At 43.3% G+C, this 104656-nt stretch overlaps 2 protein-coding genes across 13 annotated transcripts; one reads left to right on the forward strand and one right to left on the reverse strand.

Annotated features, from left to right (window-relative positions):
• Positions 1–13831: 13831 nt before the first annotated feature.
• On the forward strand, positions 13832–84229 carry ATXN7L1 (ataxin 7 like 1). Of its 9 annotated transcripts, none has more exons than XM_083463941.1 (13): positions 13833–14181; positions 14843–14911; positions 17110–17172; positions 45284–45388; positions 59310–59532; positions 65331–65608; positions 70532–70614; positions 72059–72315; positions 73387–73579; positions 77422–77543; positions 79401–80346; positions 81131–81205; positions 81632–84229. In XM_083463941.1, exons 1-13 carry the CDS (start codon positions 14067–14069, stop codon positions 81668–81670), a joined length of 2568 nt encoding a protein of 855 aa, XP_083320067.1. In that variant the 5' UTR covers positions 13833–14066; the 3' UTR covers positions 81671–84229. The 9 variants fall into 9 exon arrangements, with proteins under 9 accessions (XP_083320065.1, XP_083320067.1, XP_083320069.1 ...); XM_083463940.1 differs by having other exon boundaries at positions 13835–14181; positions 81629–84229; XM_083463939.1 differs by lacking the exon at positions 81632–84229 and having other exon boundaries at positions 13832–14181; positions 81131–81291.
• A 1003-nt stretch (positions 84230–85232) lies between these two features.
• Positions 85233–104260, reverse strand: RINT1 (RAD50 interactor 1). 4 transcript variants are annotated; one of them, XM_083464024.1, is made up of 16 exons: positions 104062–104254; positions 101148–101227; positions 100902–100966; positions 100143–100338; positions 98463–98704; positions 96993–97166; positions 96761–96913; positions 95388–95544; positions 93080–93190; positions 92452–92677; positions 91047–91184; positions 89448–89647; positions 88953–89167; positions 87613–87793; positions 87401–87519; positions 85233–86369 (listed from the first exon to the last, which is right to left on the reverse strand). In XM_083464024.1, the coding sequence occupies exons 2-16, from the start codon at positions 101199–101201 to the stop codon at positions 86147–86149; spliced, it is 2454 nt and encodes an 817-aa protein (XP_083320150.1). In that variant the 5' UTR covers positions 101202–101227; positions 104062–104254; the 3' UTR covers positions 85233–86146. The 4 variants fall into 4 exon arrangements, with proteins under 4 accessions (XP_083320150.1, XP_083320153.1, XP_083320151.1 ...); XM_083464027.1 differs by having other exon boundaries at positions 100902–100969; positions 104062–104171; XM_083464025.1 differs by lacking the exon at positions 100902–100966 and having other exon boundaries at positions 104062–104260.
• Positions 104261–104656: the final 396 nt, after the last annotated feature.

Below are 104656 nucleotides of genomic sequence, written 5' to 3' on the forward strand. Positions count from 1 at the left end.
TTTACTGAAGGTGCTGGGAATTGTAGCTGTTAACAGTAAACTACACTTGCCTCATACCAATCCAGATCAGTGGTCCATGTAGAGCAGTGTTGTTGTGGTGGTGTGTGGTGTAGTGGTTAAGAGCGGTAGTCTCGTAATCTGGGGAACCGGGTTCGCTTCCCCGCTCCTCCACATGCAGCTGCTGGGTGACCTTGGGCTGGTCACAATTCTTTGAAGTCTCTCAGCCCCCTCACCTCACAGAATGTTTGTTGTGGGGGAGGAAGGGAAAGGAGAATGTTGGCCGCTTTGAGACTCCTTAAAGGGAGTGAAAGGCGGGATATCAAATCCAAACTCCTCCTCCTCCTCCTCTTCTTCTTCTTCTTCTTCATAGGACTAAATCTGAGTGATCAAGTATAGGTATAACTTAATTTTAGAATGTACAATTTAGAATCTAGATATCTTCTGTTCCTCAAAATTTCCCCCCATTCTTGCAACTCTTTCCATATTCTTTGTTGAATCTTAATTCTAGGCTTGGGCTAGAAAGATTGTAGGACTTGAATATAAGGAAGGATCCAACCAGAGAATTTGAAAAGAGGCCATAGACACAGCTAGACATGCCCTGTAGAAAGGTCAAACGAAGAACTCCAGGAATAGAGCTCTTGGCTTCCTTTCTTAAATGTGAACTTAGAAAATCATGCTGCCTTTAAATTCCCACATGTCTATCTCAGCGCTTCTTCATGGATGAATAAATTTAATAGAGGTAAGTCTTCGCACTATTCACAGAAGGGTTAATTTTTATTACGTTCTTGATCAAACCTGACAGTCCAAATTAACCCAGCATCTAGCAGGTAACAAGACTTGGTGTTTGTTCTGATCCTGCTGTTCTTTAAATTTAACAGGATGTGTAATCTCTCTTCCTCTCCCCACCAGAACGGACAGTGAAAGGGGAAGTAGCAAAACCGGACATCAGAACTCGCTGTGCAGAATTCTCCCCGACACATGGACCTGATCTGTGCCCTGAGACGAGATTTATGCTGCGAGCAAATAGATCTGGATTTATCTTGACATACAAGAAAGGCAACTAAACTATTTGGCAGGCTGCAGTACTTACAGTTTATTTACTGACTCGTTTACATACTGCTGTATAATTGCTCAGCCTCCTGAGCTGATGAGATTGGCAAATACACAAATGTCTATTTGAAGTAGCAATTGGCACAAAGGAAACAGGGTTGCTTAAATAGGTTTACAGAAACTGTGAGGTTTCTATGTACAGAAACTCATGCCTAAGTTTTTCAATGATGTTATGTACCCACAAGGAAATAAAATAAAAGCTTGGTCTGACATTCGTAGTGTTGAACAGCATTGTAGCACGGCTGGATTTTTAAATGATGATGATGATGAAGAAAACAACTTGACAGTGGCAGCAGAGATCTGGTTCCCAGAATGTGTTATCTCTTCGTTCTTTGGCAAGGAACAGCTTTTCCTGCTTTATTAAGTGGGTTTCCTCCACACATGATCTGAACCCATGTCTACTAAGAAGTAAGTCCTTACTCCCAGGTAAATGGGGGTCAGGATTACAGCCTATATTTTTCACTCCCTGCAAAGATTTCATCAGAGGTTTTATAATGGATAAAATGTTCCTAGAATAACAATCAAAAATTATCTCCAGTCTTCCAGGTAAATAATTACACTACTCTATGATGTATGAAAGGGACGTGGGTGGCACTGTGGGTTAAACCACAGCGCCTAGGACTTGCCAATCAGAAGGTCGGCGGTTCGAATCCCCGCGACAGGGTGAGCTCCTGTTGCTTGGTCCCTGCTCCTGCCAACCTAGCAGTTCGAAAGCACGTCAAAGTGCAAGTAGATAAATAGGTACCGCTCTGGCAGGAAGGTAAACGGCATTTCCGTGCGCTGCTCTGGTTCGCCAGAAGTGGCTTAGTCATGCTGGTCCCAGAAGCTGTACGCCGGCTCCCTTGGCCAATAAAGCGAGATGAGCGCCGCAACCCCAAAGTCGGTCACAACTGGACCTAACAGTCAGGGGTCCTTTTACCTTTACCTTATGATGTATGAGATTTTGGCAAATGATGAAGGTGCACTTCCTTTAACTTGGCCTTCGACACCTGAAATGTGTGTTTTCAGGGCCCACCCTATTCTTGTGAATGTAACAATTTAAGTATTTTTATTCTGAATTTTAACATTGTCATAACCCACTCTGAAACCTGCTCATGAAGAGTGGGTAATAATAATAATAATAATAATAATATGCATTTTTGTGCATAATTTTTAAAATTTCAAACTGATGTGGGATATGATACAAACATAGGCTTGAGAAAATGAGGATCTTAGAGAAACTAACGGGTTCTTCTATCCCTTGTTGTAAATCAGATTCAGAAGTAGCATGCTACTGACCAGCTGCTGAGGAACAAGAGCAGGAGAACTTGATATTTGATCTGATTCACCAGAGCTCTTTTTGTGTGTGACTTGATAACTGAGGAATGAGCCTTTGGAAAGTGGAAGCATCAAGCCACTGCCAGATGCAGATGGAAAAGTATCTCAGGAACATAAGTCAATGGATGGGCAGAGCAGAAGAGAGCTGGCTGACCCGATTCACTAATAGCACAGTGTTGCTTCTGATGGTTCTTGCTTGCTTGAAAGAAAGAAAAGGGTCAAGTCTTATACAAAGCAATGGGGCATTTTCCAGTCTCCACTGCGCCACTTCTCTTCTTAATCTCCGTTTTCTAGAAGATCTGTGCAAGGGTTGAGAAAATGAATCTGTGCTGTTCATGGGGCTGAAGGAGCAGGAAAACTGAGACTGAAGCACCAGTTGACAAAGTGGGGTGTAGACTGGGATCAGCAAGACCATCCCTCTGTTTTACATGGAAGCAATTAGAGCACTTTGTTTATAGTCCTATTTTAATCTTCCACCTTCAGGAGGCTGCCATGACATGTCTGAAAGACGTCCCTGCCTTCTTTGTATGTTCATCACTTTACGGCTTTGTAGCATGCTCTCAAAATATTTACTGAATGATTAATTCTAACAGTGAGTGCTGCTATGGCATTATAGAAGTGTTTGTGGCACTTGCACAAAAATTCCATCCGACAGGTACATGTCCTTTACTAAATCACCACTGCTTTCCTGAAGCAGTTTCAATATTTACCTAGAGATGGAGCAAGATACTGTTACTCAGGATTGTTGAGCAAAACTAAGAGTCAATAATCTCTTCCCACTATGCAAATCTGTTCCAAGAAAAATGCATAGTAAATTCAAGAAAGAAAAGTGGAAATACATTATAGCAAATACACCAGAGTTGGAAATCTCTGTGTCTAAATCAATCTGTGCTACACATACTGCCAAACTGAAAAAATACACTTTGACACAAGAAGGTGTCAAGCCTTCCCAGTAACAGAAGTATGGATATAGTATTGTATTTAGAGAAGGACAAAGAGACTCAAGTTCAAATCCCTCAAAGGCTGACTTAGTTGGGGTGTAGGGGGTATGTTGGGGTAATTTTGGGAGGAATGAGAAACTCAACTAAATGGGGCCCACTCTATTAACTTTTCATTTCTTCTGAAATGAATGAGTAATACAGTGGTGCCTTGCAAGACGAAAATAATTCGTTCCGCGAGTCTTTTCGTCTTGCGATGTTTTTCGTCTTGCGAAGCACGGTCCGTCGCAACTGCGCCTCTTCAAGCGGCTTTAAGAAAAAAACGCAAGACGTTTTCGTCTTGCGAAGCAAGCCCATAGGGAAATTCGTCTAGCGAAGCAACGCAAAACCGAAAAACCCTTTCGTCTAGCGAGTTTTTCGTCTTGCGAGGCATTCGTCTTGCGAGGCACCACTGTAAATGTTATGAATGGGCACTGGTTTCAGTGTATGTGTGAGAAAGAGACTGTATCCTCAGCAGCCCCCCCCCCCCATTGCCTCTACACTAGTCTCTTGGCAGATAGGAGGCACTGCTGGTCACTTTCTATCCTTATCCCCAATGTAAATCGTTCTTCCTCCCTTGTTCCTCATGTAGATCTTCACTCACCCCTTCTTCCCTGTTGGAGAAGCACCATTTTGTGGTTCGCCTCAGGTGCTAAACTGTTTTGTGCTGGCCATGGTGAGGTTCATGCTATTTCTGACACAAACATTATTTTTGTATAGGAACGTGTGTGTGTGTGTGTGTGTGTGTGTGTGTGTGTGTGTAGAGGATTGGCACCACAATTGTAGAATATAAACATTAATCCTTTGTCAAACTGCCAAAGAGAGAAAGCCTAGTTAGGGCACAAATTTACGCTGAAGCTCCATTAAACAAAATGGGTATTTGTTGCTTTAAACACACAGCTCTTTCATAGAAAAACTGAACTGAGACACTATCATACCTTCAAAAAAATAAGATACTTGCACAAATAGAGAAAGTGACATTTTTGTGACAATTGGGCTCTGAAACATATTTATAAGCAAGTGGTGGGCTTTTGAATAAACATGCTTAGGACCATGCCTCGTGTTGTTTTGCACATGTTTTTCATTTTCCCTTATTATTAATAAGAATCCCTGAAGGGAAACTGCAGGAATCCAATTCTTAACCTGATTATGAAAAAAGTGCGTGGGGGGGATCACCATTGAGGGATTCCATAATAGATAGATTCAATGATGTGATAGATTCCATGGGGTCATCCACACAGCACCTGAAAATCCGTTTTCTATTTTCAATTTGTCCTCTGCTGACCTCTGCAGGTCTGCTGTACCTGATCATTTTGTACACAACAAAACTGGGGCTGTGCATCTCTGTCACACAACTCTAGAGGAAATTAGAACTAGGTTGCCTTGTTGTTGTTTAGTCGTTTAGTCGTGTCCGACTCTTTGTGACCCCATGGACCAGAGCACGCCAGGCACTCCTGTCTTCCACTGCCTCCCGCAGTTTGGTCAAACTCATGTTCGTAGCTTCGAGAACACTGTCCAACCATCTCGTATTCTGTTGTCCCCTTCTCCTTGTGCCCTCCATCTTTCCCAACATCAGGGTCTCTTCCAAGGAGTCTTCTCTTCTCATGAGGTGGCCAAAGTATTGGAGCCTCAGCTTCAGGATCTGTCCTTCCAGTGAGCACTCAGGGCTGATTTCCTTAAGAATGGAGAGGTTTGAACTTCTTGCAGTCTATGGGACTCTCAAGAGTCTCCTCCAGCACCATAATTCAAAAGCATCAATCAAATCAGCCTTCTTTACGGTCCACCTCTCACTTCCATACATCACTACTGGGAAAACCATAGTTTTAACTATACGGACCTTTGTTGGCAAGGCGATGTCTCTGCTTTTTAAGATGCTGTCTAGGTCTCTCATTGCTTTTCTCCCAAGAAGCAGGTATCTTTTAATTTAGTGACTGCTGTCACCATCTGCAGTAATCATGGAGCCCAAGAAAGTAAAATCTCTCACTGCCTCCATTCCTTCCCCTTCTAGTTGCCAGGAGATGATGGGACCAGTAGCCATGATCTTCATTTTTTTGATGTTGAACTTCAAACCATATTTTGCGCTCTCCTCTTTCACCCTCATTAAAAGGTTATTTAATTCCTCCTCACTTTCTGCCATCAAGGTTGTGTCATCTGCATATCTGAGGTTGTTGATATTTCTTCCGGCAATCTTAATTCCGGCTTGGGATTCATCCAGCCCAGCTTTTCGCATGATGAATTCTGCATATAAGTTAAATAAACAGGGAGACAATATGTCGTACTCCTTTCCCAATTTTGAACCAATCAGTTGTTCCATATCCAGTTCTAACTGTAGCTTCTTGTCCCACACAGAGATTTCTCAGGAGACAGATGAGGTGATCAGGCACTCCCATTTTGTTAAGAACTTGCCATAGTTTACTGTGGTCGACAAAGTCAAAGGCTTTTGCATAGTCAATGAAGCAGAAGTAGATGTGTTTCTGGAACTCTTTAGCTTTCTCCATAATCCAGCGCATGTTTGCAATTTGGTCTCTGGTTCCTCTGCCCCTTCGAAATCCAGCTTGCACTTCTGGGAGTTCTCGGTCCACATACTGCTTAAGCCTGCCTTGTAGAAGTTTAAGCATAACCTTGCTAGCGTGTGAAATGAGTGCAATTGTGCGGTAGCTGGAGCATTCTTTGGCACTGCCCTTCTTTGGAATTGGGATGTAGACTGATCTTCTCCAATCCTCTGGCCACTGCTGAGTTTTCCAAACTTGCTGGCATATTGAGTGTAGCACCTTAACTTGCCATAGTTTACTCTGGTTGACACAGTCAAAGGCTTTTGCATAGTCAATGAGAGCTAGGGAATATCGCCATCTAGTGCTATAAGGAATTCTCACTTCCTAGGCAAAGAGAATTGTGCAATTCTGCTACATATCACATTAGCATTGCAGCACAAATATCTTGCTGTGGAGAGAAGGAAGGTGCTGGAGGAGAAAGCATAAAATCCCAAGACACACTTCTGATCTCTTAATAACAGGGAAGCCAGAGAATATTCAGAACCTTTAGAGCTTTCAATGAGTGAGGATATAACAAGGCAGGTGCAGATTCCTGTGCTTGTTCATTCCCTGCTTCTATCATCCACCTATGCATATGAGCTGGAGAAAGAACACCTGCCTTGACTGCTCCTGCCTTGTGAGACGTACACCCCCCACACCCTTCCTTCACATTATAAGGACATCTTACAATAACATATTAAAAACACAATAAAATAAGCTTAAAACTATAAAAGCAGCATAAAAACAAAATGTGGAGCCATAATGCAGGTCAACCAAAGTTAAAACACCTGGGAAACAATGAAGTATTTGCCTGGCATGGGAACAAATTTGAGTGGGTGCCCACTAAACCTCTCTGAGGGAAGCATTCGAAAGCTGGGGTACCATCCTGAAAATGCCTTTTCCCATGTAACCACCCACTATACCTTAGACAATGGGGAAACCCAAAGAAGGACCTCTGACTGATGACTCAAAGTATGGACAGACACATGAGAAGAGAGGCAATCCCTCATTTATTTGAGTGTTCACCAGCTTTGAATCGGGCAACTCTTTTTAACCAAACTACAAGAGTATTGTGTTTGCTATTTCAATTTTTACTAAAGTGCTGCAGTCAAGGTCATCAGTATAATTATCCTTGATCTCAGTGCTGGTGCTATCATTAGGCTGTGTAGGCAGCTGCCTAGGGCACAGACCTCAGAGGGGCACAGTTTGGTACCGATTAGGTTTTTATAGCTTATAAATTTCTGGTAATATTTTACTTTATTTAATATTCTGAATGCAGTTTCTCAAAGCTCAAACTTATAAAAACTAACATGTTGCAAAAGGGACTAGGTGGCTTGGCAACTATATCAGTTGAACATGCCCAAGTATCAGTACTTGACCTGAAGGAATTTGTGACAAAATTTACAAAGGAAAAGGCTGCAAAGTGAGAATTTGATGGGCCTGAAATTGGAACTTTTAAGAAATTTAAATTTTAACATCACAAATCACAAGATTATTTGAACTTATTTGTGTGCCAAAACATTTTATTTTGCATTTGAGAAAGAAAGATACTCAAAGTCTGTTGTACGGGCAACAACCATTTCTCGTGTGGGGTTTCTATTCCCAGCCCCCACGTGCGTCGACAGAGTGCATGTGAGTGCACATAAGCCTGTCCCACCCTCATTCTTCCCTCTTCCAAGTCCCTATGCGTTGGTGATCACCTGTCAATTGGACATGCCTAAAATGGTCACCAGGGACGCGGGTGGTGCTGTGGGTTAAACCACAAAGCCTAGGACTTGCCGATCAGAAGCTTGGCGGTTTGAGTCCCTGCAACGGGGTGAGCTCCCGTTGCTCAGTCCCTGCTCCTGCCAACTTAGCAGTTTGAAAGCATGTCAAAGTGCAAGTAGATAAATAGGTACCGCTCCGACGGGAAGGCAAACAGCGTTTCTGTGCGCTGCTCTGGTTCGCCAGAAGCGGCTTAGTCATGCTGGCCACATGACACGGAAGCTGTACGCCAGCTCCCTCAGCCAATAAAGCAAGATGAGCGCCGCAATCCCAGAGTCGGCCACGACTGGACCTAATGGTCAGGGGTCCCTTTCCCCTTTACCTTTAAAATGGTCACCACCTCTGTTACTTATTCTTGCAATTTAGATAAATTCGGAAGTTTCAAGTTTTGTGCTTTTCATTGTTTTCTACAGTTTGTTTTTTAAAAACTGGAGTTAGCCTTTCTTTGGAGGGGTGCAAATAGTCTTGCCTAGGGTGCACAATAGCCTGGTACTGGCACTGCTTGATGTCCATATTACGGATGAGAGGCTGAAGTCAACAAATCTTGTCCATGGCACAGTCTGACAATGTACATATTAGTGGCTTGAAACACAGTAAGGTCGTCCCCCCCCCAGTGTTTCAAGTCACATTTTTACGTTGCTCAACAGCAGAGAGGGAGGGGGGTGTATTCACCTGATGCACATGACCTGATTTGTTTCCCTGAGCTAAACTCTAATTCAATGAAGCTGTCATCTACACTTGCGCAACAACTGCCTGAAATGTACACATCTCAGCTTAACCAAAGCTTATTTTTTCAATTTGGATGGAAGCTGGTCTTAGGAAAAGCACATCAAACAGGATTATTTCTCAAGAAGCTATAGCAGGCATAGGCAAACTCGGCCCTCCAGATGTTTTTGAGACTACAACTCCCATCATCCCTAGCTAACAGGACCAGTGGTCAGGGATGATGGGAGTTGTAGTCCAAAAACATCTGGAGGGCCATGTTTGCCTATGCCTGAGCTATATAATATGGCAAACATCATGTGTACTTTGCTGGAGCCAGAGTAAACAATGATGGGTACATAGTCTCTGTTTACGGTTGAGCTGAGATTTTAACTAGGGATTTCAAGCTCATCGTCTTAACTGCTACAACTTATAAGCATGTTCTGGCCTGAACATGTCCTCTCCCCACATTTTATCATGGACTAGGGCAATTATGCTTCAAAGACTTTTCCTTTCAGTTTTTAAAGAATTCCTACCTCCTGTGAGAGTTGGGCTAATAGGACTGGGGGTTTTCCTGGTTCTTCCTGCACATTGTATACCACCAGCCATTCCTTTTGGGGAGTCAATATGGTTTTATACTTTACCAGAAATGTGGTTGTCAACCTTCCCCGAGACTCAGGAAATGCTAGCAGACAAATAATACTAATTCCTGAGTACGCCTCATACTGATTTTAAAGAGACAATAGATTATCTTCCTGCAGAATTACATCTGTGCTCTTGTTATAAACTGTTCATTTTATCAGGACTGAAGACGGAAAGCCAGCTCCACTACCAACCCCTCTGATTCCTTGCAAAGCAAAACAGGTGTCAAAAATGGTTGCGTGTTTGCACTTTGTTCATTTACTGAATCCACTAAGAAAAGCTTTGGGCAGGAAACAGCATCCAATTTTGAAAAGGTAAACTATCTCCAGTCTGCCATGCCTGAAGGCAAAACTAAAATCACAGCTTGTTCTTATTAGAATGCTACAGCTGTAGTGTACAGTCTGAGCAGGGACTCCACACAGTGTTAGCTCATTTTAATAGGGCAGCGATTAAGTTTCGCACTGCTAGGGTAAGAAAAGGCAGAGTGTCTCTGTCAGGCTCCAGCTGACCTCAGCTTCAGCAAAACCTGAAATGTTTGTATGTGACTAAAATATCTAATTGATTGCACTCAGAAAACATCATATATGTCACAGAAAGACTTGTTTTATATTGAAATCATAGTCTGTATTAACAAAGGCAAATTCAGATATTGGCAAGTTGAGAGAAATCATGTTTTCCTACCACAGCTTTAGCCTGGAGACAAGGAGCTGAAGGGAGAAAGAGGGTTTGCTGCCAGTGCTGTGCATATTCACCCCACCTTTGCCTTTAGTAAACAAGACTTGCAGTTTCTGCAATGTTTCAAAGCCCTGTGAGCAGAAATCAAAGCAAAAGAAATATGAATGTGCATATTAAAAGTAATATGGAATGGACATTGTCCTACAACTATATTTTTCTGCAGAACATTTTTTTCCATTTAAAAAAGGTACAGTTTTATTTTAAAAAATTGTGCTATAACAAATGGATAAAATGCCAGGCAAACTGATTAATTTCAAATTAGCCTTTTAGGTGATTAGCATTAGGAAACATAGCACACAATGTCTATTTTAAAATTTAAAAGCACTCATAATCCAAATAGCATTTAACTGTATGGGAAGACAAATCACATCCCAGCTCCTTACCCACACAAACATATGAAGCATCAATAGAGATGATAGAAGTGGCAAATAGCCCCTTGTGCTGGTGGGGCAAATAAAGGGAAGGAAATGCCAAAGTGGCAGTGGCAACTTCCTGTAGGAAGTGTTTATCCAGACCTTGTTTCCTGATGGACATTGCCAAGCACTCTGAAAGTGTTGCCTGGAAGATAACTGAGTGTTAAGGAAATTTTCCAAAATGCTTAAGCAGCAGGCAGTTGATCAGATAAGATTATGCAGTTCTTTATTTATTTCTCTGTACTGTCCCTGTTAAATTTGTTGTCGTTTTCAAATGCCGTATTGGTCAAACAGCAAATAAATAAAGCAGGAAAACAACAACAACAACAAAAGGTGTGTTAAGCTGCATATGAAATTAGCCAAATCCTTCAGCAAATACAGCAAGAAAAGAGTTGTCACAACTAAATGCATAGCCAATGCAATTTAGTATGTCTCTCATCTCCTCTGCTTCCTTCAAGTCCCGCAAATAAGATATAAATGTCCATTCAAAAGGCGTATCCATTCAAAAGCTATAGTCCCAAAGTATTTGTCAGCAGAACAGCCAAACTCATATCTGTGTTTCTGTTCCACATGATGAAAAGTTTCAATAAATGTGTGCCATAGGACATAAAATCTGTCTGGAGTTTTCTTGCCTGAGGCTTTCTCTCAGACACTAATATATCCCATGCACTGCAATATCACAAGTCTAAATCCAAACCCTCCAGTATCTTCCATTTTTGTGCAATGGCCAGGTGAGAAGGTTATGCATGGGGGAAATGGAAGAAGGTGGGGGTGAGGAAAGACAGCAGTCGAAGAGGAGTAAATATTTAACATGGGTATATAGACTTGGGGGAAGTAACTTCAGAAAATCAGTCTCCAGGAGAGAAATTGTATACAAATAAGGAAAGCCCAGTATGGAAGAGACAGGGCTCAGATGCAGTCCAGCAGTGGTCAACGGAAAATGTAGTAGGAGCAAAAGTTGCCGCAAACTAAAATATTAGTTTCCATTCCCAAAAGCTGGTAAATCCTACTGCTCTTTGCTTCTGAAGATAAAACTCACAAAAACAAAACAAAACCAACACAGCTTTTCCTTCCAGTACATTTTAATCAGCAGGCCCCGACTGATTTTCAGTATCACTGAGAAAATAAATTATCTCAAACCAAATCTGCAAGAGACTCCAGTCAGTAAACCACCAAAAATTCACCAGGCTCCACCCATAGCAGGTCAAACCCCACCCCTTCCTCTCCCTGTTGACCTGGTGCTTCCTATGTAAACACTGCTGCAGTCTAATTCTCAACACATTTCCATCCACTGCCATCATTACTTAACTGACCACATCAGAGCATTTTCAAAATGACATTGGAATTTTGGGATGTCAAGATTGCTTTTTGGTAGCTCTGGCCTGCTTCAAAAGAAAAAAAAGAAAAGAAAAACACACATTAATTTATTTTTTTTAGTGTGACTTTGTTGCCAAGTGTAAAGACTTCTCTGAAGTCAAACCACTATGTTGGCAGCACCAAAGTGACCTCAACTGGGCACAAGCCTGGGCAGCTTGCCTGGAGGTCCTGGGCTGCTCAGACAACAAGGACCCCCCCCCCCAGCCTCACTGATGTGGTCCAAAGGAAAGCAGAGCAAGACTTTGGCACCAGCTTGGCTGCAGGAGTTGCCAGAAGTTCACAGCACCATCCAACCACCTTAGGGACTCCTTAGCTTGTTCTTCTCCTGAAGATGTCCTGCAAGGAAGTGGAGGTTTAGGAACAGAGTTTTCCTTCTTTTAGATGGGCAGCCTTCCCAGGTGGACAAAACCCCACGAGCAAATTTGTTGATTCATTCAAATTTGTAAACTGCAGGTCTCAGGGGATGAAACCACAATACAAAAACACAAAATGCAGAATGAAAATAAAATCAAGAACAGCCCAATAAGTCCTCCCAAAAAAAACCCCATTGCATTTTAATGCGGCATTGTAGGTTAATATTAATGAAACAGTAACAACCCCTAATCATGGCAGGGGGGACAAGGAGGGGCAGCTGTCCCGCTCCCCAATCAAGTCAATCAATACTTAACTAACTGAGGTTCTGGTCCCCCCAACCCCAACCCCCCATAAATCCTGGCTATGCCCATGCCCCTCACTCCAGACTGCGTTTTACCTTCATCCCGGTCCTTTGTTGTTGTTGTTTAGTCATTTAGTCGTGTCCAACTCTTCACAACCCCATGGACCAGAGCACGCCAGGCACCCCTGTCTTCCACCGCCTCCCGCAGTTTGTTCCCACCATCTCGTCCTCTGTCGTCCCCTTCTCCTTGTGCCCTCCATCTTTCCCAACATCAGGGTCTTTTCCGGGGAGTCTTCTCTTCTCATGAGGTAGCCAAAGTACTGGAGCTTCAGCTTCAGGATCTGTCCTTCCAGTGAGCACTCAGGGCTGATTTCCTTCAGAACGGAGAGGTTTGATCTTCTTGCAGTCCATGGGACTCTCAAGAGTCTCCTCCAGCACCAGAATTCAAAAGCATCCATTCTTTGGCGACCAGCCTTCTTGATGGTCCAGCTCTCACTTCCATACATCACTACTGGGGGAACCATGGCTTTGACTATACAGACCTTTGTTGGCAAGGTGATGTCTCTGCTTTTTAAGATGCTGTCTAGGTTTGTCATTGATTTTCTCCCAAGAAGCAGGCGTCTTTTAATTTTGTGGCTGCTGTCACCATCTGCAGTGATCATGGAGCCCAAGAAAGTGAAATCTCTCACTGCCTCCCTTTCTTCCCCTTCTATTTGCCAGGAGGTGATGGGCCCAGTGGCCACGATCTTCCTTTTTTTGATGTTGAGCTAGGGAAACCCAAACCCAAAACCACGCCAGCGAGGAAGCGCTCCGAAGAAGCGGACTCTCCTTCCTGCAGAGAGCTCCCATCTCCCTGAAGGGAGCCCTCCGCTCTCCCGGCGGTCGGGATGATATGCTGAACCGCGGAGGAGCAGCGCGCCTCTCTGCCTGGCCAGCCTCCTGCGAGGAGGGGAGGCTCTTTGGCCCACGCCTCAGGAGGCACCGATCCCCGCTGCGAAGCGGGAGCCTGAGGGAAACTTTCCTCGCCCGCCCCCCCCCGCCCCCCAGTCACGCGACGCGGCGCAGCGCGCGCTGGGCTTCGGGGTTTGTTTTTTTGACAGGTGTCTCTTCTCCCGCTTCCCTCACGGAGCGCGGGAAACTCCGAGCGTCCAGACGCGCCCGCGTGTCAGGGACAGCAGCTGAGGCGGGCGAAGCAGCCTCGCCCGTCCACGACCCTCCCCTCCCCCCCTTGCTCTCTGTCACCCGAATTCGTTTCTCCGAGCCTCTTCCCCTCAGCGCGGTCTCCGAAGCGGAGCCACCTGAGGCGGCGGCGGCTGAGGGAAAGAGTCCAGCCGGCGCCTCCTCTCATCCCCGAGGCCCGACCGGGGGTCTTCTGGTCACTGGACTACGTGGGTCGGTTGCAGCGCCCCCCCCCCAGCTTCCCCACGCCCCCGAGCGGCGGCGGCGGCCCCCTTTCTGGTCGCGCCTCCCCTCCTCGCGGACTCGGGCGGGAGGAGGCGGCCCTCTTCAGGGCAGCGGCTTCGCCTCCTCGCACGGCGCCTGCGCGGCGGCGGCGGCGGCGGCCGGGGAGCCCGATCTGATAGGGAAAGCCAGGGCTGACACTACCCCCGTGTGGGCGGCGGAACGTCCCGAGGATGACGTGCGGCGTTCTCGAACCCCGTGTCTCGCTCGCTGGCTCCTCGCTCGCCTGTGCCGAAGGGAACGGGGGAAGAAGAAGCAGCCAGGAGGAGGAGGAGGGAGGAGGAGCGGCGGCGGCGGCAGGAGCGGCGCGGAGGAGGAGACGGAGGAAGAGGAGGAGGAGGAGGAAGACTCTTGCCGGAGGAGCGGCGGCGGCGGCGGCGCCATGGCGGCCCTGGAGCGGCCCGTGCCCAGTCCCGAGGCGTTCCTGGGCCAGCCCTGGGCCGCCTGGGTCCGGGAGGCCGCCCTTCCGCACACGCATTGCGCCGCCCCCCCGCACAGTAAGGGCGCCCGCCGCACACAAGGACCGGCCAGGCGGGGCGGCGGGTGGGGTGGGGGGCAACCGAGGCGCCCCTCTCCCCGGACACGCACATGCGATGCAGCCCAGCGGGGTGGATGCGAGCGAGCGAGGGAGGGAGGGAGCTTGCATGCCCTGCCGCCTCTTCTCCCCCAGCACACCACCGACCCAATGCATTGCACTTGCCTTGCATTGCACAGACCCCCATGGCACTGGGGTTTGCTCCCGCCCCCGTCACCCAGTTGCATGGAGACCCACCCACCCATGTGTGCGGGTGGTGCGCTGTGCCCGGCCGGTACTGTCCTGCTGGGCTCCTCCGGCTGCAGGAGAGGAGGAAGATGCTGTCTGGGTGGCTGGCTGTCAGAGGGACGGGGGGAGGGGCAGGAGAATGCCGTTGCATTTGGGGAGGGGGTTGGGGGGGCGATCTGGGCCAGGGTGCGGAATGAGGAGGCAGGAAGGATGCTTGGTGCCTGGTTGAAGGCTGCCCGGGGGATGGATGCTCCTGCCTGGCAGATGCAGCGATTGTTGCATCTTGCCTTTTTGCAGCCGCTGGCTAGCGGAGCACCCTTTAACTCTTTAGCGCTCTCGTCGGATACAGCGGCCTCTGCCTCTGCTCTCCCTTGACTTTTGCTTCTCTTCTGCAGGTATAGAGCTAGAAGATGCTGGAAAAGAGGGTGGAAAAAGCAGGGAGGTGATGAGGCTTAATAAAGAAGGTAAGGAAGGGGCCAGGGGTCTGACCATATGTTATTGTACCTTGCTCTCCGCTTGGCTCTGGTTAGAGAGCTCAGGGGTTTTTTGTTTTTGTTTTGCCAAGTATGGCTGGGGCGTCACAACCATGTGGATGCTATTGAATCTAACCACAAACAAGGCTTACTGGGCCTATGTGTTGAGATAGTTCCATGTATGAATATTCAGTACTTGCATGGTTCTCTTCAGCTTTTGTTTTATAAGAAACTGGCTATCCCATTATTAATTTGAGACAGTGCTGTGTTTTAAATATGCAAGTAGGTACACACTTATATCTGCTCATCTGCATCCAGGCTAGTCAGCTTTTCATATTCTTTTTACTAACTTATTCTGTAGCTGAAAAGGCAACAGCTGAATCAAACAATCACATAGTTTTACTTCTAGTGTTGCTGAAAACAGGTCTGTCATAATAACCAGATGTTGGATCAATGTTCAACATAAGCTTTGATTTTCATGATGATAAAGCTGTTGGTGCACAGAGGTGCAGTGCATAGTGAGTATTTAAGTTTTGGGCAACTTTTCAAACTAAATGAGCATTTTTGACATTTGTAAAGAAGCATACATAAATTGTAATTCAGAGAATTGTTAATATGGCACCAGGTTTGTGAGCATGTGTGCAACTTACGAGTGAGTGAAGTTGGCAAACAAGCCTATACTTTCTATCAAGGAAGAACTAATGACTGCAGACAGTTCCTATTGACAGATTTGTTTTGTAATGTGATCCATAGACTTATCAGCAAGCATTTGTCAGATTTTATGTACATTGAAGAAGCTGCGTGGGTTCATGATGGCATGAGCAAGGGTTTGACACACTCTTTTAGCAGAACTGAAACTAACTAGTGTGTATGTTGTAGAAAAGCACTGTATTTTTGGAACTTGATAGGACAAGCTAATGGCTAGATCTTGTTAACTAATGTGCTGAGACAAAACTTCATCAAGATCAGGCATGTAGATTCCAGGACCATTGAAGGTGGATAGCTCATTCTGCCATGATGGTGCAGGTGGCGAACTCTGGCCCAAGCACAGAAGCAGAATGAGCCAGGGGTTTCTCCTTTTCCACTCTACTGAGCTGTGCAAGGGCTATTTGTTTTAAGTGGACGTGTGGGAATGAGTGAGAATAAGCTTTTTAAGTGGCACCTGTCAGCATATTCTTAAGTGTTTTTACTCAGAGGTAAAGCTATAAATCTAATTGTGCCTACTCAAAAGCAAGTCCTCTTGAATTTAGTGGGGCTTCCTGTCAGGTAAATGCAGGTAAGGATTATAATCTTAGTTCTGCTGATGGTGTCCGTACGATGACATTCTAAGGGTACATTTCTATTAGCGCTGAACTGGGAGTCAGCCCCATTAAATATTGTGAGGCTTACATTCCCAGGCTTGCACACCGCATGCCATTTATCTGCCCTGAAGCCAAGAACAGTAAATTAACTCTATTACACCCTTTTGAGTTTTTGTGGTACTAGGAGGCTTTCGGAAGGGGCAGCAATGCTCCACCAGCAGATTAGGATATATAATTATTTACCTTGAAAGAAAAATTCAACTCCAAGTATAAATACATCAGCTTCTAATAAATCTTAACACAAGTCCAGGACCAATATTATTAATTATTTTCAGTATCACAAGCATACGTTTGGGGGATAGTTAGGTTTTAATAACATTTTGTAATATTGCTGTTGCCAGGATATATCATAAATTCAAATTAATCCCCCTCCCAAATTATATCAGACTGAGCTGAAAATTCTCTCACGATAACTGCCTCCAGATGTACCTCAGAAAATTCCGTTGTAGAACCACCTGGTCCGTAGTGTGGTCCATAGGAGGACACTTGAACTGTAGCATAAACGTTGCAGGCTAAAAATGTTCTCCAATTTTAAAAATAGAGTTAAATATGTCTCCTTGTTCAAATCCTCACATATATTAACTGAACTTATTTCCCAGGAAGTGTGCTGTGCGGCTGCTTTGAATTGCTTGATGACCCTCAATATGAAGATTAATGTAATATTTCGATAACTGAGATAATACAGTAGAAGGGAAGACCGAGAACTTAGTGGATGAATGTATTTTGCACTAGTTTGTATATAGACAGGGTCATTGAGCTTGCCGCAGTTTCAGCTCCTGTATGACGTGAGTCTTTAAAAACAGTAGTGTTTTTTTATATTTGTTGTAGAGTTCATTCAAGATGCGCTACTTCCTGAAGCAGCTTTTCTGCATGAATCTAGTGAACTGAGAGGTACGCCCCAGGGATATTCCTTGACATTGCAAAAGCCCTTGGCTCACATTCTGCTGTAATGGCTCCCCTAAAAATATTGTTGCTTCTGCGATGAAACTGGCCCCTCCATAGTTATTTCTTAGGGAGGTGGAAACTTTATGCTTTTAAAACACAGTGCAATTACTAAATTCAAATTAAACCTGTTATGATGTAAACATAACATATTAAAAGTTTACTTTTAGCTGTAGTATATTCCTAGCTTATTTTAGGCACCCCCTTTGTCGGGCCTAAACTGAAAAGTTTCCTTTCTGCACAATATAATCTGCTGCAACCTGCAGGCTCTTGTTTTCATTGTTTGTAACTGATGGCAGCTTTTTGAAAAGGGGTTGTGGTTGTGGTTTGCTTAAATGTTGATTCTTGATTTAGTACCTGAATAGTTTAGCCAAGGAATCTATGTGAGAACGAAAAGTGTTTGGCTGGCAAAGTTCTGTTGCTGGGGTCCCTCAACACCAATGTTAAGCATTTATCCTGTGTGAGAGAGCAGAGTAATGCCATGTTTTCTGATACCGTCATAGCTGTTGATGTACCGTATTTTTTGCACCATAACACTCACTTTTTTCCTCCTAAAAAGTAAGGGGAAATGTCTGTGCGTGTTATGGAGGGAATGCCTACGGGTGGCATGCCTACGGATTTTCCTCCTCTAAAAACTACGGGCGTGTTATGGTCGGGTGCGTGTTATAGAGCGAAAAATACGGTACCTCATTGTCGGCATTTGCCTCCTAAAGTAACATGCCTTCAGGCTGAGCCGTTGAATGGCGTGCATGAAGGTCCAGTTGTCAAAATGAGCTTTGGTTATACTTGTTGTTTGGTTGGAGAATAACTTTAATCTACAGTATTGGATAAGCGAGGCTTTCAAATTGAGAACTACTCTTTGTACTCTCTGTGGTTTAGACCACAGCACCACCCACATCCCTTTTTGTACTCTCTTAGCGTCTACCATTGTGGCACTAGGCTCTCTCGGCATCAGAAGGGTAGCAGAAGACTGCCTAGACACAGCTAGAAATACTACCGGGATGGGTGAGCAACTTCGCTTGGCTATCTTGCAGTTTATCTCACAGCTTACTGTAATATCAGTTTCTGGGGGTCGGGTCCCCAGATCCCAGAACGGCACCAGATGCTGTCCATTTGACATCTTGATCTTACGGCGATATTAAGCAGCTATAAAGTGCTTTTAGAGCACACTTCACGTCAGTTCTCAGCGAACTGAGGATTTCATTTTATTATGGATATCTTCATTTGGCAAGTGGTAGGATGCTGAGAAATACTGCCTTCACTTGGACTAGGGACCTACTGGCTTACATTCTTGGGCTGCGGTCTGGTGCACATTTATTTGAACACAGTGGGATTTAATTATGAATAAACATGCACAGGACTTCCTCATCAGCTGTCTTTCATCATTAGCTATTTTTCACTGTCTGGGGTAACAAACCCATTTCGAAGGTGGCAGGGAGTACAGTGGTACCTTGCTTTACAACCATAACCCGTTCCGGAGGTCTGTTTGTAAACCAAAACAGGTTGTAACCCAAGGCACGCTTTTGCCAATGGGGCCTAAAAAAAAAAAAATGTTCATAATCCAAAAAAAAATGGGCTGTAATCCAAAAAAAGTTTGCAAACAGGGACACACACTTGACGTGTTTGTAATCCAAAATGTATGCAAACCAGACTGTTTGCAAAACAAGGTTCCACTGTATTTTGTGTAGTCCCTTCTGCTCAGGAGCAATGCTGTGCTGCCACTTAGTGAGGCAGGGTAAGGCAGGTGGTGGGGTGAAACTGGGGCTCTGCGAGCACACTGGCAGAGCCAGTCCAGTACTCACACCTGTGCAGCCTCAACCTTGCAGCCTTGCTGCCCCACCCCTGCCCTACTAAGTGGTAGTGGTTATTCTGTTGGTTGGGAGGATCGCGGAATAATGCCTCCTGCTCTTGCTTCTTCTTGTACGTTGATGTTATCACACACCACAAGGGACACTGCCTGTCAGTCTTAGAGCTCAGAGTTCTGACTTGGTAGCAAATGTGTGAGGTCCATGGGGCTTGGCTGTCAGCACTGGCGGAGGAAGAGGAGTGTGTGGGGAGCTGTCCCCCCACCCGCTTTGGCGCCACGCCCCCAGGACAAACACCACGCCCTTGTGGGCGGCGCGCAATGCCCCCGAGACACACGCCTGAAGCTCCGCCACTGGCTGTCAGTACAGTCTAGGGAGCAAGGATAGGCTGGCTTGCGCAGTTCTGCTTTAGTAAAGAGTTGCTCTGATTAGAATTATACCGCAAACAGGTTATATATAATAGTCCTTTCAAAATATCTATTTAAGACATTTACATACCACTTAGTTATTTGCATTTCTGAGTGGTGGATATAAAAACAATCCACGGAAAAAGGAACACTAAAACAACACCTAAATTATCATAAAATTGAAGTACTGTAGTATCTTGACTGGGTGTTGTTGTTTTTTAAGCAGACCATGTGCTTGAATATATTGTTAAAATATGTTGCTGCACAACACTGAAATGTATTATAATAATTTAAATATTAAATGTTTTTCTTGCATTAAAGAATCCAGAGCCTTGTTCTTTTGGGAAATAAAGCTTGGGGAACAGAGACCTCATCCCAAGAGCACTGTGTGCTTAAGTCTCTTTGATACAAACGTAATCTGTGCACTAAATTTGCTTGTTTCGGTGCAATAGCATTCATTGCCCATGCAATCTCTTCAAACCACCCAGTGGTTGAAAAACAGTTTGTACAGAATCTGACTGGCTAATATGTGGAAATAACTGTGAGTGTGTAAGTGGTCTACTCCCATATGCAGTGTCATAGTGGAGGAACTATGGCTCCTAAAAGATTACAGTAGCTACTTCATTGAAAAGCAACTCCCTGTTTCTTGCACATCTGCTCCCGGGAAGAAGCCACTATGTACCTTCTGTAAGTGCCACTTCCGATGTTAACACTATTCACATGAGTATACTGCCTGCATGAGCAGCTTTTGCAGTCAGTTGCAATGCGGGAAAAAGTGATACTTGGCATGTATATCGCACTTTGAAATGTTCAAAATAGTAGGAAGGGTCATTGGTTGGGAGAGCTTTGCATACAGTTGTTCCCAAGTTTGTTCCCTGGCACCTTTAGGGTAGGCTGGGAGAGATCATGCCTTAAATCATGTCAGTGGTCCAGTTCACATGTACCACTAAGCCAAACCATGGCTAAGCATGAACACACGCACTGTAGTTACAGTAAAAAATTGCAACTGCTTTGCTGCTCCCTCCTTGTCTTGTTACCTGGAGCTAAGCCGTAGTTTGGCTTAGCATTACATGCAAACTGAACCATCGCAGACGGTACTGACCAAGAAGGCACAGTGATCTTTGTGTAAGGGAACTTTCAGTGTTTTTGTAGTACAGGCAATCCTTGTTTGGTGAAGGGGTTCTGTTCCAGACCTCTGTGTGTGTAAGCCTGCTCCATCCCTTTTCATGACGTCTTTATGATGTTTTGGGGCTACTTTCTGAGTTCTGAGCTGTGCGCATGTGTGTGATCGTTCGTCCTTCGGAGTTGCCTGTAATCCTTACAGTGTTATCTTAGGTCGCCTCCAGACGACCCGCTTATTGAACATTTCATACTGATTTGTTTGCACAAGGTTTGTGGGGAGGTTAGATGATGTTGGCTATTTATTGAGTATTTGTTCTGATTTGTTTTCAGAGAGGTTAGACAATGTTCTGTCAAGTAAGTGTTATCTTCCCACTTTCCAATTCTTTTCCCTGTCACTTTTCTTACAGCAAAAAGTCCAGTGAGGTGGTGGTGGCTACAGACGGATTTGTTCTGCAAGAACACTGAATCAACTTTAATCATGTAACCTGAATTTCTAGGTGTGATTGAATCCCACCTGAAAACGGCAGCAGTCTGGAAGCGCCCTTATAAATCATTATAATCATGTTAGGTCTGTCAGTATTATTCCTATATTTTAGATGATGGGGTGGAGGCTGAAAACGATGACTTGTTGTCTAGGGTTGCCTTCACAAGTTTCAGGAGTGTCCCATCCCTTAGCCATTATGCCACACAACGGTGTGTGAATCAACTCTTACATTGTGGTGTTTTGCAGCGATACTTTTAGTAAGTGCATATGGAGCAGATGCTTGTGGGTTTTAGTTGTTAGGGGATTTGATCATGAATGAAAAGAAATCTTTCTCACCTAGGTGATTCTTTGGAATGAAGCTTACCAATACGAGGAAACCTTGCATACGCGTCATAGTGTAAGGCAGGGTAGTGGTGATATGATTTAGGATTAGTGTTAGGGTTAGCTGTGCATTTGCTGTATTTGTAGCACTTCACTTGAGAAATTCTTTTGACTCAGCGCCGATATTGTTACTGAACCTCTGTGTCTGGAGTGGCAGAAACTGGCTCGTTGGCTTTGATGCTGTGAGTGGGGGAACCAAATAGGCATCTCCTGCTGGCTTCTTCAAGGCTGGAAGAGCTTGATTGATCTTTGTAAAACATCTTGAAAAAGAAGAAAGTAGTTCAGTTCTGTGTTGAAGGGAAACGTCTAATGTATTTTTTCAGCATGTTGCATGTCATTTATTGGGGGACCGAGATCTCCCAAGATCAACCTGGCCCTTATAATATGCAAGTACACTGTGTGAATAAATTCTCATTATTTGAAGTTAGAGGCTGAGGCTGTCTCCTTTCCCTAATAGTCTTGAGCAGAATAATTGCTCTTTGTCGTTCCCTTTTTCTTGAACAATACTATTTCATCTGCTACTTTAAGAAAATTTAGGTTTTCCCTGTTGCAGAGTATTGGTTGGTTTGCACATAGCGCAAATCATGGCTAAGTGTGAATGTGTGAGATTATTATAAAATAAAATCCGCAAAAGAAAGATTATTATAGCACCATGTAAGAAACCAGAACTCTGATCCTCCAGTGCAACAAATGCAAACTATAGATTACTCTGTAGTGACTCATTAAAATTTGGCATGTTAAAACTCAGGCCTCCCTATTACTTACTGTGTTCACTATGCATCTGTTGAGATAGATGTTGCATAGTTGGCCAATGGGCAAGATAAAGGAAGACAGAAATTTCCATTCAGCAGTGAAGGATGTGGGAGAGAGAATGGATGAATCCTTGTGCTTGCAGTAAAAAATTCTTATGCTTGAAGTTAGAACCCTCAAAATTTCCAGAGAACAAAGAGATATCCAGGACATGTTGAGCCTTTTAGGCACTTCTGTCTTACATTGTTAACTTTGAGCAAAACAAATTAGACTCTCACGTAAACAGCTAGTGTATCTTAACTCCCCTGCGCCATTTCTGCAGAATAACCCATGGGTTCCCTTCCCATCCCAACTGAAGAACATGCAGCTTGTTTGGCAGACTTGAAATGTGTCCTTCTGAATGTGAAATTGTATTCTATGAAGCAGGAGTGGGAAACCTGTGGCCCTCCAAATGTTGCGTCCCCAACTTACATCACCCCCAGCCAGCATGGTCAATCAATTGGGATCATGGGAGTTGTAGTCCAGCAGTGTCTGGAGGACCACAGGTTCACTATTGCTTATGGAAGACAAATGTGGAGAGAAATTCCATCAAATACAAATTCCGCCTCTACTAATTAAACCATTAGTAGTGTTGTTGTTGTTGTTGTTGTCGTCGTCAGTGAAGCCTAACATTTAGGTATGAAAGCACACTATTTGAAAGTTAGTGATAGATGGAGGAAAATATTTTTAAGGTTCCATGCTCATTGAACACTTTGGTTCAGTTCACAAGCTTTTACTTTGTCCATCTTGAGCAAAACTTTAATAAGACAGAATATGTTGGATTTCTTTTACAGCGAGAAAATTCAGTTTATCTTCATATGTTGCTGCCTTCCAGTGGAACTTATTTTAATTTTTGTTGCTTTTGAGACAAAATTCATTCCAGGTCTCATTTATGACGTACAATTGTTTCACCTATAAGGCGTGTGGTTTTTTACATATAGGTGTTTTACCTATATGGCATATGATTGTTTTACCTATAAGGTTGATGATCACATAGTTGGAAATAGATTTCAGTGGAAAGACACAAAGCATGGTGAAGCCTTGCCCTATTGCCACAGAATAGCCTATCGGTTACTAAATGATTAGTACAATACCCTGTACAACTCTGAAAGTAAAGTCTGAAATATTGCATGTGGCTGCTGTTGGTTACTGCTATTCCTTGCAGCCTTTACAGGTGTATGGGGTGTTGGGAGAGGGGTAGTACCTCTGGTAGAGGACAGGTTGTGCTTCTTCTGGGGTATTTCATCCACCTTTGGTCCCTACCCTGTGCTCAGCTCTCACCTGTAGCTCCTCGAAGCTCATTCGACAGCATTGTACAGTGGTGCCCTGCAAGACGAATGCCTCGCAAGACGGAAAACTCGCTAGACGAAAGAGTTTTCCGTTTTGGAGGTGCTTCGCAAAATGAATCTCCTATGGGCTTGCTTCGCAAGACGACAATTTCTTGCGAGTTCCTGCTGGCTTTCCCCCCCCCCCCTTTTTCTAAGCTGCTAAGCCGCTTATCAGCTGCTTAGCTAATAGCGCTAAGCAGCTTATCAGCTGATCCGATCAGCAGATAAGCCGCTAAAAGCCTCTAAAAGCCGCTAATAGCGCTAAGCCTCTTATCAGCTGATCCGATCAGCAGATAAGCCGCCAAAAGCCGCTAATAGCGCTAAGCCGCTTATCAGCTGATCCGATCAGCAGATAAGCCGCTAAAAGCCGCTAATAGCGCTAATCCGCTAATCCTTCAATGGGCTTGCTTCGCTAGACGAAAAAAACCGCTAGACGAAGAGAATCACAGAACGGATTCTTTTCGTCTTGCGAGGCACCACTGTACCCTGGGAACGGCTTCTACTAGCTGGATAAACCAGATGAAGCTAGCTGATAGGTCTCAAACCCTCGGTGAGTTAGGGATTTGCCCTGCATGCAGAGTCAAACTCCAGTGGATCGCTTGGACAAGACCAGTAGTGGGTCCAACGGTCAAGGGGCTAGTTTCTGTACGTGCTGTAGCAGGAAGTGAGGGGCAGATGAGGCTTGTCAACCTGGGAAGGTAGCCCATCTAGGAAAAGGAATGTCCTCTGGGAATGCAACACATTCACTCTTGATTCTCCTGTTCAAATTATAAGATGGGTGATGTCATGTCCAAATATGCTGCTGATGACCCAGCTGTGTATCTCATGGCCTGACGGAATATCCCTGCGTGGATACATCAATTTTCCTTGTACAAACTCGGCATGTGGAAGACAGAGGAAGTGATAATTGGGAGAGGGTGATGACACGAGCCTTTTCCTTCCCGCTTTGGTTCACAGTGGAGGCAGGAAATGGATAATTAATTTGGCCATATCTTTAATACAGAAGCTTGAATACATGAACTTTTTCTTCCCTTGGTACTGTTTGCATAAGCTTTACCCATATGTTTATCAGGCTGCCTCTGGCATAGCTTTCCATGGCATAGACTGCTCTGGCACCCTGCTTTTTCAGTAACGTCTTATGTGGGCTTCCAGTAGCGTTTTTTTATCACACGCACCTTGTTCTGGACCTATCTCCGTGGCTGCTTCTGCCCGCCTAGGCAACTCGGTGTAGCAATGGTAGTTGCTGTTTTTGTATGTTCTCTGGAAGTTCCAGCTGTTACAGTGACTAGACTGCTGGCAGTGTGTGGGCAGACGGCTGACGGCATGTGGCACTTCTGCAAGAACATTTACATTGGCTGCCCATATGTTGCCAGGCCAGTTTCAGGTTATTCTCCGTCTTACAGAGGCCCAACTAGCTTCAGCCGGAAGTTGGGCATTAACCTTTTAGCAGAGATTCAGCAGGCATCCTTGCTTTTCACTTCCAGGCATCTCTTGAATAGGTTTCTGTGCCGATAGGCCTTTTGATTTTTGAATTTTATTGTTATTCATGTTTTTATACTATATTTTATGCTGCTTTTATAATTAAGTGTTTTAAAGTGTTTTAAATTTGTTGTTAGCCGCCCTGAGCCTGGTTTTTGAACCGGGAAGGGCGGGGTATAAATAAATTATTATTATTATTATTATTATTATTATTATTATTATTATTATTATTATTTGCCGCTCTTTAATTAGCCAGTTACTTTAATTCACATTGTTTTTAATACTGTTTTATGTTTTATCATTGTTCCCTTCCCCAATATCTTACAGTATGGTGGCACAGAAATACTTTTATAAATAGATAAATATATATGGCATTTCACAAAGAAGAAGTTGACTCTAAGGGGTCTGCAATCTGACACAAAGGTAACGGGGGGGGGGGGAATCAAGTGGGAAAATAATACAGGATGAACTTCGGTTTTGCATGTTTCATCTTTTTTATGGTAGGGTTTTGAAACAAGGGGCATAAGTTGAGTTTGAAGTAAGTAAGGGTGAGGTCTTACAGGTGGTATTGAAGTTGATTCCAGGCTGTAAGTGTAGGAAGAGAGAAAGACCAGAATCTGCATCAGCTGCTTGCAGAGTGGTGGACTGAATATAAAGTAGCACAACCTTTTCAGGACTCTGGAATGGGATTGTGTATTGTGTTCTACAGTTATCCCCTGGTATTTGTCTGGCTTGGGTGCTGGTTGTTTGGGGATCCTGAAATCACACCGTACCATGGTGTTTGACCCGCTTTGTTGTAGCGCAGAGGTGGCCTCGTGTCTGTTATACTTTTTGCCCAGAAAAAATTACACACACCCCCTTGTACCTTGGTTTACAGACGCTTCAGGTTACAGACTCTGCTAACCCAGAAATAGTACCTCGTGTTAAGAAATTTGTTTCAGGATGAGAACAGAAATCGCGCGGTGGCAGCGGGAGGCTCTATTAGCTAAAGTGGTACCTCAGGTTAAGAACAGTTTCAGGTTAAGAATGGACCTCCAGAACGAATTAAGTTCTTAACCCAAGGTAAAAAGATAACGGGACCCCTGACCATTAGGTCCAGTCGTGACCGACTCTGGGGTTGTGGCGCTCATCTCACTTTATTGGCCGAGGGATCCGGCGTACAGCTTCCAGGTCATGTGGCCAGCATGACTAAGCCGCTTCTGGCGAACCAGAGCAGCGCACGGAAACGCCGTTTACCTTCCCGCTGGAGTGGTACCTATTTATCTGCTTGCACTTTGACGTGCTTTCGAACTGCTAGGTTGGGGGAAGAGCAGGGACCAAGCAACGGGAGCTCACCCCATCGTGGGGATTCGAACCACGACCTTCTGATCAGCAAGTCCTAGGCTCTGTGGTTTAACCCACAGCGCCACCTGCATCCCCTTAACCTGAGGTACCACTGTAATTAAGGCTCATTTTTCTCAGTGCAGCTGTCATGTGAACCAGACCCTAGCCTATTTTTTTCAGTCTTAGTTGTTTGGTTAAAGTTGTTACTGACACAACTGTGGCAGCTGGATATGATGGGATGATAGTCGAAAACATCTGGAAGGGACCAGGTTGGTGGAGGCTGGTGTGGCAGCCTCCCAGTTGTGTTTATTTCATGAATTGGTGCTTCTGAAATTACACCTTGCGTGGTTTCTCATATTTTGCTTTCTTGCGAGGATTCTGATGAATGTGTATTTAAGCCTTCAAACTGCACCACAACCCTTGCTGTGTTGCTTCTTTGCTTTGGTTATCGATTGTGTCACACTGCATTTTCACAGAAACTGTAAAAAGATGCCAGGTATGAGAATCTGATGTATAATAACTGGTTCCTTGTTATATTTTCATGGTGAATCTAGTGGAGGAATGATGTATGAACACTGACTTTCTCTCCCTTCATGTGGATCAAGGTTGTAACTACTCTGTGTGTCCTTAAAACTTTGAGGGAGGGGTGCAACTTGGGTTATAGTAAGAATGTTGGCATACAGTGGTGTAATAGGTATGAGTTACTCGTGCGTAAACTGGTGCCTTTCTCGGTTAATTTGCCTTGTTAAACCTTTCTGACTGCACAGCCCCTTCTCATCGTGGCTGCCTCAGTCACTGGCAGAATCCGTCAGTGGGCGTTTCTTGAACCTCTTCCAACATAAAAGTTGTTTGACACCCAGTCTCCTCCTCCTCTCACTGCGCGGGAGTCTTCTGCGCAGGGAAGGTGTGGGTAGCGGAGGACCTGGGCTCTCCTCACTGATGTCCAGTGAAGAGTCCTGGAGCCCTCTCTCCACTTCCCCCGTCTGCCTCCCTTTATCCCTGGTGTTGCGCTGATTGGCTTCCCCCTCTACTGAGCTGTTTCTCCCCCTGCTGCTGGGTCCTTCGCCAGCATCATCTGGGAGCCTCCCCTTCGCCTCTCGCTCCGATGTCAGTTCCCTGACAAGTGGGTTAACAGGTTCCCCTTTGTCTGGCAAAGAGGACTCTGGTGTTACAAAAGATGAGTGCCCCAGGGAAAGTATTGCTTCTTACCACTGCTGTGAAGGGAGAATTGGCCATGCCACTAGAAATAATGTTTTTGTTTGTTTTATTCTTTTGGGTTGTTGTGGTTTTTTTTGTCACTTTCCATCTCTTTGTGCTTTGCTATAAGGTGATGTTCTACTGAACAGGCTTTGCTGCTGGGACAGAGACAGAAAAACGGCCAAGATATGAGAGCTAATTTATATGAGGGAAACATTTTAAACAATCCCAGTGAAAGATTCCCAGAAAACTATATAAAATATTGCTTACCTGAAGTTATAGTTTGTGTTTTTGAAGGCAACCTTAATGATATTTATAAATTTAGGCTGAAGTGGACAATACTTAAGACATAACCTGCTGATTTTTTAAAATAAAGTATTAATTGCTCCCTTTTTTCAAATAAAAAGAACTAAAACTTCCTTAAGGCAATTCGAATATCATGACAATAGAAACAACTGGATAAATGAAAACAGAAAACAATGGGAAAATTTAAAGTGTCTTTAAAGTACAGGAGAATAAGAAGGTTCTGTTTTTATGCACAAATGCAAGTAATGAGATAGACACTAGCCCACGGGTAGGCAAACTAAGGCCTGGGGGCCGGATCCGGCCCAGTCGCCTTCTAAATCCGGGGAATCAGCATGTTTTTACATGAGAGGAATGTGTCCTTTTATTTAAAATGCATCTCTGGGTTATTTGTGGGGGGATAGGAATTCATTCCTGCCCCCCCCATATAGTCCGGCCCCCCACAAGGTCTGAGGGACAGTGGACCGGCCCCCTGCTGAAAAAGTTTGCTGACCCCTGACTAGCCATTTGCATGCAGGGACATGCTAATACAGAGCATGTCCTCCAGCCGTGGGTGCTGCTGGTCTTACTTCACTCAGTAAAGGGATGTGGAGCAAGGCCTCATCCGGTAACGTCTAAGGAGTGGAAAGGTTGGCATATATGCTCATCCCAGGTCCTTTAGGAATTTCAGCTAAAGTTCCATTCGAGACCCCTCAGATCTGGACCAATATCGGTCAGTGTTGATTTGCCAACCCTGCAGTGGTTGGCAGCCCTTGAGGTCTCAAATTTCAGTGATGCCAAAAAAAAATTGCCCCATGCCTCTCACGCAGCATTCTAAATCATATTTGTGGTGTCCTCTGCAGTGCCTGCGAGGCTCTGCACCCAATGCGACTAAACAGTGTAAAGGTAAAGGGACCCCTGACCATTAGGTCCAGTCATGGCCGACTCTGGGGTTGCGGCGCTCATCTCGCTTTATTGGCCAAGGGAGCCGGTGTACAGCTTCCGGATCATGTGGCCAGCATGACTAAGCCGCTTCAGGCAAGCCAAAGCAGCGCACGGAAACACCGTTTACCTTCCCGCCAGAGCAGTACCTATTTATCTACTTGCACTTTGACGTGCTTTCGAACAGCTAGGTTGGCAGGAGCAGGGACTGAGCAACGGGAGCTCACCCCGCCGCGGGGATTTGAACCGCCGACCTTCTGACTGGCACGTCCTAGGCTCTGTGGTTTAACCCACGTTCCCCTAAATCTGACTGCCTGCAGCCAGTTCCCAGTGTTAAATGCACAGGTGAATTCTGCTGTAGCTGCAGCTTCCAGACAGAACACTGTACAGTAATCAGCTAGATCAGGGGCTCCCAAACTGTGGTCTTTGGTCGAGTTTCATTCAGGTGATCTGTGACATGCGGGTTGGTTTGTGGCTGCAGATAGTAGACAGCACATCTTATACGCATTGTAATTCCACAGAATTCAAGGTGTAATTGCTAGGACAGGCAGAAAAATCATAAAGCGGTCCAGCAAGCCGTTTTCAAATGGTTCGTGGTCTTGGTGGGGAAGTAGGAACCGCCAAGCTTAGATAGCCTACTTCTCTATTTTTTGTTATGATATAGTCTGAAAATTATTTAATTCCCCCTCTGCTTTCTTTTAGGAAAGCAATGAATTTTTAATTCTAGTCATTTAATTCTATTCATTTCTGCATTTGTGATCACACTTTCTACAAGGTGCTGTGGAGACAGGTTAATGCTAATACAGCAACTACAGCAGCTATTTTATAGGACATAACAGGACTCCTAGTGTCTATGTTTCTCTCTCTCTTTCTCTCTCTCTGACTACTGTGTAGAAGAGAACACGAAGCTACTTACTTGCAGTCTGGTATTCTTGGTGTGCTACACCCGTGTACATCAGGTTGCTAGTACAGTGGATGCTCGGGTTGCGAACCTGATACGTGCGGGAGGCACGGTCGCAACCCACAGTGCCACGTCTGCGCATGCGCGGGTTGCGATTTGGCGCTTTGCGCATGTGCGACCGCCGAAACCTGGAAGTAACCTGTTGTGGTACTTCCGGGTTTTGGCGCGTCCATAACCCCAAAAAACGCAAACCTGAAGTGTCTGTAACCCGAGGTGTGACTGTATTGTTGTTAATTACATTTGTATAGTGTCCTTCATCCAAAGAACACAGAGTGGTTCGCAGCATAAAAACACAAAATGAGAACACAAAATACACAATAAAACAAAAACCAACCAATAACCACCCCCTCCGACAAGCACATTTAAAAAGCCGTAGAATGTTAATAACCCAAAGACCTGGTTTTAGAAAAATGTTTTCGCCTGGCGCCTAAAGAGATGTAATGAAGGTGCCAGGTGAGCCTCCTTGGGAGCCACTGCAGGAAAGGCCCATTTTCATGTTGCCACCCTTCAGACCTCTCGTAGGGGAGGCACGCGAAGAAGGGTCTCCGATGATGATCGCAGGTTGGTGGCAGGCTAAGTGGTTGCTTGGCCCACCCTGCTTATGGATTCTCAAAAGATATGGCATTTATCTTAGGGAGCTGACGTAATTGTCTATAAAAACAAAGATCGAAACTGAATACTGGCCAACGATAATTGGACATGGATGTAACGTTACATCAGTCTGCAGCAGAGGAGGGAGATGGGATGCAGGGCCACTCCGTCAGAACAGCTGGCAGGCCAGCATCTTTTGGTTCCTCCTCTCCTTGAATCTTTCCATCCCGGCTGGTAATTGGAACAACTTGCAATTAAGAACTGGAACCTGAGTTCGCTTATTTCCTAGCTCAGTTGGTTAAAGCATGGTGCTGATAACGCCAAGGTTGCAGGTTCAATCCCTATAAGGGACAGCTGTATATTGCTGCATTGCAGGGGGTTGGACTAGATCAGTGATAGCCAAACTCGGCCCTCCAGCTGTTTCAGGACTACAGTTCCCATCATCCCTGACCACTGGTCCTGTTAGCTAGGGATGATGGGAGTTGTAGTCCCAAAACAGCTGGAGGGCCGAGTTTGGCCATACCTGGACTAGATGAACCTCAGGGTCTCTCCCAACTCTTATGATCCATTTTCTTTTGCCATGTCTTTTTAGACTGTAAGCCTGAGGATAGGGACTTCTTTCTTTCTTTCTTTCTTTCTTTCTTTCTTTCTTTCTTTCTTTCTTTGTAAGCCACTCCGGGAACCTTTTCTGATGAGGAGAAGGATAAAGCATGATTTTAAAGTAAATGTATTTACAGGAATCAGTCGTTTCCAATTGAATCAGAGGTGAACTGGATCAAAAAGGGGACGATGTAAAGAAACGTTACTTTCTTCCATCGGAAACAAGATTTATTTGCTGGAGTGGTTGCAACATTGTTGCAACATGTTATTTCCTGAGCCCTGCGATGTGTTGTTTACTCCTCCATTTTCTCAATCACTTAATTTATATTCTCCTTTGGACTGCTCCAGAGGCCATGCCTGCACCACAAGAACTTGTTATTTAGTGTGGGCGCTGTACATTTACATTGGCTTACTTGTCTGTTAGTTTCCTAAACTTCAGAAGCGCCATATCTTGGTACAGCATCTGTTCTACATGCAGAAGGTTCCAGGTTCGAACCCTGGGCGTATCCCTGCTTTAGGGTTGCCATATGTCCAGATTTTTCTGGACACGTCCAGGATTCAAACAACAAAAATAGCATCCAGGGGGAATGTTTTAAAAAGGTCAAAATATCCGGAGATTTGGGAGTGCAAAAAGCTGTACCCTGGAAGTGGAAGTGACCAGGCACCCGCCTCTTCAGGTGCTGGAGTTCCTGTTTGCCAGGAATTCCAGAGTCTCTGGGAATGCAGAGCTAGGGCTGTGCCGGCATCGCAAGAGCCCTTTACGCTGCCTTGTCAACATCAGGCATGCTTTGGGAAGGTGCTCCTAGTCTACCGGCAAAAGTGTTTGCACAGCAGGAGTCCAGGGCAAGGCTTGGATGGCTTAAGGTGGTTCTGGAGATTGTGCAAAAAAACCCATCTTTCCTTACCTGGGCATGCTAACTCATGCGAGAGAGAGAGAGAGAGAGAGAGAGAGAGAGAGAGAGGGAGTTACTGCCATCACATTGCCATTAAGTGTAGCCCAGCCTTTCTCAGCATCTGTGGTCCAGATGTTGGACTACAATTTCCATCATGGTGGGAGTTGTATTCCAACAACATCTGGGCACCCGAGGTTGAGAGACGCTGGGGTAGACAGTGCTGAGCTATACAGACCAGTGACCTGGCTTTGCAGCTTCGTCTTTTCCTCAACTGCTGTATAAAAACAAAACTCCTCAGAAATTATGTTAAATCGTGAATTGCATCATAGATGAGCAGCACCACTTTTTTTAAAAAAAAAGTCCTAATAACAGTGAAATTGGTGAAAAAGCTTCTGAGAACTGGGGTGTGGGTGTGTGTGTCATCTGTGATGTACTCTGGTTTGCATGTGTGATCGGGGAGGGTGTTCATACTTTCTATTGTACGGAGAATTCATAACTGAGAGAACATCTGCTTTTCAAACAACCACAGGTTTGACCACAAAAAGTAGCATACAAAACCAGGTGTTGAGAGTAAGCTGCTGATTCCTAATACAGTGGTACCTTGGGTTACATATGCTTCAGGTTACATACGCTTCAGGTTACAGACTCTGCTAACCCAGAAATATTACCTCGAGTTAAGAACTTTGCTTCAGGATGAGAACAGAATCTTACGGGAGCGGCGCAGCGACAGCGGAAGGCCCCATTAGCTAAAGTGGTGCTTCAGGCTAAGAACAGTTTCAGGTTAAGAACGGACCTCTGGAACGGATTAAGTACTTAACCTGAGGTACCACTGTACTGACACAGAATCATGATTTAAAAAGAGGAACTTCTGGACAGTCATGAGGAATTACTGAAGTGGAAATGCAGGAATCACTTGTCTTTACTGTTGCAATATACAGTTATTAATTCACACATGTGTGTATGAAAGGGTTAATCCAGGCATAGGCAAACTCAGCCCTCCAGATGTTTTGGGACTACAACTCCCACTATCCCTTACCACTGGTCCTGTTAGCTAGGGATGATGGGAGTTGTAGTTCCAAAACACCTGGAGGGCGAAGTTTGCCTATGCCTGGGTTAATCTGAGCTCAGGCTGCAAGTGGGTGGCTCTCAGCAGCCTCTGCTCCCCGCTTCTCATTCTCTTTCTCTTTTTGCTATCTGGAACATGTGGGCATGGCTTCCTGCAAGTAAACTGAATCTCTCTAAAAGGAGATTTCACAGCTTTGCGCAGTGGCAGTATCGTAGCCAATGAGGTTAATCCGAGGCACGATTATTGCTAATTGAAAACTTTCCCCAATACCCCGCCATGACGACTTGAAATATAGTCGGCAATGGCAATAAAAGATAAAAAATAAATAAAATAAAATAAAATAAAAGGAGATTTCACAGCCTGCATATTTGCTCATTCAAAGATTGCATTGTCCTTTTTGTAAGAAAACTTTGTACTTTTATTTTTAAGTTGTTTGGAACCTTTCCCCCCATCTTTATCTACGACCAAGTGTCTGTGATTTATTCTACCCTAAGTATTTTCACGGGGAATATTTGCTTAAAGTGGATTTTTGTGGATGGGGCAGATACAAAATCTAACCAAATTATATGTGCTCAAAGCAATTGCTGTTGTGTTTAACGCTGCTACAAGAGAGTAAGAAATATCTCTTCCAAACCTCTTTCTTCAACAATCACCATGTGATGTTAATCCATTTTGAAAATTTGCTTGCTCATGATGTTATGGTGCTGACTATCTTTGAGTATTATAGAAAATCACAGTATATTATAGCATAAAGTTATGTAGTCCTTTTTGCTCCTGAATAAATAGTTTTGCTAATGTTTTCAATGCTTACATATCCTTTGACCAAGTTCTTGCTGGGGTAGCAAATTTGGGTCTTATGAGAACCACTTTAGACAGTGAGTGAAGGCTCATTTGTTGGTATGAAAAAAAAAGTTTACACATAAGGAACCAGTAAGTTAAGCAGAATGTTTTCCCCTGACGTTCTAGTTTTCCAACAGCAGAGATTCTTATTTACCGTATTTTTCGTCCCATAGGACGCTCCGTCCCATAGGACGCACCTAGTTTTTTGGGGGGGAAATAAAGGAAAAAAATTTTCCCTTTATTTCCCCTCCAAAAGCAGGTCGGGGAAACCGAACCAGGTCGAGGAACAGCGGTATGGCGGCGCTGCGCCTCCCTGCTGTCCCCCGAGCTTGTGGGGTTGGCCGATGTCTGCCCGGCACGAGGGGCGCTCTGCATCAGGGCGCCCCGCCCACCGGGCAGCAGGCTGCTATCCGCAGCGTGGGGAGCCCTGTGGGGAACTCCTGCAGGGCTCCCCACGCTGCGGATGTCTGCCTGGCGCGGGGGGCGCTCTGCTTCAGGGCGCCCCTCGCGCTGGGCAGCAGGCTGCTATCTGCAGCGTGGGGAGCCTTGCGGGGAACTCCTGCAAGGCTCCCCACGCTGCGGATGTCTGCCGGGTGCAGGGGGCGCTCTGCTTCAGGGCGCCCCTCGCGCTGGGCGGTAGGCTGCTATCCGCAGCCTAGACATCCCTGCAGGACCTCCCACAGGGCTGCCTAGGCTGCGGATGTCTTCCTGAAGCCTGGAGAGCGAGAGGGGTCGGTGTGCACCGACCCCTCTCGCTCTCCAAGCTTCAGCAAAAGCCTGCATTCGCCCCATAGGACGCACCCAGATTTCCCCTTCATTTTTGGAGGGGGAAAAGTGCGTCCTATAGGGCGAAAAATACGGTATTGTCTTCTTTGGAATGGGGAAGCATTCAGTTATGTGAGCCCAATTGCAGCCTGAAGTTGTTACAGTCCACGCACGAGGTTACTGTCTTGGTGGGAATCTAAGACTTTTTAGTGATGCGCCAAAAAAATAAAAATAAAAAATAGACAGTTAATCGTCCTGACACCTTAATTGCTAAACCTTGATAGGTCCGCCTCTTTTCCAGCTCTCTTTTAATTATTTGAGGCTACTTAAGCAATCTTTTTAAAATAATTTTTATTAAAGGTTTTTGTTTGTTTGTTACAGTTGTCTCTAATTGCTCACCGAAGGCAGCTAATGGTTCTTTCAATAGCACCATTTCTGGGCAGAAAGGTTTCTGCTGTTGTGCACCAGTAGTTTATGTACAGGATGAGAAACTTGTTAACTTTGAGGGTGGTCACCTGGCTTCAGTGTGCTCTGAATAAAAGAGAGTTTTCCAAAAAGCCCCTCTTCAAGGTTTGCTGGATATTTTGCTATAAATGCCAGGAAGCTGGAGCAGGAGAATAAGAAGGTTCAAAAACTTGAAGGTGTTCTCCCCACTGCCGCTGGCATTTCTTCCCTCTCATTACTCCCTAGCAGAGAGAAGTGAATCTCCTTGGCATGTGATACCTGTATCAGAGTTCATATGGATCTAAGAGGGTAACTACAATCAGCTTATGGTATTAAATGGCGTGAGCAAGGATTCTTTCTAGGTCTGCAAGGCTGTGGATATCCATCATGGATTGTTTGTTTTTGTTTTGAAGAAGGGTTCTTTTGGTGACTGGGGGGCAGATAAGAGAAAGTTTGTGCTTCTCTGTTGTTTAGTCGTGTCCGACTCTTCGTGACCCCATGGACCAGAGCACGCCGGGCACTCCTGTCTTCCACTGCCTCCCACAGCTTGGTCAAACTCATGCTGGTAGCTTCGAGAACACTGTCCAACCATCTCGTCCTCTGTCGTCCCCTTCTCCTTGTGCCCTCAATCTTTCTAGTACAGTGGTACCTCTGGTTGTGAACAGGATCCATTCCAGAGGCCCATTCGCAACATGAACAGAATGCAACCCGCAGCGGTGCGTCTGTGCACGCGTGGGTTGGGATTCGCCACTTCTGCGCATGCGCGTGACGTCATTTTGCGCGTCTGTGCATGCACAAGCGGCGAAACCCAGAAGTAACCCTTTCTGGTACTTCCGGGTTGCTGTGGGACGTATCCTGAAAGAACATAACATGAAGCAGACTTAACATGAGGTATGACTGTATGCTGTAATGTCTCTCTTAAAGCTGGGGGTTGGGGAAGCTACAACAACCGTTACAGTGGTACCTCTAGTTACGAACTTAATTCGTTTTGGAGGTCTGTTCTTAACCTGAGGTACCACTTTAGCTAATGGGGCCTCCCCCTGCCGCTGCCGCACAATTTCTATTCTCATCCTGAGGTAAAGTTCTTAACCCAAGGTACTACTTCCGGTTTAGCAGAATCTGTAACCCGAAGTGTTGTAACCCAAGGTGTTTGTAACCCAAGGTACGATTGTATTTCAATTTACTCTGTAGCTCCCTCCCCCGAGTGAATTGTTCATGTTGGGAAAGCCTTCCTCAAGCCATTTGCGTAAAAGAAGCTGTGCACTGCAGAATGCATTTCACTGCCAGCTCACAGTGGATGGGGCAAAAGCATTTGAGTTGGTTCACCTTTGTAAACATTACAAAAGAGGATTATTGGTTGTGTAGTACACATTCATAGGATCTTAGAGTTGGAAGGCACCTGTGCTGGGCCCGGGGGTTAACCTGAGCAACGTGGTCCAGGTCCAGTCCTGAATCCAAGGATTCCACGAAGAGTCAGTCCAACAGGGCCAAGGCAGGAAACCAGGCTAGGTCAGGCGCAGGGTTACAGGCAGGTAGAAGCAATGTTGCTCCCGCAACCTGGGGCAGGGTCCAGCAGCCTTTTATCTCTGTCGGGGTAAGGGCCGGTCCTGATCTCCCAGTGACTCACCTCCCTTTTTTGCCCGAAGGCGAGCACTCCTCCTGCGAGTACTCAGGGCTCTCCTGCTCTCAGACCTGAGTCTCTGCATCTCGGGAGATGTCGGTGGGTTACTAGACCCAGAGGCCGCCTCAGCCTCCCCTGACCCAACTGGTAGTGGAACAGCTGTAAGTGATTACCCAGCTGAAGGCAACGAGGTAATCCCCACATCTGGAGCCAGGGCAGGCTCAGGCCCCTGACCTGGCCCAGCTGGTGTTTGTTGAAGGAGAACCTGTGCAGACTGGGACTCTTCAGGATCAGGCCCGAGACTCAGTTCAGATGCCGCCTGAGGCAGAGGATCCGGTGCGGACCAAGACTCCTCCGGTTCCGAGTCCGAGTCCCAGGCCATCACAGCACCCAAGGGTCATTTTGTCCAAACTCCTTCAATGCAGGGATCTCAGCTAAAGCATCCATGACAGGTGGCCATCCAACTTCTGCTTAGAAACCTCCAAGGAAGGAGAGTCCACCGCCTCTTGTGGGAGTCTGTTCCACTGCCAAACAGCTCTTACTGTCAGAAAGTTTTTCCGACTGTTTAGTCGGAATCTTCTTTCTTGTAGCTTGAAGCCATTGCCTCGAGTCCTACCCTCCAGAGAAAGCAAGCTTGTTCCCTCTTCCATGCACTGAAAGATCATCTTTTCACATTCTGGTGAACATAGGTACCGTATTTTTCGCCCTATAGGACGCACTTTCCCCCCTCCCAAAATGAAGGGGAAATGTGTGTGCGTCCTATGGGGCGAATGCAGGCTTTCGCTGAAGCTTGGAGAGCGAGAGGGGTCGGTGCGCACCGACCCCTCTCGCTCTCCAGGCTTCCCGCAGCTCTGCGCAACACTCCAGAGCCCGGCGCGAAGCTATCCGCAAGCCTAGGGAGCCGCGCCCGGGCTTCGCGCAGCTCTCCGCAAGCCTGGGGAGACCGGCACAGCTCCCTAGGCTTGCGGATAGCAGGCTGTTCTGGGGGCTGGGGTCGGGGGAAGCTCGGGCTTCCCCCATGCCTGCCCCGTGCCTGGGGGGGAAATAATTCCCCCCCTTTATTTCCCCCTCCCCCCCAAAAAATAGGTGCATCCTATGGGGCGGTGCGTCCTATGGGGTGAAAAATACGGTATTTCAGATAGACAGACAGACATATAGTTCCCCCACCCCTTTAAGAACAGAGCACATGTTAAGTTGCCTTTGGTCACATGATATTGCAAATAAGGTAAAAGAGAATACCTTCTTCAGCTAATGCTGTTTTTCTTCTGCAGCAGTGTTTATGCTTTTTATAAAACCCTCCTATACTTATAAGGAGTCTTTTACTAATACAATATTGGAATCAAAGAGTTAAGTCATAACAATGTAAAATTTAGGCAAATAAAAGTGGTGTGCAATGTTAAATGAAACTTTATTATTTGAAGGGCAGAAGGATGGTCTCTGGAGTCTGTTATGGGCCTCATTGGTAGCAATTCAGTTTGCCTTCAACTAAAAAGTATGAATTTTGAAAAATAAAACAAAAAAACTGAATCTTTCATACCTTGTTTTAACTTTTCATCAGCATAGATTCTTACCGTGTTGTTAAATGAAATAATTCCACTGTGTGGGAGTCATCAAACCCCTTCCCCCCATGTCATTGAGATAAAGTATTTGATTACCCCCTATTCACTTTATTTGGAGGCTAACAGTCAGCGAAATCCTCAGTGTAAGAACAGAACCAAATTTCAGAGATTGTGGGGTTTATTCTGAGGTGTTTCCATTTCAGCCTCTTTATTGTAGGAGAGTTTAGAAAGTGTGAAATAGCAAAGGGGGTTTTCCCATGGGAGGGGGCAGGAGGTTTTTTTTTGGGGGGGACACATACTTTTGGGGTCAGCTATGGCCCACAATATGTAGTAGGGTTATGGTTTAAGTTAGTCTTATCATTCAAGACAGGATTTATTGTTACAACTATATCTTTATTGGAGAATAAATCTGTTTTCTTCTTTTGATAATGTCTTATTTCTATAACTGTTAAGTTGGTAAAATACAGTGTGTATTTTCTAAGAATGCTACTGTAGTGCAGTAAAATTGGAAATCTTAGCTGCATGTCTGCCTATGTTGTGGATTTTAAAATGTAACACACCTTTCCAATTTGGCCTGTTTAATTGCTACATTCTCAGGTTCATCCCTGGATCTATAGCAATTTTACATTGTGCTGTTGTGAATATTAGAGCGTCTATTAAGACAGTGTGATCCATTCATTTCCTGTTGGGATTCTGTTGGAGAAATGTCTGGTGGATTGTGCCTCTTGGCATTAACCACAAATGTGCATCATTGCTTTAAAATACTAAGTAAAGGACATGAACTTCTTGTTTCCTTTCAGTGGTGAGAAGATAGCAAGATTCCTGAGCCAGGTAATCTTAACTCTGTACCACAATGTGAGATAGTAAAAATAACCGCGTTCTCTGCCAAACGCAGCATCTCTGTTCAGCCCTTTTCAACTAATCTGTCCATGTATTTCTCACACATTCTTGAGATCATGGTTGGCCATCCTCATTAAGCACGCCACACTTCACTCTGAATGCATTCTGGTGAAAAAGCAATTGTCTGTGAATATTATCTTAAAATGGGCTCAGTATAACAAATTGACTGTTGCATGAGAGGCCTAGCGCTTTAATTATGTGCAGCACCATGGCTTTACAGTCTGTGAACAGACACGTCCAAGAAATTCAGCAATTTAGTGATAAACAAATGGTTTTCACCCCTCGCGATGGGCCTGTGGATCTGTTGTCACTTGAGGCTTCTACATGGTGGACTTCATCATGAATAGTTGCAAAGGAAAAGGACCAGAGAACAGTGTGCAAATGCAAAATATTGTGCTGTAGGTTGTGTCTTTTGGGACTTAGTATGCTTGCGAAAAGCATGCTGTACCTATGCACTGTTCTATGGCATATATATTACTGTCTTCCTAAATAAGATACAGCACAACTTTCAGCGTGATCTGAAGTGTGCTGACTTCGAAGACCCACTGGTTTTCAGTATGTAGTTACTTCTGAGTAACTGTGCTTGGAACAAGGGCTTTCTCAGGTGCAACCAGGCTGGTGCTTTTGCAGTCCCTTCCACCTCAAAGCCTGAAACCTTTATGAGGTTACCAGGCCCCTGAATCCATCTTTTGCTTCTCATAATTGTGGGCAATTTAAGGGGATGTCAGTAAGCTAGTTGGATTCCTTGCCTTCTGCCTTCCCCCTCTCCCATTGATGGATCAGGTGCTTTTCAGGTAATTTTTTATCTGTTTTAGTATTTTAACTTTGTTTTAAAGTGTGTTTGTGAATTTTTCTTGATGGTTTATCTTTTTGTAAACTGCTTTGAGGTGGTTTTTTTTTTTAACAACCGAGTGGAGCATAAATTTTATGAAATAAATAAATAAAATAAATAATTTTGTGTTGCATAGAAAATGCTCAGCCTGCAAAAAGCTCAGCTTGTCAAAGATAGGCAGCTTTTTGAAGTGGTGGGAGCATTTCCCTACTTCATTTATACATCCCTTTATACATTACATTATTTTTTAGGCACTCACTTAAAAATATATATATAAACTTGTGAATATGGCAAATACATGTATTGCAAAAGTGCACTTGTTGGAGAGTCATGATTGGCTGCACCTTGCAGAGCTCATTGGCAAAATTGGGTTTTCCTTTCTGACCCATAGGGGAATTGTTTGGGAATATCTCCCATTCCAGGACTTTTCCAAACAGCTGAATTTTGCTGCTTTTGCTTGATTCTCTCTCCCCACCCTCCAAACACACACACACACACACACAGAGAGAGAGAGAGAGAGAGAGAGAGAGAGAGAGAGAGAGAGAGAGTTTATGTGAAAACAGTTCACAAATCTTGGCACAATTGCTAAAGAAGTTTTAAAGCTTTGCCAAGAGACTCTCTTAATGACTTGCCGGATTTCTTTTGTTATCTGCTTTAGTGCTATCTCCTCCGCAAATAATTTGTCTGTGCGTCCCATGTTTGCTTTCACCCAAAGGGGATGTATTTGTCCGAAAGCCAAATGATGCCTTGCTACTACTTATAACCACAGAATTTTTGCAGGTGTCAAACTGCAAATCTTTTAATCTTTCCTCATTAAACCTGCCCACTGAAAGCACATGCCCCCGACTTTACATTTACCCCCACTAAATGAAATCGGGATCCCTTCTAAGATTAATGAACTTGCAGGGCCAGCGTGCCACATTTTTAGTGATTTCTGAGTTATTTACTTGGAAGTTGTTGTTCCATTCTAGGCGTGTGTTCCATTGTGGGGACGTAAGAGTGTGATTCCTGTGAAAGAGTCATACAGCTAAATTGGTATAATTCACTTGGAACATCTTGACCTTATTCAAAGGGGTAATGATAGGATTGCATGGTTCTAGTCTTTGAATTCTTGTTAGTCCTGAATACTTTTTCTGTGATTTGAGTAGTGTGATTCAACTCTATTGTGTAAAATCCATACTGGCAGGTTAGGTCTTTAAATTATCTTCTCCTTGGAAGTGTGTGTGTTTATACAGATAAATATATCTACATATTTACATAAGAGAACACACAGAGGACATATGTATAACTTCAAACCACAAATCATTTCTAGTTTCATTTGGGACAATCATCATTTTATCAAAAACAATTATTGTGATGTTGTTCAAATATCCTCATTTAAAATGCCAATAAATGATTTGGAAATCTAAACATCTATTCTGAGTCTGCTATGAGAGAACATTAAAACATGCACTCTTGCAAACAAACAAACAAACAAATCAGGAAACAAAATGAATGTATTTGATCTATAGTTGTGCAATTATGGGGGTGTTTTTTCCAAGGGGAGAGGAAATATTGCCAGTAGTTTTATACACTGTTAAGTCGTGGGTTGACATAGCAGCCGGCACAGCGATTTCTTCAAGTAGCTCTTTATTATGGTAAGCTGGAATAGAACTGACTGCGAACAGCTCAGCCGGCCTGTATTTATAGGCAGCCGGCTGTCAACATTGTAACCACAACAGCCCAGAGTTCCCGCCTAAAATAACTGGCGCGGACCTGAGTGAAAACTATCTACAGACCTGAGTGAAAACTATATACAGTATCCCCCTGTTGGCCCAGGGTGAAACTACACTACATAACATACATCATCTGTGATTGCGCTCCAAAGCAGGAGGGAAAAACTAATTAAGTATCTTACCTTTATAAAGAGTTACTTTGAAGACCCACTATTTCTTTTTTTACCTCCTTTTTATGAGCTTGCTTTAACCAAATTACAGAACTGAATGGTGGCAGTGAATTTGTTCTTCTGTTAGTGAGCTTTTAGTGCTGGGCGAGGGATATTGAAAATTTCAAGAGTGGCATGGAGCCTAGATTCCCATTTTTCTCCCTAGGAATCTGAATTGGGATTTATGCTGCTGAAGAGAGGCCAAGTTGAAGGGGATGGGGAGTCCCACTGGTAAACTAGTTTGTTTGGGGTAATAAAATCATTTGAGAAGATAAGATGAATTTGCGTTTGAGCTTAATCGACAGAGCAATCCTTGTTCCCCAGTACAGGGAGAAAGATGCCACCCCTATGTCAGTCAGCATGATGTCCACCATAGCCTTTGTTTTTCCAGCCCAGAACTGGAGGGTGAAAACAAACTGCTCCAAAAGGCACAGAATGGAGCAACAGCAGCCATGTTCCCAGCACCCATGGCAACACCATCTGTGCCCACCTATCATGGGCACCCAGGGACTCCCCCATGTTGGCTGGATGTGAAGGACACCCGGCTCATAAGTACTGTGTTTGAACACAGAAAGGGAAGAAAAGGCATGTAAGCCCGGCATGTCCAAAGTCCGTTTCGGGGGCTCTGTGGCAGATTTTCCTGGGGTAAAATCCTAAAAAAACCTCAACTTCAATCCCCCCAAAAAGCTCAACAACTTCAACCCTTAAAAAGCTCAACAACTTCAACTTCAATCCCAACAGCCCACACGGCCCTCCACTTCATCAAATCTGGCCCTCTTTGAAAAAATTTGGACAACACTGTTGTAAGTCATCTTGATGGTTCTCAGAGGACCAAAAAGAAGGAAACAAATTGGGGGGGGGGAATGAAGTGGTTTTAAGTGCATTAGATTTACATATTTTGACTGCAGATAGGATGGCAACACTGCCAATGCCCTCCTACATATTTTATTTTCAACACTGTCGGGTTATTTGCCGTTTTCCCCAAATTACACATTATTGAGGTGAAATTTCATATCTTTCAGTCTGAAAAGTGTTTTCTTATGAAAAAGTTCCACCACCTCGTTAAGTGTGTGTTTAGCTGTGGTAGCAATCATTGGTGCAGCCCTGCTGTGCTTTTAAAACTTCAAACCTGTAATCCTCTTTAGTGAATCTTTATAACGGCTGTTGAACTGCATCATCTCATTGGATTGGGTGCAGTCTAGGGGACGTTGGGCGTCTAAATTTTGTTGTGGTCTGTAGAATTCAGGTGCACAATGATGTGCTCTAGGCTCGGTCGCTTTATTTTCAGCGAATGGTAGGCACACTGTTTTCTCTGCGTTGCACCTTGAATGTGTTAGCATCTAACATTGCAACTTCTTCCACTGTTGAATCTAGTGTGCTGGGGGTTTTGTGGGCTTCCGTTGGACAACGTGAATTAAAAGCTGGTGGCATTTGTAATAAAATTGTCATGAGAAATGGACAAAATTCTGTTTTCTCATAGGTAAGATGCTTTAGGCGTCAAGAGCAGGACTTTGGAAGTGGTACAAGTAGCGATACAGGATGGTGTACACCTCATTGACATCGTGCACAGAATAACCCCCTTTTTAAGGTGTTGCTGGAGATAAATGAACTCTCAGTTAGTCTAACCATTCATAGTTCCACTTTACCATTCATTTCAACAAGGGTTAATTGAAATACCGATTGCTTAAAATTAAAGCTTTAAAAGAAAGAAAGAGTTGAAATTGTGGCAGGAGAAGAGATGGAACACCAGGGAATGACTGACCTCATAATCATTGAAGAATGGATGGAGTTGGTAGTTCAGGTTTTTTAGAAAATGTTAGGGATATTTCAGAAGGGTGGCTGGTGTTCGCTGCAAGCCTATTAGCATGTGAGAGTTAAGAATTGCCCCTTATCTGAGAACCTGTTAGGTCACTAATTGAAGTCACTGGAGGTGACTGATAAATGCAAAGGGTCGAATCCCAAGGTTCCTTTCCTCTGGCTTGAAAGAGCCTTCCTCCTGTGGAAGAAGGAAGCCTTTGAATTCACAATGCTGTGTTTACTCGAATCTAATGCCCACCTTTTTTGGCTAAATTAGGTTGTGAAAATTAAGGTGTGCCTTCGATTTGATGGCACATTTACATTTGCCAACAAATACTTTTTTTGGTTTCAAGGTTCTGAAAATTGAGGTGCGCATTCCATTCCATGGCACTTTACACTTGAGTAAATACGGTATTTGCAGACAGTGAGCTTTTTATGCTTATTAGTGAAAAGCAGTGCTGCGAGTCCTCATGTTGACAGTTATTGACCATTGCATTCTAAGCTGAATCATCCTCTTTCTTTAAGAGTGAAAGAGAATGCCTTATAGGTATATTGCTGCATGTACTATATTTTAAAAAGAGACTGGGGAGTGAGATTGCAAGTACTTTAAGTGGGATTTTGGGGATGACACTGCACAGATGCACCATCACTGCTCTCCGTGTTGAGACCATGACTCATATTTGATTTCTGTTCCGTGGATGTAGAAGTCCGAGGGCAGACTAAGCTAGTCATATTTATTTATTTTTTTGCTGATTGTTTCCTAATTAGCTGAACAGTTTTCCCAGGTTTGTTGTTGATGGAAAATTCTATGCCAATCATTTCTATACCTCACCCCTAGGTTGTAAAAATTAATGAGAAAGGTGAAGGCTGCACCTCAGCAGCTTATGTGTGTGGAAACAATGGGTCCTTGGCCAGGAGTTCATTTCAGTCTGCGTTGTGTAGGACACATCCTTGGGAATACTGAAAATAAAAAATTCCTTCCAGTAGCACCTTAAAGACCAACTAAGTTAGTTCTTGGTATGAGCTTTCGTGTGCATGCACAGTTCTTCAGATACACTGAAACAGAAGTTGCCAGATCCTTCTATATAGTGAGAAGGTGGGGAGGGGTATTACTGCTACTGGAAGGAATTTTTTATTTTGACTATGGCAGACCAACACGGCTGCCTATCTGTAATTGGGAATACTGGTTGAGGATTGGTAATCAGCATTGACATTTCCTGTGACTACCAACACAACCAGGGGACATTTCTCCTTGTTCCCCTTTCTGTCTTGCCTTGTCACTAGTTCCTCACTCTTTTAAGATTTCATCAGGAGCCAAACTTTATATGACTATAACTTTGGGTAAGCTTCCTTCTTGAAATAACTTCAGAAATTGATTCTTTTTTTTCTTTTTGGATGGGGGTGATGACAATTGCATTGGTTCTTCTTTTACCTGAACACCAGTTACCTTTGATAGTCACAGTGATTGAGCATGTTGTTTTTTGCACTGAGGTAATCAGACGCCCCATCCCTGGTATACTAAAAAGAAAAAATATATAGACTTTACAGAGTTAGAAAAGCTGTATTCCTAAGATTCTCTTCTTTGTAGTGATACTAATATATTTTTTCCCTGAGTGTCTTTTTAAAATACAGTATGGTAGAATTTTAACTTTTTCTTTAAAAAAACATATTTTTTTTGAAATGACAACTTCTAATACTTGTATATATATATTTTTAACTTTCCCACAGATATGCACTTATTTGGCCATTATCCAGCTCATGATGATTTCTATCTAGTAGTGTGCAATATCTGCAATCAGGTAGTCAAGCCACAGGTTTTCCAGTCACACTGCGGTAAGTGAAAACTTTTGTTCCTGGATTACGGGCTCGCTGTACATGTCCCAAAAGAAATGGTGCATTAGCAGTTAACTCCCTCCTTCCTCTTTTTCAAGCTGAGCTTCTCATCTTGTTAAACCACTTGAAATTCACTTACCTTGCCGAGGTTGGAACCCTAAACACACAGGAGACACTTTTTTTTAAAGGGTGGGATGGCAGGTGCATGTTTGTTGCTCATCAAAGCCAGTCCAAAAAAGTTCTATTACCTAGGAGAGAAAATCCAAGTGGCACTTCCCTTCCTGCTCATTGGGGTTTATTTATTTATTTCATTAAATTTATATAACGCTTGATGGTAGAAAATAAACATCAGGGCAGTTTACGAAAAAGACAAAAATTTACAACATACAGAAGGTTAAAAGTTGCAATAAAATAGACTAAAACAATTTTAAACTCCTACAAACTTTCTAAACATCTGTGCAGGCTTTCAACAGGTGCCAAAAGGAATACTGCCACATGGTAGGCACGGTTATGTGTACTGACCAGTGTTAGGTCTGCTGCAGAGTGAGATTTGCGCCACTTGTGCTCTGGTCCTCATCCAGATTGTCTGGAAATCCTCAGAGTAGCAAAGGGATGCTTGGGCTCCCAAACACCAAGGAGGATGCTCAGGAATGATCATGTTAACTGCCCAGTTCATTTTGCCATAATCAGCCTTCCCTTGCTGCCCCTGTTCCTTTAAATGTCAGGGACTATTCCCTGTGCTAACTCCTACCAGAGCATTCAGGAACACACCAAGTTCCATCAGTCTTTGAGGGAATCCCACCCTCTCAAAGGTTGGGCTCTCCAACCTTACAGGTAGGAATTGCCACTGTTAGTCCAAACTTAACCAGGTAATGGTCGGACCCTGACAAGGGAGTGCATCGCAGTCCCCCTATCTTCAGTCCATTCTTGTATCACTTGGGGCAAAGATCAAGAGTGTGCCTTGCCTGGTGTGTGGGACTGATGAGCATCTGAGAAAGACCCATGGTTGTCATGGAGACCATGAAGTCTTCGCCTGGCCCGACAGCAGCCTTTGTGTGGATATTGAAATAATCCAGGATTATTGTTTTAGAGTCCTCCAACAGAAACTACCTAAACCAGCCTGGTCAGGATTGCAAGGAAGTCAGTAGAGCAGCAGCATCCCTGACGTGTCTCTCTGGCTCAATACCAGATGCAGACCCAAGCCCATTCTGTGGTCAAGAGGAGATGGTGTTCTTGTAGACAACAGCAGCATCCCCACCTCAACACCCGGCCCCCAGTCTAGCCTGGTACAGTATCGAAAACCCGAGAGGCAGGGCACAGCTGGGTAAGGTCAGGGCCACCCAGCTCACTCACCCAAGTCTCAGTAATACAAGACAAATCAGTCTGCTCATCCTCAGTCAAGTTTGTTGTGGACTGATCTGTGATTCAGCAACAGAACCACCAGATCCAAGGGCTCAGCGGATATGCTACCAGAGAGTGTGGGAATATTCAGGGAGGCAGGAGAGGATATATTGTTAAATTATAGCCTTCCCAACTTGTGTTAACAAGTTCTACAATTTAGCAGAGTAACATTCCCCTTTTTAAACTTGTACAGCGGATAACGTCTTTGCCAGGCTTGTATAAGCCTCTAAAATAAGTTTCCTTGGTAATTCGCCTTTATTCCCTCATAAAAAGATAGACAAGACATATAAAAGTATATAAAATAGTTTACTCACATTCTGTTCACAGTAGGATCCCAGAAGGCAGACTTAAATATATACACCTGGAATCTATCCCATAAGGAGATAGTTCCTTTGACCTTTCTTGGCTGGGAGCCAAGAGAGCATCTCAGGCTAATAAGATGTTGCTTCCTCGAGGAATGGAGTCAGAGAGAGAGATGTTTGCCTTCCCGGAGGTATTTTGTTACCTGCACAGGTGAGGCCACACCCACCTCTGGTCACATGCAGAGGAAGTCTGCCCCAGCCCAGGAGGAAACAGGAAGTTCTGACTGGCTGATCCAGACATCCCCTTTTTATGTCCACTCTAGGAATGTTGTATTTGACTGCTCTGTGTTTCACATCCCACAGAGAGTTCCGGTGGAGTGAAAGGGCTGGAACAAAGAATGAAGCCCCCCAACTCCAGTCATGCTTTCCCCTGCCCACCACCACTGGAATTGGAACAGCCTCACAACTGCCACTCCACTCAGGAGCATTACCTAGGGTTGCCATAGTTCAAAAAGTGAAAATCCGGACAGAAAAGTTGTTGACGCCACCATTCATGGACCACAGAACAGTAAACTAAGGCCCAGTGATAATAGGCACCCCACACTTACAGAGGTAGATGTTGACTCCGCTAGCTGCCCTCCTCCCCTTGCCTCTCACACAGGGGGAACTCCACCAAACCAGATTTCCCCTCAGCTAGGCTCTCACCCTGGCTCAGGCTCACAAACCTGTCTCACACAGTGCCAGGCCTACACTTCTATGCCCTGACTGACAGAGCATCTCCCCAAAGTGGCGATCAAAAGTGGCGAATCCCTTTCGTGTTGTCCCCTTCGGGGCCGAACCCTAGATCACAGCTGCACCCCAGCTGCATGCACTCAGCCAGCAGTTAAAACACTAACCCCCACTACAAAGAGCGCAACCAGATGATACACGGTCCAAACAGCTGTTGCAGCGCAAACACACTTGCTGGCTAGGAGAGAAGACCAGGCAAGGACCAGGCTGGCGCAACATTTGGGGGCTTTTTAGTTTAGAGAAAAGGTGAGGAGAGGAGTCGTGATGGAGATGCCTCAAATTATTCTTGGCTTGGAGAAAGTTTTTCTCCCTCTCCTAAAACACCAGAACTCAGGGGCGTCCGATGAAACTGCATGTTGGAAGATTGAGGACAGACGAAAGAAAGTCCTTCTTTGCACAGTGCAGAGTTGAACTATGGAATTCGCTTTCATGAGCTGTTGCAATGGCCACCAACTAGGATGGCCCATTTAATGGAGAATATGACTATTAAGGGATGTGGGTGGCGCTGTGGGTTAAACCACAGAGCCTAGGACTTGCCGATCAGAAGGTTGGCAGTTCGAATCCCCGCAACGGGGTGAGCTCCCGTTGCTCAGTCCCTGCTCCTGCCCACCTAGCAGTTTGAAAGCATGTCAAAGTGCAAGTAGATAAATAGGTACCACTATGGCAGGAAGGTAAATGGTGTTTCCGTGTGCTGCTCTGGTTCGCCAGAAGCGGCTTAGTCTTGCTGGCCACATGACCCGGAAGCTGTACGCCAGCTCCCTCAGCCAATAAAGCGAGATGAGCGCCGCAACCCCAGAGTTGGTCACGACTGGACCTAATGGTCAGGGGTCCCTTTACCTTTTACCTTTAAGACAATCTGTAGCTGAAAACCTTAATGGCTGCGCTTTGTTTTCATTGTTGGAGGCAGTGTGCTTCTGAATACCAGGAGGAGAGAGAGTTGTTGCCCTCAGGTCCCGCTTGCAGGCTCGCCCATCCCTTTGGCATGGCAAGAAGGGAGACGGGTTCTGTTGAGTGAGCTTGGTCTCTGGACCTGGAGGCAAAAGTCAAATGCTTCTGTACTTCCAAGCTACAGGGGTTAGTGAGAGGCTTCTTCCTGCGCTTTTCATTTTCTTCTTCCGTGCCTGGGGGCTGCTCTGAGTGTTTGTAGGGCACAAAAGCAGAGCAGGTCAATGCACCTGTGAGCTGAAGGGGTAAAGGTGGATGTGCATTGGCTTGCTCTGCATACACGGTACATGCCAAGATTAGAGAAGTTGCCGAGGCAGAGCGAGCCTCTGATTTTCTGCCTCTCCTTCCTAGCCACAAGGTTTAAGCTAGAAAGAGGAGCAGATTTTCCCACGAGCTTGCTGTACATTCGACACTTGGGATAAAGAGGGTCCCAGCTGCAATTAATTTTTGACTGGCCAGGAAATCACATTCTGTTGATTGCTGCCACTAATTAACACAGGGGACAACCTACAGATATGAGGTATTATCCCTGTGCAGCCACCATTGGAACAAATATTTATGCCCATGGATCAGAATTGCCTGTCTCTTCAGTGGCCAAGTTTGGATTGCTTTCTTACTAGGCAGAAACTATTCAACATTTGCAAAGGGGGGAATGTAGAACTCATTGTACATGGGTCCAGATGTTGCAGTCAGTATGCTACATGCAACCTGGGAATCTACGAAGTGGGAAGGGTGGACAGAGTCCTGTCCCTCCCCCCCCCCCCCCCCGTTCATAGCATCTGTGCAGCATGAGGACTGCGTGAACTGGGCCACAATCAGTCTTCCCTTGCTTTATAGCTGGGCTGCCTCTGTTCCTTGAAATGTCAGGGACTGTTCCCTATGCTAGGTCCCACCAGTCCACATCACAAGGGGCAATGAATACAGGACTGATACAGACCTGCCAGTCCATGGCTGTATGCATTTATTATTATTATTATTATTATTATTATTATTATTATTATTATTATTATTATTGTTATTGTTATTACTACTACTACTACTACAGTGGTACCTCTGGTTGCGAATAGGATCCGTTCCGGAGGCCCGTTTGCAACCTGAGCAGAATACAACCCGCGCCTGTGCGGGTTGCAATTCGCCACTTCTGCGCATACGTGTGATGTCGTTTTGCGCGCATGTGCGAGCGACGAAACCCAGAAGTAACCCATTCCATTACTTCCGGGTCGCCGCAGGACGCAACCTGAAAACGCTCAACCTGAAGCAAAAGTAACATGAGGTATGACTGTATTATTAAAATTTTATACCGCCCTATTCCCGGAGGTCTCAGGGCAGTTCACAGAACAAAATCAAAATATAGCACCACAAAATATATAATCAAAATTAAAACAACAACCTAATAACACCCCCCACCCTCCAAAAACCCACATTTTAAACGGGCATAGGATTTGTCAATGAAATCAGCCAAAGGCTGATGAAGGTGCCAGGCGAACATCCCTGGGGAGAGCATTCCACAGACAGGAAGCCACTGCAGAGAAGGCCCCGTTCTCGTGTTGCCAACTTCCAAACTTCTCAAGGAGGCACGAAAAAGAGTTTCAGAAGTTGATCCGAGGGTTCAAATGGAGAGAGGCAGTCCTTGAGGCATTGCAGTCCTGAGCCATTTAAGGCTTTATAGGTCAAAACCAGCACTTTGAATTGGGCCTGGAAACTAATTGGTAGCCAGTGCAGTCGGACCAGGATCGGTGCAATATGCTCAAACCGTCTCTCTCCAGTGAGCCACCTGGCCACTGAATTCTGCTCTAGCTGAAGTTTCCAAACTCTCTTCAGAGGCAGCCCTACATAAAACACATTTGTAGCGTTAACACATTCCAAGCATGCATGCGCACACCCAAATAGTTCTGGGAGCTGTAGATGGCTAAGGGTTCTGTAAGCTAGGTCTGCTAACAAAATACAGTAAGCCTGCAACTCACACAGGGGTTACATCCAGGGGATCTCGCCTAAAGCCAAAATTGTGTATAGTCAAAACCCATTGGGTTCAATGGCGGGTGGTTTGGCCAAAGTAATCTTCCCCAGAACCCTGCCCCCTTCCCCCCTTTTTTTGCCACTTGTGTAAAGCTGAATGCACACGAGTTCAGTGTGCATAAATTGTGGGTTTACTGTGTGCTTTAAATGTGTGGTGTGCATGTGGCAGAAGTTGAATTCCACAAGCTTCCTGAAGAAGGGTACCTGCTGTTTGCAGTTCTTGCTTAAGCAAGTGTGTTCTGCACTTCATCACAAAAGCAAGCAGATCAGGACTGTGGGAAGTTCCTGCCTCAAAGCATCCTTACTCAGCAAACCACTCCCTTTCAAATTAGTGGGATTTGCTTTCAATCAACATACTTAGGTTCTGGTTTGAAATTATGTTGATCCACCCTGCCGAAAAGAGTATTGCATTAGAATGAACATGTGCCAACTGTGAACAAATAAGATTTCCACCTTGAATCTCTCCCCCCAACACACTGGCCCAGCAAATTGGTATTCAAGCCGTATGAAAAAGTAGCTTGATGCAAGTGAATGGGCACAGCAAAATATTCAATTTAAATATTGGAGTTCATATCAGCCACATGTGCTGTTTTCTTATTGTCGTGCTATATGCATTGCCTCCTCTTTAATAATGCGGAGTTGAGCTATTTGGAGATAAACCTCATTTTAAAGGATTGGCTGTGAGTGCGAACTCTGTTTATGTCGATCTGGAGGTACATCCTGGGCCTGTGTGTGTGTGTGTGTGTGTGTGTGTGTGTGTGTGTGATGGAGCAGCATATTCCATTGTGCTAAATTTACAGATTGCCTGTATAAGTAGAGGAAAAGGCTTCAGATAACTTTTGTGGCTAAACAGTTTGCTTCTTTAGGCTGCCCTTTCTTTGAAAGTGCACAGCTAATCAACAGCCTCATTTTATTTTCAGCATCTGAAAGCTTCCTACACATTTACGCACTTGTTAGGCTCACTTCCTTGGCTGCTTTAAATAACAGCTACCTCTTGCGTAAAAGCCGAAGGCACCATAGGCCACAACACCAACTGATTTTATTGACAAAGAACTGGGGGTTCTCTTACAGTGTGAAATAAAGCTGGTCTAACATGTGACTTTGTGGCCCCTTTGTAAAGAATATGATCCTTTAAAACTGTGTTTAATCTCTATTTCTCTGTCTAGTATACGGATCATAACATTCCCATTCGCAAATCATAGTAGGTGTGGGTCATCAGGGAAAAAAACCCTCTCTTACTGTAATTCTCACAGTACAGTAAACCACCACAATATTTTGTGACTTGCTATCTCGTCAACGGGACGTGGGTGGCGCTGTGGGTTAAACCGCAGAGTTTAGGACGTGCCAATCAGAAGGTCGGCAGTTCGAATCCCTGCGACGGGGTGAGCTCCCGTTGCTCGGTCCCTGTTCCTGCCAACCTACTAGTTTGAAATCACGTCAAAGTGCAAGTAGATAAATAGGTACCGCTCTGGCGGGAAGGTAAACGACGTTTCCATGCACTGCTCTGGTTCGCCAGAAGCGGCTTAGTCATGCTGGCCACGTGACCCGGAAGCTGTATGCCGGCTCCCTTGGCCAATAAAGCGAGATGAGCGCCGCAACCCCAGAGTTGGCCACGACTGGACCTAATGGTCAGGGGTCCCTTTACCTTTACCTTTATCTCGTCAAGAGATCTAGGAATGAGGTGTAGATAAGAGTTAGAATTTTTTTTTAGAATGGGGGAAGAAATTCAAAATGCACGATGTTAAGGTGCTTCTTCAAACCATAGGCCATATAGGTATGGCTGTAAATCTCTTACAGTTGTTTGCTTGCTATTATGTTGTGGCTGAATCTTTCATCAGGCAGCTTGGGATGATGCCGGTGTCCAGCATGGGATGTCTTCCTTCCATGCCTTTCAGCTATTTTTCTTTTCTTTTAAGAAAGTTGTATAGCATGCTAGAGATATGAGGGGAATAGTGAGGCTGGGGAATGTCTTTCCAAATATGTGTGCCTGCAAGACAGTGTGTGGATTGAAATTATTCACACCATAGCTGAGGAACTCTGACCACTGTTACATTCAATTTTGTATTTTTGCACGGCCCGTGGGTTTATTCAGGAATTTCAGCACAGGAACAGGAGGAAAAGGCTATTTAATTTCCCAATGTGGCAATAACTTAATTTATGTTTTTTTCCTGTCGTTTGAAAAGCGTTCTATTGGAACACTCAGATTTTCATAGCTTCTCAGCTGCTTGCATATACATAGCCAGCAGAGGGAGATCATATCATTACATATTTGGCCTTGCATCTATTGGCCTATTCTGGGATCTGAAGGAGGCTTTAACAGTAGAAAGCTGCAGTCAAATGCTTTCATTTCTGCAGGTGTAATTCTTGCCATCTCACTTGGAAGTTTAGCCCGCGAATTAACTGGTGTCCTAAAGGTAAAGGTAAAGGTACCCCTGCCCGTACGGGCCAGTCTTGCCAGACTCTAGGGTTGTGCGCCCATCTCACTCAAGAGGCCATGGGCCAGCGCTGTCCGAAGACACTTCCGGGTCACGTGGCCAGCGTGACATCGCTGCTCTGGCGAACCAGAGCCGCACACGGAAACGCCGTTTACCTTCCCGCTGGTAAGCGGTCCCTATTTATCTACTTGCACCCGGAGGTGCTTTCGAACTGCTAGGTTGGCAGGTGCTGGGACCGAACGACGGGAGCGCACCCCGCCGCAGGGATTCGAACCGCTGACCTTTCGATCGGCAAGCCCTAGGCGCTGAGGCTTTTACCCACAGCGCCACCTGCGTCCCTAACTGGTGTCCTAGAACTCTTTTAAAATTGGATTCAAATTTTAACCTGCCCTGTTGCCTTTCTTGGTTCACAAACACTGCAGCAAGTAGCAGAGCAAATGAGAACAAACTTTCCAGAATTGTATGAATCTCATCCGACAGTGTTGCTCAGTAAGGTGTAGAAACAGATTTCAGCTTTCCTCACTCCCCTCCTTGCTCCCTCCCTAAACTGAATAAGATTTGAAGCAAATTTATCTCATAACATGTCATACGTGAACAAAAATATATCCAATACTAGATCTATTGTTCCACACTTGATAATCACCTGATGGCTTTCCCAAGAGGAGCAATGTATATTTAATTTATTATTAGTTGTTATTCAAGGGTTTGTTTTTTCCTGTTACAAGAGTGACTGTTGCAGGCTGGCGTGCTCCTTCCGCCTGGAATTACTTTAATATTCTCTTGAGCCCTGTTTATTTTATTTCACCAAATTAGACTATAGTCACCATTTGTAATATGTTGGTTTTTTTTTTAATGCATTATGACACTTCTCTGTTTACATAAAACGCACAAATGGGTTATTTGGCTGGATTTTGCCAAGTATTTGATTCTATAGAGGAACCATATTTCAGTGAGTAGAGCACATGTTTTGCATGCAAAATATTATAGGTTAATTCAGTATAAATGAAACTTGGGTAATAAGGTGGGGGAAAACCTCTCCTTGAGACCTTGAAGAGCTGGTGCCAGTCACAATAGTAGCAGGGACAAGTAACTTGTGGCCTTACAGATATTTTTGGACATCAGCCTCAGCCAACATGGCCATTGTTCAGGAATTATGGGAGTTGAAGTCCAGGAATAGCTGGACCAATAATCTTACACCATATAAGACAGTTTCGTATGTTTGTGCAGCAAATGAAATAGTTGTTATGCGTATGCCTCCTCATCAGTTGGTTGCAGAACTCAACCAAAATATGTAGCACAGTGTTTCTCAAACGTGTGTCCCCTGCTGTTGTTGAACCACAACTCCCACCATCCCTAGCTAGCAGGACCAGTGGTCAGTGATGATGGGAGTTGTAGTCCAACAACAGCTGGTCACTCAAGCTTGAGAAACACTGAGGAGCAGTGAATAAACTTTTGACAGTAGAAAAAGAAGTGATGCTCTCTTGACTGATTGAACAGACAAGATAGCTCTGTTCGTGTGAACAGAGTTGCTGGCCATTGCTAAGCCACATTGTACACAGACAGTACCTAATTGTGTGGTAGTCCTGAGCTGTGTTTTCAAAATGCAAAAGGCCATGGTAATTGGGTTTAAGTTTACCGCCATCCCTACTTAGTCACCTTGAGATTTGCCCCCAACAAAACTTTATTAATGTGCGGAGTATTTTCCTTTGATAATGCATGGTAGTTGTCTTTCTCTTTTTGAAGCTGTTTAAAAAGTTATATTGTCTAACTGGTAGGGTGTGAAACCTGGTTAGGGATGGTGTTTTGTGTCTGTAGTCAAAACAGTTGGCGGCTGCAAGTGTGCCGCTTACTGGAGCAGACGCCTGCCTCGTTTCCAGCCTTTGCAAAATACTTAATCATATCGCTGTCATTCTCTGACAGTGTCCGTAACGTGAATCATTTCATGTTCCAGCAGTACAAGTTGTTTACAGTCGCCCTAGAATTGGATTAACTTGGCAGACTGGGCCTCGGTGTAAGTCCTTTTAGTTTACAATTTCTTCTAGCAAGCTGTTTTGTATACTGTGTCTTCTTGCTGATTTCCCCCTCCCCAGCAGAAATGAGGAGGTTTTAGCTGTTTTATGTCGGAAGACAATGTGTGTAACCAATACAGGAAAAGTGCAACTTGGTGGGTATTTCAGCTGATTGTTTTCCAGTTATGTCTCTGGAGTTAACAAGTTTCTTAAATTGCTTTTTTTTTTTTAATCAAAAACATCAGTACTCTTCTTCGACCCGGCAGTCTGTTTCCTTTGTCAGTTTACACGAAGAGCCAAAGCTAAACTCTCTGCCATTTCCTTTTCAACCGTGCAAATACAATTGGAGTGGATTCAGTTTGAAGATTGTTTTCAACCAAACTTGAAACTATGTTTATCCAACTCTCTCAGGTTATACATTTTTCTTTGGATGTTTTCTACCACTCCTACAGCGCTCTAATTTGTTAGTAGACTTTCCCTCTCCCTTCCTTCCTTTCTGTTATTTAATTTAATGGACAACAGTGTGTGCTAGACTTTGTCACAAGGAAAATGAAAGTGTTTAGCAAGGTGTTTATGGCGATTGGCTGTGAAGTAACTGCCTGTTATCCCTAATCTCCCCAATGACTCAAGTTATTTGGCTCATTACAAGAGTATCCTTTTTTGTATTAAAATATTCTTGGCATTTGGTTTAATGTTTAAACCTTTTAAACTGGAAGCATATGTCATATCAGTTACTAAGATAGTAACCTACAAAGTCGTTGACTTATGAGGGGTATGCCTGTACGAAATCAGTTTGGTTGCGTGCTTAATGAAAATTCCAAATGAAGTGTGTCAATCTATAGTTTTGCGATATTAACAGGAAGTACATTGCAGTAGCACATTAACACCATTGTAAATTAGTCCCTACCTTGCTCTGAGTCTCTGGTTTTCAATTTTGTAAGCTAACATTGATAAGTAGCTTTCTAGCTGGGTTAGTGGTGGCCTGATTTTCCAGTTTTCACTGGGGATCTTGAGCTCTATCTCAGTAACCCAGCCTGAGACAAGTAAAATTTTTGTTGCCTCTGTTCTTCTTTTGCTCCCAGTATTTTGTCTGCCCACAGAGTTATGTCCCCATATCTGGCACTCTCTGAGCACTTAAATGTTGGGAAGGCCGTGGTGACCTGCAGGGTTTCATATAACGCTATGCTCTATTTTCACGAGGCTCATTTTTCAATGTAAAAAGTGCCCTTTCAGTAAGTTAGAAGAATCTGGCAAACTGCACACCTTCCCTTCAGTTACTTCGTGCATTTTTTGCACCTTATTTGCAACCATTATTTGTTGAATTACTGCTGCGGTCTCATTTTATTTTAAAGGGCTTCTTCACGGCATAGTCCATGCCCATCAGGGTCATGCAGTGAACATAATGACATCGTAGCACTGCCTGGTCCAAGTCTTATATTTTATAGAGAGCTTTAAAAAAAATACAGGGGGTTTTAAAAAGACAGAATATCAATGGAGGAATTCTAAGCTCTCTTATTATCCTAACTGTGAATGGAGAGAGGAAACCTTTCCCATTGATTAGGCAGCAAGGCTGATACTATCAGATTTGCCATATTATGCTGGCGTTTTTACTGCCCACCAGTGGCGTAGCGTGGGGGGATGCGGGGGGGGGGGCCGGCCGCACCGGGCGCAACATCTGGAGGTTAGGGGGCGCAAATCCATGGGCTAGGGGGCGCAAATTACTTGCCTTGCCCCAGGTGCTGACAACCCACGCTACGCCACTGCTGCCCACCACCATTGCATGGGAGAACTCTTGCCCTGATGCAGCTATGATTATTTGCAACAGAATGTTGTTGGTGATAAAGACGATACATTAAATCAACCACACATGATCTGATAGGGTGGGGGGAACACTGCCTGATTGCTTTGGCAGTGGAAGCATATCTTTAAAAAGTTTTTTTTAAAAAGCACCGACCGAAAAGGGGCTCAGCAGTCCTTTTATGGTTGGTCCAGTAAGGAAGAATGCTTTAATCAGCAGAAATGGGGTTGAAATGGTCGCATTCTTAGCCCACCAAGTTCCTTTTATAGATTTTTCTTTAGTAACTCATTTCTACTCTTCTGCCTCTGACTTAGCATCCTGTGGCTGCACAACTGAAATTTACTTCACTTCCTGCCTTTTTGCATTTGTTGTTCCTAGGGCTTTTCATATGATTCTTTATCCTGAGATGATAATGACTTGTTTCACTCCAATCAGCAATTAATCTGTAAGGCTTGGGGGAAATACAAAAGCATAGTAATAATTTGGAGTTCTTGGCTCTCACCTTTTTGTGTTTTTCTCTGAATAACTGACAACTGTAGCATATGGTGACTTGGGTAATCACAAAGTTCAAAATTCAATACAAATAAACAACCTTGGATAATAAACAGGAATGACAAAACTTTCTTCCGGCATATGCACAAATTGTTGGCTGAAGACTGTAGCATGAATAAACACAATCTGATATGCTAGATTTTGATAATGTAAAGGCATAAATATTCATTCTTCTAGGCATTGTTCTTCTCACACATTCCTGTTATCTCTTTTCTCTAATGTTTGCAACGTTACTTGTGATACTTGGCTTGTGTTCTTTTTAAGAGCTCTAGTAAGCGCTGAGCATTTTTGAGCGGTTGAGATCATGTTGCTACTAAAGATCGATTATCCAACTTCATAATCTATTGACATAAAGCTAATCCACACAGTTTTAACGTTGGTGTATGTGAATTAAATGTATAACGAGGTATTGGCTTTTGCATGCATGAGACTGTACAGCCAGTGAGATCAGCTTAGACATTTGATATGTTCATGTGCTGAGGAATGGAAGAGAGTGCATTCTTAAGAGAGGCCCTTGACTCCGACACATTGAGCGCCTTTCCCCTTGTATTGGTCGGACAGAATGTGACCTTTAAGGTCCATGGGCTTCTCACTTTAATTTTGCTGAAGGATTGAAGAAGGAATTAATGTTGTCTTTCTCGCCCTTTTGTTTTTAACTGATTATGACCGTTAATATAAATAGTTAAATACTGATCAGTATAAACACTTAGGCAGTTCATTCAGATTCAGTTGGTAGTTCAATTTTTCGTTGCAAAAATAGGACCTGGCATTTCCTATAAATGTGGTAATTAATGGTCCCTAATGAGAACGAGTATGTGCAAACTGTTACTGCAGATCAAATCATGAGCAAATGAAAAGGCTGAAATTTGAAGTTTTGCATATCATAGTACATCATTTTGTGTTTGCTAACAGGCACAGGAAGTCAGGACAAAAAGTTTAGGACTGTTTCAAAGATTGTAACTGATCTGTGAGCCAGTTACTTTTATTTTCTGCTGCTCAAGCATGGGATCACATGATGACATATATGTACAGCAGCCATTTCCTTGACTGTTCTCTTTTTATTTGAAAAATGTGCCATTAAGATCATGGGAATTGCCACCACGTCTAAAATTATTTGCCCTAGTCTCAACATTTCTCTATTCTTAATTACAAGTCTACAAACAAGACTTGGGGGGAGGGAATGTTGGGAATTATTTTTGTGAGAGAAATGTAGCTTTGTTGTGTAATTATTCGGCCACCCTATTAAGCTGAATAGCACAGAATGAAGAGGTGCTGATATGTTTTGAGTATGCATAAGGAAAATTCTATTTATTATCCATACAGCTTGTATCTAGGCCGAAGATACCTGCAAACCAGCCCACTGATCAGACATAAGAGTCCCACTTAGTTTCCATTTGGCTTTTCCAAGGACGGTATTTCAGTGCCAGCTCAGCAATAGCCATTAGCATTGATTCACCAAGCACACAGTGTGGCACTGTACTCCATTTCTGTTTTGGCCATCTATATATTATAATATATATTATAGTATAAATAATGTTTTAATAGCAAATCAGTTTTATTCGGGATGCTTTGGGCTTATGGTTTCTATACTGCTTGGGTTTCTTTCTTTTTTCTTACCTAGCTGCCATTGTCTCGCATATTCATTGTCTCTGGCTTTTCCCCTCCCTGCTTTAGAACGAAGACACGGTTCAATGTGTAAGCCTTCCCCATCTCCAGCTTCTCCACCCTGCAATTCCAGGGCATCATTTATACAGATGAAACCGAGATCCTGTATCAGCGGCCATAACCCTGTCAATAACAACTCAAAGCCATTCAAAATGCCCAAAGACAATCTAATTACCTCCACTAGCAAACAGCACATGGTCTTTTCTTCGAAAGTATCAAGGGATAAACCTTGGTAAGTCACTGTTCTGGAAAACTGTTGGGGGTTTTTTTCTTCTCCATATTTCTTATAAAACAGGCACGGAAATTTAATATGTGGCTGAATAATGGATTTCTTCTAGTGTTGGAGTAGTGTGTGTGTGTGTGTGTGTGTGTGTGTGTGTGTCTTAAATAGAAAATCACAAGATGGACATATTGTTTTTGTGGTGTACCACAAAATGACATAAAATAAACAATCAGATTATATCCACAAAACAAAGATAGCACAAATTAGTAGCTCAAATGAATTTATCAACATAGTTGAATTATCCCTCAAAGAAAGTCTGAGTGAACAGGTGAGTTTTAAGCAGGTACTTCAATGCTAATACTGCAGGTGCCTTCCTGTTGTTGAGGACAAGTGCTACCACACTTAGGACCCTGAATTTGCGCGCCCAATACTTTCCTGCCTTTCCTTAGTTCCTTGTGCTGTGTTGACGGTTGCTCCAAAATTTCCCCTGAATTCCGGGTGTTGCTCTTGGTAGGAAGAGCTCCAGGAGCACAGCTGGAAGTATAGAATTCCCCATTTGGTACTTGGATCCCAGACAATAGCTGTATATAAGAATAATACTGTTACTGCAGGATTTGTGTGTTGCATCTGCCCAATTGCCCAATTGCCTGTGGTGTTATAATTGACTAGTTCCTTGTGAATTATTTACATATGGGAATTCATTCATGGCGCAAGAGCAGGAAACCTCCATTTATGCCCTATGGGGTGTGGGTGTACTTAACACATGTGCATATGCGCACACCTAAAAAAAAAATCCCAGTCATTTCATGTTGCAGCCCCATTGACATTAATAGGAAATGTTTGTTTAGTGGCAGGCCCAACCAGCTCTTAAGCAGAAACAGTAGATTTCTGGGTACCATTAAAAGGCATCAAACTGTCAATTATTTCATTTATCATTGTATTTGTGCTATCATTCTGGACTGTAACCAGCCCTGCAGCCCTGCTGCTGCAACAGACTTCCATGCATGTGACGGAATGTCATCTTCAAAAACCACAGAGCCTAGGACTTGCCAATCAGAAGGTTGGCGGTTCGAATCCCCGCAACAGGGTGAGCTCCCATTGCTCAGTCCCTGCTCCTGCCAACCTAGCAGTTCGAAAGCATGTCAAAGTGCAAGTAAATAAATAGGTACTGCTCCAGTGGGAAGGTAAACGGCGTTTCCGTGCACTGCTCTGGTTCGCCAGAAGCAGCTTAGTCATGCTGGCCACATGACCCGGAAGCTGTACGCCAGCTCCCTCGGCCAATAAAACGAGATGAGCACCGCAACCCCAGAGTCAATCACGACTGGACCTAATGGCCAGGGGTCCCTTTACCTTTACCTTTATTGAATGAGGACCTGTTTTTTCAGCCCTTTGGGGCTGCTTTTTAATAGCACTTTATGCCAAAAGAGTTAAAACATGCTTGAATACACATGTACAGAAGGAAGTCTCCCTTGCAAAACAAACCTTAGGCATTGCTAAATGACTGTCAGGATCTCTAACAGGGCCTGCACTTCCTGAGATCTGGAAAACTAGGACTTCAGCGAGGAAGTCAGATATACTATATCATTTTTTACAGCTGTGGTGACCCTTTTCATCATGTCTCCTTTGTCCTGGATTCCTGTGGCAGTCTTCAGTATATAGACCCTCCCTTAATTTATAATCTAGAACAGCCTCTATGCCTAGGGCAGCATATTGCCATATCTTGCTCTGGCTTTCTCTAGAAAAAATAATAATTTGTCAATATTGCATTTGATATTTCTGTCCTGGAAACATCTGGAGAAGAGCAACCCTAGGCCTTTGTGTGATAGGATATCCTTATTGTATCCTTATTGCAGTTTTTAATATTTGACAAGGCCCATTACTGAACAGTTTTCTTTCCTAAGGGACAAAAGTTGAATGCATCGTAATTGTAGCATATAGAGTAGAAAGGATGGTTCCTTTATCTGTGAGAATTAGATTGGATATGATGCAGTTCAGACCCTCCAAGTGTCCCTATTTTTCAGGGACGTCCCTGATTTACAGAAGCTGCCCCGATTTCTGATTGGATCCCAGAATGTCCCGCTTTTCCTTAGGACATCCCTATTTTCATTGGAGAAATGTTGGAGGGTGTGGAGTTATCCGACCCCCAAGCCATCTGAAGGCAATCCTGTATAGGGAAGTTTTTTTTAAAATGCTTAATGTTTTATTATGTTTTTATATATGTTGGAAGCTGCCCAGAGTGATTGGGGCAACGCAGTAAGATGTGTGGGGTATAAATAGTAAAATTATCATTATGGAATGGGGCGTCCCTATTTTCATCGGAGAAATGTTGGAGGGTATGCTTCTTCATTTGCTCTTAATTAAAAATGACATAATATTAGAAAGGGACGTTACTGATTTTCTCGGCTGCCATTGTGCTGTTTCCAATGTGAGACTTTCCTTTGGACCACATTTGGTGACACCAAACTTGGGTCCATTAAATTCTGTGGGTCTACTCCGAGTAAAAGTTAGTTGTATATGACCCAATAAGAGGTTGTGATTTTGCAAGTTAATAAGGAATTCAGACTTCCTTTGGAAAAGACATTTCCTGAGGAGGGGATAGGAGGAATCACATCAAAATGGCTGAACCCCACTCCATGACAACATGGCGACAGCAAAAAGCTGGTGAAATATTAGTTAATCCCAGTAGTTATTTTATATACCGGGGGAATGTCTGCTACTTTTTGTTCTTGGATTTTAACATCAAGAGTATGAATTCTCAATACGTAACATGCAATATCCATTCCAAAGTTGTCGTTTATAGGCAAAAGGTAGCAACCACAGACTCAAACCCATTTTAAAACAGAGAAAACAGTCCTGTTTCTACTGAGAGGCTGATCCAGATTAATTTTTCAAGCCTCTGTCCAGCATCTACTGAAAAGCAGCACTTAGAATCATAGAATTGTACCAAAAGACCAGTCCTCTGCAGTGCAGGAATATCTTGCCCAGTGTGGGGCTCAAACTCACAACGCTGGAATTAAGAATCTTGTGCTCTACCAACTGAGCTATCCCAACTTGTATTCCGGTTGGCTAGGGTGCCTTTTCACCAATCCCATATGTTCTCAACTACAGCTTTATCACTAGGCTATTTCTACTCATCCTAATGTCTGGCTTCTTTGTTCCCCTTTACTGGATTGCAGTTTTACGGGGTTTTTTTAAGGGATAGGACCTGCCTCATGGAATCAGTTGTGGCTTTGACCCATCTTCTTGCAAGTTGCCCAGTTTCAAAACTCAGTCATTGTCACTTGTGCAAAATAAAGTTCTGAATGATTCACTTACCCATGAAGTATATGCCATCATGTTTATTGTAGAGATGTACTTTGCTGATACAAGTTAGCTATGACAGTAACTCCATTATAATTAAATTCCAGCACCCAACAACGGATGCTAAAACACAGCCAGAGCTGGTTTAACCATCTTGATATGATAGAATAGGGCCTCATATGCAGTGATAGCCTGACAGCACTTCTGCTAAATTTTCTGTGTTGGGCTCCTTTAAAATTCTGCACAGATTGGAACACAGTGAATATTCTCTCATCATGTGACTAAAGGAGCAACAGCCCTCATTTCCAACTGTAGAGAAATTTAAAAACTGGTAAACACAGGACAGATGCTGCACGTAGAAAATCTTCCATGAATGAAAGAATAGCGTATCGTGACATGGAGAAAGATAATATGGGTTGAAGGCAAAGGAGAGCATATTGATGCATGAGACAAGAGAGGCATGGAGCTTCATGCTATCGTTCTGCCTATGACTACATCTCTATCTCTGTATTTATACTTCTGAAGTACTGAAAACAAGAATAACAACAACAAAAAAAGGAATTGGTATTTTAAAAGGGGAAAAATTGAATGCCCTTTTCAAGTTCTTAAAGCAACCAGGTTAAACATTTCTTACAACAAGCTAACTTTAATGTGAAATTTTACAAAAGGTATTGGCCAGAATTTTGATTGTGAAATATTTTTGGCAATCAAATATCTTCGCAATGTACTAATGATACATGATGATTCAGGCTATTTTGACTTATGGCACATTTACCAAATCTCATACGTGGATGTAAAATCTGTATTGGTTAAACTGTACGCTGGGTTTTTAAATGTTTGTGTCTGTTTCAGTGTATTTTCCCTTTTCACTGGGCAGTGTGCAAGGCGGTTAACATAAGTGTACTTAAAGCACATCTCTAAATAATAATATAAATAATTAATGATTAATAATAATAATAATAATAATAATAATAATAAGTAAAATATCAGCAAGATAACTATAAAACAGAAAAGCCTTGGTTATAAAGCCTTCGAAATAAGTTAGTTTTAATTTGGCACTGAAATCAACACAAATTATTCACAATGCCAGTGTCTATTACCATAGTTTTCCATTGGCTAGGCAGTAGGTTTCCGGTCTAACCAGTAAAAGCTGGGGCACCCAAAGAATGGCCTACAATGAAGATCTTAAAAAATGCCAGTTTCCTTTTTTCTTTTTCTCCTGTATCAGCAACATTAGCTAAATGTGTTTTTAGTGTTGTGTGTGAAAGCTACTTCTGAGTTTGACTGAGATCAGAAAGTGAAATTTAGTATGGTAATAATATAATAAAGCAACAAGACTATAATGGAGCGAGGAGAACTTAAAGCTGAGTGCAATGATCCTTCTGGCTTGCTTTGTATACTTCTGCCAGTTCCACTTCAAAATATGTATTTGTCACTACAGTGTCTGAAAACTTTTTTTTAATTAATGAAACACTGAATCTGTTATTATAATACGATCAGTGTACATAGTCTTCTACAGAGTAAAGGTCTCTGTAGTCATAGGACTTACAATTTTGAGAGTCTGATTTTGTGCCCAGTACCACATTTTGCAGTAGTTTGGAACTGAAATACAGGTGGCAATCATTTTGCACAGGGGTTCCGTTCTGGTCCTCTATTTCAGGGTCCGTTAGATTTATTAAATGCTGTGACAATATTTAAAAGCATGCCATTAAAATCTTTTAAGACTTCTCTTCTGTCTATCAAACACTTTAGTTTGGATGATAAATTTGAAAACGTTAATATTCTTTTGACTCCTTTTTTTCGCTGTGATGGGACGTGTGTGGCGCTGTGGGTTAAACCACAAAGCCTAGGACTTGCCGATCAGAAGGTTGGCGGTTCGAATCGGGTGAGCTCCTGTTGCTCGGTCCCTGCTCCTGCCAACCTAGCAGTTCAAAAGCACGTCAAAGTGCAAGTAGATAAATAGGTACCGCTCCGGCAGGAAGGTAAATGGCGTTTCCGTGCGCTGCTCTGGTTCGCCAGAAGCGGCTTAGTCCTGCTGGCCACACGACCCGGAAGCTGTATGCCGGCTCCCTCGGCCAATAAAGCGAGATGAGCGCCGCAACCCCAGAGTCGGTCAATACTGGACCTAATAGTCAGGGGTCCCTTTACCTTTACCTTTATTCCCTGTGATAGAGGCCTGCACTATACAGCCAGTAAGCCTTATAAATTTACACTATCTCAAGAGTAGGCATAATAATAATCAAAGAGAAAACATTTTTTAAAACAAGTACAGATAGGTTTTTAAAAATACATATATATCCCACCACTTATATTTTTGTGTTTAGAAGTGGCCATTAAGAAAATAGTATGCGCACATGTTAATAAACAGTATAACTAAATGTGCCGGTTTTAGGTTAATTCCAGGGTTAGTGGCTGTAATGTGAAACCAAGCATGGAAGGAAGTTGAGAGACTATATGTCGCATGGTGCAGAAAACACATCTTGAAGACTTTCTCTTTGGTGTTTCAGTGTTCCTGTTCCCGTAGTCAGTCTAGAGAAAATTCCTAACCTAGTGAAGGCAGATGGTGCCAATGTTAAAATGAACTCTGCAACCACTACCACCAGCTCCACCTCCTCGGCCTCTTCATCTACCACATCCGCTCCAATTAAATCTGCTTTGACATGTAAATCGGTGCCACCATCGCCAGAAAAGATTTTGAATGGCAAAGGCGTCATAGCTCCATCAATAGACAAGAAACACCAAAATGGCACTAAAAACAGTAACAAGTCTTACAAGAGAGTTTCAGGTAAGTAGCATTGTAGCATGACTTGATGAGATCCCATCATTCTTCGTTAGTAGCGCTTGTTGCTATTTATTATATCCCATAGCTATTATTTACATAATGGTGATCTCGGCCCACATGTCAAATCTGTTTATGCGTCAATACCGAAGCACAACTTGCCTCACACTTTATATTGGTGTTCTGGTATTATTTCTTAATTTTGCAAAACGTAACGTAGGGGATGTGGGTGGCGCTGTGGGTTAAACCACAGAGCCTAGGACTTGCTGATCAGAAGGTTGGCGGTTTGAATCCCTGTGACAGGGTGAGCTCCCGTTGCTCGGTCCCAGCTCCTGCCAACCTAGCAGTTCGAAAGCACGTCAAAGTGCAAGTAGATAAATAGGTACCGCTCTGGCAGGAAGGTAAACGACATTTCTGTGCGCTGCTCTGGTTCGCCATAAGCTGCTTAGTCATGCTGGCCACGTGACCCGGAAGCTGTACGCCGGCTCCCTCGGCCAATAAAGCGAGATGAGCGCCACAACCCCAGAGTCGGTCACGACTGGACCTAATGATCAGGGGTCCTTTACCTAATATAACGTAGGAGAGAACTAAGGAACAAATTCTGTAAAAATCAAACAGGATTATCTCATAAAGAAGGCTATTGGCTGCTCTTCCCTTCAGTGGTTTTTAAATAAAATGGATTTGGATCTGAATATTGCCTTGCCCCAGTGGAAGGCGGGAACCTCTGGAACTAACCCAATGTTCCCAAATTTGAACAAGCAAAAAAAAAGCAATTGGTTGCACAAATGAGAAATGCTACTACTTCTTCTCTCTTGGATAAAGGTAGGTGTCCTTTACTTGTCTCATTTGTCAGCATTCCCTTCATGTGAATATTCATGCCTTTGTTAGAACAAAGGCTTGCTGTAATGACACATAGCTTTGCTCATTGCATTTCAACTGGCAACCATGCACTGTATAAACTACTAACTGTTGACTTATTACTGTACTCCTAAAAACTTAAAGAAGTAAAGATCATTTCATGTGCACTGATGGTGACCAGAAGATAGAACGCCTTCTATTGCAGGAATGTTGCTTGTACAATTCCATTTGGTCCATGATATAGGAAAGAATGTGATTTTTTAAAAATGTGTTTTGTTTGTTTTCAGCGCTTAAAATCTGGACAATGCATAAAATTTGAAAAGTAAAGATAATCATTGGCTCTGGGTTCGTAGCCATGATAGACTTGCAAGATAAGGAATAGAACAAGAGAAAGGAATAGAGGATGGGAAAGGAGGAGTAACCATGGGACGCTTAGGAAATGATTATTTTCAACGGGTTGGTTTTTTAAAAAGGAAGGAACATACAGTGGGCCTCCGGAGGAAAGGGATAGATTTAAGAAGGAAGGTTAATGGGAGAGTGGAGAATGTGGTGGAAGAAGGAGAAATAGGAAAGGTGTAGCGGTCCAAAGGTACGAAGATGCTTGAAAGCAAGAAAGTTAGTGGTAAATCGAAACAAGAGGAAAAGGGAGAATATTCAGAGCAATTCAAGTGAAGAAAGGAACTGAGAGTAGGACAAAGGTCAGAAATAGGAGGACCAGAAAATAGAATCTTATAGTGATGCAAGTCTAGAATTGAGAGTTGTGTGAGCAAGAAAAATAAATGAGAATTAAGAAACATTTGAGGTGAGAAAGCAATGCTGAACAATCAAGTCATCTTTGTTCAAATGTTGGGGGAGAAATGTACACAATGCCTGAGTAAAGTATTAGCGCTTAACATTATGGGAGAGAAACTACAATTCTGGAGAAATTTGTGTGTGCTGAAATACTAGCTCTTGTACAAAGGAAGTTATCCACTCACCCCCTTTGATTATCCAGATGCTTTGTGTTATTATGAATCTATGCATGTTGCTTCAAAGCTGCAGTGTCTTTTTGCAATTGGACAAGCCCAACTGCAAACTCCCTAATGAGAGATCAAATAAATGGGAAATGCACAAATATGGATGCTGTCTTTCTAGCAGACAATTCAGATTACTTCGTATATGTATAGTTTTCATTATCTCATTTTAGTGGTTTAGTTCAAAGGCAGCAACAGGGGCATTTGGCTCAAGACTGTGTGCCCTTGTCATTCAGCACTGTGATGCTTCTATGAAATGAGTGAAAAGCTTTCCAGGAAGTTTTATTTTTCTCAAAGAATTGACTTTTAGCAGGCCTGTGCAATAAAAGAACATTGAAAGATTGTATTTGAACATTAATGGTTATTTGGCACGTTTTATTAATACCTTAGAAATACTAAACAGTAATTGGTTTGATAGGTATTTGAATGTACACATTCGTATTAGCATAGTTATATAGATGTTCTAAGAAAAAACTTCCCACCATAGCATTAGTCTAATAATAGCAGCTTCCTGTCCTCCTAGACTTTATTATGTGTTGCATAGTACTTGCATCACAGATCTGGCACTCATTTTTGGCCCCAACTTTCATGATTAGGGGGGGTCTCTTCTTAATTTTTTACCATGCATGTGTTTGGATGTTAGTGCAAACAGTGAGAGTCACCTTCTCTTAAAGGTAAAAGTACCCCTGACCGTTAGGTCCAGTCGTGGACGACTCTGGGGTTGCGACGCTCATCTCTTCTCTTACTCTGACTTAGTTGTGGGTCCTGACCCACCAGCTGAAGTATAGCTGTAGGTTACTTGAAACGGGTATCTTACAGACTCAAATTTTAATAGGCCGACAGGAGGAGTTCCCCAGTTGTGGAACACTCATCTGAGAATACCTCTCCATGTTTCTCTCAGTTTAAGTACACTTTACAACATCCTCTGCCCAGGGATGATAGTGAAGAGGCAATGTTGGTTTGATAGTAAAGGCTGTGAGTGGTATGGTATACGGAGTAAATGAATAGTATCCTCTTTCTCAGCATTGGCTGGTCCCCAATTGGAGTATGGTGTTCCGCACTAGGTGCCACAATGAAAGAACATTGTCAACAAAGAGGAAAAGTTCAGAGGATTCTGTGATGAGGGTGACAGAAGGTCCAGCAGGCAAGTCATGTAAGGAAAGGCTGAAGGAGTTGGGTATGTGTAACCGAGACAAGATGAAGGGCAGAACAATATTTTAAAGAATGTCAGAAAGCAAAGTTGGGAACGTATGTTTACCACAGTTAGTAAGGGAGCACAATTAAATGACCTGTTAAACATGTAATACCAAACTGTGATCTGGCATTACATGAGCAAGTCTTGGGCTTGCATGTTCCCTTGTCCCTCATGCACTCCAGTTCCCTCACTGACTTCAGTTTTGGGCAAACCATAGCTTGCAATCGCATCCAAATGAGCATGCTATGGTGTATGCTTTTCTCCTGACATTAAAAATGAAACAAAAAAAAAAAAAAACCTTGGTGGAGAAATAGAACAAAATAAACACAAGAAAGATCTTTGTAATTAGTGCATAATTATGCCATATTCAGGAGTGTTTGCAACCATTCGTAAGAGCTAATGCTAGACCTTTAACATGCAGTCTGCCAAAAGTTGCAAGTGGCAAGAAATTGGTAAGAAATGATCCTCTGAGAATTCTTATCATATTCTTGGCTGTTATGTAATAGTAAAAATGACGCATTTTATTGTGGGAAAGTCTTCTGATCCCATAAATTTCACCACTCATGCTTTGATCAGAAATACAGAATCATCTGACCTTTGCAGATTGAGAAAGGGGCATGTCTGTTCTGTTTTTGAAGGACATACCTTGAGAGGCACATACTTAAATTTAGTGTTGTGCTTTGTTTAAATGGCAGGATCTAAACACTGTTCTGTATTAGGGAAACACTTTTTCATGTTTGATGATGTCTTTGTGCATGCAGATTGGGTCCAATCCTTGACCTTAAGTGGGGAGCCTATGGCTCTACCAAACGCTAATTTTCTTCAACTCCCGTTGACCAGTACAGGCAGTGATGATGGGAGCCATAGGTGCCAACTCCCTGGCGCCTTGGGGCACCGACAAAAGTCCCCATGAAGGAGCCGGGCACCCACAAATTTTGGTGCCAGGGCCATGCACACTGCATGGCACCCAAGGCCCTGGGCACCCACAGTCACTGGGCCAAGCTGGCATTCCTGATGGGAGCTGTAGTTAGACAACATCTGGAAGTTAGAGGTTCCCTATTCCTGGCTCTGTAAAACGTTTTGCCTGGATGGAAGAGTGAACAGGTAAGCTACTGCATGGGAGCTGATCGAAAACTGTTGTCAGCCCTGATCTAGCCCAAGGCAAGTGTAACCAAAACAGGATGACTGCCCATTGCTTTGATCCTAAGAGTATGAGTAGCCCATAACTTTTCTGATAGAGCAGTTGGGACAAGATGCTCGTTTTGTCCAAGCCACAGGAAATGGAGGGAAGGAAAAGAATAGTTTCACATGCCTTCTAACAGGTACGAGAGTTCTGCACACCTACGCCCATAGCAAGAAGCCTGCAACCTCCATCGATCTGTCTTCCTCCAGGTCTTTCATTACATTTCATATTGAGCTTAGTGAAGTGCTAATAAATCCATCCGTTACACAAGAACAGTATGGAAAGCAGGCCTGCACCAGCCGTTCCCTTTGCTACATTAAATGCTCTGCTGTTAAGGGGTAGGTGATGCTGGTGGGGTCGTTTTCAAGCTTCAGTTCAAGAAGCAGAGCGGAACAGAGAAAGTAGCTTTGTTACTAACTAGATAGGAATCTTGCTAAGTTTCTGTGTGAGAGTGAAGTGTCTGTGAATCTGTTGTCTGCAAGCATCATACCTTGATGTAGGTATGCTAAAAACCAGAATGTGTTCAGGAAAAGTACAATATCTTTATATATTTATTCTCATCTGCACCATTAAAGTGTATTTAGTTTTTGTTTCATGTCACTTTAAACATGCTAAGGTTTTTTTTTTATAAAAAAGGGAGAAAACCCTCTCACTTTATTACAATTATTATTTTCAAACAGAAAGAGAGTTTGACCCAAATAAACATTGTGGAGTATTGGATCCTGAGACAAAGAAACCCTGCACAAGATCACTCACCTGCAAGGTAGTTTTCTTGTTAATTTAAATATCTATAATGCTTTGCCGTGACTGACATTTTTACTAATGTATAAAGGTCATTCTAATACGTCGTGTATTTTTAAATAGCAAGAGCAACTCCATATTAAATCAAAAGGGTGATTTTGGTCACCGTGGTTATTCGTTGCCAAACATATGAATGAATGAATGAATGAATGAATGAATGAATGAATGAATGAATGAATGAAAACAATAGTTCTGCAGTAGTGCAGTCCTCATTTATGGATAGGCTTTATCTTTTTTTCTTTTCGTAGCTAATGCATAGGGGTTAAGCACTTGATACTGGATGAAGTGTTGATGACTGGAGGAGTAAGGGAGGCTGACAAGGCATTTAATGGCAGGTTTCAGGCATTGGAGTGCAAGGAGGGACAGCAAGAGGAACCAAACAAAAATCCCTTTAAGTGGAGTAAGCATCTCCCTGTCTCTTCTCAGTACTGGGGAGGACAGAAAGGAGCTTGTCTCACTGGAGGAGCTCCCAAACTCAGGCCTCCAAAGCCCAGACCAACGTTATCTGACCAGGAATATCCAGTTTGGTGGTTTCCAATTAAAGGGTTGAAGCACACAGACGTATCTGAGCTGTTTGTCATATATGACAACTTACTCCCTTAGCTAAGGAAAATCCTTTTAAGGCCATAATTTAACAGATTACAAAGGGGTAGGGGAGAATAGTAATATTTGCCTTCCCTTTTAAGAAATGTGGAAAAGTCAGAGTGCATCTGAGTGACTTCAGCATTGCAGCTCCCTTTTCAGAGTAAAGAAAATATTATTTTTGACTGATTGACCCAAACTGAGAACCCATCTCTTTAGGATATATTGCCTTTTGTAAAGACAAGAACACCTGCTTTCTACCCATTCATTTAAAAACAAAAGGAAAATATTCCTGCAACTTTGTTTTGAATGAATTAAAGAGTTCTTTTTTTCTTTTTTGGTTTGGTTTTATTCTCTTTGTAAACTGCTTTGAGGACTTTTTAAAACTGGTGTATAAATAATAAACAAACTTGTAGATGAAAAGCTATTGAACATTTATGTTGAAGGTACAGAGAATGCAATTTCCAGGTCTGGTTTGCAATTAATTTACACAGTGACATCATGGAACTTGTGCTATTTCCTGGATTAATATATTCTAACTGTTTTTATATTCACACCCCCATTTTTTAAAACCACAATGCTCTGTTTATGCTACTAATGTGTAGAGTGTTTTCATGGAAAGTTTTCTTATCACCAAAATAATGTTTCATTAAACTGTATGTGCCTCCGAGGACAGGTGAACTAACCTGTATAGAAGAACGGTTTTGTCTTGTCATAAAATCAATGATCAGTCAAATATTTCTAGCTATCTTCTAGATTAATATTTTAATTGATTTTTATATTTACACCCCCCCAAAAAAATTTCAACTACCCTATTTTTTTAGACTCATTCACTTAATCACCGGCGAGCAGTTCCAGGCCGTAAAAAACAGTTTGACATTCTCTTAGCTGAACACAAAGCTCGATCGCGGGAAAAAGAAGTCGCAAAAGACAAGGAGCATCCGCAATGTATAAGGGAAACTCATCAGCCCCAGCCTGTGCTAGTCCAAGACGCTCCGTCGGGAACATCAGTGAACTCTGGGCAAGAGCCCAAAGGAACGTCGCCTGCAAAATCAAGACTGCCCAATTCAGCATTTCCTAGGTAAGTGGAAATGGGCACAGGATTCTGGCATTCAGTGAGCATTTCCACAGGAAGTAGTGGGCCCAGGGAAATGCCAAATTATGATATGAGCAAGCTCAAATACAGTGGCGTGGATAAATTATGGAAATCATATTTATTTATTTTGTGTGTGTGTGTGTACACACACACATACACACACCTCGTGTGCAGTGCAAAATTTTAGAGACTGAGGGGACTCTAGCAAGAACCAGGAACTTGTTTTCCAACTGCTTTCCACAATCAGGGCTTGAAAGTTGCGCCTTTTTAATGAAGTAGGAAATGATCAGGTTCCATTCTGAATTTCATTGAGAATTCTGCAATTCAGTTCCTGATAAAAGTCCCTGCAGACTTCAAGCCCTTCTAAATTTCTGATATCAACATCATACTATACTTCAAAAGCTTCTGTGCTTTCTGTATAGTGCGGGCATTGAATGTTGCAGCATTTTGTATCTTCTCCTTTTCTGTAGGAAATGTCTATTTTCCGATCCAAACTTTCTGTCTAGCAGTAATGCATTTAATGTTTCAATACTAATGCCATTTTGAAGATGGATTTTTGTAAAAGGTTTTTATGTGCAGAGTTTATTGAAACGCACACAGCTCAATCCTATGCACATTTATTCAGAAGTCAGTAACAAAGAATTCAGAGGGACTTACTGCTTACTTAATGTGTTTGTAGTACAGGTGACTCTCCACTTAGTGGGAGTTACGTTCAGGAGATAGCGCGGAAAGCCAAATTGTGTATAGTCAAAACACATTGGGTTCAATGGTGGGTGGGATTGCCAACGTCTTTTTTCCTGTAAGCCCATCCCCCGTTTATTTTATTTTTTGCAAAGTGTGTAAAGCTGAATGCACACAAGATAAATGTGTGCAAGTTGTGAGTTAGTTGTATAAGGCTTCCATCGTAAACATGCTTAGGATGTAATAAGTTTTATTGAGCATGGTGACATATACTCCAGCATAAGTATGTGTTGCAGTATCCTACTGTAAGTTTCCTTTTAGCTAGGAAGGTAGTTGTGGAGTTTGAACCCTGTGTTGGTCATTTTACCCTCTTAGGCCTTCCTCTGCAAACAGCATAAATAGCACTAGTTCTTCAAACCATGGTGGTTATGCTCCAGAACTGCCTCTGCCTTCTATGGGAGGAGATCTGCCTAGCAGATTATCTAGTGATGAAGGCGAAGTGGAGGGATCCGAAGAATCTGAGAAGTTAGACTGTCACTATTCCGGACACCATCCTCGACCTCTTGGGGTATGTCTTTTTATCTCCAGTAACCCTGTTCATTGCTGACATTTGTGACTGGCTGTATACACTTACGAAAGAAGTACCTCATTGCTGAAAGCATGTGTGTTATATAAAGACACATCTTATTAACAAACTGGCTGTGTTTGCATGTAATGCTAAACCATGGTTTGCTTAACCTAAGTATGATTTGCCTAAACATTTGAACCTGCTCTGAGCAAGTAACCATGGTTTGGATTTTAACAAGCCACCATTTGAACTCATGATTGCTTGGCTTATGAATGGTGGCTTGGTACCATGGTTTGTCATTACACCCAAACCTAAGATCCTGGAGTAACCTTGATTTGTTTGAGCATCCCACTCCAGCTATTCACCAACATACAGAGGCAAGGCTGTTAGAAAGTGAATCTACTCCCCAGGCTAAATGACCTGTGCTGGGTTCTTTTCCAGAAGTAGCCCTCTCTCTTGATACTGACTTTCTCCACCCAACTCTTCCATGGCATGTCCTAATTTACTTTGTAATTCATAATCAAAGGCAAGGGTGAGTGAGGAACCTGTGAACCTCCAGATGGTGCTGGTGTTCCACCACCCCTCACAGCTGACCAGCTGAGGAGGGAGAAAGTTTGTTTTCTGCTGCTCCAGAGAAGCGGACACGGAGCAATGGATCCAAACTACAAGAAAGAAGATTCCACCTAAACATTAGGAAGAACTTCCTGACAGTAAGAGCTGTTCGACAGTGGAATTTGCTGCCAAGGAGTGTGGCGGAGTCTCTTTCTTTGGAGGTCTTTAAACAGAGGCTTGACAACCATATGTCAGGAGTGCTCTGATGGTGTTTCCTGCTTGGCAGGGGGTTGGACTCGATGGCCCTTGTGGTCTCTTCCAACTCTAGGATTCTATGATTCTATGACCATGTTGTCTGGGCTGATGGGAGCTGGAATTCAACAATGTTGGAGGTTCTCAGGTTCTCCATCCCTGATCTGAGGTCTCCCAAGTTGGTAAGCTGCCCTGCCCAACGCTGCTCAAACTTTGTATGCCAACGTCAGTCTACCCAACTGTACCGTTGCATTGCTGCAGATCAGTCAGTCATGTTGAATGATACAGACCACAAGCTGTGAACGTGCAGATAATAATAATAATAATAATAATAATTTTTATTTATACCCCGCCCTCCCCAGCCAAGGCCGGGCTCAGAGCAGCTTACAAGCAATAATAAAAACAAGTTGAATGATTACAGCTTAACAAAATTAAAATACAACATTAAAATATTGAAACATTGAAATATTAAAATGTAGCCTCATTGCAGGAGGAGAAGGAAAAGAAAAAAGAAAGAGGGAGGGAATCAAATTGGCTCCAAGCCAAAAGCCAGGCGGAACAACTCTGTCTTACAGGCCCTGCGGAAAGAAATCAGATCCTGCAGGGCCCTGGTCTCATGAGACAGAGCGTTCCACCAGGCCGGAGCCAGTGTTGATAAGGCCCTGGCTCTGGTTGAAGCTAATCTAACTTCCTTAGGGCCCAGGACCTCTAGGGTGTTGCTATTTATGGACCTTGCTTTCCTTAGATATAATTGCTTCTATCCTTAGTGATGTTAAAGTAGGGACATAGATTTGTGTTTCAGGTAGAAGGCAGCCCATTAATACTGAAAAACAACTGAATGTAAGATGGCCTCAGGTGAGACTTGAAATTCCACCTAGTGATTGAAGGCAGAAATTCATTTGCAGATGCTCCTGGACCAAAGTTCACTCTGTGACCACTCTGAGAGCCAGTGTGGTGTAGTGGTTAAGAGCGGTGGACTCGTAATCTGGGGAACCGGGTTCGCGTCTCCGCTCCTCCACATGCAGCTGCTGGGTGACCTTGAGCTAGTCACACTTCTCTGAAGTCTCTCAGCCCCACTCACCTCACAGAGTGTTTGTTGTGGGGGAGGAAGGGAAAGGAGAATGTTAGCCATTTTGAGACTCCTTCGGGTAGTGATAAAGCGGGATATCAAATCCAAACTCTTCTTCTTCTTCTGTTTCTGGCTTCACCTTGAGTGTTTGTTGAGCACGCACTTTACCTCCTTCCTTCAATTTAGGTGTATTTTTCCTCATTTGTTCCCTTCTTGGTTTGTGTATATGTTTTCCATGGAGCTCATCTAGATGCCTATTTTCCATTAAACTCTCTCTCTCTTTCTCTCTCATATCAGTTTGTCTATCCATTCCCTAGGCTAGTTCCTGAGGTTTCCCCGCTTTCCCATTCCTACCTTTTGCCTTTAAGTAGTAATAATAAAAGAGCCCTTTGTCACCTGTGTCCATTTTCATCTTTTTCCTGCTTCACAGAAGCTCTTCCCTTTGTGAAGGTTGTGCCCCCAGTCGTTCTTCCTTCTCTGTCTCCAGCAGACCTGTCGTGCCCCAGACTTCTTGTTTTGTTGTTGTTTAGTCGTTTAGTCGTGTCCGACTTTTCGTGACCCCCTGGGCCAGAGCACGCCAGGCACGCATGTCTTCCACTGCCTCCCGCAGTTGGGTCAGACTCATGCTGGTAGCTTCGAGAACACTGTCCAACCATCTCATCCTCTGTCGTCCCCTTCTCCTTCTGCCCTCCATCTTTCCCAACATCAGGGTCTTTTCCAGGGGGTCTTCTCTTGTTTAGCTCCAAGCAAAGTGTTTTGCAGCAATTAGGGAAAAGCAGAAGTGCCTCCTTAAATGATGCACACAGCTCTCTTGCCAAACCAGAAGGCTGTGTTTTGGCCTCTGTGGTTAATGTAGATGCAAGTGACCCCTGCCCCTCCCAGCTTGAGGGTGGTTTGGTGAAGCATCACCTTTGGGATCATGAATGTGCCTCAGGAGATTTCAGCGGCCCCATCTGATGCCCATCTCAACCACTGGGTTGGAGGAAAGAAGAGCCAGGAGCAGCGGTCTATGTCTTTTGCCTTATTGCCACTGGTCTTGTGTTCTGTTCTCTGTATGGCTTGTCATAAAAGAACCAGCCATATGGTTCAAGTGATACCCAGAAGCTTCTGCAAATGAACAGCACTTCCTGACTTCAACCACCAGGTGGAACTCGAGTCCCACCTGAGGTCATCTTTAGATGTATTTAGAACAGGCATAGGCAAACTCGGCCCTCCAGGTGTTTTGGGACTACAACTCCCATCATCCCTGACCACTGATCCTGTTCGATAGGGATGATGGGAGTTGTAGTCCCAAAACACCTGGAGGGCCGAGTTTGCCAATGCCTGATTTAGAAGAATGATTTCACAGTAAGTCCAAAGATCCTTAACTAATTTGCAATCTTGGCTCCCTATAGTATACCTTGAAGCTCTTCTGATTTCAAGAATATTTTTTGTTTTAGTGTATTTGTGTGAAATTCCTTCTCATTTAATCTAATAGTAGATTATACTTTTTTTACCAGGTAGATAACCTAGGAGTGAAAGTAAGATAATAGCTATTATAAAGCTAATAACATCCTCTAAAATTATAGTATTTAAGGCTGTAGCTTTTGCAAATGCACATGTTAATGCAATTTGTGGCTTTTCCCCTGCTGTGTTTTGTGATGACTTGCATCTTACTAGAGGATGCATGCACAGCAAGCCAGAGACCGCAATATATATATATATTTACGGCAGCATAAATTTAGGGATGTTAGTTACAGATACCAAAAGTGATATACATCCAAATCACCTGAAAATGAAATCAAGTTTTGGGGTAAAAGGAGAAAGCCATAGGTATTTACTAATACAATTATTTTCACTAGACTCAAATAGATAGCAGACTAATCCCTCTTTAGTTAGCACTTTTAAACTTCTGTAGTCAATGTATTGATCAGCAGCATCCTGTGATTTTTGCAAGATCCCTATATCTTTTCCCCTTTATCCTTTCCAGTTTTGTTCATTTGGAAGTCATTTGATGGGAAGAGGTTACTATGTGTTTGATAGAAGATGGGATCGTTTTCGACTAGCACTGAATTCCATGGTAGAAAGACACTTAAACTCACAGATGTGGAGGTAAGTAAACAGCTTCTGCTTTCATGTTATCCTACAGGTCTAAGGGTGGGGTATGAGAGCAGAAAATAATGCCAATGTATTTCACATCTGTCACCTCAAAGGGGTGTTTTTTTTTGGGGGGGAGCAGGTAAGCCCCGTGCTGCATAATTGATCACAGCACACAGTGCATGCACCCATTTGAATGGCAATGCCCATCAACTTTGGGGGGGCAACCCCCTCAAATATATTATTTTGGGGGAGGGGCTGAAGGGGCCTTGGTCCCTAGAAGTTGGCTCCTATGGCCCCTTTGGTTTCAGATAGTGCATGGATAGATGAGTCTAAAAAGCCCATGACACAAGTTTTCACGGCCCTCTAGAGTCTAGTGGCTGTGGTGGTTCATTTACCAGAATTAATGAATTTAGTGTTAGCTCTGGAAGTGTATATACTCGATTCTGACGAAACTAAAAAAAAACACAGGACTGTAGAGGTAGAAAAGGTGCAGAAACAATCGAGAGGTTTAGAGAACCTTCTTCATGGGGAAAGGTTAGAATGTTTGGAGTTCAGTATTGCTTTGTTTTAACCAGGGAAAAATGTGAATGAGAGACATAACAGGTTTATACCATTATGGATAGTATTCAGAAGTGGATCAAGCAAAGTTCTATACTCAACTCAACCAGCTTGATTGGCCTGACAGATTCCGGGCAGCCCCCCCACCCAAAAGAGAAGTATTCTGCACAATGTATTCAGTGTCATTGCCACAATCTGTGGTGATATCCACTGGCAGAGATGGCTTTAAAGGGATTTATACCAATTCATAAGGGCTCTCAGAGGCTATTTGTCTTGATGGTTTAATGAAGCCTCCACTGTGACCATAGGATAGAAAATTGCCAGAAGATCTTGTGCCTCTTCCTTGTTCGCTGTGTGACCCCCACAGGGCCTGGGCCGTTAAAAGCAAACTCTGCGAACTTCTGAAGATTGGGGTTGTGATTGCCATTTGCAATGTCTTGAACTTGGATGTTGTCACTTGTAACATTTGCCTGAAGGACCATGGCTCACTTGTTCTTTAGTGGTAATTTATTGATGACCGCCCTGAGACCTCCAGGTATAGGGCGGTATATAAATTCAATAAATAATAATAATAATAATAATAATAATAATAATAATAATAATAATGTACAAGAGTTGGAACTTTGGGGGGTCAGACTTGGTACATAGTCTTCTGTTAACTTTGCACATCCCAATACTAATTGGTTGTTAATGTTTATGATAGTCCTTCTATATTTGAAGCTATTTGGATTGCAGTAGATTGTCTGGTGAATTTAAGGAACTTGCCTGGGAGGGAGGGCTGAACGTGGCTGGGGGAGGCGTGAACAACATCTCCCATCCCCTGCAGTGTCTCCTGGTGATGGCAAGAGAATGGGGAAAATAGGACTTAACTGCTTAGGAAACCTACTCTGACACTTGAGTGGTTCAGGCCCAGTTCTGTGTATGATTTGAGTACTAACAACACAACTGTGGTGTTGCTTCTTTTTGAGAACCCAGATTAAACTCAATTGATCAAAGTAAGTTTAGGAGCGTTCCTGATTAACTGGTAAGTAGAAAAGAATGGAAGGAAATTTCACACAAGACGGCTGGGCAGGGAAGTTGGGAGAGCATACGTGATTGAGTGGCATATACCCTCAGTCCAGTGTGAAGTAAGAGGAGGACCAGTTGCAAGAATCCGGAAATAAATCCCAAAATGTAATGAATTGGAACTGGTAAATTAAAACTATCCAATAATTCTTATTTGTGTGTGTGTGTTTATTGCTCAGTCCTTGTAGCGAGCTGAGTTAGGAGGTGCCCGAACCTCAAAGTATTTCTTTTTCTTTCCTGTTACAGGAAAATCCCTCCTGCGGTGGATAGTCCGATGCCCTCTCCAGCAGCACATATCTCCACCCCTTTTCCAGCATCGGTTTTGCAACCTTTCAGCAATCCTAGTGCAGTGTATATTCCTTCGGCGCCCGTCAGTTCAAGAATACCTTCTTCCTACTTGATGACTTCTGCCATGTTGTCCAACGCGGCTTTTGTGACTGCATCGGATACAAATTCCATTATGTCGCACACTACGGCGTTCCCTCACGTGGCTGCCAGCCTGAGTATTATAGACTCGACATTTAAGACCCCGTCGGCCATGTCACCTGTGCCAGCGGTTATCCCTCCCCCATCCCACAAGCCATCCAAAACGAAAACCAGCAAATCCTCAAAAGTTAGAGATCTCTCGTGCCGCGGTGATGAGTCTTCTAGTAACAAAAAGAAAAGGCCGCCCTCTTCTTCTTCCTCGCTGTCTTTGCAGACTTCCTCGTCCCCCTCCTCTTCCTTTTCAGGGTCTCACAAAAAGAACTGCGTCTTGAACCCGAGCTCGACCTTGAACTCTTATCAGGCCACATCTTCCTATAACAGTCTGTCTGTGCACAATGCAAACAATGGAACAACCCCACTCAGTGCCAAATCGGAGCCCTCAGGAGGACGGACTTCGTTATCAAGTAGCTCAGCAGACTCAGTGAAACACATGAGCATCGTAGTAAACAGTATTGACTCTTCCGGTTTGTCTGTGCCCTCCCTTCTCCACCATTCAGGGGACCACTCCCTAACAGCACACAACGCCGTGTCCTCGCTCCCCCTTTGCTTTGACAAATCGGAAGGGAAGAAACGCAAAAACTCTAGTTCTAGTAGCAAAGCCTGTAAAATCACTAAAATGCCTGGTATGAATAGCGTTCACAAAAAGAGCACTGCCAACCTTATTCCTACGGTGCCAGATACTCCAAACAGCTCCATCTCTCGGCAGGTAAGGGTTTCACGAGTCTGTCGGGTCTTGTTTCCCTGACTTGGCAGGGGCAAAGCAGCCTGGAGGATGTATCAGGATGCCCACAGTGGTGAACCGCTGAGGGAGCACCCAGTCAGCCTCCTGTCCAAATGTAATGCACAACTCCAGCCAGCCTCCGTTGGCCTGTGAGCGAGCAATGAGGTTGAACAAAGGTTGCATCTCCCGTTCCGCTCCTGGCTGCAGAGGCAACTTCCTGGTTTCTTATACCGCAGTTACTCAACGGTCAGCCGCAAACATTTCCCAGGATAGCCTGACATCTGCATGATACATTACTGAAAATGAGAGCCACATGTTCCATATTGCTTTTAAATGAGAGTATGTTAATAGGGAGTTAAATCATGGGTAGGCAAACTAAGGCCTGGGGGCCGGATCCGGCCCAACCGCCTTCTAAATCCGGCCCGCGAGCGGTCTGGGAATCAGCATGTTTTTACATGAGTAGAATGTGTCCTTTTATTTAAAATACACCTCTGGGTTATTTGTGGGGTCTGCCTGGTGTTTTTACATGAGTAGAATGTGTGCTTTTATTTAATGTTATTTGTAGAGCATAGGAATTCGTTCATTTCCCCCCTCCCCAGTATAGTCCGGCCCCCCACAAGGTCTGAGGGACAGTGGACTGGCCCGCTCCTGAAAAAGTTTGCTGATCCTTGATTAAGTGAAGCAAAAGATTTTGAGAGTACACTTGCTTTTATGGCAGTTCTCTATGGTTTCTGCATCTTGCCTTCTGAATACTGTTTGTACCTTACAGATTGGAAAAAATAGCAGTGTAGCTTTGTCTCAGTCCAGTCCTTCAAGTACACCGAGCCCAGTGCACAACAAACAAGTGAGTTGCAGTTTACAAATTTTCCTGAAGTGGTTATATAACCAGTTTGTTGACCAGTGATTTTAATATAAACTACCGAAGCTGCACACGTTTAGAAGCCTGCATTAAATCATTACAGTACTTCTTATAAAGCCACTCATCTCTGTCTGGCAAGTCAGAATTCTGCCTAGCCAACTGTCGGGAAGGTTCTGTAAACTGGTAGTATGTTGGGTTTTGGGGTGATACCTAGGACCTCTGGTTTGAGCATGAATTACTCAGTTTAGTGGGTTGCTGCAAAATGTGGGGTTCCAACTGCAAAAGGACTGCAAAACTTTGGCACTAGTTTGGAGGGTATCCCAAATTTGGGGGTTTGTAGCTAATTAAGTTCATGTAGTGGAGCAAAATGTTGCATTGTTTTACAATCAACTCTTATCTTTCTTCCAGAAGACGTTAAACCGGACTGGTAGGATAAGGACTCTTCCATAACAAGGAAAAGCAGCCAGCCTATAATCTCTCTCGTTTTAGCAGCCCTACTCTGGTTTCTTATTTTATTTTCTGTCTCTTGCAGATAAAATTTACTTAATATTTTTGGTGGGGTTTTTTTAAAAAAAAAAAAACAAATGTTTTTAAATCTACATAAAACTGTGGCATATTTCAGTTCTTCAATACACATCGGCCTCTGATCTGTGCAATCTGGTTTGATTCGGATTCAAGCTTTTAAAAGCAAATTGTTGCATTTCCCCCTTTTTGTTTCTTGCAACAAATGACAGCAGTGAACATTCCGAAATAATGCAATGTGTGGTTATATTATATTTAAAACACCCCTTCGTTGTTTAAAATTTACAGTAACTTCTGTATTTATTATTTATTATTGTCCTAGTGCATTTCTCAGCAGTATCTAACAACTGTGTGGCCAGAAGTTTCACTGACGTTGTTCAGAGATTTCAGTGTGCAGCTCCTCTTGTTGATGATGGTATTCCTAATCTGCTCAATGTACTGAAGGGTTTATTCAATTTGTTCCCAGTGAGATTAATAGGAGCGCCATGTGAAAATTTCCTCCACAAAGAATCTATACTACTGTTTTCCTTAATGAAACAATTTGTTCTTTGAAAAGACAGGAGCTGAGCATACTGAATTTGTATCAGTTAGAATTGCACTGACAATGTTTTACAGGAATTACTGCTTTTAAAAAAAAAATAAAGGTAGATTTTGAAATCAGGAACTTACTAATACTAGGGTACTGCAAAATTACTACAGAGCAGTTAATTTTTATTTCTACAGTGTTAAAAGTGCACTTAAATGCTGGTTTATTTACATCTCAAGGGGGCAGGAAGCCGTTTACTTTGGGGGGGTGGAAGGCTTAAGGAAATTTTTAAAGCTTATACAATGTTTAACAATTGTAAACATGGCTAGGCCCTTTGGGGGGAAATTAGAAGATATTCTTAAAGTAAAATTTTATAGTGTTAATTTTGTAATTTATGTTTTGCTATATTTGGGAAGGGACAGGAATAGTTTCATGAACAATATGAAACTTAGGAAAGTTTTAAGCAATGCTTATATTTTTCATGTACTTTTGAGTTATGGTTTTATTGTACATTTCTTCAGACTGAAAAAAGTGTACATATCTTTGTTATTTTTGCACAATTTTTGTCTTCAGTTGTAGGAACAGAGCCTTGTTGACTTTTTTTAATCTATAAAAAAACTAATTTATTTTGTGTTGTATAACTGCAGGAGTTTTAAAATCTCAGTAAGAAAACACCATCTGATAAGTGAACTGCTGTTTTCTACTTCTAGAGGGGAAACAGGGGTGGTGAGATTCAGTGGCTGCTTCTGAGAATTAATGTCACTCAGTGACCGAAGGAACAATTCAGTCGTGTTAAGAATTCCTTAGCTCTTAACGTGCATCTGTTATGTAAGAAGCTGGACTGGGGAGTGTTCTTTGCTGCTTACGTATGTATCCTTTTATTTTCAGTGGCATCGGTCTGAAAGCATTTTGGAAACCAAGTAAAAACCTCATACTTTTTTTTAATCCCCTGCATTTTAAAAAAAAAATCACCAATTGATTTTATACGTGCTAAAATGTCCAGCCTGAAAAGTGAAATGCAGGGGGTTGGTTTTTTTTTTAAAAAAAGGATTTGAACTGGACCAGCCTATAATGTATTATTAGTGTAGCATTCATTCAACAGTTGCTTTTCCTTTTTCCTTCCTCCCACCTTTGCCTGAAGACTTTGTGATTCGTTTCCAGCAATAGAGGCTCAGAAGCTTTGGTTGTTACACATACGCAATGCATAGGCCCTTCAGCCATATTAAAAAAAAACAAAAGCGACTCGGATAACTTGTATGCCTTCTTTTGTATCAATGTTAACAATTGTACATAGCGCTGATCAACCTTTGTAGAGAATAGTTTATACAGCATATTCTGTTACTGCTGATTCTCAGTGAACTATTGTTTGGGAAAAAAGAAAATTTTCTATTTACACCTTATATTTTGTTATGCTGTTGGCCCATGGCACTTTAACAAAACTCTGTGGGTTTTGCATAGCTGGTCAGTCATGGGGAATATTAACTGTTGCACAGAAATGACTTTGCACCTCCTGTATTGTGCTTTCCTACTACAGATTTTAGAATCTTTTTCCAGAAGACTTTTGAAGAAAGCATGTCCAATCATTCTAAAAGAAAATGCCATATGTGTACAGTCAGTTTCTTTTCTACAAGCCCATATTTTGTAACACTAAGTATTTTCATTCTTCGTTCTGCACCTTTTATGTATTAGCAGTATCAGAAAGAGCCCATTCCATGCTTGTGAAAATTGTGTCGGAAGTAAGGTGTAAATAATAAAACTTTATGGCTTACAGTTTTGAAAAAAGAACAAACATGTATCTGACTGATACTGCCACAGTTCAACACCAGGCCTGGAGATATTCTCTAGTGAGCGATTGTATTTTTTTTGTTGTTTTGGGGTTACATTTTGTTTTTGCTTTATTATTATTATTATTTTTTGTAACATGGCTTTGTAAATAAAATAATTTATATGTTTGTAAGAAATAGGTGAAGTGTTTTTATTAGCTCTTGAAGGAAAGTTACCTTTGGGAAACTTTTTTCTGTTTCATTGCAGCGTCAACCAGTGCTTCTGTTACCTCATTTTGTCACTGTTGTAAATACAAGGCAATCACTTAGGACTGGGGTTCACTCTAAAATGTCACCATTGATCCACCAGGTCCAACCCACATGAAGAAGGAGGTTTCTGTGGGGATTTTCATCCCCACTCCTTTCTACTTAAGAGGCGGTGGCAGCTGCTGATGGGATAGGAGGGTTGGGGTATGGGGAGTCCACAATTCATAGCTTGTTCAGATGGTTCTGGCCCCAAGATGGAGAATTTCAAGCTCAAGAACCGGTGGTACATTCAACGATCAAGGGTTTTGATCTCTTCATGGTAGACTCAGAGACACGTTAGTCAAGAGTGGTGCTCTAGTCTACATCCTTAATATTAGGACCTGCTCCATTTTGAAGAAGGGAACACACACAATGTTCCTCCTGCCATCGCACAGACTCAAGAAAACAGTAACCCCAAGAAAGCAAAAGCTATATATACCTTGTTCTTAGCCAACCATCTTTAGAGACACTTGGCTGGAGAGGAGTGCTGTAATTTAAACCAGTGGTGTCCAAACTTTTCTCAAAGAGGGCCAGATTTGATGAAGTGAAGGGCTGTGAGGGCCGACCAAAAGAAGAAGTTGTTGACCTTTATTTCATCCCCACCCCTTGTTGATTAAGGATTTTACCCCAGGAAATAAACGGCCACAGGGGCCGAATCAGGCCCCTGAAACGGACTAGGGACTTGCCTGCTTTAAACTAAGATAATTGCTTTATTAAAGACAACCTTTGTACTCAAGGAAATACTGATATTTACATGCTGCAGTCTTTCCAAAGACTCAAGAGTCAGTCTCTAAGAGACTTTTACTGCAGGCCAAATTTCTCCCCCCCCCTCCCGCCCATTTCCATGCCAGCCAGGCCTGTAGCAACCCCCCAGCCCAATTTTTCAACAAACAAATAATTAAACAGTTGTTTACTTGCTCTTCGTCAGGGAAAATGCAAAATCTCAGTCCTCAGCAATGGGGGATGTCGACAGGAACAGCCCAGGAAGACAAAAAGACAAACCAGTTCTCAAGTTCTCTCTGGCTGATCTTCAGTTTGATTAGGGCTGCAGCTGTTTCAGAGTGCTCTAGACTTCCAGACGAAGGCATAGAAATCACAGAAAATGCTGCAAACCGCTGTAAGCCCCTAGTGTTGATAGCGGACCACCGCAATATGTCTGGTGTTAACAGCTCAGAGCCCTTGCAAAGAGTTGTTGGAAAACCCTAGCAGCAATCCAGCCAGACTTAACAGGATTCTGTGTGACTAAACAGCCAACAAGGGGAAGCAACTCAGGTTAGCTCATAAAATGAAGTTCCCACAAACTCCTAGAAGGATCCTAAAATAAAATCATAGAATTGTAGAGTTCGAAGGGAGCACAAGGATCATCTAGTCCAACCCTCTGCAGTGCATTAATCTTTTGCCCTGTGTGGGGCTCCAATCCACGACCTTGAGATTAAGAGACACACACTCTTAATCTGTTCCTGTAAGGGGCTTGTTGCTTGTGCACATGTATGTACACAATGTATTAGATGTATTAGAATATGCCCTGTAATGACAATAACTTTACTTGATTACCGCAGAAAGTCCGCTGAGAAAGCTGTATTTGTCACACTGGTGTTGGACAAGACTATATTCCAGCTGAACATATTGTTCAATTATAATACTTGCTGAACTGTACCCAGCACGAAATAGTATCTTTGAAACTGTGACATGTATGCAGCTCTTTCATCTTCACTGAAAAAGTTAGTTTAGCACAGAGAAAAATAGGAGCATTGATAAAGTTGGCTTTGTTTCTCATAGAATCCAACAGTGATTAATCTCTCTATTTGCTCATTTCCCAGTGTTAGGCCAGTTTGTTCTCAAATTAAGAAGAATCTCGACATCTTGCTGCGCTAACTTGTAAATTCCAAGTTCATTTAATGCTGCCATTGCTGTGGGCTGACTTGAATTCAGGATGGTTTCAGTTCTGTTTTCAGTGGCTGAGTGAAGCACATCCTTTAAAAGTAGGGCTGAGCCAACATTTAAATTCAGCACAATACAGGCCTCCTTTATGCTGCAAAAGAAAATGAGAAAGTCCTCATTTCAGAACAGGGGAAAACCTAGAGAGCTATGCAAACGCTTGAAGGGGAACTTTAGGCTTGTTGCTTATATAGCAGCCCATCCTGCCACATGACAAACCACATTTAAAGCAGAGAAATTGGAACAACAGATCTTCATGCTATATCAGCTTTTTTTTTTCTTTAAGTGACAAATATCTCACTAAATACCTCAGCCTGTAAATGGTAAGTTCACTTTTTTGTACAAAACGGGGGAGGGAACCCATGCTTGCAGAAGTTATGTTATTTAACTACTATCTTCCAGTTAATTTGGCAAGGATCATGATCTTACGCTTTTACGCCTTAAACTTGTCCCATAATTATTCCCCAACAGTGATGTAAAAGTATTAAGCAGTGGTCTTTATATGCTTGCTTATTTAACTAACTAACTAACTAACTGCCATATACCTGTAGATCTCATGGCGGTTCACAACATAAAATTGCAATATAACCAACCCTACTGTAAATGCTAGAAGAAGAAGAAGAAGAAGAAGAAGAAGAAGAAGAAGAAGAAGAAGAAGAAGAACAAGAAGAGGAAGAAGAGGAAGAAGAAGTAGAAGAGTTTGGATTTGATATCCCGCTTTATCACTACCCTAAGGAGTCTCAAAACAGCTAACAATTTCCTTTCCTTTCCTTTCCTTTCCTCCCCCACAACAAGCACTCTGTGAGGTGAGTGGGGCTGAGAGACTTCAGAGAAGTGTGACTGGCCCAAAGTCACCCAGCAGCTGCATGTGGAGGAGCAGGGAAGTGAACCCCGTTCACCAGATTACGAGTCTATCGCTCTTAACCATTACACCACACTTGCTCTAGCCAGTTTACATTTTTATTAAAACTCTTAAAAGGGATGACTCTCTCTCTCATGCGCTTTCTCAGAAAAGTGTTCATAACAAAAGGGTAGGAGGAAGAGGCTCCTTGCAATTCTTTCTCTATTTCCCCCCCAATATATAAGTTTCGAAGTAAACTAGGAAGTGAGATATGTTTTACTTACTGTTTGAAATAATTCTCTGGCCGCTTGCAGTAATGTGAGAACAAAGGGAAAAGATTCCTGGTCATGTCAAACTGCAGCTGCGCTGCTCCTCCTTCATTAAAGTGATTGGCCAGAATGATCTGTACACAGCATAAAAAGAACAGGCAGGTCATAGTGAACATTTCTGGCATTATTTATCATTACGGCCCTAGTCACCCAGGACAGACACTTACTTCCTGATAGATAAACAAGTCCACCTTCTCTGCAAGCATTTGCCAGAAGATTTTGAACAACGAGTAGCAAAGCTGCTGCTCTAGTTGTAGGAGCTGGTCTCTCAAGGTCATTAGCAGTGGGCAGGCAGTGACTGACAGAGACATCACAGCCTGTTCTGACTGGGAAGGCAAAGACAGCCATCTGAAAGAAACAGAAAATCGTCACCACAAAGGAAAGCTTCTGACAGCACCCAACTCCAAGTTTGCTTGGGAGTTTATAAGACACTGTTTCCGTTTGCGGTTCCAGATAAGCCCGTTATCTTGACAGATGGGGAAGGGGACATCTAGCTCAATGGCAGAGCCCAGCTTCCACCCCTGACATTCTGGTTCAAAGTTCTCAAGGAGTAGAGAGTCCGGAAACACACCTGCTAATGTCTAGGAGACACAACCAGGACATTGTCTTTGCATTTCGCCACTGGCATTAGGAACCTCTCTCCATTGCACAGGGATGGTGAACCTGTGACCTGTGATGTTGATGGAGTCCAACTCCCATTGGCCTCAGTTAGGGTACCTAATGGGCCAGGGATGGTGGGAACGCAACATCATCCTTGCCAGCAGGGTGGGGCAAGGGGGAGGAATGTATTTTAATACATTACTAGATCCCAAAACCACAGTGACTAGTATCCATCCTGGATAGCTCAGTTGGTTAGAGCATGGTGCTGACAATGCCAAGGTTGCAGGTTCGATCCCTGAATGGGAAGGACAGCTGCATGTTCCTGGAATGGTTGGACTAGATGATCCTCAGTGGTCCCTTCAAACTCTGTGATACGATATGATATATGATAAAACAAAGTGGAATCATAGTGGACTCTTAAAATAAAAACAAACATAACTTTATTTAACCATCTTGAACATTAAGACAGCTTTTGGAAGCAATTCTGTGTTCCAAAGCTGTAACACTACTGGGTCAAACCGCACAACTACTGTAGAACTGGAAGAATTACTCTAAGGTCGCCCCCCCCCCCCGAATATTCAGGTGACAAAACTGGGTTCTCTAAATGGCAAAAATTCTTACTACATCCTGAAGACACAAGTGTTTTTCATGGCACGATAAAACAGCCGATTTATTTATCAATCTCACAACAAGCACGGAATATAATTTCTTGATGACTGTTCTCCCTCAAAATAGTCATCCAGATCATTCCTTTCAGATATCTGAATTCTGCAGGATCAGGGTTTATAAAACAAGCTAATGGCATACAGTATTGCAGGAAGAAGAACGCAGGCTATACATTTTTAAAATTCCCCTTCACTCCCTTCCAAACTGTGTACAAATTAAAATGTGTCCAGCAAAGTATTACCTTTCCTTTTTGTACATCCTGGCAGCCTCTTTGACCTCTCTGAAGACATGGTCCACCTGACGAGTCAGCATGTCATGCTTTAGTCGCTCCAGGAGGTTGATCATGTCGTCAAATACGGAGCTTTCCATGGAAGCCAGTTGTCCTAGCTGCAGCTTATTTAGTGCGTTGCTATCAGCACAAACTTCCAGCGCTGCCTGCTGAAGCTGCAAAAAGAACTAGATAGACATGAAGACCCTGCTGTATTCACTGCCACCCAAAAATTTTATACATTTGAGGGTTGCTTGAGCATGGATACCTCCCAACAATGTGGAACCTTAAAATGGCCGCAATCTGATCCCCTGCACTTTGAAAATGTACTGAATTCTATCAGTGCAAGTGAAAGGCAATTCTATACTGTGAATAAATAGGAGCAGTTGTGTAACAAAATGCTTTTGAAATTAAGTTTTGGCAATCCACAAAGAGCAACTGTAGATATGTAAAACGATCATCACTCACAACGTTGTCCGCCCAGTCTGCCAGGACTGTTGCTATGTAGTTCACAGCATTGAGGATGGCGCAGTAGCGAAAGGCTAAAGGCACTCTGGTCTCTTCCTTCATAACCTGAGTTAGCCGTATCCTGAAGTCATCCACCAACTCCTTCTGCAACTCCAGGAACTGAAGCTTTCGGGCAGCTGCAGGAAGGTGTTTATACCTATCTATGCAGAACACATTACAAGGAATTTGGTAAATTATTTCATATTTTTAAAGGCTCTCTTTTGTTAGAAAGCACCTACCGTCCAAGATTTCATCACAGACTTAAGTGTACCTGTTTAAGGAATGGGAATGGTGTTACAAAAAATTGTTTATTAATGAGCTCAATGCTTCACGCTATGGCATTTAACACTTTTGCCTCCTTTTCATAGTCTCTGCTGTCCCACAGAAAGAGCATTTTTAATGGATACAAGACAGGCTGGGAACTTGTTCTGCAGACACACAAAGGCCACATTTCATTCCTCTAATGGCATTTGTCTGTTGTTCTACGGCACTGTGGCTCAACACTTACTGCTAACTAACTTAATAAAACAGGGGTATCAACCTAAAACACATTAGGCTGGATTGAGAGGAAGTTAGCCACCATGGTTTCAATGCACCTGAAGTTAACAATGACTAACTTTTCCCCACTGATTTCAGCAGGCCTAAACCTGAAATACTACACACAGTTGAGTGCGAGTCAACTCAATGGGATATGCATGAGATAATGATGGAAAGGGCAATTAACTTCCTCTGAATTAACTGATGCTGCTCCATGCTACTCAAAGCATAAGGTACCTACTTACCGTACACTCAAAATCCATACTATAATTATTAGCAATGTTTGGTTTCTTTTAGGTTTCTGAGTATTCTTAGATTGTTTTTCTTTTTTAAAGGTACATTATCCCAGCAGTAATTGCCCAACATATCCACGCTGTTAGTATTAACAGTGCCATGACTACCTTGTGAAATATAGTAGTCATGGAAAGAAGAATGAACAGAAACTACACTGATTTGTTCCAATGCAAATGCAATTCCAAATTCCAACTCTTATTCCTTCAAAGCCCTAAATGGCCTCAGCCCAGTATACCCGAAGGAGCGTCTCCACCCCCATCGTTCAGCCCGGACACTGAGGTCCAGCACTGAGGGCCTTCTGGCAGTTCCCTCACTGTGAGAAGCGAAGTTTCAGGGAGCCAGGCAGAGGGCCTTCTCGGCTGTAGCACCTGCCCTGTGGAACACCCTTCCATGAGATGTCAAGGAAATAAACAACTATCTGACTTTTAGAAGACATCTGAAGGCAGCCCTGTTTAGGGAAGTTTTTAATGTTTGAAGTTTTATTCTGTTTTTAAGGTTCTGTTGAAAGCTGCCCAGAGTGGCTGGGGAAACCCAGCCAGATGGGCGGGGTAGAAATAATAAATTATTATTATTATTATTGTTGTTGTTGTTGTTATTTGGTGACAACTGTAGCCACTGATAGGACGTTGATTTCCTTGCTGATTGCGTTACAGTTCTTGAATAATTCAAGAACTGTAACACAATCAACAACCCAATGCCAGAACCCAATGCCAGAAACGTTATAATTACCTGTGATAACCAGTAGCAGAGTCATAAAAGTTTCAGCACAATCAGGGACTTTCATTTCATCGACATCTGTAATGTCTTTATACTGTGATATCCAGGCAGCTTCAGATGAAAGCATCGAGTCCATCTTTTGAAGAGCAACTGCCAGGCACAGAAAACCAATGAAGAATATTTAAATAGTTACCTTAGTTAAAATAGAATAACTTACTGTAGTTACCTTATTATTTCAAATTTTATTTCAAGAGGGAAACAAATTGTTCCTTTTTAAAATGAAATTTGGGACAGGGGAAAAACGTATCAAATACGGCAATTTCAAATCAAAGTTAAGATGCTGCTTCTACTAAAGGAGTTAACTGAACGAACCTTAGTAACGGCTAAAACAACCAATATGAACCCAGTAAGAGAGCATGTTTATCAATAACGCCCTGGAATCAGATGAGTTCTCTTATACCAACTGCTAAAATCCCTTACAAAACTGACAAACAGTATTATCTTTATGCAAGTATTAGCCAAAGTAAAGCTTAACACTTTCTAGTGCCACATTTTTACAGTTGTTTATTCGAATTTCATAGGTTTTACAAACTCAACTTCTTATTGACCTGATCTTCAATTTTACGATAAACTGTAATAAGGGTGTAATTAGCAATACTGCATCCTTTTCCAGGTTGCTTTTGCTATTGTTGTTTCTTCTCTACTTTAAAGTCTCCTGAACAATAACAGGAACAAGAAGAATAGCAAAGAGAGTACTATTCAAGCAGAAATAGGAAGATGGATCTGACATGGAAAGCAAATATCCATCAGCTGCCTCATCTCTGGTGGTACAGTCTGTTCTTGCCTCTATTTTCTTTGTCAGGGATTTGCTTTGCAGTAGATAAAAAGCTCGGAAGAGCTCAGATGTTACAGCAGTGTTCCTTTGGCAAGCTCAGCCATCTCCTAGAAGCCTGTCTCAATAGTCTCAATGGCTAAAAATCTAGCCTTAATTCATGGACACTGGCATCTTAACCCTCTCCCAGTAAAGTTGGTTCTACCATGCTATGTCTGACCACTAATATTCCTGGGATAGCCCTCTAGCGGCTATCGAGTAGGCCTCCTGATTAGGAAACAAGCTATATCCTTTGCTGTGCATCAGGATCATTATGAGACAGATCTATATACCTCTCCCCACCAAAAGCCTGACACCGTTAGGAGCAGAAGCATGGACTGTGTTTCTTACAATCATGGGCCTCTGCAGAAAACTACGTACACCGTAAATTCTATCCCAAATGCAAACATTTAGGGCACAACTCTAGTTCCAAGACTTGTTCAGATTTAAAACAGTTATTCCCCCAAGGTAGGGGAGTTTGGAATAGCCCCCCTCCCCAAACACCCAATTTCTTCAGGTCTGGTTTTTAACCAAGTCAGGTCTTACATTTTCTTTCCACAGTTAACCATCTTTGAAAACAGGTTTCTTCTGAGAGAATGTGCATGCAGCTGGGCAAGCTGTTGAGATACCCATGAACGCTGTGCAGCTCTCTCTCAAAGAGAAGTACCTCATCCACCAGGTGACAAAAGAGGTTGTCGTCATACAACAAGCAAGGGATATCAGCAGCCAGCTTCTCAAGGATCAGCATCACCAAAGCTCGGGAAAATTCCAGCTTAAGAAGAAACAAAGAGATTAATTCAGATGACAACTGCATTTGTATCAGAAATGGTTAAACTTCAGGCTGGTGGAATCTCCTTTTTTTAAAATCAATGCCCCACCACCCATGTGCAAAAGAGACACATTTAGAATTAAAAAATCCTGAGCCTAGAACATTTTCTCACAGTCCTTTCAAACTGAGTATCTTGCCCACCCCCATCTTTCTTAATTTCAGTAGTCTGCATGTGTCATTTTCTTGCTGCTGCCAATAATCAATTAGGAGTCAGAAATCCTTGCTGATCAGCTGGAAAACACCCAGTGATCATAACAGTTGGTTCCAGTCAATCTTCTGCCCATCCTGTGCTGGATGTATAATTTCATGGTTATCAGTATGTTAACAATATACAGAGATGCTTACCTTCGCATTCACCAATACACCTGCCTTGTCCAACGCTGGTTGGATTTTGTCTTCAAGAAACTTAGCATGATTTCCTATCCACATGAGTACCTGGGTTAGGTACCATTCAGGCTTTTGAGAAAGGAGAAGAATTCACAGTATCGGTTGTTAGGTCAAAGATGCAACCTACATTGTCCGATCATAGCATCATACATCACCTTAGCCTGTTGGCTCAGTTCCCCTCTAGCAACCCTTGCCACTGCTTTTTATATTCCCAGAAATTAAGTGGTTTGTGCTTGGCAAGTGTCAGGAAACTGACATCGGAGCAACAGGAGAAGGAGAGGCTCTCCGATTCTGCAGGAGAAGGTACCAGCACCAGGGGGATACGCAGCTTGATAGAGGGGGAAGGAAATCAGCGTAACACCAAGGATCCAGGAGAGCAAATGGGGGAAGAGGGAAAAGGGCTCCGGGATTCTTCCCTGGACGTCAGTGAAGAGAGCACTGGTCCTCCACTACCCACGCCCTCCCTGCGCAGAAGACTCCCGCGCAATGAGAGGCGGCGACGACTGGGTGTCAAACAGCTTTTATGCTGGAAAAGGTTTAAGAAACGCCCACAGACAGATTCTGCTAGCGACTGAGGCAGCCACGCAGAGATGGGCTGTGCAGTCAAGACGGTTTAACCCAGGCCGTTAAGCTCCCAAACGGGGACAGTTTACGCACGAGTAACTCCAAGCCACTACAGCAAGGGAAGTGCTTAACCAAAAATAGTTTAATAAGCAGAACACATGCTTGCTATAGGTGTGTGCTGCAGTACAAACAAGAATTTCCTTAAAAGATATAGGAAATAGACTATTCGAATTACAGGCCAATAGAAGGAATATAAACACAAAACTCTTGTGGCACTTTGTTGTTTTTGTTGCAACAGACCAACACAGCTACCTTTCTGGAAACTGGGAGAATGGGGTACATTGGAAATCCATGCAAAGCAGCAAAAACTAGATCAAGTTAGTCCAATATGTTTATAAGATGTCTAGAGTTCACTTAAAGTTGTTACTAAAATCATGTGTTACTGTATTTTTCACTCCATAAGACGCACTTTTCCCCTCCTAAAAAGGGGAAATGTGTGTGCGTCTTATGGAGAGAATACAGGGGGGAGGCAGGTGGGAAAAGCCCCCAAGAGCCACACACAAGCTCCACGCGGCTCTTGCGGGCTTTTCCCCAGGAGGAAGAAGGGACTGACTGGCTGCGTCAGTCCCTTCTCCCTCCTCGTAGAAAAGCCCGTGGGAGCTGCACATTCCTTAAAGAGTGCGCGGCTCCTGCAGGCTTTTGCGGGAGGTGGGAATTCCCCTACCTCGTAGAAAAGCCCGCAGGAGCCGCGCACCCTTTAAAGAGCTCATGGCTCTTGCGGAAGGTGGGGGAAGTGACAGAGCAAGGCTCTCTCACTTCCCCCACTTCCCGCAAAAGCCCCCAAGAGCCGCGCGGAGTGTGTGTGTGGCTCTTGGGGGCTTTTCCCTGAGGAGGGAGAAGGGCAGCCCGTCAGTGATGGACTGCCCTTCTCCCTCCTCGGGGAAAACCCCCCAAGAGCCACACACACACTCTGCGCAGCTCGTGAAAGGGAACACTGAGCAGAGCCTGGGATGCATACAAGCTCTGCTCAGTGCACCCTTTAAATAATTCCCCCCCCCCTTGAATTCCCCCTCTAAAAACTAGGTGCACCTTATGGTCAGGTGCAGCCTTATGGAGCGAAAAATACGGTATTTTGTACATTTTAAAAGATGCACAAAATGCCAAATACATGCCAATCTTCCCAATGTAATGCAGGGAGAGGTTTACTTCTGACTAATAAGACGTTGTCTGCATATTTTTGCTGTTGCAGCTGTGTGAGTTAAAAGAGCAAGATCAGGGATGGGGAACTTGTGGCTTGTTGCATGTTGGACTACAACTCCCATTGTCCCTGACCATTAGCCATGCTGACAGGGGCGCATGGGAATTGGGAGTCCAGCAACATCTAGAGAGCTAAAGGATGTATTTTAAATGAAGGCTGAAAATGGATGGAGACTAGTAAATATTGAGAGGCACATATGCACATCCCATTCCACCCAGTGGCGTAGCGTGGGTTGTCAGCACCCGGGGCAAGGCAAGTAATTTGCGCCCCCTAACCCATGGATTTGCGCCCCCTAACCCTAACCCCCAGATGTTGCGCCCGGTGCGGCTGGCCCCCCCTGCACCCCCCACGCTACGCCACTGATTCCACCCCCCACCTTCCTTCATATATCCTTTTAGGAGGTTCTATTTAATAAAATGATTTTGTACAACACCATCAACCTACCTTGCTCAGCACATTTGTTTGTCTGTTTCCTGTGAAATGATACTTGAATCTTTTCTGAAGAGGAGCCAGCATGATCTGCATAGGTAGTATGATAGGTGGAGATGGAGGAAGAATGTATTTTTCTGGAAGCTGTTTTGGTTTGGTTAATAGTTCATCTCTGAGATTTTTAAGAGTCAAAGTTAAAAGTCTTATTGATACAGATACAGGCATATAGATCTCTGGACCACATCCTAAGTGAGAAAAATGTTAGAAGGGATCATGATAAGCAGGCAGAATAGTGTGATCTGCTTGTACGCCTCCCTGCTATCTACAGGGTACAAAATGAAAGACAAAGTCTCTCTCTTCACTCCTCCTCAAATTATACCCTGTTTTTGTTCAGTTTGCTTAGCAAAGTGTCATCAAGGCTTATCTTTCTGGACTCCATTAGTGTTATTAAGTCACTTTGCTACGACAAGAAGCATTGATTTATATTAGCTACAGCTCACTTGCCCCATATCTCACACAGTTCTGGAGGATCCCCATAACCCTCAGGAAACGCTTTACAGGGAGGTCAACAGTGTACACTGCATAATAAATAAAATCCCAATGTAGAAATGAAACTCTGCTCAAACTTCTCTTGGTCCAAACTTTTAAAAATAAACACAGAATTCTTGACTTCTGACAATTTGGTTGGATTCATAACAAGCTGGTCACACACTGAAACTTAGACATGACTAATTTTTGACTCTTGATTCTGATGGGACCAAATGTGGTCTGGATCCCATCCTTAACGTCTGCCTCTTGATCTGCAGTTGCAAGGCGGTGGCAATGCATATATCCATGTTGTGAAAATCTTCACCTGCCGGTTTCTGCAGATCAAGGCACAAGAGCATACCAGGCCGTTTTGTTCTGTTTTCCCAGTTAGTGGCAAAATTAGCGTGCCATAATAATTCATTTAGCACAAGGTAATCTACCACAGCGGGTGGCACTGTGGGTTAAACACAGATCCTAGGACTTGCCGATCAGAAGGTCGGCGGTTCGAATCCCTGCAACAGGGTGAGCTCCAGTTGCTCGGTCCCTGCTCCTGCCAACCTAGCAGTTCGAAAGCACGTCTAAGTGCAAGTAGATAAATAGGTACCGCTCCAGGGGGGAGGTAAATGGCGTTTACATGCGCTGCTCTGGTTCGCCAGAAGCGGCTTAGTCATGCTGGCCACATGACCCAGAAGCTGTACGCTGGCGCCCTCGGCCAATAAAGTGAGATGAACGCTGCAACCCCAGTCGGCCACGACTGGACCTAACGGTCAGGGGTCCCTTTACCTTTAATCTACACTACTTTGGAGCTTATGCATATGCCCACTAGGGAAGGACCAGCTTTATGTTTTTTCCAAGGATACGAAGTTTGTAGTTTCAGAAGCTGAGAAAAGAGTGTCTCAAAGTTTGTGTAGATCTCTTGGGCGTTGGCTGGCGGTGTAGCCAAGCCAAATGGCTGGGATTGTGTTGGTCCAACAAATGGCCAATGAAGATGATTTAAAGTCTCCTCAAAATCACTGCAATAGAAGAACATATAAAAATTACTCTGATTTGGTAATGCAAAACAAAATTGAAAGAATTATTTCATATTCCTACCTTGACAATTTATCCTTCAAGATCTTGTGCCAGAATTGAACAGTAGATCTTACAAAAGAAAGAAGATGAGAACAAGATGACTCCTGAAGCTTGATATCAACTTCAGCCATGGTTGCTAGAGTTGTAGCAGCCTCTGGCACATTGTTAGTCATGAGATATTGCTGAATGTTGTCGCTAGAAAAGAAAAAAGTGAGCAGGCTAATGTGAAAAGATCTTGCTTGATTTTACAATTATTTATGAAGTGCTTAATATTACAGTTGCTGGTGCGCCTTATCAGATGGCCACCTGACATGTTTGTAGACGGAGGAGCTGAACAAATACCATCTACAAAATTGCACTTAAAATCATGTAAAGAAATCTAAGTCTTAGAAATCTGTCTGAACCCTCTCACCAAAACAACAGAAAAGTTAATATCCACCAACAGGATCTGCAGGGATTAGCAGGTATCAGTGTTCATCTCCATGCTGTAAGAAACTTCAGCTGCTGATTTCTGCATATCAGGACACCAAGAGAATATCAGGCTAAAAATGTTAAAAACCTCAACCTAAGACACATGGCAAGCAATTTAAATAAACTATAACAATTCAGATGCACCACAACATCTATTAACTATTTTGATTATCTTGCCCCACCCAGCTGAAGGCTCCACATATTCCTACTTTGTTGTGTAGGAAATTAATACAGTGGTACCTCGGGTTACATACACTTCAGGTTACAGACTCCGCTAACCCAGAAACAGTGCTTCAGGTTAAGAACTTTGCTTCAGGATGAGAACAGAAATCGTGCTCCGGCGGCGCGGCAGCAGGAGGCCCCATTAGTTAAAGTGGTGCTTCAGGTTAAGAACAGTTTCAGGTTAAGTACGGACCTCCAGAACGAATTAAGTACTTAACCCGAGGTACCACTGTATTTACAATGCATATGGAGTTTTTAATTATTTAAACCAAATAAATTTGGATTGTCTTAACCATTTATAGCTTGTTCAAAGAAGCTTGCAAACTAAAAAAAATTCCACACACATGCACAAAAACACCTAAATAAAACAATGGACCCATAGCAATGATCCTTTCGGATGGGGAATAGCATATGCAAATGCAGAGCACATAACTCCTCTGATCCAACACAGAGTCCTTTCAAAAACATAAGAAGTCTACCAATCAGCTATCTGGGAGGGAACACAGGGCTCTTGATTCAGTCATATACCCTTTCTGCGTCACACAGTAACCAACAGAATTGCAACTTTAATTTCAAAAAGGGGGGCTCTATGTACCCTACCTTGTTTCAATGTTTGTATGTAATTACTATTATTCTTATTATTGTTACTACTGCTACTATTATTATAGTTGCTTTATCAAAAAAAAGTATCAAAACAAATTGACAAGATATAATGCAACACATAAAAACAAATTAAAGTATTTGGAGACTCTAAATCTTTCATCATGCCCCAAACACATACCGTGAGGTACTATTTACCTTAACTCCTCTATTTGTGAAATCCATTTTAAATAAGCCAGGTGCCTTTCAACTTCTTTTATCTGACTTATCAGTACACCAAGATCCTCCATCCATGGCTTGGATGTCATCAAGTGATCATTAATTGAATCGTACAACAGGCTTTCCTTCTCTAGAAGCTGATTGAGAGATTTCTTAGAGTCTTCTGCATTCTGTAAGGCCTTCTGAATTCTTTTGGGAACCTCAGACGAAACTGTGAGCACCTATATAAATATACGTTAAAGAGGCAACAGGCATCTGTACACTGTAAGACATTTCTATTATGTGGCAGAGGAACACATATGTAGCTGATTTCATCCAATTCAGACAAATAATTGAAACTAAGGCTTAAGACGTAATAAGGGCTACATGGGATTTGATTGTACACAAACTGCTTCTCTCTTCTTGCCCTGGGAACAGGTAACAGCAAACCCAAAGAGAGCAGGCTGGAGGGAACTTCATAAGGAAGAGGGAAAAGGCAAGAGTAGCATGCAATCTAACAGATCAATCCCTAAATCCTCGTTTCACTTGTAAGACTATACTAGACCTCATAGAATCATAGATTTGTAGAGTTGGAAGGGTCCTTGAGTGTCATGTAGTCCAACCCTCTGCAATGAAGGAATCTGTTGGCCAACATAGGGCTCAAACCCACGACCCTGAAATTAAGAGCCTCATGCCCTACTGATTGAGTTAATCCCAGCTTCCTCACACCTCTGACCATCTATAACAGGGATGGGGAACCTGTGAGTCTCCAGGTGTTGCTATTCTTCCACACCCAACAGCCCAGCTAGTATGGCCAATGGTCAGACCCAGTCTTGGCAACCACTCATGGTTTGTGTGGAGGGAAACAATCTAGAAGACTAGCTTGTTTCATCGCTACCTATTTACACAGAAACCTTAGGTTGTTTTAAACTATGGTTTAACATGACATGAGGACTAGGCCACTGTGTTCAGTGGAACAAACTTTCAGATATGCATGAATAGCCTGAACAACCTAAAACTGGAATGAAATGAAATTATGAAAATAAAAAAATCCCAACAGCATTTAAGTCTGCTTTGGACTCTGGCCAAAGTTCCTCTTGTTCCCATATCACCTCCCCTGAAACAAATGTAATTGATTCATTATTAATAGCATGTTCTCATTTATGTAAGCTAAATAACTGTCATAAAAGAAGGAATATAGGAACTGTATTAAAGAAATGAAACCACAGAAGTAAACAAGGGGCTGATACCTACAGCATAGGAGATACAGAAAGCATGCATAAATGGAAGAACATATGGTGAAGATGGTAAAGATGAAAATTGCAAAGAATGGTCTAACTGCATGGGCCTCTAACTAGTCAGCAGAATGGAATTGTGTCCATTCTGCATTCCACCCATGCATAGGACATGATTTTTCAATATGATCTACAAGTATAACACATGCAAGCCAAATTGTGCAACTGTGTTTTAAAAAAAAAATCCCTCCCAGATGTTGAAGGACAGATTGGGGCTGCATTCTTAAATAAAGTGAATTGTTATTTCCAATATGTGAACATGACATAGCCCTAATATCAGTGATTATGCTCCCCATCATTTGTACAGACAACACAGCTCAAAGTTTGTGAACAGGGTGCACTTTGTTCATGTACTTCTTTAAAAAACCAAACATATGCAACTCACCTGTTCTTCTAGCTTTGCTTTATTTTCTGACAGCTGTTCAATAAGTCTGCCAAGCTTGCTTAATGACTCATAGTCTGTTCCAACCTCTCTTTCCACAAATTCAGACACATAAAAAGGGATATCGCAGCTTTCTGGGTCTCTAGCAATTCTCTCTTTTCTGCTGTCCAGGGCTTCCATCTTTGGATCACCTGCAGTACTGAGTTAAAAAGGTTTGAGTTAACCTGTATGCAAAGCAAATGTGAAGTCCATTTGGAATAAGATATATTAATTGAACTTCAGTTCAACAAAAATACTAATAGAAAGAGGTGTGCAAATTTTATTAAATATTTAAATATAAGCTGGAAAATATCTGAGTGCTTATTTTCTTCAGAATAGATTACTGCAATGTCACAAAACTGGAATCTGCTCCTAGCCATATATCAGAACTACGCTTTTTGCATTTAATATAATGCAAATGCTTTGCTGTCCTTGTATGAAAAAAACACTTAAAAACAAAAACTCAAGACTTTTGCTGTTTGGAAAGTGATGGAGAAACAGACTGAAAAGTGTGAGATGAACAAATGATTAATGGGCAGATATGTTAACACCCTGCAAGCAAATCTGGATAAATGCTCATTGTTATATAACCTCAACTCAAGCAAATCAGTGATTGCTCAATGAGGACTGAACAGCATCTAATCACTGCATAAGCTTTGGGCATGCAAATCAGGATGAATGCTGAATAAACAGGTTGTCTGGAAGAGCCCTGAGAGTACCCACCACAGAAGTTGAGTGTCTTCAGAATCTTCTGTTTCTCCTCCTAGCCCTTCCTCTTTGTTGGCCTCCTGCTGAGATAAAAGAGGCACAGTTTGAGTCCACCTCCTTTCAATATCAGCTTTCAGGAGCAATGAAACACTGTCTTTCAATATCCATTACATCTGCTTTCGGATGGGCAGATTGGAAATGCAAAAATATTATAAGTATAAATCTAGAAAATAGATAAACTGTGAAATAAAGTTCACTTGCCTCTTGAAGGTCCAAAGTTGCATCACTGTTCAAGAGTGGTTCAACCATCTCCATTGTAGCCCACTCTGAAGGGGTATTTTCTGCAGGAAAAAAATAATCTACATTTCAGAAAATTACAAACCAAGCAGCATAATTTGACACTAAGAAGTGTGCCAATATCAAACGATCTGCCTTTAAAATAGAGATTATATGGGATGGAATCACAAAATGCACCCAGCACATGAGAATCAGACTTGAAAGGGGTTCACTGGAACAAATGTATGTACCCATTAGAGAGCCAGTGTGGTGTAGTGGTTAAGAGCAATAGACTCGTAATCTGGTGAACCAGGTTCAATTCCCCGCTCCTCCACATGCAGCTGCTGGGTGACCTTGGGCCAGTCACACTTCTTTGAAGTCTCTCAGCCCCACTCACCTCACAGAGTGTTTGTTGTGGGGGAGGAAGAAAAAGGAGATGGTTGGCTGCTTTGAGACTTCTTGATAGAGCGGGATATCTCATTGCCTATTAGCTATGGCGGCTATATGCTACCTCCACTGTCAAAGGCAAAATGCCTCTGAATGTCAGTAGCACAGAATGACACCTGGGAAGAATGATGTTGCGGTCAGGTCCTGATTGAAGGCTTCCCATAGGCTGGCCACTTTGAAAATATGATGCTGGACTAGATAATTCACAAGGGCTCTTCTGATGTTTGTAATAGCAACTTCAAACTACTGGTCTTCTTAAGATTTACCTTCATTTGTACTTCTTTTCTTGTCCACAACAGCCACATAGAACAACAGGACTCTACCCAGAAGTTGGACTCTAATCCATTGGATCTTTTGATTTTTCATTTTCCCTAAGATTTTCAAATTTATTGCTCTTCTGAACCTTCCTATTCTATTTTACAATCCCATTTCTTAGATGGCAGACCTTTGTACGTAGTCTAGAATAGTCTTTTACATTTAATTTTTTTTATTATAATACAAAATATTATCAATATCTCTCTTAGCTGCACTTCACAGTAGATGGCATCCACATGCAGAAAAATATGCAACTCTGACATCCGTTTCCTTTGCTGCAGGGTTTTCTTGTTTGGGAGATGCTCCGAGCAGCCATGAATCAAAAGCCTTCGCAACACACGAGGAACAGATGCACTTGGATAACCATAACCATAACCAAGTGGCCAATGCACCAGGGAAGCCTCTCAGCAGCCAACACAGCTGAAAGAAACCTCCATGTCAACAGGCAGTATAACTTAACACACCAAACAACAGGAACAAATAAAAACAAGACAACCAGGGCCATTCTGCCTAGAAACATCTGGCTGGATGCTGAAGGAAGTGGAATCCTGGATTAGGTGGACTTTGCACTTCCAATTGGCAGGACATCTGTTGGCATCCATCTGTATTGGTAGACAACAGAAGAGTGCGCCATCGAGGGGGGAGTCAAACTGTTGGGGAGTTACGGCGCCAGCTGTGGCTGTAGAGTCCAGTACAGGAGAGACATGTTTTCTTCCATCTGGGGCAGATTAAGGCGTCCGCTTTCACTGTTACAGGTGCACCACAGCAATTCTTCTCTCTGCTGTCATTCCTCCTCTGGTCACTGCTGCGGATGCATGACCCGACAGCAGGTCTCCAGGTGCCGCATGGGATTCCCACATGGCGGGGTTGACGTCGCCAGGCTTCACGCCTTATTTTCAGCCATCTCTGTAGGGCAGAGTTGGCCTGGTGTCTGAAGCACGTCCTCAGGGACCCTGCCATCTTCCATTCTTCACACTTGACCATGGCAATATTGTTGTGGCCTTGTGGGGGTGCTGTATGCCAAAAATAGCTTATCTCCTGAGTTTATGCCAATAAAACTCAGAAACGTGAGGAGTTAGGAGTCCAATGTTGTTTATTGAAAAGCAACAGATCGTTCCGCAAAACTGCAACCCCGCCTGGTGGTCTAGGCAGCGGTATTTATAAAGTTTCAAACAAAGCATTTCAATTTTGACCAATCATATACAGTTACAGACGCTTCAGGTTGCGTTTTTTTGGGTTACGAACCTGCCGAAACCCAGAAGTACCGGAACGGGTTACTTCCGGGTTTCGGCAGTCGGGCATGCGCAGAAGCGCTAAATTGCAACTTGCAGGTGCGCAGACACGCACGGATCATGTTTGCAACTCGAGTGTTCACTGAACATCATTACCTCATTTCATGTTTAATTGTTGTTGTTTAGTCATTTAGTCATGTCCGACTCTTCATGACCCCATGGACCAGAGCACGCCAGGCATTTCTGTCTTCCACTGCCTCCCGCAGTTTGGTCAAACTCATGCTGGTAGCTTCGAGAACATGTTTAATACACATGCACAATAAGCACTGGCAATTTCTGCTGATTAAGTTCTGATTCCCACCGTGTTCTGTTACATTGTGTTAGTGTGCATGTTGGGACCCTGTGTTACACGTAGCAACTTATGTTCTAGCTTTGTGCTGGGTCTTTGTGATTCGCATATTAGCTGTATTTCTGCCCCAATGGGGGGCGGCAACTTGCAAAACCAGCAGTTTCATAAAGTAACAGGCTACCATAACTTCTCTATTAGAAGTACACTCAAGGATTTAGAGGGGTAATAATAATAATAATAATAATAATAATAATAATAATAATTTATTATTTATACCCCGCCCATCTGGCTGGGCATCCCCAGCCACTCTGGAAGGCTTCCAAAAAAATATTAAAATACTGAAATACTTCAAACATTAAAAGCTTCCCTTTAAATGTGACACATTAACACATTTATGGGGCCACCACCAGAGGGGCACTGCTCGGGCCGACCCCTCACAGCCTGCCTGCCCACCCACCGACCCCTTTGCCTCCCCCTGCCACATGTCCACCATGTCCGGCCAGACGCGGTCACCCCACCCCGGCTCTCTCAGCGACCTCCTTCCCCGGCGTCCCACCTGAAGAAGAGCCGCTGCTGGAGCCTCGAGCGCCACGCAGTCTCCGTCCCCTCAGAGGGGCGCGAAGGAGGACCGGGCTCAAGCCACGCCCACTCCGCCGCCTCCCGGTCGACGCGTCGGCAGCCCAGCGCCGTGACGGCGCGGAAGCAGCGCGAGGGAAGGGGGCGGGGTCACGTGGCACGGAGGCGCGCCGTTTAGACGCAAGAGCTTCCGCCCAGTGCGCCTGCGCGAGATAGCGCTGTAAATTAATAGACTGGCACCCGAACGCCGTGCTTCCGGGTTGGCTTTGGGAAAACCGTCTCTGCGCTCGGATAGGAGCGGGAAAGAGTTTAAATTGTCGGCGTGTGTCAGCGTAGCTGTGACCGGGCAGCCAAAATATGCTGCATCGCGCCCCCCCCAAAAAGTATAAAATCATATACTTGGAAGCGGCCACAAGAGTCATCTAGCGCAATGCGGGGATCTTTTGGCGAACGTGGGGCTCGAACCTGCAACCCTGGGATTAAGAGGCTTCTGCTCCCACCGACCGAGCTTACATCCTGCTTAGGTCCAATTTTGTGTGCTTTTAATTTTAGAAATCAAAGAAAAACCGCCCGCT

This window comes from Podarcis liolepis (assembly GCF_965112155.1).
Source record: "Podarcis liolepis genome assembly, chromosome: 10".
In the NCBI taxonomy this organism is placed as follows: Eukaryota; Metazoa; Chordata; class Lepidosauria; order Squamata; family Lacertidae; genus Podarcis; species Podarcis liolepis.

Coding starts and splice junctions, on each gene's coding strand:
- ATXN7L1 (XM_083463939.1), top strand. CDS start 14,067: ATGGCGGCCCTGGAGCGGCCCGTGCCCAGTCCCGAGGCGTTCCTGGGC. Junction 17,173..45,283: donor TGAATCTAGTGAACTGAGAG/GTACGCCCCAGG, acceptor ACTTTCCCACAG/ATATGCACTTATTTGGCCAT. Junction 65,609..70,531: donor GTCTTACAAGAGAGTTTCAG/GTAAGTAGCATT, acceptor ATTTTCAAACAG/AAAGAGAGTTTGACCCAAAT.
- RINT1 (XM_083464027.1), bottom strand. CDS start 101,201: ATGGAGATGGTTGAACCACTCTTGAACAGTGATGCAACTTTGGACCTT. Junction 97,167..98,462: donor TCACAAATAGAGGAGTTAAG/GTAAATAGTACC, acceptor TTTCTTTTCTAG/CGACAACATTCAGCAATATC. Junction 87,794..88,952: donor AGGATGTACAAAAAGGAAAG/GTAATACTTTGC, acceptor TGTTTCTTTCAG/ATGGCTGTCTTTGCCTTCCC.